The sequence below is a fragment of the Hyperolius riggenbachi genome, chromosome 4 (assembly GCF_040937935.1).
Source record: "Hyperolius riggenbachi isolate aHypRig1 chromosome 4, aHypRig1.pri, whole genome shotgun sequence".
Lineage (NCBI taxonomy): Eukaryota > Metazoa > Chordata > Amphibia > Anura > Hyperoliidae > Hyperolius > Hyperolius riggenbachi.
Window position 1 is genome coordinate 246003970 of NC_090649.1, and position 144179 is coordinate 246148148.

General features: G+C 43.2%; 1 long non-coding RNA gene across 1 annotated transcript; it reads right to left on the reverse strand.

The window, feature by feature from the left end:
• Positions 1-60043: 60043 nt before the first annotated feature.
• LOC137570680 (uncharacterized) lies at positions 60044-81973 on the reverse strand. Its single transcript, XR_011031135.1, has 3 exons — positions 81901-81973; positions 81706-81801; positions 60044-60353 (listed from the first exon to the last, which is right to left on the reverse strand). It is a non-coding gene; the product is annotated as an uncharacterized lncRNA (long non-coding RNA).
• Positions 81974-144179: the final 62206 nt, after the last annotated feature.

Consider the following 144179-nt stretch of genomic DNA (forward strand, 5'->3'; position numbering starts at 1 on the left):
TCTTAAGTGAGTGAAAGGCACACCTCTAATTACCCTTCCTGCGCTGGCACAAACGTCATCTGCAGAAGTACAGTACATACTGACAAGCAAAAAGGAGATAGCATCCACACTATTTAATAGACTAGTAGGGTAAGAGAAAAGAAGCTGAAATAAAAATAAAAGGCATCGACAAGGCAACGGGCACCGCCGATTCCTAAATGATTTCATCTTGAAATTTATCGGAAATCGGCCTGCGGGGTATGGGCAGCCGACTGATCTCTCTCAAATCAGATTTGATTAGAGTAAGATTTGTCTCTTGATCGAATCTGCCCATCATCTCTAGATTAGTGCAGGATGAGCAGCTGCAGCTTGGTAGTACAAATGATCAGAGATTTGGGGAGTCATTTTAAAAATTTAGTTTAGATTTTGTGTTTCAAGCTTCTATTAAACTCAAAATGTATACAAGACCCTTGCTTGACACATTTTGTTAAGTTACAAGAACAAAGGTTATGAAAATTAATTGGATCACTTTTTGCACAGAAATCCAGCAGAAATTGGACGCCAGGGAGGTTAAAGGCATTTTACATACCTCATATTATACTGTAAGAATATAGCTAAAACTGTGGCTCCAAACACAGGAATAGTAACTGCAGTAAAATAAATAATTTTTTTTCTAAATATAGTAAAACAAAGTAGCATGGAAATGTACAAGCCCTATTGACTATTGCCAGAAATCAATGCTTTAGAACATGCTGATGATGACTGCTTATATATATCTACATATCACGGAAAATGTTGGCTATTTATAAATCAATAATAATATCTACACTATATTAACCTTACAGTTCTTGCCTACATGCTTCTCTGAAACAGACCAGCATTAAGTTGTATCTTGCAAATACTTTTCTAAAGCCCCCACAGCAAACTTAGCCAACTATATCCTCTTCAGTCGTGATATCTAACTAGCTACACACAGAGCAATGAAACAGCTGCTATAGCTCTGGCTTCCCTTGTTTATATACTTGTTATAGGCCAAAAAGCACATGATGCGGCCATCCAGGAGGTCTATCAATTAATTCCAGTGTACCAAACAATCACGTAATTAAAGATGGTTGACATCTCAGTAAAGGACGGCGTTGCTCACATAGGGAGAAAGTTTTAGATTGTATTAGAACCAATTGACATGGGTAATTCTACAATAAAGTCCATCAAGAGCATGGTCCAAGGTGTCTGAGGAAAAGGAAGTGACTTGAAACGCTCTGCAGGATTTGGCTTAGAACTTTTATTCATAGCACATACTGGACAAAATCTTTACAGTCCTGGGAAAATTTAAACCACCAGGTTGTACCAGGTCTATAGTCTTCAAACTAAGTACCCACGCTGGATTAAACTTAGCCAAGGCAGCTATTTAAAGACCATCTTGGCCAAGAATCTAGAGAATGTACAAGAGCCTCTCAATGTTGTCTGACGATCTGCCATGGTGGATGTTTAGCAACAACCACCGTCCAACTGACTCCCAAGTGCACTGTTCTCCGTTTTTCCCCACCCGCCAGAAGCCACTTCACAATGTGAAACACTTCATCCTTCCCCCCAGCAACAGATGTGATGCAAACCTCTAGGATAGTGTTTGCACAGCACATGGTTCCGAACTGTCACTTGAAGGATTAAGTCCTTACCCCTGCAGGCAAAAGTACTTTTACCTGTGTACAAGACTTTAGGAATTCAAAAAATTACAAGCAAGGATGTAAAAATAAAACATCATCAAAACTGCCTCTCACACATTCTTTGGAACAGAGAGTTTATCTTCATAAAATAACAGTTCTTCATTTCATTGAAGAAGAACATTCATAGCCTGACTTCTGGTGAGCAGGAGGCTTGCTTGGTCAGACAAATTAAAACATTTTGGAGAGAAGTACGGTAAGTGGCTTGATTGTGTCCGGGATAGATTATTCTTTCCTTATTCTTCCTTCTCCATAATCATTCAGAACAATTTCAAATCATGTTAAAAAAAGAAAATGAAAAAAAAAAAAACAGCCCACCTAGCTCAGGAATTTTTCATTGTTAGTATGATTTGAATTGTTAGTTTGCAACAATTGTTCAGCTGAGCGTCTCTTTGTAGGGCCTTGCATGTCTTTAGTATTTGTCCTTTTGTATATCATGTTACTTTGAATAAATGTTTGCTTTTATATTTTACATGTGTGGTAGAATTTGAATGTTGTGCATCTGACCAATAACTTTTTGTTCATATACTGTGTTTTATTGTCAGGTGGTGCCACATTCTTCATATGTACAGTATATGTACTGCGATGCAAGGTATAGGTAGCAGGTGCAGCTGGTAGATTCTCTGTTTCTGTAACAGCCACAAACATTTTTTGTTTAATTAACAACCAGCTCCCCTACTCATCAATTGAATCAGCTGGACCTTTTTCATAGTCTTTTTGTGCTTTGATAAGCAGAGAGAACAGTTCTGTCATATATTTATCCTTTCTCAATCACCCATTAAAAACATTTGGCACATTGTGAAATTAAACATACTACAAAACAAACCCTGATTTGTAGAACAGCTGAAAAATATGTAAGGCAAAAATGGGACAACATTGCGCTTTAAAACTACAGCAATTGATCTGCTCCTTTCTCAATCATTTACAGAACGTTGATTAAGGAAGTGGTGATGCAACATTGTGGTAAACATGGTCCCATCTTAACTCTATGTCAGAATCCAGAATTCCCCAGTGGTCTAGATCCATTAGCATTTAAATGGTGGACCTCTAAAGGTCTAACAAATGTCTCTGATCTACTTATTAATGGAAATTTTTTTACCAGGAGGCAGCTGGTCTTCGAGCATCATGTCCCCTCATTTGAACTATTTGAAGCTACCCAGGTCGTTCACTATCTAAACACGTTCCCCAAAGACTCCTCTGATAACCCACAACACACTTTGAGGTATCATGCTCTCATGATCCCTTCCAAAAGGGACTCCTCTCTCTTCTCCACTCTATTCAAAATCCATTCCCTCAGGGTGGTAAAGCACCTTTTTGTCATGAACTGGGAGCGGGACCTTGGGATTGATTTGGACCCGGAGGATTGGGGGGACACCTTTGCAACCCTGGCAAAAGGTAGTCTATACAGTACTCACATTGAAGTTTCTCTCAGGATCCTCCATAGAACGTATTACACTCCAGCTAGACTCCACCAGATAGATCCCAATTATTCAGGGGATTGTTTCAGAGGATGTTCAGCTGAAGGCACTTTACTACATATATTTTGGTCTTGCCCAAAGGTCTCCAGATTATGGTCTAGAATTAACACACTTCTCACTAGAATTTTCAAGACATCTATTACTAAAGACCCCAAAATCCTACTTTTAGGACACAAGCCATCTGGGGTTAAACACCCAGAACATGGCTTATAAAACATATAGCCAATTCAACTAAGGTTCATATTGCTTCTTCATGGAGAATGAGATACCTGTCCTTTTCAACTGTCCTTAAAAATATTGACTCCACTATGATATCTGAACGCATAAATGCCAGAATTTCTGACCGTTTGAAGGCTTTTGAGAAGACCTGGGAACCTTGGGTTTCATTTAGGAGCTCTGAGGCCTACTCTCATGCTCAATGATATCACTGACCCATTCCCTTGCCAGGAATATGTATGTTTGTAGCCAGACTATCTGTAAAACTGTATGTACTCTATGCTTAACAGATCTGCTTGCACTCTAAGCCCCTTAGCCTTTTTTATTTGAATCTAAACACCCAAAATTGCCAATGAAAACACACCGTTGCTATGCTGTACTGTACACGATTCCACTACCTTACATTTGTATTGCTGTATGACTCTGAATGTATTTTGTATGTTCGCCCTTTTGGTCTAAAAATTATGATTCTGCTTTTTCAAAAATGTTGTATTTTTATTTACTTCTCAAAAAGTTGTTAAACTTTTATTTTTCTGTTAACAAAGAGATTTTGAACTCTAAATTGACAAGTACATTTTCTTTATAATGCATCCCCTTTATGAAAAAGCTCATTAATTATTGATCCATTCAGTTCTGTCTACATTTAACACAGAAACTCAGTGAAAATCTAAGTAGGTTATAGAGATAAATACCGGGCAGGTGCGTCCTATATTAAAGCTGGGTCTGGACATGCATGAAAATATTGCCATATAATGAAACCAAAAAATATGGTCTGTCATAAAGGAAATTAAAAAGCTTTTAAATAACATAGAGATTGAATGTAAATCAGAAAGCCTCCTTGTCAATTATGCCGTAAAAAACTTACCCATGAGCTATATATGAGAGACGTACCCAACAATTTCATTTGGCTGCTGTTCAAAATCTCAGACAAAATATAAGTTTCATGGCCCAAAATAGACACAAGTAAGCCATGTAATTTTGAACTGAAATTGTGACATTTATATGAAACAAAACACATTTGGTTGGAATTAACAAACACTATTGTTCTGCTATTACCATAATACTTCTATAGTAAATCACTTTAAGCATGTATTTATCTATTTTCTTGACATTGCTTTGGAGAATCATAAACCGCAGTCATTTTATTAAGACTTTATGAGACAGGGGTGTCAGTTTGTCTTTTAAATCATAAAATCTGATTTCAGCTTATTGTGCCCCAAGGAGCCTCTTGCCAATAATAAAGTATACAGTGTCCCCAGTCTGTGTATAAACAGAATTTGCTAAACTGTTCTACAGGTAATTACTAATAATCACTCTTTATATTTACTTTCCATTATACTCTGCATGTCAAATTAAATCTTGTATTAAAGTCACCTGAGGTAATCCTAAGCAATATAAACTAAAGGTGCATACATACATCCAATTTTGACTGGCCAATCACTGACCAATTTTACCTCCTCCATGTAGTATGAAGGCTAACAGATTTTGAATGTTCTGAACAGATTTTGTAGGTATAGTATATACAGTTATTGCCTAAACCTGTCATCCTCATGCCATCCTGACGCCAAATGCATCCTCCATCCCTCCACCCCACTTTTTTAAGCTGTAATATGGCCCATTACTAGGCCAACCCCCATCGGGTTGGGACATGTGACCTGGAAGAAGATCTCTTTGCGTGTGCGCAGATCCCCGCAAAAACATACTGTGCATGTGCAGTATGATTGGCTTGATGCTGTGGCTTCCGCACGGCCTTCTGAGCGCAGCATGCATGCTCACGCTGTGAAAGGGGAGATCTTTTTCCGGATCACAGATCGGCCTAGTATGGGTCATATTACAACTAAAAAGAGCAACATGGGGGGGGGACCCCGAGGAGGATGCAGCCGGCGCCAAGATGGCATGAGGATGACAGGTATTTGCAATACCTGTATATACTTTCTCACCTTGGAAGTCTTTTAAGTGCTGTAAATAATCTTGTTACTTGAAGTGAAAACCTTACGACAAAACATTCTTATTCCAGAGCTATAATTAAACAAATAATATGGTTGATTCGTAATTATCAAGAATTATTTCATGTCTTTTTCACCTTATCGCCAAAATGTTTATTTACTTGGGAATAAGCTGACTACTGGATTAGCCAGCCCCCTCCCCACTTGCCACCAAAAATTGCAACCGGTATCATCTGGCAATAAGCTGACCACTTAAATATCCTCAAGCCCCCTCCCCCCAATGCCACAAAGCTACAAACAGTCTGGGTGTTGGAAGTGTGTAGAGGGAATATGATCATCATGTGACCAGTTAAGGTCCAGAAGCTCTTGCGGGGAGCTAGGTAAGAAGAGAGGACTGCTGCCAACACCAAGAGAGATAGTTATAACTAAGGATACTTTTCCAACACAAACTCTTATACCCCACACAGGCTTCAGATATGCATTCAGAACAGGGGGGGTGGGTGGGTTATGGCATATAAGCCACATTTTAAACTTTACTTGCGGATAAGATTACACCCTACATTTTTTTTTTTGGTTTTAAAAGCTTTATTGAGCAGATTATGAAATACAACAACATCAGATGCAAGTCAAATAGCACATCAAATATACAAATGATTTGCATATATAGTCTAATTATCATAAACTATAAAAGATAACAAAACAAACACAAAAGAAAAATAAAAAAGCAGCCGGGGAGCCTGGCTCATAATATTGGACCATTCAACCTGGGACATGGGGCACAGAGTACCTCCAGCTGAGATCCCAGGGATCAGTCCTTCTCGCAAGTCTCCAATCCCAAATTAAATTGCTCTCCGGACACTGCACATAAAGAAGGAACCAGTAAACAACCAAATAAAAAAATACAGCTAAACGATATACAAACTATGTACAACATCCAAAAACAGGAGTCATGAAGTATATATAACCTGCATGACTAATTAAAGACTGTATACGCACATGTCCAGGGGAGACTAAAAGTGTCTGTAAGCCCTCCAAAGTTTCCAAATAAGATCAAACCTTGTCATTTTCTCCGTACCATAATAATGCACTCGATCCATCAGCATCATAAGGTCCAGACGTTGAGCAACCAATGCTAACTCAAGATCAGTGGATTTCCATTTATAAGCAATGGACCATTGAGCGGCCAGTAACATATATCTATATAATGACCTAAATTTACCTGAGACATGATCATTCTGTGTATACAAAAGGGCCTGGGAAGCAGTTAAGGAAACCGGAAAGCCAAACACATCTTTAGTCATAGATTTCCATGCGTCCCAGAACTATTTTAGTCCATAGTTTGGGTACAAAAGTGTCTTATCCATCCTTATATCATTTGGTTGTGATAAAAATATAGGGAGAAAGGTAATATAGTGGTTAATTTAATCAGGAAAAAACTTTCTTAACCACTTTATGCTGCCATGGGCTGTAGGAAACAAATGCGCATGTGCACATGGACTTTTATAAATGTCCATATTGCAGGAAGTGGTTAAACAGCTGTTTGTGGTTCCACCCCTTTTCTGCATTTGAACCCCAGCCACCCAATGACCAAACGTACCAGGTTTGAGGCTGGTGCCATTAACAGTGCAAAAAGGCAGCAATTTAAATATTACCCTTGAAAATCAAAAGGCGAGTTTTTTGTAAGCTCCACCCACTTTTCTGAATATTAAACTAAGTCACCCAGTGACCAACTGTGCAAACTTTGAGAACCCTGCCATTAACAGTGTAAGAATGGCTGCAGTTTACATTTTCCTACTGAAAATTCTATTTGTCTCTGCCCACTTTTTGTAACCTTGTTGACACACAGTCACTCAATGACCAAGTTTGCAATCTTTCAGGTTCCTGGCATCAAAATTGCGTGAATGGAAGCAGTTTATCCAGCAAAGAAATCTGATTGACTGTTTTGGCTCCGCCCCTTCCAGTCACTTAAAGACCGACTGTAGCAGGTTTGAGGTCTCTGCCATTAACAGTGTAAGAATGGCAGCAGTTTAAATATTCCCCTTGAAAATTAATAGGTGAATTTTGATGAACTGTTGTAGGCTCCACCCACTTTTCTGAATAATAATCCCAGTCACCCAGTGGTCAGCTGTGTCAAGTTTGAGAACCCAGCCATTAACTGTGTAAGAATGGCTGCAGTTTATATTTTCCCATGTAAAAAATGTAGTTGTTGGCTCCGCCCACTATTTGACCTTGACACACAGTCACTCAATGACCAAGTTTGTGAGCTTTGTGGTCCTTGGCATCAATAATTTGTATTTTCACATTGAAACAAATCTAATTAGCTGTTTGTGGCTCCATTGGCATTTTTCCATTAAAATTAAACAAATCTGCATGTTTGTGGCTCAGTCCCTTTCCAGAATGTGAACCCCAGTCACCCGATGACCGACTGAATCAGGTTTGAGGCCTCTGCCATTAAAAGTGTTAGAATGGCAGCGGTTTAAATATTCCCCTTGAAAATCAATAGGCGAATTTAGATTGGCTGTTGTACTGTAGGTTCCACCTACTTTTCTGAATATTAATCCCAGTCTCCCAGTGGCCAACTGTGTCAAGTTTGAGAACCTTGGCATTGACAGAGTAAGAATGACTGCAGTTTATATTTTCCCATGTAAAATGTTAGTTGTTTTCGGCTCTGCCCACCGTTTCTAACCTTGACACACAGTCGCTCAATGACCAAGTTTGTGAGCTTCTGGGTTCCTGGCATCAAAAATGTGTGAATGGAAGCTGGTGGTGTTTATCCACCAAATAAATCTGATTGGCTGTTTGTGGCTCTGCCCCTTTAGTGAATTTAAACCCAGATCACCCAATGACTGACTGGTGCAAGTTTGAAGCCTCTGCCATTAACAGTGTAAGAATGGCAGCAGTTTAAATATTCCCTTTGAAAATCAAGAGGTGAATTTCAATTGGCTGTTGTAGGCTACACCCGCTTTCTGAAATCTTAATCTCATTCACCCAGTGACCAAGTTTGAAAACCCTGCAATTAACAGTCTAAGAATGGCTGCAGTTTACATTTTCCCATTGAAAATGAATGGCTGAAATTTGATTGGCTGTTTCCTGGATTTGTCACCTCAGTCACCAAGTGACCAACTGTGCCAAGCATGGGGACTCTGGATTGATTACTGACAGCCTTTTAATTTGTTTCCATTGACATGAATGGGTGAAATCTGATTGGCTGTTTGTAGCTCCGCCCAGGTGTGCAGTGGGGACGTGAGACCCCCAGAACAATCATCCCAGGTAGTAAGGGATCTGTATACAAAGTTTCATTCAAATCGGTCAAGGCATTTTCGAGTGATCGCGGCACATACATACACACACATACACACATATGCATACATACGTATATATGATTTTATATGTGTGTGTGTGTATATATATATATATATATATATATATATATATATATATAATAAATCCTCTAGGAACAGATGTACTAAGCCTTGCTTCTAAGTTATCTCTTCTTAAAGTTTTGTCACCTTCTTTATAGAAAACGTCTTCAGCACCTAGCAGGTACCATATAAAAATAAGTGAAGAAAGGCAGTTTAAGTTTATTTAATTCAAGACAACTAATTTGGTAATGCTCTAAAAATATATCAAAAACATAAGGTGAGAAGTTTAGAAACAGATAAGGAGTAATAATTGATTTAGAAAACTTGTGCATCCACCCACTTTTCTGAATTTTAATCTAAGTCACCCAGTGACCAACTGTGCAAACTTTGAGAACCCTGCCATTAACAGTGTAAGAATGGCTGCAGTTTACATTTTCCTACTGAAAATTCTATTTGTCTCTGCCCACTTTTTGTAACCTTGTTGACACACAGTCACTCAATGACCAAGTTTGCAATCTTTCAGGTTCCTGGCATCAAAATTGCGTGAATGGAAGCAGTTGATCCAGCAAAGAAATCTGATTGACTGTTTTGGCTCCGCCCCTTCCAGTCACTTAAAGACCGACTGTAGCAGGTTTGAGCTCTCTGCCATTAACAGTGTAAGAATGGCAGCAGTTTAAATATTCCCCTTGAAAATTAATAGGTGAATTTTGATGAACTGTTGTAGGCTCCACCCACTTTTCTGAATAATAATCCCAGTCACCCAGTGGCCAGCTGTGTCAAGTTTGAGAACCCAGCCATTAACTGTGTAAGAATGGCTGCAGTTTATATTTTCCCATGTAAAAAATGTAGTTGTTGGCTCCGCCCACTTTTTGACCTTGACACACAGTCACTCAATGACCAAGTTTGTGAGCTTTGTGGTCCTTGGCATCAATAATTTGTATTTTCACATTGAAACAAATCTAATTGGCTGTTTGTGGCTCCATTGGCATTTTTCCATTGAAATCAAACAAATCTGCATGTGTGTGGCTCCGTCCCTTTCCAGAATGTGAACCCCAGTCACCCGATGACCGACTGAATCAGGTTTGAGGCCTCTGCCATTAAAAGTGTTAGAATGGCAGCGGTTTAAATATTCCCCTTGAAAATCAATAGGCGAATTTAGATTGGCTGTTGTACTGTAGGTTCCACCTACTTTTCTGAATATTAATCCCAGTCTCCCAGTGGCCAACTGTGTCAAGTTTGAGAACCTTGGCATTGACAGAGTAAGAATGACTGCAGTTTATATTTTCCCATGTAAAATGTTAGTTGTTTTCGGCTCTGCCCACCGTTTCTAACCTTGACACACAGTCGCTCAATGACCAAGTTTGTGAGCTTCTGGGTTCCTGGCATCAAAAATGTGTGAATGGAAGCTGGTGGTGTTTATCCACCAAATAAATCTGATTGGCTGTTTGTGGCTCTGCCCCTTTAGTGAATTTAAACCCAGATCACCCAATGACTGACTGGTGCAAGTTTGAAGCCTCTGCCATTAACAGTGTAAGAATGGCAGCAGTTTAAATATTCCCTTTGAAAATCAAGAGGTGAATTTCAATTGGCTGTTGTAGGCTACACCCGCTTTCTGAAATCTTAATCTCATTCACCCAGTGACCAAGTTTGAAAACCCTGCAATTAACAGTCTAAGAATGGCTGCAGTTTACATTTTCCCATTGAAAATGAATGGCTGAAATTTGATTGGCTGTTTCCTGGATTTGTCACCTCAGTCACCAAGTGACCAACTGTGCCAAGCATGGGGACTCTGGATTGATTACTGACAGCCTTTTAATTTGTTTCCATTGACATGAATGGGTGAAATCTGATTGGCTGTTTGTAGCTCCGCCCAGGTGTGCAGTGGGGACGTGAGACCCCCAGAACAATCATCCCAGGTAGTAAGGGATCTGTATACAAAGTTTCATTCAAATCGGTCAAGGCATTTTCGAGTGATCGCGGCACATACATACACACACATACACACATATGCATACATACGTATATATGATTTTATATGTGTGTGTGTATATATATATATATATATATATATATATATATATATATATATATATATATATATATATATATATATATATAATAAATCCTCTAGGAACAGATGTACTAAGCCTTGCTTCTAAGTTATCTCTTCTTAAAGTTTTGTCACCTTCTTTATAGAAAACGTCTTCAGCACCTAGCAGGTACCATATAAAAATAAGTGAAGAAAGGCAGTTTAAGTTTATTTAATTCAAGACAACTAATTTGGTAATGCTCTAAAAATATATCAAAAACATAAGGTGAGAAGTTTAGAAACAGATAAGGAGTAATAATTGATTTAGAAAACTTGTGCATCCACCCACTTTTCTGAATTTTAATCTAAGTCACCCAGTGACCAACTGTGCAAACTTTGAGAACCCTGCCATTAACAGTGTAAGAATGGCTGCAGTTTACATTTTCCTACTGAAAATTCTATTTGTCTCTGCCCACTTTTTGTAACCTTGTTGACACACAGTCACTCAATGACCAAGTTTGCAATCTTTCAGGTTCCTGGCATCAAAATTGCGTGAATGGAAGCAGTTGATCCAGCAAAGAAATCTGATTGACTGTTTTGGCTCCGCCCCTTCCAGTCACTTAAAGACCGACTGTAGCAGGTTTGAGCTCTCTGCCATTAACAGTGTAAGAATGGCAGCAGTTTAAATATTCCCCTTGAAAATTAATAGGTGAATTTTGATGAACTGTTGTAGGCTCCACCCACTTTTCTGAATAATAATCCCAGTCACCCAGTGGCCAGCTGTGTCAAGTTTGAGAACCCAGCCATTAACTGTGTAAGAATGGCTGCAGTTTATATTTTCCCATGTAAAAAATGTAGTTGTTGGCTCCGCCCACTTTTTGACCTTGACACACAGTCACTCAATGACCAAGTTTGTGAGCTTTGTGGTCCTTGGCATCAATAATTTGTATTTTCACATTGAAACAAATCTAATTGGCTGTTTGTGGCTCCATTGGCATTTTTCCATTGAAATCAAACAAATCTGCATGTGTGTGGCTCCGTCCCTTTCCAGAATGTGAACCCCAGTCACCCGATGACCGACTGAATCAGGTTTGAGGCCTCTGCCATTAAAAGTGTTAGAATGGCAGCGGTTTAAATATTCCCCTTGAAAATCAATAGGCGAATTTAGATTGGCTGTTGTACTGTAGGTTCCACCTACTTTTCTGAATATTAATCCCAGTCTCCCAGTGGCCAACTGTGTCAAGTTTGAGAACCTTGGCATTGACAGAGTAAGAATGACTGCAGTTTATATTTTCCCATGTAAAATGTTAGTTGTTTTCGGCTCTGCCCACCGTTTCTAACCTTGACACACAGTCGCTAGGGATGGTCATTCGGATTCCGCGGAAATGCAATTTCCGAAATTCCGATCGGAAATTGCATTTCCGCATCAGAATGCGGAAATCGGTAATGTAAGTGCCGTAGGCGGATTTCCGCCGGAAATCGCGGAAATTTCCGCCGGAAATCGCGGAAATTCCACCCGACTTTAACATCGATTTTCTCAAAAACAATAAGGTCTTTTTGAAAACATTTTTTTGCATCTTGTTCACAAGATTCAGTTTAATAAACCCTGAAAATTTGGTGTTTCTAGGACTTAAGGGGGCTTTGTTATTAACCATTAAAGTCGGTGGATTTTTACTGTAATGTAAAATGCAGAAAATCTGCATCTGCCTATTTTCTGCATTTCATATTACAGTAAAAATCCGCCGACTTTAGCAGTTAATAGCAAAGCCACCGTAAGTCCTAGAAACACCAAATTTTTAGGGTTTATTAAACAGAATCTTCTGAACAAGATGCAAAAAAAAGTTTTCAAAAAGACCTTATAGTTTTTGAGAAAATCGATGTTAAAGTCGGGCGGAATTTCCGCGATTTCCGGCGGAAATTCCGCATTGGAATGCGGAAATTGGTAGCGGAAGGCGGAATCGGTAATCGGTACATGACGGAATGCGGATTTACCGCGGAATCGGAAATTGGCATTCCGACCATCCCTAACAGTCGCTCAATGACCAAGTTTGTGAGCTTCTGGGTTCCTGGCATCAAAAACGTGTGAATGGAAGCTGGTGGTGTTTATCCACCAAATAAATCTGATTGGCTGTTTGTGGCTCTGCCCCTTTAGTGAATTTAAACCCAGATCACCCAATGACCGACTGGTGCAAGTTTGAAGCCTCTGCCATTAACAGTGTAAGAATGGCCGCAGTTTAAATATTCCCTTTGAAAATCAAGAGGTGAATTTCAATTGGCTGTTGTAGGCTACACCCGCTTTCTGAAATCTTAATCTCATTCACCCAGTGACCAAGTTTGAAAACCCTGCAATTAACAGTCTAAGAATGGCTGCAGTTTACATTTTCCCATTGAAAATGAATGGCTGAAATTTGATTGGCTGTTTCCTGGATTTGTCACCTCAGTCACCAAGTGACCAACTGTGCCAAGCATGGGGACTCTGGATTGATTACTGACAGCCTTTTAATTTGTTTCCATTGACATGAATGGGTGAAATCTGATTGGCTGTTTGTAGCTCCGCCCAGGTGTGCAGTGGGGACGTGAGACCCCCAGAACATTCATCCCAGGTAGTAAGGGATCTGTATACAAAGTTTCATTCAAATCGGTCAAGGCATTTTCGAGTGATCGCGGCACATACATACACACACATACACACATATGCATACATACGTATATATGATTTTATATGTGTGTGTGTGTGTGTATATATATATATATATATATATATATATATATATATATATATATATATATATATATATATATATATATATATAAAATAAATCCTCTAGGAACAGATGTACTAAGCCTTGCTTCTGAGTTATCTCTTCTTAAAGTTTTGTCACCTTCTTTATAGAAAACGTCTTCAGCACCTAGCAGGTACCATATAAAAATAAGTGAAGAAAGGCAGTTTAAGTTTATTTAATTCAAGACAACTAATTTGGTAATGCTCTAAAAATATATCAAAAACATAAGGTGAGAAGTTTAGAAACAGATAAGGAGTAATAATTGATTGAGAAAAATTGTGCATCCACCCACTTTTCTGAATTTTAATCTAAGTCACCCAGTGACCAACTGTGCAAACTTTGAGAACCCTGCCATTAACAGTGTAAGAATGGCTGCAGTTTACATTTTCCTACTGAAAATTCTATTTGTCTCTGCCCACTTTTTGTAACCTTGTTGACACACAGTCACTCAATGACCAAGTTTGCAATCTTTCAGGTTCCTGGCATCAAAATTGCGTGAATGGAAGCAGTTGATCCAGCAAAGAAATCTGATTGACTGTTTTGGCTCCGCCCCTTCCAGTCACTTAAAGACCGACTGTAGCAGGTTTGAGCTCTCTGCCATTAACAGTGTAAGAATGGCAGCAGTTTAAATATTCCCCTTGAAAATTAATAGGTGAATTTTGATGAACTGTTGTAGGCTCCACCCACTTTTCTGAATAATAATCCCAGTCACCCAGTGGCCAGCTGTGTCAAGTTTGAGAACCCAGCCATTAACTGTGTAAGAATGGCTGCAGTTTATATTTTCCCATGTAAAAAATGTAGTTGTTGGCTCCGCCCACTTTTTGACCTTGACACACAGTCACTCAATGACCAAGTTTGTGAGCTTTGTGGTCCTTGGCATCAATAATTTGTATTTTCACGTTGAAACAAATCTAATTGGCTGTTTGTGGCTCCATTGGCATTTTTTTTCATTGAAATCAAACAAATCTGCATGTTTGTGGCTCCGTCCCTTTCCAGAATGTGAACCCCAGTCACCCGATGACCGACTGAATCAGGTTTGAGGCCTCTGCCATTAAAAGTGTTAGAATGGCAGCGGTTCAAATATTCCCCTTGAAAATCAATAGGCGAATTTAGATTGGCTGTTGTACTGTAGGTTCCACCTACTTTTCTGAATATTAATCCCAGTCTCCCAGTGGCCAACTGTGTCAAGTTTGAGAACCTTGGCATTGACAGAGTAAGAATGACTGCAGTTTATATTTTCCCATGTAAAATGTTAGTTGTTTTCGGCTCTGCCCACCGTTTCTAACCTTGACACACAGTCGCTCAATGACCAAGTTTGTGAGCTTCTGGGTTCCTGGCATCAAAAATGTGTGAATGGAAGCTGGTGGTGTTTCTCCTCCAAATAAATCTGATTGGCTGTTTGTGGCTCTGCCCCTTTAGTGAATTTAAACCCAGATCACCCAATGACCGACTGGTGCAAGTTTGAAGCCTCTGCCATTAACAGTGTAAGAATGGCAGCAGTTTAAATACTCCCTTTGAAAATCAAGAGGTGAATTTCAATTGGCTGTTGTAGGCTACACCCGCTTTCTGAAATCTTAATCTCATTCACCCAGTGACCAAGTTTGAAAACCCTGCAATTAACAGTCTAAGAATGGCTGCAGTTTACATTTTCCCATTGAAAATGAATGGCTGAAATTTGATTGGCTGTTTCCTGGATTTGTCACCTCAGTCACCAAGTGACCAACTGTGCCAAGCATGGGGATTCTGGATTGATTACTGACAGCCTTTTAATTTGTTTCCATTGACATGAATGGGTGAAATCTGATTGGCTGTTTGTAGCACTAGCTTCGCCCAGGTGTGCAGTGGGGACATGAGACCCCCAGAACATATCATGCCAGGTAGTAAGGGATCTGTATACAAAGTTTCATTCAAATCGGTCAAGGCATTTTCGAGTGACCGCGGCACATAAATACACACACATATGCATACATACGTATATATGATTTTATATGTGTATATATATATATATATATATATATATATATATATATATATATATATATATAAAATAAATCCTCTAGGAACAGATGTACTAAGTCTTGCTTCTGAGTTATCTCTTCTTAAAGTTTTGTCACCTTCTTTATAGAAAACGTCTTCAGCACCTAGCAGGTACCATATAAAAATAAGTAAAGAAAGGCAGTTTAAGTTTATTTAATTCAAGACAACTAATTTGGTAATTGTAACGATCTGTGTCAACACGCAGAGAGAATCTGATTATTGGTGGGCTGCAGACTCACCAATAATGCAGCTATACACCGGATTATGAATGATCTGCAGAATCACTAATAATCCAGGTATGTCTAACCTCTGGACACCTGAGACGTGAGTGTACAGTATCACAGTAACACTTTGAGAGGAAACTGCCAGGAAGACTGGAGGCAGTGAGGAGAAGGAAATTCACCCCTAGACGTGGGTGAATTCCCTTAGGCCAAAGGCCTTAGGAGAGGGACCTAGGCCTGGTTGCAGGAAGCCCTGCTGCTAATATGAACAGATTTGCCCTATCTGGTTGTGAGGTCCTATCTCACTACAGCCTAGTGGCGAACCAAGTAGGTACAGGTATACAGTGCTAGTCTTGGGTGTGTGGTCCGTAGTTACAGCACCCCGGAACTAGTCTAAAGCATAACATAGAACTGACACAGTATCCTAGTCTTGGGTGTGAGGTCCGTAGTCACAACACCCGGGAACTGGTCTAAAGCATAACATAGAACTGACACAGTATCCTAGTCTTGGGTGTGAGGTCCGTAGTCACAACACCCTGGAACTGGTCTAAAGCATAACATAGAACTGGCACAGTATCCTAGTCTTGGGTGTGAGGTCCGTAGTCACAACACCCTGGAACTGGTCTAAAGCATAACATAGAACTGACTAGAGTTGAGCTGAAATTTTCGTAATTTCGCATTACTATAATTACGCATGCGAAATTTGCGATTACGATGCGAAATTAGCGTAGCGAAATTGCCATTAAAATCGTAATTGAAAATACCGTAAGCGTAATTTTCAATGCGAAATTTCGCGTTTCATTCATGCCGTAATTTCGCATTAAACGCTACCGTAATTTCGCGTTAAACCGTAACGCTCCGTATAATATAAAAAAGCCGCCGACTTTAAGGGTTAATAGCAAAGCCCCCTTAAATGCTAAGAGCCTCAAATTTGGAGAATATATTAAGGAGATCAGGAGGAATAAGAGGAAAAAAAATTTTTTCAAAAAGACCTTATAGTTTTTGAGAAAATCGATGTTAAAGTTTCAAAGGAAAAATGTAAACATTTAAAACCCGCCGACTTTAACGGTTAATAGCAAAGCCTGCTTAAAGTTTAGGAACACCAAATTCCCAGGGTATATTAAGGGGATCAGTGGGAATAAGAGGAAAAAATTTTTTTTCAAAAAGACCTTATAGTTTTTGAGAAAATCGATTTTTAAGTTTCAAGGGCGAAAATGTCTTTTAAATGCGGAAAATGTCAGTTTTTTTTGCACAGGTAACAATAGTGTATTATTTTCATAGATTCCCCCAAGTGGGAAGAGTTTTACTTACTTCGTTCTGAGTGTGGGAAATATAAAAAAAAAAAACGACGTGGGGTCCCCCCTCCCAGACCTCTTTAACCCCTTGTCCCCCATGCAGGCTGGGATAGCCAGAATGCGGAGCACCGGCCGCGTGGGGCTCCGCACCCTGACTATACCAGCCCGCATGGTCCATGGATTGGGGGGTCTCGGAAGGGGAGGGGCAGCCAAGCTTTCCCCTCCCCCTCCGAGCCCTTGTCCAATCCAAGGACAAGGGGCTCTTCTCCACCTCCGATGGGCGGTGGAGGTGGAGGCCGCGATTTCCTGGGTGGGGGGTTCATGGTGGAATCTGGGAGCCCCCTTTAAAAAGGGGTCCGCCAGATGCCCACCCCCCTCCCAGGAGAAATGAGTATAGAGGTACTTGTAGTACCCCTTACCCATTTCCTTTAAGAGTTAAAAGGAAATAAACACACAAACACATAGAAAAAGTATTTTAATTGAACAAAAAACATAACCACGAAAAAAGTCCTTTAATATTCTTAATTAACCATTAATACTTACCTGTCCCTTTAAATAAATGATCCCACGCAATATCCTCGGAAATGTTCTATCAGTTACAATGTAACAAAGTTATTACAATATAACAACTTTGTTACATTGTAACTACGCCGCACCCGACGTCACTCACCGCCGCCGCCGCCGCGTCTGCGCTGCAGGACCCGACAGAGCTCTGAGCTATAGCTCAGAGCTCTCGAAAGCATCTTTGTATTTGGGCTCCAAGGAGCCCCATTGGTCCTTAGCAGACCAATGGGGTTCCTTCTGATTTGAAGGAACCCCATTGGTCTGCTAAGGACCAATGGGGCTCCTTGGAGCCCAAATACAAAGATGCTTCTCAGAGCTCTGAGCTATATAGCTCAGAGCTCTGTCGGGTCCGTGCAGGACGCTAAGTCCCCGCCGGCTCCGCTGCCCTCCCCGTCTCTCCCACATGTCACCCACATGTCACCCACATGTGGGTGACATGTGGGTGACAGATGTGGGCGGGGTGGACAGCGGGAGCTGCGGGGACTTAGCGTCCTGCACGGACGCGTATGCGGCGGCTGAGCGGCGAGTGGCGTCGGGTGCGGCGTAGTTACAATGTAACAAAGTTGTTACATAATAACTTTGTTACATTGTAACTGATAGAACATTTCCGAGGATATTGCGTGGGATCATTTATTTAAAGGGACAGGTAAGTATTAATGGTTAATTAAGAATATTAAAGGACTTTTTTCGTGGTTATGTTTTTTGTTCAATTAAAATACTTTTTCTATGTGTTTGTGTGTTTATTTACTTTTAACTCTTAAAGGAAATGGGTAAGGGGTACTACAAGTACCTCTATACTCATTTCTCCTGGGAGGGGGGTGGGCATCTGGGGGACCCCTTTTTAAAGGGGACTCCCAGATTCCACCATGAACCCCCCACCCAGGAAATCGCGGCCTCCACCTCCACCGCCCATCGGAGGTGGAGAAGAGCCCCTTGTCCTTGGATTGGACAAGGGCTCGGAGGGGGAGGGGAAAGCTTGGCTGCCCCTCCCCTTCCGAGACCCCCCAATCCATGGACCATGCGGGCTGGTATAGTCAGGGTGCGGAGCCCCACGCGGCCGGTGCTCCGCATTCTGGCTATCCCAGCCTGCATGGGGGACAAGGGGTTAAAGAGGTCTGGGAGGGGGGACCCCACGTCGTTTTTTTTTTTTATATTTCCCACACTCAGAACGAAGTAAGTAAAACTCTTCCCACTTGGGGGAATCTATGAAAATAATACACTATTGTTACCTGTGCAAAAAAAACTGACATTTTCCGCATTTAAAAGACATTTTCGCCCTTGAAACTTAAAAATCGATTTTCTCAAAAACTATAAGGTCTTTTTGAAAAAAATTTTTTTCCTCTTATTCCCACTGATCCCCTTAATATACCCTGGGAATTTGGTGTTCCTAAACTTTAAGCAGGCTTTGCTATTAACCGTTAAAGTCGGCGGGTTTTAAATGTTTACATTTTTCCTTTGAAACTTTAACATCGATTTTCTCAAAAACTATAAGGTCTTTTTGAAAAAAAAATTTTTCCTCTTATTCCTCCTGATCTCCTTAATATATTCTCCAAATTTGAGGCTCTTAGCATTTAAGGGGGCTTTGCTATTAACCCTTAAAGTCGGCGGCTTTTTTATATTATACGGAGCGTTACGGTTTAACGCGAAATTACGGTAGCGTTTAATGCGAAATTACGGCATGATACGACTGTAATGCGAAAATTACGCGAAAATTACGCTTACGCGAAATTTCGCGAAATCCTTCTTCATTACGATTATGTACTTACGGCCATAATCGTAATTACACTAATTACGCGAAATTTCGCAAAATCGTAATTAGGTCATTACGCTCATCTCTACAACTGACACAGTATCCTAGTCTTGGGTGTGAGGTCCGTAGTCACAACACCCTGGAACTGGTCTAAAGCATAACATAGGACTGACACAGTATCCTAGTCTTGGGTGTGAGGTCCGTAGTCACAACACCCTGGAACTGGTCTAAAGCATAACATAGAACTGACACAGTATCCTAGTCTTGGGTGTGAGGTCCGTAGTCACAACACCCTGGAACTGGTCTAAAGCATAACATAAAACTGACACAGTATCCTAGTCTTGGGTGTGAGGTCCGTAGTCACAACACCCTGGAACTGGTCTAAAGCATAACATAGAATAACATAACATGAGTAGGTAATCTAGCTCAGTGTGGATTCCCAGGTCCGTCCTGGTTCAATCACACTGTAGGATCTGACTGAGGTCTGTGTGCTAACACATTAAGCATTTGCAATGGCAGACAACCAGCAACTGGCAAGCAAGCTGCATATATAGCTGCTGGAGTCTGCCGCCCCGCCCAAGCCACTCAGCCAATCATGAGTCCAGCAGGAATCAGCTGACCCTCCCGATCAGCTGACACTTCCCCTGCTGGTATAAAGGTCCAGACATCTGGGCCGCGCGCGCGTAGCTCTCCATGTTGTTCATGTGAACTAACGGACCCAGCCACACCAACCGCACGGCGCTGCGTACAAACCGCCGCGTTGGGCGCGGAAACAGCCGCCTTGCTGTCAGTAGGAGCGGCGGCTTTTCCGCGTTCCCTCGTGGTGCCAGGCGCACGTCTCCGCATGTCAGCCGCTGTGCTGGACGCGGACTCAGCCGCTCTGCCGTTGGAACACGCGGCGGCTTTTCCGCGTTTTCTCACAGTAATGCTCTAAAAATATATCAAAAACATAAGGTGAGAAGTTTAGAAACAGATAAGGAGTAATAATTGATTGAGAAAAATTGTGCATCCACCCACTTTTCTGAATTTTAATCTAAGTCACCCAGTGACCAACTGTGCAAACTTTGAGAACCCTGCCATTAACAGTGTAAGAATGGCTGCAGTTTACATTTTCCTACTGAAAATTCTATTTGTCTCTGCCCACTTTTTGTAACCTTGTTGACACACAGTCACTCAATGACCAAGTTTGCAATCTTTAAGGTTTCTGGCATCAAAATTGCGTGAATGGAAGCAGTTTATCCAGCAAAGAAATCTGATTGACTGTTTTTGGCTCCGCCCCTTCCAGTCACTTAAAGACCGACTGTAGCAGGTTTGAGGTCTCTGCCATTAACAGTGTAAGAATGGCAGCAGTTTAAATATTCCCCTTGAAAATTAATAGGTGAATTTTGATGAACTGTTGTAGGCTCCACCCACTTTTCTGAATAATAATCCCAGTCACCCAGTGGCCAGCTGTGTCAAGTTTGAGAACCCAGCCATTAACTGTGTAAGAATGGCTGCAGTTTATATTTTCCCATGTAAAAAATTTAGTTGTTGGCTCCGCCCACTTTTTGACCTTGACACACAGTCACTCAATGACCAAGTTTGTGAGCTTTGTGGTCCTTGGCATCAATAATTTGTATTTTCACATTGAAACAAATCTAATTGGCTGTTTGTGGCTCCATTGGCATTTTTCCATTGAAATCAAACAAATCTGCATGTTTGTGGCTCCGTCCCTTTCCAGAATGTGAACCCCAGTCACCCGATGACCGACTGAATCAGGTTTGAGGCCTCTGCCATTAAAAGTGTTAGAATGGCAGCGGTTTAAATATTCCCCTTGAAAATCAATAGGCGAATTTAGATTGGCTGTTGTACTGTAGGTTCCACCTACTTTTCTGAATATTAATCCCAGTCTCCCAGTGGCCAACTGTGTCAAGTTTGAGAACCTTGGCATTGACAGAGTAAGAATGACTGCAGTTTATATTTTCCCATGTAAAATGTTAGTTGTTTTCGGCTCTGCCCACCGTTTCTAACCTTGACACACAGTCGCTCAATGACCAAGTTTGTGAGCTTCTGGGTTCCTGGCATCAAAAATGTGTGAATGGAAGCTGGTGGTGTTTATCCACCAAATAAATCTGATTGGCTGTTTGTGGCTCTGCCCCTTTAGTGAATTTAAACCCAGATCACCCAATGACCGACTGGAGCAAGTTTGAAGCCTCTGCCATTAACAGTGTAAGAATGGCAGCAGTTTAAATATTCCCTTTGAAAATCAATAGGTGAATTTCAATTGGCTGTTGTAGGCTACACCCGCTTTCTGAAATCTTAATCTCATTCACCCAGTGACCAAGTTTGAAAACCCTGCAATTAACAGTCTAAGAATGGCTGCAGTTTACATTTTCCCATTGAAAATGAATGGCTGAAATTTGATTGGCTGTTTCCTGGATTTGTCACCTCAGTCACCAAGTGACCAACTGTGCCAAGCATGGGGACTCTGGATTGATTACTGTCAGGCTTTTAATTTGTTTCCATTGACATGAATGGGTGAAATCTGATTGGCTGTTTGTAGCTCCGCCCAGGTGTGCAGTGGGGACGTGAGACCCCCATAACATATCATCCCAGGTAGTAAGGGATCTGTATACAAAGTTTCATTCAAATCGGTCAAGGCACTTTCACACATGCATACATACGTATATATGATTTTATATGTGTGTGTGTATATATATATATATATATATATATATATATATATATATATATATACACACACACACACACATATATATATATATATATATATATATATATATATATATATATATATATATATATATATATATATATATATATATGAAATAAATCCTCTAGGAACTAAGCCTTGCTCCTGAGTAACTAAGCCTTGCTCCTGAGTTATCTCTTCTTAAAGTTTTGTCACCTTATTTATAGAAAACGTCTTCAGCATCTAGCAGGTACCGTATAAAAATAAGTGAAGAAAGGCAGTTTAAGTTTATTTAATTCAAGACAACTAATTTGGTAATGCTCTAAAAATATTTCAAAAACATAAGGTGAGAAATTTAGAAACAGATAAGAAGTAATAATCGATTGAGAAAAATTGTGCATCAGGGCCCTAGTTAAAGAATTGAACCAGAAATGAAAGGTTTTGAGTTGAGGAAGACTAATAGACCTTATTTGAACCTGCCCTACCACATTTGCCTGTTTGAAAAAGCATTTGTATCATTCCAATAGAAAAAAAATGTAACAGGGTGACAGAAACATTACAAACAGAAACAGGATTATAATACAAGCAGGGAAACTTCTGTATTTATCAACTACAGGTTTCTATTTAGTTTTCCTAAACCTAAATGTGAATTGACTGTTGCATTCCCATCACAGGCCTGTGAACCAAGTTACACAGGATAAATATAGTAATTTTCTTTAGTGATAATCAGCATGATTACAAGGGTTGAAGAAAGTGGTTTCAAAAGTAGAAATCAATGTAATATTGTAGTAGAACTACAGTATGGGTTTCATTAACAACAACAACAACAACAACAACAACAACAAATAACATTTGTAGAGCGCTTTTCTCCCATGGGACTCAAAGCGCATAAGCATGGCTCCGACCATCGTGGTACAGAGGAAGAATTTTATAAGTCTGGAAATGCCAGGCTAAACAGGTGGCTTTTCAGTCTGGATTTGAATAGCTCCAGGGATGGTTCTGTCTTTATTGGGTGTGGCAGGGAGTTCCAAAGAGTTCTGGCAGCATGACAGAAGGCTCTATCTCCAGATTTTTTGAGGTGCACTCTGGGAGTGACCAAGTTTATAGAACTTGCTGATCTGAGGTTGTGAGAGGTGTGGTGCAGCTTCAGCAGGTCCTTCATGTATCCAGGGCCCAGATTGTGCAGGGATTTGAATGTCAGCAGTCCAATCTTGAAGAGTATTCTCCATTTTACTAGTAGCCAGTGCAGTGAGCGAAGGATCGGTGAAATGTGACAGTGGCGAGGCTGGTTTGTTAGCAATCTGGCAGCAGCATTCTGCACTAATTGCAGGCGACGCAGGTCATTTTTGGGGAGGCCAGCATAAAGGGCATTGCAGTAGTCCAGCCGTGATGTGATGAAGGCGTGGACTAGGGTTGGAAGATCCTCTGGGGGAATCAGATGTTTAATCTTTGCAATGTTCTTCAGATGAAAGTAGGAAGATTTAACTACAGATGAAATTTGGTTTCTGAAACTCAATTCCCCATCGATTAGTACGCCAAGGCTGCGCACAAGGTTGGAGCTGTTTATGTCTGAATTCCCAATCCTGATTGGTGTTGCTTTAGGATAGAGCTGTTTTGATGGCGAGTGCTGGCTTTGGACAAACAGGACCTCAGTTTTGTCAGCATTCAGTTTCAACCAGTTATCATTCATCCATGCCTGTAGCTCAGCTAAGTTTATTTTTGGGGTAGGGTCTGTTCCACCAGGTTTGAAGGACAGGTATAGCTGTGTGTCATCGGCGTAGCAGTGGTACGTAAGGCCATGGCGTAGGATAAGTGTACCGAGTGGCAACATGTAGATTGCAAACAGCAGAGGGGATAGGATTGATCCTTGTGGCACTCCGAATTGTAGAGGTGCAGGTTTGGACATTATAGGACCTAGGGATACTCTCTGTGTTCTGTCAGTCAGGAATGATCTGAACCACTGGAGGACTGATCCACTGATGCCACAGTACTCCTGCAGTCTGTTAAACAGGATTTTGTGGTCAACTGTATCAAAAGCCGCTGAGAGATCCAACAGGATTAGGATGGAGCATTCCCCTCTGTCCCTTGCCATGAGCAGATCGTTGCAGACTTGGATGAGGGCTGTTTCACAGCTGTGGTGTTTCTTAAAGCCAGATTGTAGAGGGTCCAGGATGTTGTTTACTGACAGCCTGGTTTCAAGTTGCAGATAGACAGCCTTTTCAATAACTTTACCTAAGAAGGGGAGGTTGGAGACAGGTCTGTAGCTGCTCATAGCATCTGGATCCATGGAAGGTTTTTTAAGAAGGGGCTTGATGATTCCTTCTTTTAGAGAGGTAGGAAACCTCCCTGCTTGCAGAGAGCAATTTACTATTTTGTGAAATGCTGGACCAAGCAGGTCAGGGCATTTCAGCATATGTTTAGTTGGTCCAGGGTCCAGGTCGCAGGTTGTCTGGCGGAGGCGATGGAGGATGTCTGAGATCTCTTCCTCACTAATACTTTTGAAGTCAGTCCAGGGTTGTTTTTGCAACTATTTTCAGGAGTTGAATAAGTCTTAGGTGCTGTGGACTGAATGAGAGACCGAATAGAGCAGGGGTAGGGAACCTATGGCTCGGGCGCCAGATGTGGCTCTTTTGATGGCTACATCTGGCTCTCATACAAATCAGTAGAGGTTGATTCACTAAGCTACACTGCTCAAGCAGCGTAGCTTTACTGTGTCAGCGCAAGTCAAATTTTCTAAGTAGGCATGCTACTGCTGTAGCATGCACTACTAACTTACTGGCGCTACCCCAAAACGAACAGCTGCTCCCACTCTGGACCCTGTCAGGTCCTGTGACTTTGTAGAACGAGATCCCCACACTGTGATTGGCCCAATAGGCTGCCTGTCACTTGACAGGCAGTCTATTGGGCCAAAGTGCGGGGATCTCGTCCTACAAAGTTAATCAACCTCCCAAGTCAGTTAGCTAATTGTACAAGCTGTTAGTCAGTATTTCTCCTGTCTGGCTCTCAGGGAAATTGCTGATGTTGCTGCAACCCAAGAGAAGCTGAAGACGTGTCTGACACTTCCGCTGCCTGGCTGATCAATTGTGTACACATCTCCATGGCAACACGGACGTGAGCCCTACTGTCCCAGTGTGAAACATAATGAATGGCACTCACGGAATTACATTTGAAAATATGTGGCATTTATGGCTCTCTCAGCTGAAAAGGTTCCTGACCCCTGGAATAGAGGATAACAGGCTTTAAAAGCAAACAATTTCTACAGTACACAATGTTGAAAAAATATTCTAAGGCTTTAAAGAGACTCTGAAGTCTCTATTTTTTACCTTATATTGTCGTAAAATCCTCTTCAGCATTCATTTCCAAGTGGAATCGCCGCATCCCCGCGGCAGATGAGTGATTTATTACTGAGAAATAGACCTGCAAAGTTCCATGATTTTGCAGGTCGCAGATCGTGCTGCCCTAGAGAGGCAGAGCTTTGCGCTGTAGTTCTGCCTCTCCGCAATCTATCTCTGCGGATCTCAGCCTCCTCCCTGCCTCTCTCAGGGAAAGAAGATCTGCATAGATTGACTGCAGAGGAGGCAGAGCTACAGGGCAACGCTCTGCATCTTCAAGGAAGTAAAGCCCTACGAGCCCTGGAAACTGGCAGGGCTATTTCTCTGTAATAAATCGCTCATCTGCCGCGGGGAAGCGGCGATTCCACTTGGAAATTAATGCTGAAGAGGGTTTTATGACAATATAAGGTAAAAAAAGAGACTTCAGAGTCTATTTAAAGCCTTTGAATTATATTTTTCCAGCATTGTTTAGGCCTTAGAGTGAGACCCAGAGCATCTAATAAGAAATCAACCTCTTCTTCCACAGTCAAACTCATGAACCCTGAAAAGTTGGAAGAATATATACTTCTATAATTGCCTTCAGTGCTGTATTATAAACCATCTTGGTTCGTAATTTAACATTTTATCATGCTTGACCTATTTCAGCGGATATCAATATTAAAAAAGATTTATAAGGTACCTTGGTGTGTCTTATTATTTGTTAATGGCAGCTAAAAAACAATTAACAGATGCATAACCGTTTATAAGACAGACAGCAATGAGTCACTTTAATGGGCAGCCATTAATCGTTGTCTCGGTACTACTCACACTTATTAATGCATTTTATTTCTAACAGGTAAGCACATTATGATGGATTCTTTAATCAATGACTTCATTATGGTGAGTTATGGTGTCTTTCTTTTTACTATGATATTTTCTTTTAGACCGTAATTATATTTACAAATCAAAACATGCATCTTTTAAAACAGCAATACCTGCAATTAATTTAGGTGAAAGACAAATATTAAATAATCAGTAGCATAATCAAAAGCATTTCAGTAGATTATTAATGCTGTCATGTTTACAGTCTACAAAATGTGGCAGTTTTCTTTACTCTGAAATCCAGGTTTCTATATGTGAATGCCTATTTAGATTCTCTGTATTTGTTTTAGTTTGTTTTTCCTTTTTTTCAGAATTTTTTTATTTTTATTTTGTCAAAAGCTTACAAAATTTCCGCCTTAAACAAAGTGGTGGTAAATATCACACATAAAACACTAAAGGAAAGGGACACAAAATTTATATTCCAATGGAATCCTTCTATTTTCCCATTCATGCTCCTACATAAGGAAAATGGGTTTTATTTATTTTGTTTCATTGATCCATATTATATTAGGATTTTCAACTTTTGTTTATTCTTACTTGTATTAGTGCTCGGATGGTCAATGTGATGCAAATAATGTCAAGTTACCGGTAATTCAGGATTATGCAAATTTTGCTTCCAATTTTTGGCAAGGTTTAAAATGGACCCATCAAGTCTACCTTAGGCTAGGTGCACACGCTAGAAACGCTAGCGGTGCAGAAAACACTGCGGTTTTGCCGCTAATGGAAGTCTATAAGCTGCAGGAAAAAACACATATCAAAAATGCATATGCGTTTTTGATGTGTGCGTTTTCAAAAACGCTGGTTTTGTTGCATAATCTTCAAAAACGCTGCAATTTTTTGATGCATTTTCTATACGTTTTTGGAAAAAAAATTTGTTTTATAATTCATTTCCGCTTCCTGTTGTCTTCCTAGTGATTTGCATAAAACGCGAAAGAAAAACGCATTTAAAACGCATATGCATTTTGTATATGTGAACCGCAAATGCATTAAAACGCTTGTAAAACGCATCTGCAGTAAAAAAAAATGCTAAAGCAAACACACCAAAAACACAGTAAAAACACACAAAAAACGGACACAACATAAAATGAAACATGACATAAAACGCAGCATTTCATGTTATGTTATGTGTGCACCCAGCCTCTCTGATTATATGCGGCGCACGGCCGCGGGAGGGTTTTTTTAACCTCATATATTTTTCTTTTCATGTAGCTAGCCTAGCGTAGGCTAGCTACATGATTTCCCTCTCCCTGCAGCATCCCCTACCTCTTCCGATCGCCGCCGGCGACCATACCCATCAGGAAATCCCGTTCTGAACGGGATTTCCTGCAGGGCTTCCCCCGTCACCACCGCGACGAACGGAATGACGTCATCGACGTCGTGACGTCACAGGGAGTCCCGATCCACCCCATAGCGCAGCCTGGCGGTGATTGGCCAGGCTGCGCAAGGGGTCTGCGGCGGGGCCCTCTTTCGCGGCGGGTAGCGGCGGATCGGCAGCGAGTGGCGGCGATTGGGAAAACAATGCGTGTTTAGAAAAAAATATTCAAATCGGCCCACCAGGGCCCGAGCAATCCACCGCGGCGTTACTGGGCGAGCTGAGCTCGTCTGTAATGCAAAGGTGGTTAAAAGCTATATAAATTTGCCTAAGCCTGCATCAAAATGTAACTGTTTGCATATCATATCCTATCCCTACTCATATCTACAATCCAGGGATCCCAAGCATCCTAAAGTATCTGGTTTTCCAAATGGCAATCAAGGGGGGATTAGAGGTTTAGTCCTTAAAGGACTTCTGTTGCAAAAATCGTAAAATTTTAAATACATGCAAACATATACAAATAAGAAGTATGTTTCTTCCAGAATAAAATGAGCCATAAATTACTTTTCTCCTATGTTGCTGTCACTTACAGTAAGTAGTAGAAATCTGACATTACTGACAGATTTTGGACTAGCCCATCTTCTCATGGGGGGGAGGGGGTTCTCAGGGTTTCCATTATTTTTAAAAGCATTTAGCGAATGGCAGTTGCTCCGTCCAACCGCCAAAAAAGTGTGCAGCAATCAGGGAGGCTGGCCAGCATCTTTGTATAAATCTTTTTCATGGAATGTCTTTATAAAGAATAAAGGCCATGCTGAGAATCCCCCATGAAGAGATGGACTAGCCCAAAATTTGTTGGTAATGTCAGATTTCTAATACTTACTGTAAGTGACAGCAACATAGGAGAGAAGTAATTTATGTCTCATTTTACTCTGGAAGAAATTAACTTCTTATTTGTATGTATGTACATTTTAAGATTTTCGCAACAGTTCCTCTTTAAAGTACACCTTAAGTGTGTAGATATAATAGTAATTCTTAAAGGATGCAATTAATGGCTCAGTCAGAAGTATTGTACTCTGATAAGGCCTCTGTACCTGATGTAGCACACTGTGTACTTTTCAATCAAAGCTGAGAAGCTAAGTAGCGAAAGCACACCATAGTTGTATATGTTACGGCCAAAACCAGAAATCGGCCAATTCTAGAATTGGCCGGCCGTTTCTAGAACTGGCCGATTTGACGTCGGCCAAAGTCCAAAATGCTGGGAATTTCTGACATTGGCCGGCCAGTTCTAGAAACAGCCAAAGTCAGTCGGCCAAAGTCCAAAACGCACAAATCCCAGAACATCCCGGGTCCTGTCCAGCACCATGAATGGCACTCGGAACTTCCTCTCTGCTCTGAAAGATACAGCATAATAATCTTTTTAAATAACAGCATTTCTTAGTTACAGCTGATACAAATCCTGCAATAAATCTGCAGTGTGTCTACATCCTGCTTTCTTAGGAGCGGACATATTGTTAACATCCTGTGCTTTTAAATTCGCTGCTCTGCTGTGGCAGTCAGGTGATACAGTGGAGAGATCAAATTACAGGGGTGATTAGTCACAGATGAGGGGGGGATGCATGGCTGGGGGTGCTCTGCTGGGGGCTGTGCATGGCTGTGGGTGCTTTGCTGGGGGGCTGTGCATGGCTGCGGGGCCTTTGCTGGGGGGCTGTGCATGGCTGTGGGTGCTTTGCTGGGGGGCTGTGCATGGCTGCGGGGCCTTTGCTGGGGGGCTGTGCATGGCTGTGGGTGCTTTGCTGGGGGGCTGTGCATGCCTGTGGGTGCTTTTCTGGGGGGCTGTGCATGGCTGTGGGTGCTCTGCTGGGGGCTGTGCATGGCTGTGGGTGCTCTGCTGGGGGCTGTGCATGGCTGTGGGTGCTCTGCTGGGGGGCTGTGTATGGCTGTCGGTGCTCTGCTGGGGGGCTGTGTATGGCTGTGGGTGCTCTTCTGGGGGGCTGTGCATGGCTGTGGGTGCTCTGCTGGGGGCTGTGCATGGCTGTGGGTGCTCTGCTGGGGGGCTGTGTATGGCTGTGGGTGCTCTGCTGGGGGGCTGTGCATGGCTGTGGGTGCTCTGCTGGGGGGGCTGTGCATGGCTGTGGGTGCTCTGTTGGGGGCTGTGCATGGCTGTGGGTGCTCTGCTGGGGGGCTGTGTATGGCTGTGGGTGCTCTGCTGGGGGGCTGTGCATGGCTGTGGGTGCTCTGCTGGGGGCTGTGCATGGCCGTGGGGCCTTGGCTGGGGGGGCTGTGTATGGCTGTGGGGTCTTTGCTGGGGGACTGTGCATGGCTGTGGGTGCTTTGCTGGGGGGGCTGTGTATGGCTGTGGGTGCTCTGCTGGGTGGCTGTGCATGGCTGCGGGTGCTCTGCTGGGGGGCTGTGCATGGCTGTGGGTGATTTGCTTGGGGGGGGGGGGGGCTGTGTATGGCTGTGGGTGCTTTGCTGGGGGGCTGTGCATGGCTGTGGGTGCTTTGCTGGGGGGGCTGTGCATGGCTGTGGGTGCTTTGCTTGGGGGGGGGCTGTGTATGGCTGTGGGTGCTCTGCTGGGGGGGGGGGGGTGTGCATGGCTGTGGGTGCTCTGCTGGGTGGCTGTGCATGGCTGTGGGTGCTCTGCTGGGGGGATGTGCATGGCTGTGGGGTCTTTGCTGGGGGGCTGTGCATGGCTGTGGGTGCTTTGCTGGGCTGGGGAGCATTGCTGGAGGCGCTATTCAGACCTTCGATCAGGGCGACCAGAGAGGCGGAGAAAGGCAGAGCAGCGCGCACGCTACCCGCCCGGACCCATACACTTCATATGCAGAAGTGTTCAATGATGTCACGTCACTTCTGCATTGAAGTGTTCGAGTCCTGCGGGTCTCGCGTGAGCTGGCAGCCTGTTATGCCTCTCTCTGCCTCCCTGCTACGGTCGCCCTGATCGGAGGTCTGACTGAGTATGTAGCGGCAGTGGGGGAGGAGAGGTGAGCGGAGCTTCCTGGCGGCGGTGAGCGGGACTTCGGGACTTGGCCGGCCACCTGAAGTCACAACGCGTTCTGGCTGGCCAAAGTCCGAAATTGAAGCCCGTTTCCCACATTGGCCGCATGAGCCGGCCACTTCGCATTCTGACCGGCCAGAACCCGAAGTGGCCAGACTTCGGGTTCTGGCCGTAACATATATATCAGAAAAAAGGCAAGTAAAATGTGTATTTTGCTGTTTAAATTCCATCAGTTGTCCATTGTTTACAGTTTCTTCTCACCAGTGTGTGTTACACATGATCTCAATCAGTCAGCCTATATCAGTCAGCCTATAGGAGCACCAATGTACTAGTTTGATCTAGTTTTAACCACAAATTAATTGTTATTGATTGACATAATAACTTTTTTTTCAAAACTTCTGGAAAGCAAATACTCCCAGGGTTGCCATAAAGACTTTAGATCAAAGCCTTGTACACATGTCAGATGGTTCCTGGCTAAGGAGTCTGGTTGGGGCCACCAATCTAGTGTGTGTACAGTGGCCCCCAACCTTTTCCAATGCAAGTGTGGTGTGCGAAAGCATATAGCAATTTGTGTAATATTTTCAGGCCTTTCCATTATGCTTACTAGATTTTTTGATGGCTGGGGATATGGTATTGTCACAGTATCCACTACTACTGTAGCAGGATGCATGTCACTAATTATGTGCGTCTATGTGTGTAGTGAGTTTGTACATGTCTGTGAACTGGGTGTGTAAGAGAAATATGTATGTGTTTTCGGGGGTGGATTACAAGGTATCATGTTTAGAATGTGAGACTCGGTGGTGGTTTCTAATATTCCCTATAGTGTGTTGTATCTACATCTGCCTAATAACCCACATAATATACACCCAGTATTTTAGGTACCCCCCATAGTGTGACCCAGGGTCTTCTGCAATGTATTTCAACCTTCAGTGCCTTCTCTAGTGTGTCACAGCTTTCTAGTGTTCCCCCAGGGGGTGTTCTAGATTTCCAGTATCCCCTGTAGTGCATTCTAGTGTCCACTGTAGTGCATTCTACCTTGCTAGTGTCCTCTGTAGTTTACTATAGCTTTCCAGAATCCCCTGTAGGGTGTTCTGGCTTTCCATTTTCCCCTGTACTGTATTCTAGCTTTCCATTGTCCCCTGTAGTATATATTATCCCTGTAGTGTATCCTGGCTTTCTATTGTCTCTTGCAGTGTATTCTAGTATTCCAATGTGCCTTGTATTATATTTCAGCTTCCCAGTGCCCCATATAGTGTACTGCAGCTTGACGTTGCCTCCTGTACTATATCCTTGTTTTTCAGTGTCTCCTGTAGTGTATTCCTGCATTCAGGTGTTCCCTGCAGTGTATTCAAGCTTTACAGTGTCCTCTTTAGTGTATTCCTGCATTCAGGTGTTCCCTGTAGTGTATTCAAGCTTTCCAGTGTCCTCTTTAGCAGAGGCGGCCTTAGAGTAGGCGGGGCCTTGGGCAAGAGTCATATTCGGGCCTAGAGCCATAAGTGTAGGCCATATACCGTACCACCAGGCTTGTCCACTTCTAATGCAGTACACCTTATTGTTTGAAAACAATGAAGTTTGTTAAAGGCCACTAAGCCAATTAATAAACTGGATGTGGGTACTAAACTGGCTCGGGAACTACGGATGGGTACCAGGCTGGCTGGATTGGTAGAGACTGGCTGGGGAGCTTGGGATAGCTAAAGGCTGGCTGGGGACTTAGGGGTGTGTACCAGACTCGCTGGGGATAGGTGCTAGGCTGAATGGGAAGCTGGGGAGCTCCACATGCCTTTTTTGCACCACCACTAGGGGGCAGGTTGATATGTGTTGTGTTTGTTGGCCAACCAGGAAGAACAAGGCTCTCAGTGCGAGTGCAGTGGGCATGACTGCGGGGCCCCCTTCAGGTGCGGGGCCTAGGGCGATCGCCCCACTTGCCACCCCCTAAGGCCGCCTCTGCTCTTTAGTGTATTCCAACTTTCCATATGCCTCCTATAGTGTAACCCAGCTTTGCTTTCTAGTGCCCCTTGTGGTGTATAATAGCATACTGGCTCCCCTCTGCAAGGTATTCTAGTTTTCCAGCATCCCTTGTAGTGTATTCCAGCTTTCTAATGTCTTCTGTAGTGTATTCCAGTTTGCCAGTATCCATGTGATGTAAGTCAGTTTCCAGTGCCTCCTTTGGTGTAATCCTAGGCAAATGCAATTGTCAACACTGCAGTGGGGCATCTACCACTTATCCCCCTTCTCTCTATATGAGATAAGATAAAGTCAGCAACATTCCTCAAAATGTACAGCAAACTGGAGGGAACCCAAGGTGAGAGGTATATGAAGGCTGCCATATTTATTTCATTTTAAACAACACCAGTTGCCTGACAGTCCTCCTGATCCATTCCTGTGGCTTTAATGCTTTTAGCCATAGACACTGAACAAACATTCCGCAGGTCAGGTACTCTGACTCCGCTAAGGTTTTACTGGATTAGCCATATGCTTGCTCCAGGGTTTTGACTCCGACACTATTTATGCCAGATGATCAATAGTGCTGACAGGCAACTGGCATTGTTTACAAGGAAATTAATATGGCAGCCTCATATTCCTCTCACCTCTGGTGATCATTCCGTTTAACCAGTTCCGGACAACGCTAATTGAAATCCACGCTCTGTTTTGATGCTGCCATGGCTGCCAGGGCGTAGAGTTCAGCTGACCGACGCAGCAAATACTAGCTATTCTCGTCGCTCCCGCGGATCGCGTTGCATTCTCCTACCGCAGCTCACTTGCCCAGAAGTCTCTATGACTGCAGAGCCCTGTGAGCGGGTCAGGAGCCGATTTCATTGGCTTCTGATCCTGCCTATCACTTGTGAGCAACACCCATTGGCTTACATTGATAGACACGGTCAGGAGCCAATGAAAGCGGCTCCTGACTGGCTCACAGGACCCCTGCCGTCATAGAGACAGCAGTGTGGTTGTCCTGAGGATCCCGGCGTGCGGTGTGGATGGCGGCTGTGGCTGGTATGTGCTGCGATTTGTCGGTATTCCGTCATTTATTGTACCAGCAGTCTCTGGTCCTTAAGGGGGCAGAGACCGCTGGTACTTAAGTGGTTAAAGGTGCTAAAAAAGTTTTGTGCAAAACTCTGAAGTACTATGACCCAAAATAAGTGGTAAACTGATTTAAATAATTCAATGTTTACCGATCGGTATTATGATTTTGCTTACAACCATCTATTTCATGCAGTAACAGATAAACAAATAATACAATTATTTAATCACCTTTGTTCTTGTACTTTGTACTCTATGGATAGAATGTGTGTTTATAACTATCATAAATAATTCTTAAAACACCAGATCAGCCCAGTGAACCTCAGACCTCTTATCAGACTGGAAAGACATATCTTATCCTTTCTCAGTTACACTTATCCACAGTAGCTATACTGTTAGCAACAATATAACAGCCTGGCAGGTACGCAGTCTTTCAGTTTACACAATACTTTCTCCATGCGCACTTGTATTGTAAATGTAAGTTGAGCTGCTATTGCAGTTGTCATAGTTGCTTTCTCCAGAGTTGACAAGTTGTTAAGCTTGTGTGAATATAACCTCATGTACACATTTATTTACATAATAGCATGAAATTGCCCAGTTATTACTGCTTCAAGAAAACATGCTTCAGGTGTCACTGACAAAACACACCCACAAAAAAATCAAAGTATTCAACAATGCAATATGTCATTTAAAAAAGTATCCAAACTGAAAATCACAATGACAATGGTAGCCTGATAATTTAGCTTTTAGCTCTAAAATGTATGTTTTATAAAGTAGCCCAAAATATAACAAGTGAAGCAGATTCAAATGATTTAAAATGTATTTCTTCAATTGATATTGTTCATTTTTTAAACATGAGTGTCAGTTTTATTATGGTTGTTGCCATAGGCACCCTATCTAGCAGTTACGTAAAATGCCTTACTAACATATCGATAGTGCCTGTGCAAGTATGACACTAGAGATAACACAAGCTGTGCACCTGTAATACTTTCTTATATAAATCCAATTTCTGCATTCTGCAGAGATAAAATATAGAATGGGTATGTGATTGATTAGTAAAATATGTTAATGATTTTTAGATTTCATTATGAGTTCATTACAGTTATGTTTACAGTAAATCTAAACTTCCAACATACTAAAACCTGTAACATTATTGTGCCCCCTCCTTTCTCTCTCACTAAGATGCTCCCATTGGCCACCTCTGATCATGTGATACCGGTTGCAGGATGAGTCGGTACCAGTATTCAGTTAGTTTAGCATAATTTCTCTAGTGAAAGAGATAAACCATAATCCTGGGTCACGTAGGTGGAGAGTATTTCTACTACTTGCCTTTAGCAGCCAGTTTCATGAACAAATCACTACTGTAAAAATGGCATTCAGGAGCAGAGCAGAACAGATATTCAGGGGACCAGCAGTCATTCTCACGTACACTAAGGAAGAAAAATGCTGAACACGGATATCCTGTACTAATCAGAGATTTAAACCATGTCTAATAAAATTGAAAACAGACAGAACCCAACTTCTAATTATCAAACAATTAGCCATGCATCCCACATGAATACATAAATAAGTATTTTACAGACACCTTACCTATTTACAAAGGTGAAATAAAAACACAGAATCACACCAATTGTTTTATGTCCCTCAAAGTCTCCTTCACCTTGTTTTCTTCTCCTATACTTCACTGGTAGTCTAGCATCTTGAATATTCTTTCTTTATGTGTTGATTTCAGGTCTCAGCAACAAGAAGCCATGGTCCAAAGTATTGTTTTCTTGTGGGGCACCCAAGATGGCTAAATACTCAGATTCCATCAAGACTGGGCAACTGGTGCTTTGCAGAAGGGGATGGGTGATCAGACCTCTGCCTTCTGTCTCCACTGTGTGATAAAGATATGCAAGCTGCTTGTATCAGGGATAGGTGTGGAGGGGTTCTTGCCTGCTGGCTTTGTCCCTACCAGGTTAGGGTGCATATTGGTGGAAGGGGTGCTTCTTTCTACAATGGCCTCAATTCACTAAGCTTATCTCCTGTCTTTAATAACGTTTCTAGAGTTATCACCATGGTGATAAGGCATGTAGTATTCAGGAAACATTGGCCTCAATTCACTAAGATCATGCTGGAGATAATAAGGCAAGAGAAAACTTACCTCCACACATCGATCTTGCCTTATTAAGGTGTAGAGATACGTTTTCACAATTAAGCCCATATGCAATTCACTTTTCCTCCTTCATTTTCTCCAAGTTGATATTTTTAAACTTGTCAATAAAATGCCTTTTAAACCACCAGAAAGCAACAAAATACTCAAAATAATTTTTATAGTACCCTTCCAACTACTTTTTGGTACTTTTTTAGTTGAAAAGTGCTGGGAAGTTATTTTAAATTGAAAATGAAAAATTATCTCCTAGGAGAAAACTCAGGTGAAAAAGTGAATTGCATATGGGCCTTAGAGAGTTATCTTATCACTTCAGTCCTTAACCACTTCACTACTGAGGGGTTTTACCCCCTGAGCACCAGAGCAATTTTCACCTTTCAGCGTTCCTTCCATTCATTCGTCTATAACTTTATCATTACTTATCGCAATGAAATGAACTATATCTTGTTTTTTTCGCCACCAATTAGGCTTTCTTTAGGTGGGACATTATGCCAAGAATTATTTTTTTCTAAATGTGTTTTAATGGGAAAATAGGAAAAATGTGGGGAAAAAAATAATTATTTTTCAGTTTTCGGCCATTATAGTTTTTAAATAATGCATGCTACTGTAATTAAAACCCATGAAATTTATTTGCCCTTTTGTCCCGGTTATAAAACCATTTAAATTATGTCCCTATCACAATGTTTGGCGCCAATATTTTATTTGGAAATAAAGGTGCATTTTTTTCAGTTTTGCGTCCATCCCTAATTACAAGCCCATAGTTTATAAAGTAACAGTGTTATACCCTCTTGACATAAATATTTAAAAAGTTCAGTCCCTAAGGTAACTATTTATGTATTTTTTTAATTGTAAATTTTTGAATTTTTTTTAATTACAAAAAAAAAAGGGGGGAGTGTGGGAGGTAATGAGTTAGTTTTTTGTGTAAAAATCATTTATTTGTATGTGAAAAATGTGTAGGGTGTAGTTTACTATTTGGCCACAAGATGGCCACAGTAACTTTTTGTTTTAATGCGACCTCCAAGCGTCCTTCCGGAAGCTTGGAGGAAGTATAAGGAGGCTGGACACATGAGTTTTTTCTCACAATGATCGCGCTGCCCATAGGAGAGCAGCGGATCATTGTGGGGCTTAGATCAACGAACGGGAATGGATTTTCCCGTTCATTGATCTCCGGGCGAGCGGGCGGCGGCGTGTTTACTAGCGGCGGGCGGCGTGTTTACAAGCGGGAGCGCGGGCAGCGTCGGGTACGCGGAAAGTACGGATTTCTCCGTCCCTGGGGGTTAAAGGATGGAAAAAGGGACGGAGAAATTCGTACGGGCGGGGGTAAAGTGGTTAAGTTATCTCCTCTGTAGTTATTTTCACATGCAGTTAATTAACAGCCTGCCTTTAACTTTAGAATTCTGGAGTTATTTTAAGTATTGAAGAGTTTCCTTAACTTAAAGACAGAAGAGTTAACTTTAGGTTTGCCTGAGGTAAAATGTTTCCTCAATACTACATGCCTTATCACCATGGTGATAACTCTAGAAACGTTATTAATTACAAGAGATAACCTTAGTGAATTGAGGCCATTTTACATCAGGCAAACCTAAAGTTAACTTTTCTGTCTTTAAAGTGAACCAGAGACGAAGCACCCTCATGTATTTTACCATATATATCAGTGGGAACATTAGAGAAAACACCTGCCCTGATCTCTGTTTCATTCTTCACTGCTCAGCTTGCTTCTTAGCAGCCCTGATTAAACCCCCGACTGAGCATTCAGTCTGGCTTTGCTCAGGAATTATTATAGCTGAGTCATTATTGCAGAGCCACAAGGGGCTTTTATCAGGGCTGTTAAGAAGCAAGCTGAGCGGTGAAGAATGAAACAGAGAGCAGGGTAGGTGTTTTCTCTAATGTTCCCACTGATATATATGGTAAAATAAATGAGGGTGCGTCATCTCTGGTTCACTTTAAGTTAAGGTGTGATCTCTAAATTTAACTCTTCAATCCTTAACCACTTAACGACCGCCCACTGCACATGGGCGGCCGGAAAGTGGAACCCGCAAGGACCGCCGCATGTACGAGAGGCGGCGGTCCTTGTACGGGCATGGGCGGAGCGATCGCGTCATCCGTGACGCAATCCTCCGCCGGGGATCGATGGCCGGGGTTTAAGCCTCCAGCTCGCCGGCCACTTAGCTGCGCCGGCGGGCGGAGGAAGGAAGAAATCCGCCGATCCATTTGTATAATATCCAATACAAGGATCGCACACACGTCGGTAGGTAGGCTGGTGCTGGACCCCCAGGCAATGTGCAAGTAATTTTCATGAAGGAGTCCGCACACAAACCGTAGAAGCAATAAACGTGAAGTATTTATTATCACATACATGTGCAGACACGGTCTGACCTGCTTAGGTCGAGGCACGTTTCGGGGCCACGCAGGGTCCCCTTTGTCAAGACAGATAGCAGATCGATGGCCGGGGATTTAGCCTCCATCTCGCCGGCCACTTAGCAGCGCCGGCGGGCGGAGGAAGGAAGAAATCCGCCGATCCATTTGTATAATAGGCTTTGTAATGTATATAAAGCCTATTATACAGGCTGCCTCCTGACCTGGTGGTCCCAGTGTCCAAGGGACCACCAGGGCAGGCTGCAGCCACCCTAGTCTGCACCCAAGCACACTGATTCCCCCCCCCCCCTGCCTCCTGATCGCCCACAGCACCCCTCAGACCCCCCTGCCCACCCCCCAGACCCCTGTTTGCACCCAATCACCCCCCTAATCACCCATCAATCACTCCCTGTCACTATCTGTCGACACTATTTTTTTTATTCCCTAAACTGCCCCTTGCTCCCTCCTGATCACCCCCCACCCCTCAGATTCTCCCCAGCCCCCCCCCCCCCCTGTGTACTGTATGCCTCTATGCCCCCTGATCACCTGTCAATCACCTGTCATAACTTGTGACAAAAAATAAAATCTTCTATGAACTCACCGTACTACTAACGGAATACCTTGGGGTGTCTTCTTTCTAAAATGGGGTCATTAGTGGGGTTCCTATACTGCCCTGGCATTTTAGGGCCCCTAAACCGTGAGGAGTAGTCTTGAAACAAAAATGACCTGTGAAATCCTAAAGGTACTCATTGGACTTTGGGCCCCTTAGCGCAGTTAGGGTGCAAAAAAGTGCCACACGTGGTATCGCCGTACTCAGGAGAAGTAGTATAATGTGTTTTGGGGTGTATTTTTTACACATACCCATGCTGAGTGGGAGAAATCTCTCTGTAAATGGACAATTGTGTGTAAAAAAAATCAAACAATTGTCATTTACAGAGATATTTCTCCCACCCAGCATGGGTATGTGTAAAAATACACCCCAAAACACATTATACTACTTCTCTTGAGCACGGCGGTACCACATGTGTGGCACTTTTTTACACCCTAAGTGCGCTAAGGGGCCCAAAGTCCAATGAGTACCTTTAGGATTTCACAGGTCATTTTGCGACATTTGGTTTCAAGACTACTCCTCACGGTTTAGGGCCCCTAAAATGCCAGGGCAATATAGGAACCCCACAAATGCCCCCTTTCTAGAAAGAAGACCTCCAAAGGTATTGCGTTAGGAGTATGGTGAGTTCATAGAAGATTTTATTTTTTGTCACAAGTTAGCGGAAAATGACACTTTGTGAAAAAAAAACAATTAAAATCAATTTCCGCTAACTTGTGACAAAAAATAAAATCTTCTATGAACTCACCATACTCCTAACGGAATACCTTGGGGTGTCTTCTTTCTAAAATGGGGTCATTAGTGGGGTTCCTATACTGCCCTGGCATTTTAGGGGCCCTAAACTGTGAGGAGTAGTCTTGAAACAAAAATGACCTGTGAAATCCTAAAGGTACTCATTGGACTTTGGGCCCCTTAGCGCAGTTAGGGTGCAAAAAAGTGCCACACATGTGGTATCGCCGTACTCAGGAGAAGTTGTATAATGTGTTTTGGGGTGTATTTTTACACATACCAATGCTGAGTGGGAGAAATATCTCTGTAAATGGACAATTGTGTGTAAAAAAAATCAAACAATTGTCATTTACAGAGATATATCTCCCACCCAGCATGGGTATGTGTAAAAATACACCCCAAAACACATTATACTACTTCTCCTGAGTACGGCAATACCACATGTGTGGCACTTTTTTGCACCCTAACTGCGCTAAGGGGCCCGAAGTCCAATAAGCTCCTTTAGGCTTTACAGGGGTGCTTACAATTAGGCACCCCCCAAAATGCCAGGACAGTAAACACACCCCACAAATTACCCCATTTTGGAAAGTAGACACTTCAAGTTATTCAGAGAGGAGCATAGTGAGTCCGTGGCAGATTTCATTTTTTTTGGTCGCAAGTTAGCAGAAATGGAAACTTTTTTTTTTCTTTTTTGTCATTTTCCGCTAACTTGTGACAAAAAATAAAATCTTCTATGAACTCACCATGCCACTCAGTGAATACTTTGGGATGTCTTCTTTCCAAAATGGGGTCATTTGGGGGGTATTTATACTATCCTGGAATTCTAGCCCCTCATGAAACATGACAGGTGGTCAGAAAAGTCATAGATGCTTCAAAATGGGAAAAATCACTTTTTGCACCATAGTTTGTAAACGCTATAACTTTTACCCAAACCAATCAATATAGGCTGAATGGGTTTTTTTTTTATTAAAAACATGTTTGTCCACATTTTTCGTGCTGCATGTATACAGAAATTTTACTTTATTTGAAAAATGTCAGCACAGAAAGTTAAAAAAATATTTTTTTTGACAAAATTCATGTCTTTTTTGATGAATATAATAAAAAGTAAAAATCGCCGCAGCAATCAAATAGCACCAAAAGAAAGCTTTATTAGTGACAAGAAAAGGTGCCAAAATTAATTTAGGTGGTAGGTTGTATGAGCGAGCAATAAACCGTGAAAGCTGCAGTGGTCTGAATGGAAAAAAAGGGTCTGGTCCTTAAGGGGGGGGGGGGGGTAAAGCCCACGGTCCTCACGTGGTTACAATAACTACAGAATTCTGAAAATAACTACAGAGGAGGTAACGTAACTACGGAGGAAGAAACGTAACTTCAGAGGTGGTAACTTAACTACAGAGGAGGTAACTTAACTACAGAGGAGGTAACTTACGGAATTGAGAGATAAGATAACTCTCTCACTGTGTGGAGGCAAGTTTTCTCTTGCCCTATTATCTCCAGCATGATCTTAGTGATTTGAGGCCAATATCTTTTTCACGGTTAAAAAAAAAAAAAAAAGATGCATTGCTAGCACTGTAACTAGTAATGTATACTGCTGTTTACTTTGCTGGTAAAACTAGTGTTGAAGAATACTTAATTGAAGCTTTCCTATGAGCATGGACAAATTATAAATAATTCTTTAAAATCGCTGTATACTACCCAGATGTTACTCTCCCCATTAATGCAATGGATTTAGGTAAACTTTACAAATAATGAGTTTGTAAGTAAATCTATGGACATTTCAATAGTTTTTCAGAAAAGACAACTTAAAGGACAACTGACGTGAGAGGGATATGGAGGCTGACATATTTTGTTTTCCTTTTAAACAATACCAGTTGCCTGGCAACCCTGCTGCTCTACTTGGCTGCAGTAGTGTTTGAATTACACCAGCTACAAGCATGCAGCTAATCTTGTCGGATCTGACAATAATGTCAGAAACATGTGATCTGCTGCATGCTTGTTCAGGGTCTATGGCTAATAGTATTAGAGGCAAAGGATCAGCCAGGTAGCTAGGCAACTGGTATTACTTGAAAGCAAATAAATATGGCAGCCTCTATAGCCCTTTCACTACAGTTGTCCTTTAACCACTTCCCGACCGCCTAACGCACAGAGGCGGCCGGGAAGTGGACCCCGCAAGGACCGCCGTATAGACAAATGGCGGCGGTCCTTGTAGGGGCCTGGGCGGAGCGATCGCGTCATCCGTGACGCGATCCTCCGCCTCCGCCTGACGCCGCTCACCCGCCGCTACATCCCGCCGGCCATACGGAAGCGCCGGCGGGATGTAAAACCGACGATCGCCGCATACAAAGTGTATAATACACTTTGTAATGTTTACAAAGTGTATTATACAGGCTGCCTCCTGCCCTGGTGGTCCCAGTGTCCGAAGGACCACCAGGGCAGGCTGCAGCCACCCTAGTCTGCACCAAGCACACTGATTTTTACCCCCCCCCCTGCCCCCTGATCGCCCACAGCACCCCTTAGGACCCCCCCTGCCCACCCCCCAGACCCCTGTTTGCACCCAATTACCCCCCTAATCACCCATCAATCACTCCCTGTCACTATCTGTCAATGCTATTTTTTTTTAGCCCCCTCCTGATCACCCCCCCCCCAGATTCTCCCCAGACCACCCCCCCCCCCCTGTGTACTGTATGCATCTATCCCCCTGATCACCTGTCAATCACCTGTCAATCACCCATCAATCACCCATTAATCACCCCCTGTCACTGCCACCCATCAATCAGCCCCTAACCTGCCCCTTGCGGGCAATCTGATCACCCACCCACACCAATAGATCACCCGCAGATCCGACATCAGATCACCACCCAAGCGCAGTGTTTACATCTATTCTCTCCTCTAAACACCCACTAATTACCCATCAATCACCCCCTATCACCACCTGTCACTGTTACCCATCAGATCAGACCCTAATCAGCTCCTTGCGGGCACCCAATCACCCGCCTACACGCTCAGATTGCCCTCAGACCCCCCCTTATCAATTCGCCAGTGCAATATTTACATCTCTTCTTCCCTGTAATAACCCACTGATTACCTGTCAATCACCTGTCAACCACCTATCAATCACCCCCTGTCACTGCCACCCATCAATCACCCCCTGTCACTGCCACCCATCAATCAGCCCCTAACCTGCCCCTAGCGGGCAATCTGATCACCCACCCACACCAATAGATCGCCCGCAGATCCGACGTACGATCACCTCCCAAGTGCAGTGTTTACATCTGTTCTCTACCCTAAACACCCACTAATTACCCATCAATCACCCCCTGTCACTGATACCTATCAGATTAGACCCCTATCTGCCCCTAGGGCACTCAATCACCCGCCCACACCCTTAGAACGCCCACAGACCCCAGCCCTGATCACCTCGCCAGTGCATTGCTTGCATCTATTCCCCCCTCTAATCACACCTTGAGACACCCATCAATCACCTCCTGTCACCCCCTAGCACACCTACCCATCAGATCAGGCCCTAATTTGCCCCGTGTGGGCTCCTAAACACTCGGCCAAACCCTCAGATCCCCCTCAGACCCCCTTCCGATCACCTCCCCAGTGCATTGATTGCATCTATTTTCCCCTCTAACCACCCCCTGAGACACCCTCAATCACCTCCTGTTACCCCCCTAGCACTCCTATCCATCAGATCAGGCCCAATACAACCTGTCATCTAAAAGGCCACCCTGCTTATGACCGGTTCCACAAAATTCGCCCCCTCATAGACCACCTGTCATCAAAATTTGCAGATGCTTATACCCCTGAACAGTCATTTTGAGACATTTGGTTTCCAGACTACTCACGGTTTTGGGCCCGTAAAATGCCAGGGCGGTATAAGAACCCCACAAGTGACCCCATTTTAGAAAAAAAGACACCCCAAGGTATTCTGTTAGGTGTATGACGAGTTCATAGAAGATTTTATTTTTTGTCAAAAGTTAGCGGAAATTGATTTTTATTGTTTTTTTTCACAAAGTGTCATTTTTCACTAACTTGTGACAAAAAATAAAATCTTCTATGAACTCACCATACTCCTAACGGAATACCTTGGGGTGTCTTCTTTCTAAAATGGGGTCACTTGTGGGGTTCCTATACTGCCCTGGCATTTTAGGGGCCCTAAACCGTGAGTAGTAGTCTACAAAACAAATGCCTTAAAATGACCTGTGAATAGGACGTTGGGCCCCTTAGCGCACCTAGGCTGCAAAAAAGTGTCACACATGTGGTATCGCCGTACTCAGGAGAAGTAGTATAATGTGTTTTGGGGTGTATTTTTACACATAACCATGCTGGGTGGGAGAAATCTCTCTGTAAATGGACAATTGTGTGTAAAAAAAAAATCAAAAGATTGTCATTTACAGAGATATTTCTCCCACCCAGCATGGGTATGTGTAAAAATACACCACAAAACACATTATACTACTTCTCCTGAGTACGGCGATACCACATGTGTGACACTTTTTTACACCCTAATTGCGCTAAGGGGCCCAAACTCCAATGAGTACCTTTAGGATTTCACAGGTCATTTTGCAACATTGTTGGTTTCAAGACTACTCCTCACGGTTTAGGGCCCCTAAAATGCCAGGGCAGTATAGGAACCCCACAAATGACCCCATTCTAGAAAGAAGACACCCAAAGGTATTCCGTTAGGAGTATGGTGAGTTCATAGAAGATTTTATTTTTTGTCACAAGTTAGCGGAAAATTGCACTTTGTGAAAAAAAACCAATTAAAATCAATTTCCGCTAACTTGTGACAAAAATAAAATCTTCTATGAACTCACCATACTCCTAACGGAATACCTTGGGGTGTCTTCTTTCTAAAATGGGGTCATTTGTGGGGTTCCTATACTGCCCTGGCATTTTAGGGGCCCTAAACCGTGAGGAGTAGTCTTGAAACAAAAATGACCTGTGAAATCCTAAAGGTACTCATTGGACTTTGGGCCCCTTAGCGCAGTTAGGGTGCAAAAAAGTGCCACACATGTGGTATTGCCGTACTCGGGAGAAGTAGTACAATGTGTTTTGGGGTGTATTTTTACACATACCCATGCTGGGTGGGAGAAATACCTCTGTAAATGACAATCTTTGGATTTTTTTTACACACAATTGTCCATTTACAGAGTTATTTCTCCCACCCAGCATGGGTATGTGTAAAAATACACCCCAAAACACATTGTACTACTTCTCCTGAGTACGGCGATACCACATGCGATACCACATGTGTGGCACTTTTTTGCACCCTAACTGCGCTAAGGGGCCCAAAGTCCAATGAGTACCTTTAGGATTTCACAGGTCATTTTGAGAAATTTCGTTTCAAGACTACTCCTCATGGTTTAGGGCCCCTAAAATGCCAGGGCAGTATAGGAACCCCACAAATGACCCCCCACAAAGAAGACACCCTAAGGTATTCCGTTAGTAGTACGGTGAGTTCATAGAAGATTTTATTTTTTGTCACAAGTTAGCGGAAATTGATTTTTATTGGTTTTTTTCACAAAGTGTCATTTTCCGCTAACTTGTGACAAAAAATAAAATCTTCTATGAACTCACCGTACTTCTAACGGAATACCTTGGGGTGTCTTCTTTCTAAAATGGGGTCATTTGTGGGGTTCCTATACTGTCCTGGCATTTTAGGGGCCCTAAACCGTGAGGAGTAGTCTTGAAACGAAATTTCTCAAAATGACCTGTGAAATCCTAAAGGTACTCATTGGACTTTGGGCCCCTTAGCGCAGTTAGGGTGCAAAAAAGTGCCACACATGTGGTATCGCCGTACTCAGGAGAAGTAGTGCAATGTGTTTTGGGGTGTATTTTTACACATACCCATGCTGGGTACAAATCAAACAATTGTCATTTACAGAGATATTTCTCCCACCCAGCATGGGTATGTGTAAAAATACACCCCAAAACACATTATACTACTTCTCCTGAGTACGGCAATACCACATGTGTGGCACTTTTTTGCAGCCTAACTGCGCTAAGGGGCCCAAAGTCCAATAAGCACCTTTAGGCTTTACAGGGGTGCTTACAATTTAGCACCCCCCAAAATGTCAGGACAGTAAACACACCCCACAAATGACCCCATTTTGGAAAGTAGACACTTTAAGGTATTCAGAGAGGAGCATAGTGAGTCCGTGGCAGGTTTCATTTTTTTTTTTGGCGCAAGTTAGAAGAAATGGAAACTTTTTTTTTTTTTTTTTTGGTCACAAAGTGTCATTTTCCGCTTACTTGTGACAAAAAATAATATCTTCTATGGACTCACTATGCCTCTCAGTGAATACTTTAGGATGTCTTCTTTCCAAAATGGGGTCATTTGGGGGGTATTTATACTATCCTGGAATTCTAGCCCCTCATGAAACATGACAGGTGGTCAGAAAAGGCAGCGATGCTGGAAAATGGGAAAATTCACTTTTTGCACCATAGTTTGTAAACGCTATAACTTTTACCCAAACCAATAAATATAGGCTGAATGGGTTTTTTTTAATCAAAAACATGTTTGTCCACATTTTTCGCGCTGTATACAGAAATTTTACTTTATTTGAAAAATGTCAGCACAGAAAGTTAAAAAAATCATTTTTTTGCCAAAATTCATGTCTTTTTTGATGAATATAATAAAAAGTAAAAATCGCAGGAGCAATCAAATAGCACCAAAAGAAAGCTTTATTAGTGACAAGAAAAGGAGCCAAAATTCATTTAGGTGGTAGGTTGTATGAGCGAGCAATAAACCGTGAAAGCTGCAGTGGTCTGAATGGAAAAAAAGTGGCCGGTCCTTAAGGGGTAGAAAGCCCACGGTCCTCACGTGGTTAAAACAAATTTGCTAATCCCAAGCTAGGAGTCTGGAGATTCAAATATTTAATAAATTGCTGTTATAATGAAAACACAAATATAATTTGGTGAAATAATGTAAATACAAACCTGAAGTGAGTTATTGAGTGGTCACAAAAATGATGCGATGTTGGAAGTTATCATTTCAAATTGAATTTTACTAGCTCTGTTTACCCTGTGCTGTTTGCATTAGTCTAGAAATCTTTCTTGATGTAATGTAAACAGAGATAGTGTTTTCTGTAGGTGGGAAGGTCTTTATGATTAATAACCAACCTTGGAACTTCTGCTGCAAAGAACTGTAAAGTAAGTGGAAAGTTAACTTAGTACTTTATATTACAAAAATGTTATATTCCACTTTCCCTTCATGTGAATTGCTTTGCAGCAGTTCTTTTGTAATTATGCTCAGATTTGTTGATCTATCCAATTTTTTTTCCTGTTCTACAAGACATTTTTTCATGTCTACAAAGTACTTTCTTCAGTTCTGCATAAAAAGAAATTTCTATGCATTATCAGGGCCGGTTCTCTCATGAAGCAAGGTGAAACATTTTCATCAGGCACAGAGATTAAAGGGGCAGCATTTTTGTACTGTGTTTACTCTAACAGCATGTAGTCAAAGTAGGAGGAGAGCTAGGTGAAGAGGTCATCATTGGGGAAAAGTGGCTTGCTGTGCTGTGTGAGGAGTCACAGTGACAGTGAGTGAGGAGGGGGGAGGCAGGAGAGCAGCAGTGTTTCATTTGACTTGCACAGCAGAAGGGAGGAGGTGGCACTGCCGTCCTTACTAAGGAGGAATGGAGGACGGCCGACTGGCTGAGGGTGAGCAGTTTGTTTGTCACAGACTCCCAGCCAGCCAGCCAGCCAGCCAGTGTGCTATTGTGTTGAGCTTGCTGCAGCATGTCATGTGAGAACATTAAGTGAAGCAGAGTAAATTGTTGTCAGGTGCTGTGCGATCATTCCAAATCGGGGGGGGGGGGGGGGGGGGCTGCGCATCCTCACAAGTTTGCCTCAGGCAGCAAAAGTCTAGGATCGGCCCTGTGCATTATATAAGTAGAGGTAATCCTCTCACTTAGGACGGAACAACGGTCTAGCTAACACTATTTTATTGATGTTCATTGTTTAAATGCCCAGCTGAATATACAAAATGTCTATGAAATCTCTAGGCAAACATAATAAACAGCACTGCATGTTGATGAAAAATGGTGTTACCTGCCATTTCTGTTGTCAGGCTTGTCTGGTCAATGACTAAAGCTGGCCATACACTAGGCCGATTCCCCGCCGATAGACAGCAGATTCGATCACTGGGATCGAATCTGCTGTCACATCGTTCACGCTACACACTAAATTTTGATCTATTTCGTCCCGAAATAGATTGATCCCGTCGATCGCTCCGTGCGGGAAATTACCGAAGATCGCCCGCAGGTAGGGAACGCGTCACGACCGACTCAATACAGCTGCAATACATTACCTGCTCCGCCGGCGCGTCTCCCCAGGTCTCCGCCGTCTTCTTCTTCTTTGGTCTGGTCTCCAGCATGCTTCACTTCTTCCTGTCCGGCAGGAAGTTTAAACAGTAGAGGGCGCTCTACTGTTTAAACTTCCCCGAGACATGAAGAAGTGAAGCATGCCGGACCCGGAGACCAGACCAGAGCGGAGAAGAAGACAGCAGAGACCAGGGGAGTCGCGCCGGCGGAACAGGTAATGTATGCGGGCGGGGACAGCGGCAGCACCACCACCACAGATTGTGAACGGTTTCAGGCTGAAATCGATTCACAATCTGTTTGCAGTAAAGGCAGCCATACAATCCCTCTCTGATCAGATTCGATCAGAGAGGGATCTATCTGTTGGTCGAATCTAAAGGCAAATCGACCAGTGTATGGCTACCTTAAAGGTCAGGCTGTATGCCATATGACTGACCTATAGCCCAGCCCATAACACCTGCACAAGCTCCTACCTAGCACAGAACTACAATAACCCTGCAAATAGATGTAGCACACAGACTGACAGATATTATTCACAAAACAGAACCAATAGTAATAATGTAAGGCACAGTGTTCACAAGTATAATAGTACCCTGAGGCCTGGAGGATGAGGCAATTCAGATGAGAGTCAGATGACTGCAAGCAGGTAGAATGGTTATGCAGTCCAGGCACTTAAGAGATAGCGGGGTCAGTACTAACCAGATGTCAGTCCAGGCAGCGTTCATTCAAGTCCTTATCCAGGCAGAGGTCGATCAAGGCGGCAGACAGGCAAGGTCCAGGTACAATAGCAAAGTCGGCAACGGGTAATCCGATAGAACGTGGTCAGGATACAAAGCAGAGTCAGCCACCAGTAATCCAATAGAGCATGGTCAGGATACAAGGCAGGGTTGGCAACAGGTAATGAATCTAGAGTAAAGAGTGGTCAAGATACAAACCGAGTCGGCAACAGGAATCAGATAGTTTGTGAGCGCATCCCCAGCAACAAGCAAAAAGCTAATGCAATCTCGGGCGATGTCTTGGGGCGCTCACCATGCTTAAATACAAGGACTAACCAATCAGAAACAAACAGAATCGAAAGTAGCCAATGACATACCAGCGTGTCAGCAGGTCAGCTGACACGCAACACAAACACATGGCTAATGTTTACAGCGGCGGAGCGCGTACTGAGAGTGTGTCCGCCGCCCATCCAATGGGAGTTGAGTGCCAGGCTGCGCTCCAGTGACGTCAGTGGCCTGCCAAGACCCGGAATCTTGCACCTCAGCCCGAGCCTTGGCGTTCCGCTGTTATGAGTGCCCCAACGATCTCACACCTGTAAAGGAATGGGTTCTACAGTGTCACGTAGATGACTTCTTTCACCCTTCCTGGAAACTATTTTTTCTCTGTCCAAAATATGCACTTCACCTTCCTGAAAGTAAAAGTGAAGCGGAACACACACAAATAAAAGAGATTGATTCTCATCTATGGAGGATACTCTGTATCCCATAGAGCCTTCCTGCTTCTTTCTCCGTGCCCTCGTTCCTGCGCTGTCCACTGGTGAATTTACATGCCTTCAGAAAACTTTTACAATCTTTGGAAGTACTTCTATAGACAGGCCAATTTGTATTGCCCATGCACAAGCCTAGACTCATACATGGTAAGGATCTGCTAGTCTTTGAAAGTTCTTGGGAACGGGAGTACTTCCGAAGGGTGCCCACGGAGGGACGAAGACATATTCGGCCAAGTTCATTGAAGAACTTTAAGAAACCATACACAAGCGCGCTGACATGCACTAGTTTGGGATAATAAATGGATAATGTGAATGCACTGGTTCGCTCCCTCTATATTAACCAGTAACTTGCACATCCAGAGGTAGCGCCACACAGATATCAAGCACAATCAAAGTCCACTTGGATGCAATAGTCTATGTATCAAAGCCGCGTTTGCTGCTCTGCATAAGTTATTCCTTCAATCTTCAAATTGCTGTCATCTAATTTCAGACACAGAATAGCCTCCACCACACCCTTAGAACAGGAGTCACTGTCCACTTAGACCCACTGGCGGGTCAGATGCAGCCTTAGGACCATTATTGGGTTGTCCCCTACCTCCCTGGCAGCTTCCTGATGTCTTTATCGTATAATCCTCATTCAGCACAATACATCACGTCCTCAATAAAAAATACTCGACATAGTGTAAAACCGTCTCACATTTATTACTTATAAAATCATATTGCACTTACGATTTAAGATTCAATTAGATGGCACAGAGTTTTCTCTAACGGGCTCTCCCCCATCTTGCTGGCCATGTGCAGACTTTGCCTAGTGGTTCCATGCGCTGCACAGCCGAAGTGTGCACCTCCGCCGGACACCGCTCATGTGGGACGCCAGCCACTCTGAGACTTTTGTGTGCTTAGGAAGCTGCCAGGGAGGTGGGGGACGACCCAATAATGGTCCCGAGGCTGCATCTGACCCGCCAGTCTGTTTCAGTGGATGGTGAGTCCTATTCTAAGGGTGTGGTGGAGGCTATTCTGTGTCTGAAATTAGATGCAGGGCCGGGCCGAGGCATAGGCTGGAGAGGCTCCAGCCTCAGGGCGCAGTGTAAGAGGGGGCGCAGAATATGACAGCAATTTGAAGATTGAAGGAATAACTTAAGCAGAGCAGCATATGCGGCTTTGATACATAGAGTGTTGTATCCAAGTGGACTTTGATTGTGTTTGATATCTGTGTGGCGCTACCTCTGGATGTGCAAGTCATTGAAGAACTTCCCCAGGGTCTGCTGCTGGAACTACAGGACAGAGAGAGGACCAGGAAGGCTCTTTGGGATCCAAAGCCTTCCCTCTTCTTAAGTAAGTATCAAACTCACTTTTTTCTGCTTCACATTTATGGGAGATAGGAGATAACACCTACATCTGAAGGAAAAAGGACACTCTTTTGAGGATGACAAGCAAGTTGCACTTTTTGGAATTAGAAGAATACAGGACAAAACATCCCTAAACAGGGGAAAATACATTCACTATTTGTTTGCAACATAAAATTTAGTTTTAGCATGTTTACCTAGATATTTTGGAGACAGTAAACACCTTCCAGCGGACACTTAACTACTCGCATCTGAATCAGCTTCAAGATCCTATGTTTGGCCTACAAATCTATACACAAGTCCTGCCCGACCTACATCTTTGACCTGGTCAGCAGATACACACCTGCCCACCCACTTCGCTCCTCCAACAACCTCCTCCTATCCATCCAACACATCTCGCACTCCCATGCATGACTACAGGACTTCAGTAGAGCTTGGCCCCTCCTTCAACACCTTCAAAAAAGCACTCAAAACTAACTTCTTCATGGAGGCCTACCTCACCTTGATGCTGCCCTAACTCTCTCTGCTGAGAACTTCTTGATGCACCCAACTCCTTTCGTGTCACCACCCCTCCCTCTAGATTGTAAGCCTTTGGAAGGACCCTCTCCCCTTGTGTATCATACTTGATTGTACATCACTACCACTCCAGTGTATGATCTGGCATTGTATTACTACCTGTATTGTGTTGTGTATCTTATTGCTTATTACCTGTATTATTGTACCTATGGTCTATTGTCTGTATTGTGCTGTCGGTCACCCCTGTTATCATTGTCTGTAATCCTATGTATTGTACATCGCTGCGTATTATGTTGGCACTATATAAATCCAATAAATAATAATAATACTTATTGAAAATGAGGCAGTATATCCACGCCCCGCTGGTGGCTATTTTTGGTTCCAGGGATACAGATATACGTACCTCGCTGTGTCACCGTTTTCCTGTACGTGCACCCGCGTGGGTTCCCATCACCGTCTGCAGGTAGACAGATCAGTGAATGGGAACACAGTTCCCATTTATTGATCTAAGTGCCTGTGATCAATGATCACCAGCATCATTGAGATGCCATGTCATCATTGAAAAAAGGAAAGTGAAAACATACATGCGTTACTTCCCGTAACATGTGTATGTAGTAAATGTTACACCTAAGGAATAAATGAAGGGGGGGCATCTAGTGACCAAATAGTAAATTACCCCCTTTATACAGTACACTACAAACACATGAGTCTCCCATGAAAATTAACCCCTTACCTCCCCCACTCTCCCATAGGTACCAAAATAAAATATTTATATTAAAAAAAATGACATTTAAAAATGGGACTCAACTTTTTTTTTAATATTTATGTCACGAGAGTATATTACTGTTATTTTGCAAGTAAGGGCTTGTAATTAGTGATGGAAGCTTAACTGAAAAAATACACCTTTATTTCCAAATAAAATATTGTTGCTATACATTGCACTAGGGAGATCATTTAAATGTTGTAATAACCAGGACAAGTGGACAAATAAATTGTGTGGGTTTTTTTTACGCACAGTAGCATGTTTTATAATGGGCAAAAACTAAGAAATAATACATTTTTTTCCATTTTTTTCTTATTATTCCCATTAAAATTCATTTAGAATAAACTAATTCTTAGCAAAATGTATCACCCAAAGAAAGTTTAATTGATGGTGAAAAAAAGAAGATATAGATCATTTTGTTGTGATATAAATAGTAAAGTTATTGGGGAAAGAAAGGGAGGAGCACTGAAATGTGAAAATTGCTCTGGTCCATAAGGGGGGAAAGCCCTCAGTGGTGAAGTGGTTAAACAATTATTATAATAACACAGTAATGTCAGTTAGCTTGATTGTTGGATTAAGTAGGTACTTTACTTTTAAAAGTGGGAATTACTGGAGAAGTTACTCTGTGAAAGTGGTGATTAATTATCTTCTTTAACAGAAAAAAAGTGTTAATTTGAAACTAAAATCTTTTCTTTAAATATATCCTGACGCAGATTAATCAGAACCTTCATAAAAAAATCTTTGTTTTCACCTGTGCAGACATACGAAAAACATTTTTCTTTTCACAATTTCCTGTTATAGTGTTTTGTGTATCAGCATCTTGGCATCATATGTTGCACTAAAACATATGACCAGCTAAGAACCAGCTAAAGGAAGCACTCAGCTAATAAATCTAAACTATAACCCCCCCTTGGAGGGTATAGGGAGATATGCAGAAAACCCATATCTGGTTGTAATATATAACCTCTAATTCTCTCTAACGCTAAACTAATAGGAGAGGAAGGATTAAGGCAAATAAAAATGAGTGCACAGGATGTACCAGTTATGGTACATTAATGCTATGGATTGTGGGAGGCTGGTGTGCAAGGAATGCTAATCTAGATGAGGGCTCTGAACCAGGGTTAGATGATATATCACCACCCTAAAGCAGGAGGAGAAGAGAAAATTAGAGTACAGCAGGTGAAAGTGGGATTTAATATTTGTTAATATCAGACCAGATACAGATACCTCCTTTAGACAGTAAGTAAGCAATGGCAGGGTTCTCTACCTTTTGTGTCTTATAAAGTGCTCTACATTTTGCTATTCAATATACATTTGCCAGTATTACTATTATATTGTCCACCACTTCTATATTATGTACCAATGTCTGTATTTTCATATATACCAATGCCTGTATTTGTATGTATCCTTGTTTGAGTGTTATCGTGTACAGTGCCCAGAAAGATGATGGCTGTATATAAATCATCAGTAATAATAATACCTTCCTGCTTGGTTTTCTTGGCTCCATACTTGGTCTTAAATTACAGGATTATTATTCTATAATGTTACAAAAGTGTATTTTAACTGTTTGTTTATCAGTATAACATAATATACTATTAGCTAAATTATAAACACTTATTTTGTAAAAAATGTACTGTACAGTACATTTTTATGAGTTGGGAATGATATTCATTTACTTATCATTGGAGCAGGTCCAAACTGCTGGTAGCAGCAGGGGTGAACTGGAAATCCACATGCTGTGTAATATTGAAAGAAGAGAAGATCAAATGTGCCCACAAAATGGCACTGATACAGATTGCTTTATTACATGAACATGAAACCTCTGTAGATTCTTGCTACTTAAAGTTGCATAAAGTGCCATACATTTAGGTTTGGGCAAACCAGGCCACCAGTACTACTGAGGATGTCATCTAAGTAGTATGTCACTTAAAGTGGACCTGAACTCTTGCACAGGGAAGGAGGAAAACATAGAGAAATATATCCTGTATGCATTTAGAGAGTTTAGCCTGTTTATTTCCCCCTTATTTATGTCTATTCACAAGTTGTAATTTGATCTCTCCCTGTGTCACTTGACTGCACAGGCTGTTAACAATATGTCTGCTTCCATGAATCAGGAAGTAGAAACAGTGCAGATCTTTTGCAGGAGTTGTAATAGCTGTATCAAAAAATGTTTTTCTTTCAAGGTTATTATGCTGTTGCGTATCTTTTGGAGCAGAGAGGACATTCTGAGTAAAGGTTCGCTTTAGGGGATAAGGAGAATTTCACCCATTCTTACTATCTTTAGGCTTCTTGCACACAGGGACGTTACAGGCGCACGTTAGTGCAGCCTGTAACGCTCCCCCAACGCACAGCAATGTAACACAAGTGGGCTGTTCACACTGCCCTCGTTGCGTTACATTGTAACGCTGCAAACTGCTGCATGCTGTGCTTTCTCCGCGGCTAAGCCGCGTTAGACTGTTTGCACATGCTCAGTCATGTTGGGGAGGAGGGGAGAGCGGCCGGGCACATGGCTAATTAATATTCACTGCACTCAGTGACGTGCAGTGTTTACTTCCTGGAGCGGCCGCTCTGTGCGGCGATTGGCCGGGCGGGACCACGTGATGCCGCATGCGTCCAAGAGTACGCATCACGGCATCACGGACGCCAGAGTGAGCTGCACAACGCGGCTCACTCTGACGTCCACACCAGAGAGCACCAGGCGTTGCGTTAGGGGCACGTTATGTGCCCTATAACGTCCCCTAAACGCAACGTTCTGGTGTGTAACTAGCCTTAAGCACAACCTAAAAACAGACCTCTTCAAGAAAGCATACCGTCTTAACTAGGAAAGTTTATATGGACACTAATAGCAATGCTATCACTATTTACACCACTTCTTTTACAAGCTGATGTGATTGAGTGTTTCTGAAGAATTTACACTTCTGTATTAGATTGTATGTTTTATGCATTCCCATTGTTTATGTAACTATGTACTATGTAACGCCTATTACACAGCAACACAGAAGATGTTGGCGTCATTAATCCACAATAGTAATCTCATTTTGTTAACGCTTACTGTATAACACTTTCTGAAATCTGGGCTGTACACTTCAAAGCATTCTCCCAGTGGATCTTATCTCAGGCCAATGTGTAATCTTGAGGCTGAAATTTACAATATGTCATGTTACTATGCAACGTGCAGTCCAGCAGTCCACATCAGAGATCTGTTGTTAATATTGAAAGTTTCAGGACTGTGTTAGGATTCCTGTACAGGAATCGTTTTTAGTACACTGACAAAGTTGTGCTCATTGGGCATGGCATAGGTCGGGCAGCATACTGAACATTAGGAATGGTTTATGGCTGATTGATTACGTTTTCTATCTTCTTTGTTCCCCTTCTCACTCTGCAACTCTATTTTCTTTATCCCCTCTCCTGCAGTACGGCCTCCATTTTTCATTGAGACTCCTACCCAATTCCTTCAGACAATCTGTGCCATCCCCCCTTAAATTTGTATTCTTCTTTGTTTTCTGTGCCCACCCGCTGTTGTGTACCTACAACCCACCTTCTCTGTTCTACCGCCTACAGTGTACCCCACTTTACTTGTCCCTCCCATTGCTCTAATCCTTCTATTTTCCCCTGTCACTTTGTAATCTTAGCACTCTCCATTTCTCCTGCTCACCTTTCTGTACACACACACACACACACACACACACACACACACACACACACACACACACACACACACACACACACACACACACACACACACACACATATATATATACACACACACACACACACACACACACACATATATATACACACACACACACACACACACACACACCACACACGCACGCACGCACGCACGCACGCACACACACACACACACACACACACACACCACACACACACACACACACGCACGCACACACACACACACACTTGTCTTTACTTGCTCTGTACTGTCATCTCCTTTGCCCCCCTCCCCATCCTTTAGATGTCCCCTGTTAGATAGAATAGGAATTAGAGCTGGTAGTATGGTAATTTATTTATGTTATAACTGTACAGTAAAACCTTGGATTGAGAGTAACTTGGTTTGAGAGCGCTTTGAAATACAAGCAAAAATGTTTGTGACATTTTGACTCGATATAAACGCAACATTTTGATATACAACCAAAAAACTTGTACATGTGTCACATCAATACAACTAAGCCAATGGTGCTTCTCTCCTTGACACTGCAGGAGTGTACAATGACACATTTCCGTGAAATCCTCAAAAGTGATCTACAGCAACTGTCATTGGATAAGTTCCTTGTTAAAGCGGTATTGTCACCATAAAAATCAAATTTCAACAGCAACTGGTCTGAGTATATTAATTGATAAAGATGCTAATCCTGCATTCAAAACTTGCAAAAAATTTTCTGCTGTTATGGTTTCTAGTTATCACATACTTTAGGAGCACTGGTCCTAGTGCCAAACCGTACCAAAGTGTTGAATGCTGGGAGTTCTTTTTAGCTATAATTTATTCCTCCTCTTCCATTTATTTCCCTGCCTAGCTGCTTATCAGAAACACCATCTGATTACTTGCGTTTACAAGCAAGGCTGAGGTGACTCAGTGATTGGATGTGTAAATAAAAAAAAGACAGTGCAGTTGTTAGTATACACCTCAGTGGGAGTGTCTGAAGACTCTGGGAGGAGGGCAGCTAATGAATACACAATGAGCAAGAGAAGGGAGGGGGGAAAACAAGAGTCAGGGAGGATATGATGTCAGCATTAGCTTGGCAAGATGGCCACTGCCTAGAATAGGATTTTCTGCTTTTCCTTTATAAAATTCACAGGAATGATTACGTGGATAGCACAATACATCTGTTATGTAAGTAGAAGTAGGATTTATCTACTTATATATGTGTTTTTTATTTCTAGGTTAGCATGGGTGTCGCTTGTTCTTTAACCCCCCTGGCGTTACAATAAAATCGCCAGGGGGGGCAGCGCAGCACTTTTTTTAAATTATTTTTTTAAAATCATGTAGCTAGCCTAGCGAGGCAATCATGTAGCTAGCCAAGCCAGGCATCCCCTCTCCCCTTCTGATCGCCTCCGGCAATCAGAGCAAACAGGAAATAACATTCAGAACGGGATTTCCTGTTAGGCTTCCCCCGTCGCCATGGCGGTGACCGGGATGACATCATCCACGTCATGGCGTCGGAGGGAGACCCGATCCACCCCTTAGCGCTGCCTGGAGGTGATTGACCAGGCTGCGCAAGGGGTCTGGGGGGGCGGCGGGTAGCGGCGAATCGGCGCAGAGCGGCGACAATCGGTTTGTACACGCAGCTAGCAAAGTGCTAGCTGCATGTAACAAAAAAAAAAAATATGCCACCAGGGCCTGAGAAATCCTCTGCAGCGGCTTAGCCCGAGCTCAGCTCGGGCTTACCGCCAGGGAGGTTAAAGCCACACAAATAAAAAGGTTGGAGTGAGCCGACAGATAGAAATGATTCTGTTAGTTATAGGTAAAGCCTTGTTTACATCTTTTTATACAGTACAGTACTTTGTACTAAATATTTTCTATAACTGTTTTTGGATTGTGGAACAAATCACTTGAATTTACATTAATTCTTATTGGGAAATTTGCCTTGATATAAGAGTGCTTTGGATTAAAAGCATGTTTCTGAAACGATTGATGCTTGCAAACCAAGGTTCCACTGTATTTCTTTTAAATTCATATCGCTGCCAGGGCTGGATTTGTGCTTTTTACCGTCCAAGGCAATTATCACCAGCACCACCCCCTAGCTAACATCAACCCCTACCCACTTACACACACTTTTACTGGTCCTAGAAATCAATGTATTTAACGAGGAACTCCAGTGAAAATAATGTAATAAAATAGTGCTTCATTTTTACAATAATTATGTATAAATGATTAAGTCCCTGATTTACATTCCAACATTTATCCCATGGTGACATTTTTACTGCTGGCAGGTGATGTCATTGGAAGGAGATGCTGCTTGCTTTTTTGGCAGTTGTAAACAGCTGTTATTTCCCACAATGCAACAAGGCTCCCACAGTGTGATGTCAGGACCCCAGAGCTGTGAGGCGCTGACATCATACTGTGGGAGGGGTTTCACCACAAAATCAGCCATACAGAGCCCCCTGATGATCCGTTAGGAAAAGATTTCTCATGGGAAATGGGGTATCAGCTACTGATTGGAATGAAGTTTAATTCTTGGTTACGGTTTCTCTTTAACTTTGGTTGTGCAATTTTTTAAATTACATAACACACACAATTTGCATATGTCCATCCTTGTGTCTCTCCTCACCTGCTGCATCTCCAAGCCCCTGGTCAGTCTCTCACAAGGCAGTGGGCACACTGTTTTTATTCTTCTTCAGGGCAGTCACTCGCTCTTCACTTACACCGAGGAGGTTCACTGACCTATTTGTCAGCCTCACCAGCGCTGAGTCACATATAACAGTGATGCAACAAACTATCCTGCCCCTCCACAGCTCTGATAGGATGGAGCTGGGTAAAAGGCGGAGTCAGAATCAAAGAGCAGTCAGCAGTGAGGTTAACAGCTCACAGACAGTAAGCTGCCCCCATTGGGGGGGGGGGTAGTGTTTGTAGCAGAGTGCACAGACAGCACTGACAGAAATAGCATGTTGTAGTCCACATATTGTGCCAGTCTGCTGCCCGCCCCATCTTCCTGGTGCCCTAGACCATGGCCTTTGTGACCTTGCCTGAGATCTGGCTATGATTACTGCACAGTTTGCAGAAATCTGTTTTTAGGGAAACTATTCAGTGCTGTGTTGTCAGTATAGTCAGAGTTTACTAGGCCTAACTGCTCTAATTAAAAGAAAAAGAGCTTAATCTAAGTATACATTACAGTCCAGCATGCAAGTATGTAATAATTTTCCATTATGCATTCCATTTTAGGCTCCGCAGATGGCAGGGAAGAACAGCATAGGATGTGTGCCCTAGCCCAAATGAAGGCAAGCCCGAAAAAAGATGGGGAAAAGAGGCAACATGTATATCCAATGGGAGTCACTGGCTTACTGTCATATAAGGCTAGGTTAACATTAGCATTAAAGAGGGACCACAAGTAGATGCATTTTGAAATCAATAGCCTTTAAATATTGCTGATAAAAAAGAGTTTCACTAACTCAGTCTTGTATTCTAAAGGCCCATACACACGTCGGATTTCCGTGAACGACGGGTCGTTTGAACGTCCCATCGTTCAGTCGTTCGCCCGCTAAATCGGAAATCCGACGTGTGTATGGGCCTTCATTCTACCATATTATTATTGTGTACTTATAGGGTGCTACCATCTTCTGAAGCACTTGGCAAAGTAACAATTCTCACAATGAGAGACTGCCACATGCCACATGGGGTAAAATGATGTGGAGGGAAAGACAAGTACATGGAGGGGAGCGACACAAGGAGTGGCACATACATGAACCTAGATAATCTGGCCCTGACTGTAATGCAGCTACATAGGCCCCAGAGGACACGGTGCCCCTACGCCGCTGCATGATCTGCACAGGACTATGTCTGCCACTGGTACCACCCAACTGTACTACAGGTAACAGCTCCTCTTACCTTTGAGGCTTCACTGGTTTCCTGTGTGACCTATTATACTGGAGCAACATTTTGCTGTATTTGCTTTGTACACATGTAAAATGACATGATTTTATTTATTTCCCCTGCCCTGGGCTTAAAGCTGCTGTCCAAAAACTCACAAAACTTTGCAAACTTAGTAAAATAAGTGCAATGTGATTAAGTATTTAGATGTAAAATAACATTTTAGCATAGTAATTAAAATGTCATAGTAAGCAGGGGTGTAGCAATCGGGATTGCAGAGGTTGCGACTGCATCGGGGCTCTTGGGCCAGAGGGGCCCCGAGGGGCCCTCCCTCAACTGTAGTATTAGCTCACTATCCTGTGATCATAATAATCACTTCTATAGATACTTTGAGTAGTGGGAATCATTAACAAACTGTTCCCCATCCCCTTCTTGCACCTCCAACACTGCAGTTACCATTGGCAGATTTTGGTGAGCCGTACCAATTGTTATGTATAGAGTGCATGGGGGGCCCCCAATGTAAAACTTGCATCGGGGCCCACAGCTCCTTAGCTACGCCACTGATAGTAAGCAAGTAAGCAACAGTTTGCATTTTTTTTTAATTCTTGCAGTTTATGATCACATAGTGAGATTAGACTGCACAGAGGCTCAGGCGCTCTGGGGGTCCCGCGGTGCTTATCTTAGTCATTCCGGTACCATAGATCAGACTCATTCACTTCAATGAAGAATTTAGAAATGTGGGCCACCTGCTCCATTACAGGCATCCCTTCTGGCATATAAAGTCATCCAGCACAGTGTGCAGAACTTAGGAATGAATGACTGGCATCCTGCTCTGCTTCGTTCTTTCTCTACGGAAATCCAAGACAGTGGTGCCCAGACTGTAAATTCCATGCTTGTCATTTATAGCAATGGCAGAGTATAAGGAACTGTAAAAGCTGTAAAAAGTACAGAGACATGACATATCAGCGCTTTGAGTCCCCAGGGAGAAAAGCGCTATATAAATATTATTGTTATTGTTGTTATTGTTATATTATTATTAAATAATTTTCTTTTTGTACTTACATTGTACAGGGTAGTGCGGATGATAAATAGGACATTAGCAAAATAGAAATGAGTCTCATATTTTTATTTTCAGTTTAATGGCTTAATTGTAAAGGACATCCGAGGTGAAAATAAACCAATGAAGAAAACAATTGTATCTATCCTCTGTCTCCTAAAAATGACTTTTTTAGATATCCCACAGTTTTATTTTATATTTAAATCTAGTTTTTACATTTGTACTGTTACATTGTCTCTGTTCAATGACACCTTCATTGACGTATGCCAGAGCTCAAATCTATGGATTATTGTCCCTTTTTATCTCTTTCCTGCTCTGAGAAGCTGTTTACGGACAGGAAAGTATTTTATAGCTGGAATTACTACTCAGTGATGGTTATGCTATAGTCTGACCGAGTCCAACCCGGTCCCGACCCAGACAGAAAATGTCACGTCCATACCTGATGTGCAACTCTTTCAGGCAGAATAAGAAAAAGAGGAACACATCCTAGTTATTTGTGTGCATGCTACTGTACATACGCATGTCTATCTCATCATGTCACATGTCACCTCGGTTGTTCTTTAAGATTGCACCAGAAACCAAACAGATGAGGAGCGCCTCGTAGTGTAACACAGTAGTAAATCAGCCTTTTATGGGACACTTGCCAGCAGGCGTTCTTGGGAGGCAGCTTTCCTCTACACTGTGGCCAGCAGCGCTGATGCAGATGTTGTTGACACATGGGGCCATATGCAATTCCCTTTTTCTCCTGAGTTTTCTCCTAGGTGATATTTTCAAATTTGTTAATAAAATGGCTTTTAACCCACCAATAAGCAAGAAAATACTCAAAACAATTGCGATAGTACTTTTTCGCCTACTTTTCGTCACTTTTTCAGTTACAAAGTGCTGAAAAGTTTTTTTAAATAGAAGATGAAAATTTCTCTCCTAGGAGAAAACTCTGGAGAAAGAGTAAATTGCATATGGGCCACGGACTCTCACACCAACAGGCCTCAATGAGGAAGTAGAGGTGGGCAGGTTCCTTTGAATTGGCTTCTATTCAGAATGTCCTATCATGTATTTTTATTTTATTTTTCATTTACAGAGTTTACAATTTCTTTGTGTTACGTGGTTCTTCCACACACCTAGGTTACACACTCTTTTCCCTAGGCGCAAAAAATCTGGACAGCCCATCTCATGTATGGGATGACATTCACCAGTGGAGGAGTAATTGTCCCACGCTGCTTTCTCACTGGCCGTTGATCATTAGAGAACCCAAAGCGGGACTATTCAGTTCCCATATGGGGTGTACATTAGGGTTGTAGGCTACAGTATGGTTAGGCATCAGGAAGAGGATTTATCATTGTGTAGAAATGAGGTTAAAGGGCCCCTGAACAAAAAAAAATCCTATGGAATGAAGTCCTTGGTGGGCTACATTACCTCATCCTGAGTGTCCTGAAGCTGCTTGCTGTCCTCAGGGTCCCTTCTGTTCCCAGTCTTCCTATCTCCTGAGCCTTCCAGAAGTCCCTCCAAGTGGTACATCGATCCTTAACTGCACAGGTGCAAGTTTTGATCTGCTCATGTGGAGTGAAATCGTTTGTGGACAAGCGCTTGCTTTTGTTATGCATGTGCAGCTCAAAACTGCGACTGCAGCTCTGAATCGTGTGTCGCCACTTCAGGGAATTTCCTGGTATTCAGCTGGAGAATACCATCATACACTTTGAGGACTGGGGAACTGGAGGAGGAACCCCGAGGTGAGTGAGCAGTAGCAAGGACATTCATGAGAAGGTAATCTAGCCCACCATGGGCTTCATTCATAGTTTTTTTCCCCAGTTCAGGGTTACTTTAACCACTTAATGACAAGCAGACTTAAAAATGTCCTGGTAGATCCTCTTAACGGCTCCAGGACATTTTTATAAGTCAAACAGTGCTGCTGCCGCTGAGCGCGTGCACGCTCGTACGCGCTCCCACGCATGCTCGTGAGATTAGTGAAAAAAATAACACCATACAAAAAATACACCTTTATTTCCAAATAATATATTGTCACCATACTTTGTACGAGGGACATAATTAAAATCTTGTGATAACCAGGACAAATAGGCAGATAAAATGTGTGAGTTTTATGTACAGTAGCTGTATTTATATTAAAACTACATGGGATGAAATTGGAGAAATAGTGTATTTTTTCATTTTTTCCTTGTTTTTACCTTTAAAATGCATAGAAAATTAAGTAATTACTGAAAACAAATATCAACACCAAAAAGCCTACTTGGTGGTGAAAAAAACAAGATATAGATAATTTCATTGTGACTGGTAGTGATTAAGCTATTAGCAAATGAAAGGGATGAGCACTGAAAGGTGAAAATCGCTCTTGTCCGTTGGGGTAAAAACCGCTTTGGGGTGAAGTGGTTAGGCATCAGTTTGGTGTTGGAAAGATTTGGTGTTAATTCCCTAAAATCTGTAATAGATGCAGCCTCCATGGAACCATAAGGCTCAGCATGTCCTACATTTCAGATCATGCTGAGGAGTTGAAGGTATATTACTTAAAAATATAATAATGTTCTATGTTAAACTTTAAGTCTTTGATTAGTCTGAGAGGAGATGCTGCCTCTTGTGATTCCGGGGGCTTTGTGTATCCATAGCATGAGTTAAAATCCAGGGAGGAGGATGATAACTAGCAGGAGGAGCTTGCTGTGCACTGCCGCGCAGTAGGCAATTCTGTATTTTTCATGGACACTCCTTTTAAAAAGGCGGACATTATGGACAGTGCTATTTTTAGCAGGTTTTGATGGACAGTCCATCAAAAGAAGGACGATTGGCAACCCTGCCGAGTCCTCATCGATAGTTCTTGTTTTTTCTCCCTTCCCCTCCCTTCTCTCACACAATAGGGCCAGTATGTGTGCTTCCAATGCCCCTGCCTCCGCTAGCTGTTGCATCTTATTTACCAGCATGAATGATTATGCCACCAGTATTGGGTTTCTTGGGGACATTCGTCTTTGGGTCCTATATCGAAGCAGGTTACTTCGGTGCACGTAGCTGAGCGCGGAAGCTGGGCACCGCCATGGCAGCAATGCCCTGCGCTAGAGTAATTTGGGGATCCAGCCAGACCCTGAATTACATCTCCATCCGAGTTGCTACAACTTGAAAGGGGAATAGTATTTAACGCCGCCGGGGAGCTTAGAGGCAGTAGGGAGAGCTGTCATTCGGCTCGCTCTGCACCCAAATTATCGGCGGCCGTACCATATGTACGCTCCTATATAACCAAACTAGGCTTTAGGCCCACCCACAGGTCACAGTCTCTTGTCTACCTAACACACAATAAACAGATTCATCCTCGGTGCTGTCTCCATTAAGCACCTTACAGTATGTACCATTTTGCTGGGTTACATGCAACAAAATATGCAGTTTTATGACTGTTTATTTATATATGCCAATCTGTATTTTTTAGAGACTCGCACATATTGATGGTACAAAAATCATATATATTATGACTATATATATATATATATATATATATATATATATATATATATATATATATATATATATATACACCAGGTTTTGATTCAGTTGTTGTCTTCTATGTGTTTATGCATCGCATGGCAAGATTTCACATCTAGTATTATATGTACCTGTGTTTGTCACATGTCAGTTCAGGTCAATTTTATTTTAAATTTGACATCCCATAACTAAGTGTTAAATTTGGAATTATAATCCCTTCCCACCACTGCACAACAAATTGTAGTTCTCATAGCACTGTCCATGTGCTGGGAAAACATTAATTTACAATTCCAAATGTTTGTGTATGCTTTAATGCATGTGCCAAACTTCAGGACGTGCTTCAACTCCAGAGAATGAATGGAGATCAGTCAGAGTGGTCCCCCAACACAGGACCATATCACTGTGATTATGGAGAGAAGGGGTTAAACATGCAGAGTTTAGTGGATTTGTCTGGTTAGTGTCCAGGGATATTATCTATGGTATATGCTTTCAGTTGTTTGAAGATGGCACTGTTTTGCTAATCGACTCTATCCCATCATTACAGATTTAGGAAAAAAATGTTCACTATGCCCTGTATCGTGACATCATCCTGCCACAAGTCTTACCCGGCTGTCTCTGTTATAAATATTTACTTCCTAAAAGTGAATTGGTCTGATTTTGTTTCTGAAATGTTGCTGAATAATTAGTATAATGTGAGCTGGAACCTAATATTGACAGTGTGTGTTGCCATAACTTGGATCAGGGCTTCTATTTTATAATTATAATTTGAAAAGACGGCAACATAACATAGAAATTAAACTCTAAATGCAAAAAAAAATCTCCAGCAGAAGTTTTCCAGACAAAAATGTCCAATTGTTTTGATCAGACTTGATGATATACTGAAATTTTGTATACCGGTATATAGTACTATACTGAGCACTGATATACTGTACATTTGATGGTATGAAATTCAAGCCGTTCCCCAACAATCCTAGAGTAAAAGGATATCTGAACATTAACCTCTTTCCCCCTAGTAAAAAGCTGGTATCACAAGGCCAAACTAACTTTGCATTCAAAAATCTCTCTTGCGCCAGCATTGGAATACATTAAACAAACACTGAACTTACTAACAGCCAGACTCTGTAAACTTGAAGCAAACCTGAACTGAAAATAAATTGATGAGAGAAACAATTATAACTATTCTCCTACTCTTAAAAATGACTTTTTAGAATGCTAGTTTTATTTTTTGTTTAAAAGCTGAAAAAAAAGGATTTTAATGTTCTATTGCCTATTGCCTAAACGATACATTCTATTATTGTTCCAGAGCAACAATCTTGAAACTACTGATCTTTTCTATCTATTCCCTATACTCAGAAGCTGTGTAATTAGTTATTGGTGAGAGTAACACAATAGTCCTCCAGAGAGAAACTGTTACTTGCATATGTGAATTTTTAACCCTTTCCGTGAGAAAAATTAAAAAAGGAACAAAGCCTAGGAGTGACACTGTACATACATGTTTATCTTATCTTGTCATATATCAGTTCAGGTATTCTTTAACTATTTAAAGTTAAACATTGGCGTGAACACAGCGGCTAAACCAGGACCGCATAACGCCAATTGGCGTAAAGTCCTGAGGCAGTATTTTGTTGTGGATCACACGCATCCTAGCTTGATGCTCCGGCATCAGTCTCCCAGTGGCGATCACTGCTAGGAGACTGTTAGACGTAGATAGGCTGATGTCTATGAGAGCCGATCGCTGTGATTGGCTGGCGGGGAGAGGGCGGGAGGAGGGATATAAAAATAACAAAAAATAGGGAAGTTTAATAGAAAAAAATACACAAATAAATAAAAAAATAAATAAACGTTTTGAGAGTGATCAAAGCCCACCAACAAAAAGCTCTGTTTGTGGGCAGAAAAGGGGGGGTCACTTGTGTGCTGAGTTGTATGGCCCTGCAGCGAGCCCTTAAAGCTGCAGTGACCTGAATTGTAAAAAAAATAGCCTGGTCACTAGGGGTGTGTAAGCCTACGGTCCTCAAGTGGTTAAGGTGAGAATACAAACACAAAAATGTCAGATATTCCCAGGACAATTTCTTTATATAAAAAAATGTGTTACCTTACCTTTTATATTTACAGTTTATCAACACCTTCCATGCCTATTACACTGGCCAATTATATATCTGGCCCCACAAGACTAGCCAGAATGAAAATCAGAATCCTTGTCTAAAATAATTCCATAAGAATTGGGAGTAGTGGCCTACATGTAGCCACACCCACACAAACGCACACAAAAAAATCCTATTGGTTAGTACTAGCACATCCCTCCACCAATTCTCAGGAAATCCTGCTTACCGTAAATCCTTGAATATAAGTCGACCTTTTGCATAAGTCAACTCCAATATTTGACCCTCTTAAGCTGGAATTTTTCTATCGACTTAAGTATAAGTCTACCCAGCAGAGTTAATGGCTGCACTTGGGGACTAGGAAGAATTAACAACTGCATTTGAGGACCAGGCACTGCATACAGTATTGCAGCCATTAATCCCTCCTGGCCCTAAAGTGCAGCCAATAACTCCAGGCCCCCAAGTGCAGCAATTATTAACTCCACTTCCTGCAGCTAAGTATTTCCCGGCCCCTTTACTTGTTAATTGTTGTGGCCAGAACTTTCAGACCTGTGTTTTCTTGGCATTTACTTTACCAAGAAAGTGTCACTTACCACTGGGTTAATTGCTGTAAATGGGAATGTCACTAGTAGTACACACATTGCTCAGTGTGCTCAGTGTTGCTTGTGACTCGTCGACCCCTATGCTTTTATTTAGTGAGTCAGACTTAAATTTCTAGACTTATAGTCAAGTATATAGGGTATGTCACATCAGTGAACAATGGGAACAAGTATACAACCGACTGCAGAGGGAATTCTTGTTAGCATGCTTAAAGAGGATGGACATAAGCAGTGGTCTTTGATCTTATGGAATCATTTTAAAAAGGGCTTGAAATATACTTTTTGTCTGGTTGGGGAAGGGAGGTTATCCTTTAGGACTCTTTCACATCCACGCTGACTTCCTTCGTTTTGACGCAAAGACAATACTTTGCATTAACCAAGGTAAAATGAAAGTCTATGGACTTTCATTTTACCTGATACAGACAACAGAAAAATAGAGCAACAATGCTAAATGCATGGCCATGGAAGTATCCAAGAAACTAAAAAATATGAAAGAAATCCAGCGCTGCTCAGCTCATGCGTCAGTACATACACATGACCGGGCAACGCGTAAGGGGTGTGGCCACGCCCCCGGTCTCACGTTTGGTGGTGGTATATAGCCACTATTTAAGGCTCCCTTTTTTAAACGTTTTTTATCTCCGAAGAAGCACCATGGAGGTGCAATACATGTGAGGCCTTGCCTGCTAGGCTAGCGGAGGAGATGCAGTACACTTGTGGTGGTAAGCAGATTACTTTTGGTACTATCATTATTGTTGCAGATTACTTTTGGTACTATCATTATTGTTCTCAACGGCACCCATACTAGTTGCTGCAGTGACTTTGTGACTGTTTACTGGAGATCAGTCTTGCAGCTATGCGGTTGGTTTGGCACAGTATCTAACATTGAGCTGCCTACCCCTGGTGCACTTTGCTATTTTATTTATTGGATTATACTGCACACTTATATTTATTCCTCTGTGGGTCTGGCAGTGTATTGTTTTTAATTGTCTGGGATATGTCCTTAATAAAAACTATTATTCACTTGAGGACTGCAGTGGAAAACCCCCCTAAAGACCAGGGCAATTTTAATTAAATGGGCCACTGCAGCTTTAACCTGCTGAGCGGTATGGACGAGCTCAGCTCGTTCATTACCGCCGGAGGCTGCCGCTCAGGCCCTGCTAGGCCGATTCTCATCAAATAAAAAGGAGCAAACGCAGCCGACACTTTGCCAGCCGCGTGTGCTACCTGATCGCCACCGCAGCACGGCAATGCGCAGCGTGCAGCGGCGAAAAAGGGTCCCCCCAGCCGCCCAAGCCCAGCGCAGCCGGACCAAACAGTTCCGGCCAGCGCTAAGGGCTGGATCGGAGGCGGCTGACGTCAGGACGTCGGCTGACGTCCATGATGTCACTCCGCACGTCGCCATGGCGATGAGGAAAGCAAAACAAGAAGGGCCGCTCATCGCGGCCCTTCTTGTTACTTCTGATCGCCGGAGGCGATCAGAAGTACGCATTAGGAGCGCCCTCTAGAGGGCTGTCATGCAGCCAACTTTCAGTTGGCTGCATGCCAAAAAAAAATTTAAATTAAAAAAAAAAACGTCCGGTCGCCAGCCTGGCAATCTTAATAGAATGCCAGGCTGGTTAAGGCATAGCTGCAGGCCCGTACAACTCAGCACACAAGTGATTCCCCCCCCCCTTTTCTCCCCACCAACAGAGCTCTCTGTTGGTGGGGTCTGATCGCCCCCCCAGACATTTGTTTATTTGTTTATCATTGTTTATTTTTTAATAAAAATTTGCTGTTTTTTAAAATATTCATAAATCCCCCCTCCCCCCGCCAGCCAATCAGTGTGATCGGCTGTCATAGGCTTCAGTGGGCGGAGCTACGGCCGACGCGTCTGACGTCACTGCTACTGAGAGCAATCGGCTATTATCTGTAAGCGGAGGAAGCGTGGGAGCGAGACCTAGGCAGCCGGAGACAACCAGGGGGACACGGGACGCCGTCATTCCTCGGTCCGGTGCCAGGACAGACCCCGCTGCTAGGATGCATTTGATGTGCACTGTAAAAAGACGGCATACGTGAGTGCGCAATCTGTGTGCAGGCGAGATTTTCTGCCTAAACAATATCACGCTATGATTCTTTTATGTTTTATATGTTTTATGCTATGAAGTTTTACGTGGAGTATTAAAGAAGGATTGAAGAGTCTACAAGTGCCAGTGGTTGTTTTAAACGTATGTGCTAGATCCACCTGATGTTTGAGGTGGCTATAATCCGGTGAGCGCAATCTAAATTGGGGAGAGGATTCACGAGTGTTGCACCGTTTTCACTGCCACCAGGGTGTTTTGTGGACTTATATCACAGAATTACGCTATGTGCAATATGACATTTGTTTTATAGGAAATTGTTGGGGAGCGCAGCTCAGTGCTATATACTGTTTTTTTTAGGCTTCAGCCTATGACAGCGGATCACTCCCGCAGTTACAGAGGGGACAGCTGTGTCACACAGCTGTCCCCAGTACAGCGCTGCTGCTGATTGCAGCGCTGTCCTATGTAAATAGACAGCGATCACGCCGTTTAACAGTCTCCCGAGTGACGGTTGTCGCTCAGAGACTGATGACGGGGCGGAGCTTCGCCCCGAGAAGGAGATGCGCGCGCACCCTGCGCACGATCTCCTTCAGTAGCCGGCTCCAGGACCTGACGCTAGTCGGCGTTAGGCGGTCCTGGGGCTGCCGCCGTGGCCACACCCAGTGGCGTGGAGCGGTCTTAGAGTAGTTAATATCTTTATTATACTTAGTGTGTGCTTTCTGGTTTGTAGCCATGGATTTCTTTGATATTTCATAGTTTCATTTTACCTTTCACATCCAACGCTGTTTTGACGTGTTGTGGTACAACACAGTCGGGAGCTTTTAATTGTCTGGCACAGGTGTTTTCCCGTCATGTGAATTAGAACTACCGCCGCTAATCAGCGTCACACAGCAACATCCCGACGTCCACGCGCCACTTGCATGAAATCGGCTCCTGCAAGCATTATGTAATGTGAATGAGCACTAAGGCAGGCCTTATTTTCTATGCACTAGACCAAGGTGGAAACGTTTGCCATCTATGAGCAGACACATTTTAAAAAGTTTGGCCCAGGTTTGTTGGAACTTTTAGGTTCTCCAGTGTTTTCCAACTTTAATAAGTAACCCCTATTGTGATTTAAATTGCAAGCTCTTGTTCCTGAGCACTTTTAAAGCTGCCCAGTATTATAAGTGCATTTTTCCAAATGTACAGAGACAGGGAGTTATGCAAACTACATTCATTTTTTATTAATTTTCCAATTATCCGCTTTCTATAGTGTTCCACAGGAATATCATTGTTATGCAACATCATGATCTACCTATGTGTGTGCATGTGAACCTACTATTGCCTATGAGAAAGATACAATTTCTAAAATTAAAATGTTTTCTTTAGTCTGTTCTAAAGTTTAGATGAGCATTTTGTCAGCATTCGTGTCTACTAAATGCATCTAACTCTGTAATTGTAAAAATCTAATTAGGAATGTTGAAAACTGTCCCATGCCCTTTCCATTACATTTTAATCTAAGAGGAAGGCCGATAAGCCATCACTGGTTTGGTTTTCATGCGAGAAACACATTTGTTTTTTTGTTTAACTAGGTCTGTGCCAGAAATAAAAAACTGGCTTGGAAAACTTCAGAAAATCTTCCTTTTAGGCTCATAGATGTGATTGTGCGGAGAAGCAAACCACTTGAAAGATTGACTATTTTTGTAATTACTTTCACTGAACATCAACCCTCTAAACAAGTACACAGTTACCACTCAATGTAATTTTATAAATTAAAAGCAGGTGTTGTCAGTTTTTGCCATATGACCCCTAGTTAACCCATTGGTACAAGAATATAACTGACTGGAGTTGTATGTGTGTGTGTGTGTATCTAGGTGTGTGTGTGTGTGTGTGTGTGTGTGTGTGTGTGTGTGTGTGTGTGTGTGTGTGTGTGTGTGTGTGTGTGTGTGTGTGTGTGTGTGTGTGTGTGTGTGTGTGTGTGTGTGTGTGTGTGTGTGTGTGTGTGTGTGTGTGTGTGTGTGTGTGTGTGTGTGTGTGTGTGATTGTGTGTGTGTGTGTGTGTGTGTGTGTGTGATTGTGTGATTGTGTGATTGTGTGTGTGATTGTGTGTGTGTGTGTGTGTGTGTGTGTGTGTGTGTGTGTGTGTGTGTGTGTGTGTGTGTGTGTGTGTGTGTGTGTGTGTGTGTGTGTGTGTGTGTGTGTGTGTGTGTGTATTGGTTCACTAAACTGTGATAACTTATATCACGGCCGCGCTAGAGTTGTTGGGTGCGTTTTTGCGTGAGTTTTTACATGTATTAGCAAACTTTTGTGTGCAATCACAAAATTTTGCGCGCAAGACGTGGAAGCGTACATGAATACACTAGCGCAGCCGTGATATGAGTTATCACGGTTTAGTGAATTAAGCCCATAGAGTACACCAGTTCAGGGATATTATGTATAGTAAATGCTCTCAGTTGTCTTAAAGATGGCACTGTTTTGCTAATCAACTCTATCCCATCATTACAGGCTTAGGGAAAAATGCTCACTATACCCTGTATCGTGACATCATCCTGCCATAAGTCTTGCCCGGCTGTCTCTGTTAGAATAATTTACTTCCATAAAAGTGAATTTGCCTTGATTTTATCTTTATTATAGCCAAATGACAGCGGCCTTCTAAAGAAACCACCAACACAAAGTATTGCTGTAAAGTTGGTAGCAGATTATACCTACTCTCTAACTATTGACAGAATCCAGTGCATCAGAGTCAAATGTCAACCATTAAGATCATCTGATTTATAAAATTGGTGATCAGCTCAGATGATCACCGCTTTTATAATTAATTAGCTCTTTTTGCAGGATCAACAATTTAACATGAGTGGTGCCAGTCACCATGTTTATAAAGTGATGATCTGCTTGATCACCAGATGACATTCGCCACATTGAAAAAAAAGAATTCCAATGGGCTTCAATACACGATTCAGCATAGTTATATTAAATACAGTAACTGAATTTTTAAAAGTACTGTTTGTAATGTATCCCAAGAAAATTCCTTTCTGTTCTTTTATGCTTCTGTGAAATGGGTAGTTTCTATAAAATGTAATTATACGGAGACATGGCATGCTATAGTTTCCTTACACCAGAAAATAACTTTTTTCTGCTTTCAAGCTGAATGCTTTTAACGTGCCAGTTCCCTCATTTAACTTTAATGGCTTCCGGACACACACTATTGAAAGCGTCACCCTGTTTGGAGACTCTTATCTTTGCCAGGCTCTGTGCACTCTTGCCACAGAAGCGCTTCCTCTGCCGCTACACTCAGCTGTCTGATTTCATTGGCTCCTGGCCCTGTGATCACTGTTAGCCAATTATTAGTCCTAAAAGAAAAATAATAAAAAGTCTTTGGTCCTTAAAGGGATCCAAGCAGCTTTCTTTGTCCGCAGTTTGTCCTGGTTTCTATTAGCTGTAGGAGCTGCCATTTCCTCCCCTCCCTTTCCCTCTGCCCTTATTTATCCAGAGTAAGATGTGAAGGTAATGCAAGTGTGACTCTCTAAACTTTTTAAAGTACATTGTCCTTTTGTCTGCTTTATGCTACTGCTAATTACTGCAATCCTTATCTGCCTGCTGTTTCTTCTTTCTGTGGACAGCAGTCTGGCGGGAATGTAGGGCAAAATGCAAACATTTAAATGTAAAAAAAACAACACATTGTTAATTTGCATTTTTAATGTGCTTCTGAGATGCTCTGGGTGCTAAGAATGGTGCTCAGTACACGTTAAGGTGCCTGAGTCTGCCATCCAGAAACAGTTAAAAATTAACAGGAATAAAAGTCTGGAAAAGTTGTAGACATAATGGATGCTGTCTGATATGTCAACAGTTTAACTAAATGATTATTAAAAAAAAAATCAGCGCAGATCTTAAGTGAATCCACTGTTTCACAATCAACCGTATTTCACCAAAGTGGTCTCTCAGCTCTTATATCCAAGTGGTAGACCGTCACCCAAAGGATTAGAGGGAGCTTACCAGCTGCTGACAACCCACGTTATAAGGTTGCATATCTCGCATTTAGTGGTAAGAGGGACCAAGAAACGCCCAGGATCCCAATCTTCCAACAATCCTTATATTAGTGCAGGCACACCATCCGGAAGATCAAAACCGATAAAACATGCAAATAAATGGTAGATCTAAGTGTAACCCGTTTATTAAAAAACCATAGCATATAGCCATAAAAGATGAATAAAAATCAATAAGACTTACATACGGGGCTCGAGCAATGGGAACCCTGAGAACATTTTATGTGTGTGGAAGTTTATATGTGTGGACTTTTGGACATAGTCTTTCCTCAGCAGCGATCGAGTTCTTGATTCCCCTGGCGCTGTTTTTTTGTTTTTAACTAAATGATTACCTGGGAGCACAAGTGGTTACTTAATATGGGGGACACCTCTGTCTTCCTAATTCTATCTATCTATCTATCTATCTATCTATCTATCTATCTATCTATCTATCTATCTATCTATCTATTGGAAAGACATATCTATCTATCTAACTATCTATGGGAAAGACATATCTCTTTTGACTGTTCACACTATGGTTGTTTGGTAATTAGACAAGGTCCCTCCCAGAAGAAAGACTCATCGTGGTGGAAAGGTCCAGTACTGAACACTCTGCATGCAAACAGTTTTTAGAAGCTAACATCCTCCATTTATGTAAATTTGGTGCATATGTTTTGAATGCAAGATGTGTATCCTGCCTACAATTAGGCTCTGCACACCTATGCTGTTAGTGATTCAGATGTAGCCTGTCTTGGGAAGCCCAGCCACCTCTCCCTGCAGTCTAAGAAATCAATAAGCCGCTTCCAAATTTATGCGCATGAAAAAATTCTGCTTCAGAATTCTGCACAACATGTCCGAATCCCCATAGCCATTTAGGGAATTGGATGCATAATCTGCATGCACAAGTGCCAGCGTCCGTCTTGGAGAAGGACGGCCGGCGCTAGTGGAAACCCGCCTTTACTGGCAGAGGACCAGCAGGCCAGCCAGGTAATAGGCATTCTTTAAAAGGAAGAAAAATATGGCATCCTCTCTCACTACTAGGTAACTTTCTTTCAGGCGTTTCTGCTGATTAAAGGGTTTGTTGTACTAACGCTACATAGATGACTATATTGGCAGCATGAACTGTTATCATTTTTGCTACAGCAGTCCTTAAGGACCACAGGCTTACACTCCCCTAGTGACCAGGCTATTTTTTACAATTCAGCACACTGCAGCTTTAACTGTGTGCTGTACGGCCATACAACTTGACAAATGAGTCTGCCCCCTTTTCTGCCCACTAACAGAGCTTTCTGTTGGGGGGCTCTGATCGCTGCTGCTGCTGTTTGTTGTTTTTTTAAAATTAATTTTATTGTGATTAAATGTATAATAAAAACGTATATTTTTGAAAATTATTACTCCCACCCAGGCACCCACCCTCACTCACCCTGGAGAGGCAATCAGTATGGCATCAGCCTATGAGAGGCGATCATCTTATGAGTCTTTCCTGGGGACAGCTCAGTGACAGAGCTGTCCACGTACAGCCCTGTTGTAGATCGTAGAGCTGTACAACAATAACACCCGGCCGTTTCTTTACACTATTGCCTGCCAGCAACAATCGCCACTGGCAGGCTGTTTATGGAGAGGAGCTCTGTAACTAAAGCTGGGATGCGCGCGCATCCCCGCACACTATCCCCTGCAATATCCGCTCCCAGGACTTGAAGCCAATCAGTGTTAGGCAGTCCTGGGGGAGCCACCTTGCAGCCGCCAATTGGCGTTAGGCGGTCGTAAGGTGGTTAAATGATGGTTTCATTGAAGAGCAAGGGTGGGGGTAACTGAAGGCTTTCATTATCTGGCAGGCGTTCCAACTTAAAGACAAGCAGTAATGTATTCTCGCTGAGCAAGTCCTCTGGAAACAACATTTGTCAGAATAATTCACTGCAGGCAGCAGCAATGTGAAGCAGTGAATACGAGTGGTTTCTGGCATTCTGAAGCACGATACTGCTATCTGGCCGCAGTGCAATTCCTCAGGCATAAACACAGACACATTTTTTTAGTTAGGTGTTTGCATTATTCACTCACCATGGATAAAGTGATTTGGGGATGATTTAAACTGCATTGAAAGTCGCACATAAAAGACAGCCAGGGCTCTATTACAATTTAGCAAGCAGAGATTACTTTCATTGCAATCAACTGCAATTCTGTAACTAGCCCAAATAAATTACCATTTTGTGGGATAACTTTGAAATATAACCAGACATAATAAGAAACACAGCTGAATTTTCATATACATATTGAAATGTAACCCGGCCTGCTAGGCTAGGAGTGAATCATGCAGAAAATAAAAATATATACTCTGGTCTTAAGGCATCCACATACTGTTTTAATTCTCTCTTGAGCATTTCAAAGGGAATCTCCCAATTTATAAAGTGCTTTATGTTTTCAATACATTTTTATTGAAAGCGTTTACATTGCAAGAGAGAGGACCGGAAAACAGACAAGAATAGATTAGATAGAGCATTTGGTCTTCATATGGGCAGCAGATCTGATGATAAAATCGAGTCATGCAGTCTAATGTTGAGTTTCGTAGAGGCATTCGTTTACTGTGTGTTTAGCTCATTAACTGCTGACACCTGCTCTTCTGCACACTCTGGAGTCCCACAGGCTGAAGTAGGTGAATAGCCCACCTGTTAATCTGGGCACCATTCTTCACTTCATGCAGATTAGTTGCTATAGGCCGTTTTGGGTGTCAGGTGCTTGATTTGGTGCTGGCGCTAGCATTCAGCTATTGTAAGGCTGAGTGCTACACGTACTGTCGCCAAAACCAGACACCTAGAAACATACACAATTTAAAGTAATCACAGCACTTTTCTCCCTCTTGAGTGCACCCCGCGGTCCCCCCGTTCTTCTCAGCTGAAATCTTGAACTGGAGCAGAACATCAAGGATGGGCGGGGAGGAAGTGTCAGTACTTCCTCCTCTCTGCTCGTCATCAGGAACGCCCCCTCCACTCGCCGCTATTAGTTCCTATGTGCACAGCGCTCTGGGGAGCTGTGCTGTGTGCGGTATTGAGGTAATTTAGCTCAGAACGATAGTGTACCAATACAGCTATTTGTACACGATCGTTCTGAGCAATGATAGGAACCAAATGTAAACATTACAAACAGAAATCAGAGGCTTTTGAGCAGAGCAGATTATCCAAATGATGGCGCTACTGTGTTGCAATGGGAGGGGGAAGAGGCAGGAGGGAGAGAAACACTGTGTGTGTAATTTCTTATCTTAGTAGCTAAGTATTCCTGGAGTTTGTAAAATACAAGCTCTAGTTTATTGGCTAATTTAAAAGAAAAACAATAAGCTTTTCAGCTTGTAATCCTTCAGTCTCTGTTCCTTTTGACTGACAATGTTATAACATACCATTAGAAAGAGATTGAGAGGTTTTTTTACAATTATAAGTGTCATCCAGATACATTAAATACAAGTAATCTTGAAAGGATTATGAGGTATTTATGGCAAATAGATAAACCCCTTGGTTTACTTAATGTCTACATAGACTCAAACTGACATTGTATAAGGAATATATCTGTGGGTGGTCTTGATTCTGCCGAGACCCGATCGGAATACACCGCTTCCGGGTCTCGGCGCTTGTTCCCCGCTGATGACGCTGCCAGTGGCTCACAAGCCGCACATCCTGATAGACGGAGGGCGCGTTCTCAGTACACCTTCCGCAAAGGTAAACAATAGTCAGCTGACTCCGGTCAGCTGACAGATTGGTGTCAGCTGATTCTACAGCTGACACCTATGCAGGGCCTTGCTGTGTGATTGGTTGTGCGGAGTGTGGTCAACCTCTGATTGGATGCTGTATTGTTTTTAAATCTGCAGAGTGCTCCCAGTCATCGCCCGTGATAAGCATAGCTTTGGCTAGTTGCTGGATGTGCACGCTTTGATTACCGATTGCTGGATTTTGACCTTGGCTTGTATTTGGCTATTTCTGTCTGCTGTGATTAACCTTGCTTGCTTCCTGGATATCCCTTGCCTTCTGCCTGGATTGACCCTTGCCTGTTTACTGGATACTCCCTTGCCTGCTGTCTGGACTGACCCTTGCCTGTTTACCAGATACCCTTGCCTGTCGCCTGGACCGACCATTGCCTGTTATTGGATACCTCTTGCATGTTATCTGGATTGTCTGTTACCTGGGAACTTGCCTGTCATCCCTGCTACTACTGACACTCAACGCTGATTGCTTCATTCCTCTGGATTCAGGTAATAACCTGTGTGATACTGCTGAACTGTAGAACTGTGTTACTAGCCTCATTAGTGGCTCCTGGTGGTATATCTGTCTTCTACGTCAACTTGTATGCCTTGCTCGCCTAAGTCCTAATTAGGGCGAGCTAGTGGTGTGTTTCAGGTAGGGACAGTGTAGGTGTCAGTTAGTGGTGTGCCAGGCAGGGACAGTTAGGTGAAGAACGAGACCTCTAGCCTGGGACATACACGCTGACTCCGAGAGTTATACCACCAAGCCTTACACATGGAGAGTTTTTTACAGATCCTATTCTGTTCACTGATGCTTCTGGAGCCTGGACACGGTTAACTGTTTGTTACTGAGTGGTGGGGGAGGCGGGCACAGTGATTCCCGGGAGGGGTCAGTGCCCCAGAATGCCTCAGTGTAGCGCTGCCCATGGCAGGACACCATGCGCATGGAGTTCATATGTTCTACCAGTTTTTGCTTTGATTAGACTATGACCGGGACTTAGGACTATTACTATGGCAAGGAATAGATTGTGAGTTTTTTTGAGTAAATGTTAGTAACATGACTATGTACTATGTCAAGCACTGCAGAAGATGCGTATTTTGTAGTATATACAGGCGCTGATCCAAACTTTATCTCATGTGTATGTTCCACCACCTGCTCAGGATAAACCACATCCACAATCGGTTCCAAGAAAAATGCATACAAATCCACAGCGCTTGGTACTCAAATCGGCATCTGCAGTAGCCCCATAGTGCTCAAAAGCATATTTCCACAGTGACCATCACCAGACATAAATCGAGAAAGGTCACTTCTCCATCCAAGAATCACATAAACATTTATTAGAAGCTGAATCTACATCACATATACAATGACTTACTTCCAGGGTCCTTTTGACAGGGACCCTCCAAAAAAATCTCATATAAGTTGCCCAGTCTCCAGTTCCTACCGGTTTCGGCCTTGCGCTGTCATCAGGGAACCTTCCATAAGGTAACTATGTATGCAATTTTTTGTGTTTTATTTTGTTAACTATAGTGCGGGATTGGAGGGGGGTTAACATTTAATATAAATGTATGCGTGTAAATGTAATGTATGCATGTATTGGTGTATTAGACTGAATTTTATACATACTTCCATGTTCTATTAATAGAACACAGATGTACTGTTTACATTCAGGACTGTGACTGGGTTTGAGAACAAGCTGTTCTCGATCCTTGATCACGGGATGGTGAGATATCGGTGTAACGGCAGGTCTGCGACGTGCCGATTGGGAACAACGCTGTAAACAAACTGGTGCGTATATATACACCTGTGGTTGTTAGGTGAAGTTTCCAGGGGCCTATATATATACTGTATGTACCAGCGGTACAGAAGTAGTTAAATGCAGGTAGGTAAGCATTTCAACAGCATAATGATTGTGGTCTAAGTGACCAATTGCTATGCCATGGACACATTTGCTCAGGCAGTCTGTTTACGTGTATGGAAATCCATTCTATGCATCTGGAAGAAAACTTCCTTTATAAAATGATAATTCTCTAGACAGAAATTAAATAGAGGTAGGATGTAATTATGCAAGAAAATGTTGTGAAAATGAATTCAGTATTGCAGAGAAAAATAAATAAATAAAGGGATTACATGTGTGCAGAGTTTGTTGTCATTATCAGAAGCAATCCTGCTTTCTCGTAGGTGGAATGACTCATTGTTTTGAGGTGTTCTGCTTCATAACACTGGGAAGCAGTGGGTGAGATGACAGATTGAGAGATACAGATTGTATTACTGTCATTGTATGCCACTCTGAGATAGCTGACATCCTCTACCTTATCTAGATATAACTACTGTGGCTTCAGGCGATGACAAAAACATATGCAAATTCCAGCTTTTTATGTCACGTCCACACAATAATACAAAAAGCCTTCGTTTCCTGATGGCTTATGCTGGTAAAATGATATTTAGCATTGATATGGATGAGGTGCATTGCTCAATAAACATCTAGTGCACATGCAGATCCAGTATGCTAGGACAATGCTCGGCCTTTGTTTACCAGTCAAAGGTTGTGTCCTGTGGTAACTCTGCTGCCTGGATTCTTACAGGCCTGCTTCCAGCAGCTTTGTTTCCCAGCCAACCTTTTAAGACATTTCCATGCAAGGAGATAAACCCAGGATGTTTGAATAAGCAATTGCTTTATATAATGTAATATCAGAAAACGTAATGCCTTAAAATGGCTGCGCGATGGGATTTGTGTGAGATTACCTTCTAGTAATTTATGCATAGGGTTTATTTTTAAGTCCTATAAATCATATATACTCCTGCACATTTGAATTTCAATACATTGAGGCCGTTCTCATACTGCCTCAATGCTTCTTGTTTGGGCGGAGTGAAATGGAACGCCTGTTTGCAAAGAGAGACCCTGGGCATATTGTATAACATTTTTCTCATCTCATAAGGGCATCTGAGTCAAAAAGAAGAAACACTTGATTAACCACTTGAGGATCGCAGTGTTAAATCCCCCTAAAGACCAAGCCATTTTTTATTAAGTAGGCCACTGCAGCTTTAAGGCCAAGCTGCAGGGCCACACGACACAGCACACAAGTGATCCCCCCCTTTTCTCCCCACCAACAGAGCTCTCTGTTGTTGTGTCACACAGCTGTCCCCAATACAGCGCTGCTGTAGATCGCAGCGCTGTACAGGTAATTAGATGGCGGTTTTGCTCGGAAACTGAAGGCTCCGCTCCGCCCCCCAAGCAGGAGATGCGCGCTCAGCCTGCTCGCGATCTCCTGCAAAACAGAGCCCCAGGACTTTACGCCGTTCGCCGTTAGGCGGTCCTGGGGCTGCCGCCGTGGCCACACCCATCGACGTGACGCGTTCGGCTACAGGTTAAGTATACTGTACATACACTTTTGTCTACCAAGTTTCTCAGTTATTCAGGTCATGCTATATCTTCTGGAAATATAAGTCACATTCAACAGAACTTCTTACAGATAAAAAAAAAAAGATCATATAACTAATACAAAGCTAATGCTTGATAGGTAATAAAATAGACATCAATAAACAATAGTGCATAACAGCAGGCATTATAATTTGCCACATCACACAACCAAAACCCCATTACTGAACAAGGCACATTTTCAAAGGTCCCCTGCTTACAAATGACTCGAGTTACAACTTTTCAGCGATACAAAGTACTCAATACTGTTTTTTATTACATATTTTTGTTGTGAAATGTTACAGTACAGGCAGTCACCTACTTACAAAAGTCTCAAGTTTCCATTTTTTATACATACAAAGTTGTCCTCATATACAAAATATATAGTACTGCTTTTATTACTTATTTTTGTTGTTATACAGTATGTCACACTTCTGTATAAACTGTTGTAAATATTTTAATTCTAAATAAAAGCACGCTGAAAACAGTCAAAAACATAGTTTATACTATGTGTCCCAATCCAGAGCTATCCGAAAGTAAATAATTTATAAACGTTTCACTCTGTATAACACATTATTCAACTTACAAACAAATTCATCTTACAAACAATGACCTGTTTGTAAGGAGCGGACCGCCTGTATTGTATAAATTGTTATAAGTAGTTGAAAACACTGTAAAAGAGTATTGAAAACAACCAAAAAAGATAGTACTTTATGCCCAAACCCGGAGCTGTCAGAGAGTAAATCATTTATCCAAGTTTCAAGATGTTTAAAACAGGACTCAACTTACAAATGACTGCATGGAACGAAACCTATTCGTAAGTAGGGGATCATCTGTATTACCTTTGGAACTGAACTTTTCTAGTTAAAAAAATCTGCTTTAAAGCGGTGCTTGACTTTGACTGTGTACCTATCCATACAGATTTAAGAGTATTAGTGTGAGTAAATACCAGTAAGTAGACAATTGCTTGACAACTGTTGCATGTAGACTACAAAGATACATATTTTTAATGCAGGAATGCCAGAAACTTTAATCTAGCATCTATTATTCTTTCTACATTGTGTGTCACATGGTCACATATAACTGGCCCATCTATCCACCAGCTACATCCAGAGTTGAAAAAACAGTACTGGAACAGAGTTTGGAGAGTATCTTTGGCTCCCAATGTCTATACCCCCTGTTTTTTGCTCACTTATCACCCTGATTACAAGTATAAACAGATTTGTTCAATTTTGGATTAATTTGGCTTTCAATTCATCTGGAAATCCCCCACACAACCTAAAACTGAAACCAAGTTGTACCCTCATATTAGCCCTTATTCAATTCACTTTTTTTCCCCTAGGTGATATTTTCACACCTTAAATTGCCTTTTAAGCCACCAACATGCCAAAAAAAGAAAAACAAATACTCAGAATAATTTTGAAAATACTTTTTTGTCTACTTTTTCAATGGCAGAGTGCTGAAATGCTAAAACAGAAGATGAAAAATGATCTCCTAGGAGAAAACTTAGGAGAAAAGTGAATTGATTAATTGTGACTCAGAGTTGTGGTTTATGAATAGTTTCAGTCTTTTCTAAAGAAGATAATTCAGTGTCTGTGCAAGCTATTAGCAGGAAGGTGGGGCATGTGCCTATTACCGTTTCAAATATAAATGTAGAGAACGCTGGAATTCAGTATGTCTGGGCACCCAAAGGAATGGGCCTCTTTTGAAAGTAATAGGATAATCTAGGCCACAAATATCTTACTTTAATGTTGCATTTTTTGGTTTAAAATGTTAGCATTCACCACAGGTTCAGTTAAGCCCCTTGCAAAGGGAGACAGGTAATGGTCCCATAAAATGTGAGAAAATGATACTAACCTTTCCAATTACATTCTGTTTCCTTTCCATTTTCCTGGCTGGCTGGGTTTAGTGCACTCCATGTGAAATGTATTCCCTGCAGCTGTTCTGTGGATCCTATCAGAAAGAAGAAAAATCATATTTTATTTCAGGCCAATGTTATCGCTACTTCGCTGCATAACAACTTGCTAAAACCTTGTGAATTATTCTGATTACTTTTCAAGGCCTCCGTTTCACCAGCCAGAGATCAGATTTAGTTGGTTCTGGACGCTGATGTAACTGTTTCAGCATGACTCGTCCTGTGCTAGTAAATTTTATTGTTTGAATAGTTGTTGCCACCTTGCGAAGTGTTAATGTTGGGTGTAAAAGAGATAAGTTATTCATTCCAAGCGCAGTCTGCTGAAGAGAGAAAACTGTGTCAAAACATCTTTAGAAACTAAAGTAGTCTGAATTATGTATATGGCTGGCAAACTCTTATTTTATATGAAATAATATAGATCTTAATTCTGTTTACAGCTGTAACACAGTCATCTCAGATGACACTTTGCTAGGGTCAGCTGAGGTAAGACCTGCATATTCGAACTCCTCCATGCCTAAGACACTGCTGTTATAGAAAAATTAAATAGCACTTTCCGGGAATTCCATAGTCTTATTTTGGTGTTAAAGGCTAAAACTCTACATCTACAGTTTTAACTGCATCTGGTGACTGATAAAATATATTTAGCTCCCATTTGGACAAATTATGAGCATTTTAGATTTTTGTCTGTTTCATGTACTACAAAGTGTTTTTTCCTGCCACACTGGAGTTTTATGATCTCTGATTAGTTATCAGTGAGAGTTACACCTTTATGACTGCAGTCCAACTGCAGAGAAAGTGTCATTCAGAGCCATTCATACTTAACCCTTACAGTGGGTAAAAAGTAAAATGTTTATCTAAACATGTTACATGTCACTTAAGGCTACCCATCCACGTTAGGCGGTCAGGAAGGGGTTAAAGAAATATACCATATGTATCTTTAATTATATTCATAAATTGCCAGTTTCCTAACCTACCTGCTATCTTTTAAGATCATGCACCTGAAAACAAGCATGAAACTAGGGCAATTAGATCTGCATATGTTAGGGGTCTGTAATTCACGTATCATAGAGATAACATGTTCCTTTTATTTTAGGGTTCAGGGGCGTAACAATAGACACTGCAAGGGATGCAGCTGCAGGGGGGCCCTGTCCTAAGAGACTGACAACTAAGGGCAAGGAGAGAAAGAACTTTCTGCACTCTGCACAGTTGTTCTAATGACTGCATCTGCTCAGCCACTGATAATGAATCGTACAAAGTTTTGTAGACAAAAATTTGTAGACAGTCCCTATTCAGTGTGCAGCCGTCTCTTGTGTACAGCACCCAGCCCCCAGCCTCCAACCTCTCTACCCCTCCCCAAGTGCTGTGTACTGTAGTGATGCTGGAGAAGTCTGCAGAGCCAGTTCTGCTCCACCAGAGATGAACAGAGTGAGTGTAATAAACTGAGGCTGGGAGCTCGTCTGTCGGTTTTCTGTATGCGTTTTCTTGCTTCACAAAAGGGTGCTAAGTGTTAGCCAGTGAAAAACCTCTTAGTGTGCGTTAAGTTGGTACGTGTGAAACGTTGCACCGGTGCACCCGAACCAGCGCATCGGTTCGCCCGAAACTAAGGTTCAGTCTCCCCGTCTAATAGGACTGTACAGCGCTGCGATCTAACACGGCACAGAAGCGATCCGCTGTGATAAGCTGAAGCCTAACACAGCCCATCGCTGTCATAGCCTGCCGCTGGGATGGAGAGAGGGAGGGAGGGAGACTAAAAAAAATTGTTAAATGTATTCAATAAAAAAATATTTATATATAAAAAATAAATCTGGGGAGCGATCAGACCCCACCAACAGAGAGCTCTGTTGGTGGGGGGAAAAGGGGGGGGGGAAATCACTTGTGTGCTGAGTTGTGCGGCCCTGCAGCCTTAAAGCTGCAGTGGCGTATTAAGTAAAAAATGGCCTGGTCACTAGGGGAGTTTAACACTGCAGTCCTCAAGTGGTTAAAAGATGTTTAGCTAAGGCCTCATTCACATTAGGCAATGCATATAGTCGTGCGTTCGGGATGCAAGCGCACCCGATCGCATGCCGTCTGCGTTGCCGTGCGTTGCGCTGCTGATCCCATTCATTACAATGAATGGGATCAGCGATGAGCATTGCCAAAAATGCTTCCAGCACTGCTGCACAGCAGGTATAGTCTGAACATCAGAAGTGCTCCCTACACACTTCTGATGTTCTTGCTGATCGCATACCTCCAGTAAGGCCACATTCACACTATTTCAGCAGCGTGTTTAGTGTGAACGAGGCCTTACTGAAGTAACGGGTTGCCATTTGAAATTGTTACATCTCACCAGTCTGGGTGGATAAAGAACCTTGGTTGGAAAGGGGGATACATGTGTAGTACAGGATAGGAGGCATAAAATGAGGGTTAAGAAAAAAATCATATACCATGGGGTTTTTTTTCTGTAATAAATTGAAATTTAGAGTAAAAAAAACTGTAATGTAAAAGAATTAAAAATTAAAGTCTACTCCATCATTTTTTTTGAATCAACTGAACATTGATTTGTTGAGGTCATTGTAATATAGACTAAGCATGAGGAGCGGAAGGGTTCACAGTGGGTAGTGGTGCCCCACTGATGGCTGCATAGGTTAGTAGTGCATCAAGCAGTACAGAGATGTAGTGGAGGTATTCAGAGCAATACTTAGACAGACTTCTACTGAAATCTGAATGAATGAATATGCTGTTCTGTGGTAAATGATCCATGTCAAAATAGATCATTATTTTTTGTTTGCACCTGATTGTAGATTGTGTACATCCAAAGTGTAGCGGGTATGTCATCTATGGCACATAGTTTTGTAGTAATCAAACAATTGATTGGTTGAACCGCTGTGACCCTTCTCACACCACCCTGTTCAATACGTATATACAGCCCATTAATTTGACTCTAACCAACAACATAAAACAAAAAGCAATAAAACAATTTTATGTGTTCCTTAACTCTTGCACAGGACACAAGGAAAACATAACAGAAATGCACCCTGTATGTATTTAGAGAGTTTAACCTGTGTAATTGCCCCTCATTTGTGTCTAATCACTAGTTGTAATTTGATCCCCCCCCCCGTGTCACATGACTGCCTATGGCAGATAAGCAGATAAGCCCATTTGAGAGTACAGGTGTAACGATTGTGGAATTCTCTCCGTGATCAGCGCACAAGACGTGCGCTGACACTGCGGAAATCCTCCACAAGCATATAATTTGAGGGAACCCAGCAAACGGTGCAATGCACCTGTAGAGGGAAATTCCTGTCGGCAGGTGGAGCTGTGGAGTGCAGAGGAACAGCTCCTCTGCCCTGCCACACACGCCAGACAGGAATTGCACGGAGGGAAGAAACGCAGGGCAAGATAGCCCTGAAAGGGAGAGAGCAAAGTGACAGAGGGTATGTGTGTCCACCAATCTAGTCGCCACCCTGCGATGATGAACACACAACCATGAAGAACAGGTGAGAAGGCAATCGCCAGAGATGGCGAATGCTAACAGCGACACAAGACTGAATAAGCACAGATGAGGAATGTATGTATGTCCACCAATCTAGCCGCCAACCTGCAACGGCGGAAACACAACAAAGGAAACCGAGTGAGAACGCAATCGCCTGAGAAGCGATTGCGAATGAGATTGAGCAAAGGGACAGATTGTATGTGTGTGCACCAAACTAGTCGCCAACCCACGACGATGCATACACAACAGCAGATATGAAGTAGGAACGCAATCGCGGGAGAGGCGATTGCCAGAGGTGACACACGGCTACAGCAAGGCAGAGCACAGAAGTAGCAAAGGCACAGCAAATCATACAATGAGAAGATAAGGAAAATAACAAACACTAACTAAACGCGAACACCGCACTCATTCGCAACAGTGCACGCGTTTATGCGCGGTCTCCGCGTGTCAAGCACAACAGAGACAAGCACGCCTAACTAACCACCGACAGACAAACATGAAACAGAGGACGCGAGCGCTTGCTTAACGGTTACCTCACCGAGCCTCCAGCAAGCGTTCGTAGCAGACAAGACAGATACATGAAAACAGGAATAAGTGAGAGAGACGGATCCACAGCACTAGCGCAAGGCGAGTGCGATCCAGGCAAGACAGATCAGATAGCTGGTAGCAACCGCTGCTCCAGCTATACTCCAAGAACAAAGGTCAGAACGACTTCCTGTCGACCACCGCTGGGACAGAACAATCGCAACAGACAAACAAAACAGATAAGCAATCCTAACTGCACTAGGGAATCTGCCTAGTGCAGTCCCAGGAATTACTCTAAGCTAATCTTTAAACAATGAGCAAGGCTGACACTCCAGGAGTGTTTCACAGGACTAACCCTTATGACCAGCGCAGGTCTGTGATATCACATGGTATTTATAGTACAAACCTCCAGAGGATGTGGCTAGGAAATTTGCATGACCAACGTATGTAAACAATATGTCTGCTTCCATGAATCAGGAAGTAGAAACTGTGCAGATTTGTTTTAGGATTTGTATCAGCTGTAACAAAGAATTTTTGTTTTGTTTAAAGGTATTATGCTGTTGTGTATCTTTTAGAGCAGAGAGGAGTTCTGAGTTCAGGTCCACTTTAAGAAAGTTTTAAACTGGCTTTGGCTTACCTCAAATGGTGGCATACACAGCAATTGCCAAAAGGGAAAAACTATTAAGCATAAGGGCGATTGCTGTGTCTTTAGAGTTGAGTTAACGCTTACCTTGCATTTTTAACCACTTCCCTACCCTGGTCATTTTCACAGTTCAGTTTAGCTCTGATTACTTTGGCAATAACTTTATAAATAATTATAACAACTAAATGATCTATATATTGTTTTATTCAGGACAAATTAGGCTTTTTTTCTTATTTTCTATGTATTTTAAAAGGAAAATAAGGAAAAAAGTGAAAAAATACACAATTTATCCACTTTCATACATTATAGCTTTGATGTAATTAGCTTCTATTGTACATTAAACCCACACATTTTATTTGTCTATCTCTTATGTTTATTTAAACAGTTCATTTGTTTTAATATGTATTAGTAACACATTGGGTGCTGTCTTGTTAAATCTGTCTGCTCCTGGAAAGCTTATTTTACACTTGTTTACCCATTAATCCTGCCATTGAATTCCCTAGGAGGAAGAGAGGTATTTTCTGTCATTCCTTTACAAGTGCTTAGCATTGTTATCAGCTCAGAGATAAATGAACAGTGCTATCTAGGATTTGGTAGGGAGGGGAGCACAAAGACTTGTTTTCACGTCATGGGGCAGGAAGTGGTTAAACTGTTTTTCATTTTCTATTGTTAATGGGCACCTCCTATTTTCTTGGTTATTATTCTTATAGTTGAATTTTTAATATAGCATGCTTTCCCATTTGTATATATATGATAAGCCCACAGTGGGATCCTGCTGATCAGAGTGGGAATGGTTTTGCCCCATCTGCTTTCATGGTGATTGCACTTGTAGCCTGGATTTATGAGTACAATCTCTATATAATAGGCAAAGCTAGTACCCCCATCTAGGTCAAGGCCTGGCAGCTGTGTCAATAGTCTCCTTTACATGGAAGCTCAAACTTTGGAATGCTCCACTATGCTAACAAGAAGAAGGATGACAAAAGAAGAAGGACAAGATTGCCAAAGTAGGCAAAACCATGTGGCACAATGAGTGTACTTACAGTCATCGCCATCATAGTTACCATATAACTGTGATGTCACTGTCTGTAAGTACAATCAAACAATCATTGTGCAATGTTGTCATCACTACAGGGCTACTTTAACAGTTAATAGCCTCTCCAATGTGCTCTCTATCATCATTTAGCTGGGTACACACGGTACAATTTTCCGTCAGATCAACGGATCGATCAGTTCATTTCCGACCGGTCTGATCAGATTTCGATCGATAACGCAATCGATTTTGGGTAGTTATCAATGCAGAATCGAGCGCATTATAGATCGAGAACAATGTGGACGTCTATACATGATGCAACTTCTTATCAGATCACCAGTTGATCTGATGGAAAATTGTACCGTTTATGTGTATGAGGCTTAAAGCAAACTGTAAGAGTCTGCGTAATACATTTGAAACATACCAGTAGTAATAATCAACTTCAAACTTGAAAAAAAAATCACAAGTGAGCGTTTTAAGAAGTAATGATAAAAATGTAAGCAATAATAAAATGAAGCAAACTTATTTGGTTTTATACTGATGGGATCTAAATAAAACAGCAGGGTTGATGATAGACAGGTGAAGAGAAGAGCCTCGGATGATGCTGGCGTACACATCAAAGACAGGCACATGCCACATGTGTTTCCCAACTGCAGTCTGGAGCAAATACATTACTGTATGAAGAAAGCAAGTGCTACCGTTTTATCTCTGCTATCCACAGCAAGAAAGATTCTCAGAAATGAATGTGTATCTGTTTGTTGAGGCACCATATCCAATCTAATATACAAATGACCCCCAGGGCATGCATCTTATACCTATTAATGTGCAAGTGTGGATGGGTGCATATGTGTGGCGATAAGACAGTTTTATAGAGTTTTCAGGATGAGCAAAGTAGCCTATTCCAGCTATCAGCAGGGTCCTATAAGAAGCCTGCAAACTGTCAGCTACTGTATCCAGGGACTTTCTCAACCCTACATAAATTACACATCTGTTGTATCTGCTATATATCCCTACATTAGCTATGCAGCCCAGAGTTACAATCGTGATGCTGCATACCATACTTACCAAAGTCAGTAGAGGCCATTTTTTTCCATGCATTAGCACTGATTTGTGACTGACCTTCTCTGGCTTTGAGATGTGTGTGGGTACTCAGTACTGTGGAGGGTGCCTGATGATAATGCAACTCATCAGTGATGCAAATAGGGAAAGAAACAAGTACAGAAATAAAAAGTTATTTAACCACTTGAGGACTCAGCCTTTACCCCCCCTTAAGGACCAGCACTGTTTTTTCCATTCAGACCACTGCAGCTTTAACGGTTTATTGCTCGGTCATAAAACCTACCACCTAAATGAATTTTGGCTCCTTTTCTTCTCACTAATACAGCTTTCTTTTGATGCTATTTGATTGCTGCTGCGAGTTTGAGTTTTTATTATATTCATCAAAAAAGACATGAATTTTGGCAAAAAAATGATTTTTTTTAACTTTCTGTGCTGACATTTTTCAAATAAAGTAAAATTTCTGTATACATGCAGCGCGAAAAATGTGGACAAACATGTTTTTGATGAAAAAAAACCCATTCAGTGTATATTTATTGGTTTGGGTAAAAGTTATAGCGTTTACAAACTATGGTGCAAAAAGTGAATTTTCCCATTTTTAAGCATCTCTGACTTTCCTGACTACCTGTCATGTTTCATGAGGTGCTAGAATTCCAGGATAGTATAAATACCCCCCAAATGACCCCATTTTGGAAAGAAGACATCCCAAAGTATTCACTGAGAGGCATAGTGAGTTCATAGAAGATTTTATTTTTTGTCACAAGTTAGCGGAAAATGACAGTTTGTCACAAAAAAAAAAAAAAAGAAAAAGGTTTCCATTTCTGCTAACTTGTAACAAAAAAAAAATGAAATCTGCCATGGACTCAACATGCCCCTCAATGAATACCTTAAAGTGTCTATTTTTCAAAATGGGGTCATTTATGGGGTGTGTTTACTGTCCTGGCATTTTGGGGGGTGCGGAATTGTAAGCACCCCTGTAAAGCCTAAAGGTAGTCATTGCACTGTGGGCCCCTTAGCGCAGTTTGGCTGCAAAAAAGTGTCACACATATGGTATCGCCATACTCGGGAGAAGTAGTACAATGTGTTTTGGGGTGTATTTTTACACATACCCATGCTGGGTGGGAGAAATATCTCTGTAAATGACAATTTGTTGATTTTTTTTTACACACAATTGTCCATTTACAGAGTTATTTCTCCCACTCAGCATGGGTATGTATAAAAATACACCCCAAAACACATTGTACTACTTCTCCTGAGTATGGCGATACCACATGTGTGGCACTTTTTTGCACCCTAACTGCGCTAGAGTCCAATGAGTACCTTTAGGATTTCACAGGTCATTTTGAGAAATTTGGTTTCAAGACTACTCCTCACGGTTTAGGGCCCCTAAAATGCCAGGGCAGTATAGGAACCCCACAAATGACCCCATTTTACAAAGAAGACACCCCAAGGTACTCAATTAGGAGTATGGTGAGTTCATAGAAGATTTTACTTTTTGTCACAAGTTAGCGGAAAATGATTTTTATTGGGTTTTTTTACCAAGTGTCATTTTCCGCTAACTTGTGACAAAAAATAAAATCTTCTATGAACTCACCATACTCCTAACGGAATACCTTGGGATGTCCTCTTTGTAAAATGGGGTCATTTGTGGGGTTCCTATACTGCTCTGGCATTTTAGGGGCCCTAAACCGTGAGGAGTAGTCTTGAAACCAAATGTTTCAAAATGACCTGTGAAATGCTAAAGGTACTCATTGGACTCTGGGCCCCTTAGCGCAGTTAGGGTGCAAAAAAGGGCCACACATGTGGTATCGCCGTACTCGGGAGAAGTAGTACAATGTGTTTTGGGGTGTATTTTTACACATACCCATATTGGGTGGGAGAAATATCTCTGTAAATGACAATTTTTTGATTTCTTTACACACAATTGTCAATTTACAGAGATATTTCTCCCACCCAATATGGGTATGTGTAAAAATACACCCCAAAACACATAATACTACTTCTCCTGAGTACGGCGGTACCACATGTGTGGCACTTTTTTGCACCCTAACTGCGCTAAGGGGCCCAGAGTCCAATGAGTACCGTTAGCATTTCACAGGTCATTTTGAGAAATTTGGTTTCAAGACTACTCCTCACGGTTTAGGGCCCCTAAAATGCCAGGACAGTATAGGAACCCCACAAATGACCCCATTTTACAAAGAGGACATCCCAAGGTATTCCGTTAGGAGTATGGTGAGTTCATAGAAGATTTTATTTTTTGTCACAAGTTAGTGGAAAATGACACTTGGTAAAAAGAACCAATAAAAATCATTTTCCGCTAACTTGTGACAAAAAGCAAAATCTTCTATGAACTCACCATACTCCTAATTGAGTACCTTGGGGTGTCTTCTTTCTAAAATGGGGTCATTTGTGGGGTTCCTATACTGCGCTGGCATTTTAGGGGCCCTAAACCGTGAGGAGTAGTCTTGAAACCAAATGTTTCAAAATGACCTGTGAAATGCTAAATGTACTCATTGGACTCTGGGCCCCTTAGCGCAGTTAGGGTGCAAAAAAGGGCCACACATGTGGTATCGCCGTACTCGGGAGAAGTAGTATTATGTGTTTTGGGGTGTATTTTTACACATACCTATATTGGGTGGGAGAAATATCTCTGTAAATGACAATTTTTTTATTTCTTTACACACAATTGTCAATTTACAGAGATATTTCTCCCACCCAATATGGGTATGTGTAAAAATACACCCCAAAACACATAATACTACTTCTCCTGAGTACGGCGGTACCACATGTGTGGCACTTTTTTGCACCCTAACTGCGCTAAGGGGCCCAGAGTCCAATGAGTACCGTTAGCATTTCACAGGTCATTTTGAGAAATTTGGTTTCAAGACTACTCCTCACGGTTTAGGGCCCCTAAAATGCCAGGACAGTAAAGGAACCCCACAAATGACCCCATTTTACAAAGAGGACATCCCAAGGTATTCCGTTAGGAGTATGGTGAGTTCATAGAAGATTTTATTTTTTGTCACAAGTTAGTGGAAAATGACACTTGGTAAAAAGAACCAATAAAAATCATTTTCCGCTAACTTGTGACAAAAAGCAAAATCTTCTATGAACTCACCATACTCCTAATTGAGTACCTTGGGGTGTCTTCTTTCTAAAATGGGGTCATTTGTGGGGTTCCTATACTGCGCTGGCATTTTAGGGGCCCTAAACCGTGAGGAGTAGTCTTGAAACCAAATGTTTCAAAATGACCTGTGAAATGCTAAAGGTACTCATTGGACTCTGGGCCCCTTAGCGCAGTTAGGGTGCAAAAAAGGGCCACACATGTGGTATCGCCGTACTCGGGAGAAGTAGTACAATGTGTTTTGGGGTGTATTTTTACACATACCCATATTGGGTGGGAGAAATATCTCTGTAAATGACAATTTTTTGATTTCTTTACACACAATTGTCCATTTACAGAGATATTTCTCCCACCCAATATGGGTATGTGTAAAAATACACCCCAAAACACATTGTACTACTTCTCCCGAGTACGGCGATACCACATATGTGGCACTTTTTTGCACCCTAACTGCGCTAAGGGGCCCAGAGTCCAATGAGTACCTTTAGCATTTCACAGGTCATTTTGAGAAATTTGGTTTCAAGACTACTCCTCACGGTTTAGGGCCCCTAAAATGCCAGAGCAGTATAGGAACCCCACAAATGACCCCATTTTACAAAGAGGACATCCCAAGGTATTCCGTTAGGAGTATGGTGAGTTCATAGAAGATTTTTTTTTTGGTCACAAGTTAGCGGAAAATGACACTTGGTAAAAAAAACCCAATAAAAATCATTTTCCGCTAACTTGTGACAAAAAGTAAAATCTTCTATGAACTCACCATACTCCTAATTGAGTACCTTGGGGTGTCTTCTTTCTAAAATGGGGTCATTTGTGGGGTTCCTATACTGCTCTGGCATTTTAGGGGCCCTAAACCGTGAGGAGTAGTCTTGAAACCAAATTTCTCAAAATGACCTGTGAAATGCTAACGGAACTCATTGGACTCTGGGCCCCTTAGCGCAGTTAGGGTGCAAAAAAGTGCCACACGTGGTATTGACGTACTCGGGAGAAGTAGTACAATGTGTTTTGGGGTGTATTTTTACACATACCCATATTGGGTGGGAGAAATATCTCTGTAAATGGACAAATGTGTGTAAAAAAAATCAAAAAATTGTCATTTACAGAGTGATTTCTTCTACCCATCATGGGTATGTGTAAAAATACACCCTAAAACACATTGGTCTACTTCTCCCGGGTACGGCGATAGCACGTGTGGCACTTTTTTGCAGCCTAACTGCGCTAAGGGGCCCAACGTGCAATGACTACCTTTGGGCTTTACAGGGGTGCTCACAATTTAGCCCCCCCCCACATGACAGGACAGTTAACAAACCCCACAAATGACCCCATTTTAAAAATAAGACACCACAAAGTATTCCATGAGGGGCATGATGAGTTTATAAAAAAAATTATTTTTTGTCACAAGTTAGCAGAAAAGGATACTTTGTGAAAAAAAAAAAAAAAACAACAATTTATGCTAAGTTGTGACAAAAAACAAAATCTTCTATGAACTCACCATGCACCTCACGGAATACTTTGGGGTGTCCTCTTTCCAAAATGGGGTCATTTGTGGGGTCTGTCCTGGCATTTTAGGGCCTCTGCAATCATTACATGTATGGCCAGTATTTCTGCTATACTCCTTATATTGGGCATACAGGTAGTGCATTCTGGGCTGAAAGGAAAAATGAACGGCAAACATCCCTTCATTCGCATCGATCAATGTGGATGAACAAATATCTGCCAAAAAATGTGACACAAAAAGAAAAGAAAGAGGGACATAGGAGCTGCCACCCCAAAAATCCAAACCCACCAGCTCGTATGCCCAGGCAAACCTGATTTATTCATCCACATCGATCGATGTGAATGGAGAAATCATTGCTTGAGTTCTTTTTTGATACAAAGTGCTTGCCAAAGCATATGAACCCCAACACCGCTCCTCGGCCCATATGCCTCGGCAAACGTATCTTTTTTACTGTGGAGGAGAAATCTCGTCCTACAGCGCTGCATGCACCGATTTTGTGTAACCTGACAGAAGCGCAATGCTTCTGTCAGGATGCACCATCAGTGCTGCAGCTGATTGGTCGGTCGGTCGGTCTGGATAGAAAAAAGAGAGAAGAAAAACGAAAAAAACAAAACAAAAAGGAGGGGAAGGCGTCCGCCTGGACATAGGAGCTGCCACCCCAAAAATCCAAACCCACCAGCTCGTATGCCCAGGCAATTCTGATTTATTCATCCACATTGATCGATGTGAATAGAGAAATCATTGCTTGAGTTCTTTTTTGATACAAAGTGCTTGCCAAAGCATATGAATCCCCAACACCACACCTTGGCCCATATGCCTCGGCAAACGTATCTTTTTTACTGTGGAGGAGAAATCTCGTCCTACAGCGCTGCATGCACCGATTTTGTGTAACCTGACAGAAGCGCAATGCTTCTGTCAGGATGCATCATCAGTGCTGCAGCTGATTGGTCGGTTGGAAAAAAAGAGAGAAGAAGAAAAAAAAAAAAAAAAAAAAAAAGCAAGCAAGCAGCAAAGCACTTCAATAACATTAACTTTTAAAACTTTATTAAATATGTTCAAACCAAACAATAACATTGGTAACCAAATATTAACTTTTTTGCTTATCTGTTTGTTTTTTTTTGTTTTTTTTACCTGCGAGCTGAGGATAAACTTCTCCTCCCCCATGGGTCAATGTGCAAAGTGCAAATCGCACAGATATGTGGCGAAGTACATTATGCATTCTGTCCCAAGTGAAAGGAGAGGTTTCTGGCAGGCCAGTGTATTTGGAACTCTCAAAACCTGATGTTTGGGTTCACACTGCATACTGGCCTATCCGGTCGGTCGAGCCCGCCGCACCGTCTCGCCCAAAATAGATCTTCAGGGAATACCACAAGAGTAGCATTCGGCCTAGTAATTAACTGCGTCGCCGTAGACTAACATGACTTCCGGGCCGACCCAAATTACCGCAGAAGCCACGCAGTAACGTAGGCATGCACTAGCGTTAAGTCAAGCACTTCCGGCGTAGGGGGGGACCGCAAAGTGTGACTTTTGCTAGGCAATTTGCCCTAACGCATCGCGCCAGTGTGAAATAGCACTGAGAGACCCTTGTGTGCCTACTGCTGTGTCTGTAGTTCCCTAGGTTCTAAAAGTGTGTCTTCTCATGGTACCTCTCATAACACTCCCCTAGGCATAGGCCAGGCTGGTCAGGACAGCGGGGACAGTAAACAGGGGTGTCACGCCTTATTCCAGCCTTGCTGCAGACACGACATCTTTTTCTGGGGTTGCGTTGAGTTTGGGTACTGGGAATCGGGTAGGCGTAATGCCTTCCATGCAGCCGGCTAGTTGCATTTGGGGGTTGGGCTCTGGCACCTTCTGGATAGAGGAGTGCCGAAACAATGTCTTCCTGGAATTGAAGGAAAGATCCAGTTCTCCCAGCCTTACTGTAGAGAACAAAGCTGTTGTACATAGCCAATTGAATTAAATACACAGACACTTTCTTATACCAGCGTCTGGTTTTCCGGGAAATTAAATAGGGCCCTAACATCTGGTCATTGAAGTCCACCCCTCCCATGTTGGCATTATAGCTGTGGACGGCGAGGGGCTTTTCAATGACCTCTGTTGCCCATGTAATTTGTACTGTCGTGTCTGTGTGAATGGTAGACAGAAGGTAAACGTCCCTCTTGTCCTTCCATTTCACCGAGAGCAAGTCATCGGTACACAAGGCGGCCCTCTCCCCCCGTTGAAGTCTGGTGTTAACGAGCCGTTGGGGGAAGCCCCGGCGACTAGGCCGCACGGTGCCACAGCATCGGATTCCTTCTAACTTTAAGTGCTGAAAGAGGGCCACACTTGTGTAAAAGTTATCCACATAAAGATGGTACCCCTTCTGGAACAAGGGTGACACCAAGTCCCACACAATCTTTCCACTGCTCCCCAGGTAGTCAGGACATCCGACCGGCTCCAATTTTGAGTCTTTTCCCTCATAGACCCTAAATCGAGATGTATAGCCTGTGGCCCTATCACAGAGCTTATACAGTTTCACCCCATACCGGGCGCGCTTGCTTGGGATGTACTGTTTGATGCCAAGGCGCCCGGTAAAATGTACGAGGGACTCATCTATACAGATGTTCTGTTCAGGGGTATAAGCATCTGCAAATGTGGATGACAGGTGGTCTATGAGGGGCCGAATTTTGTGGAGCCGGTCATAAGCTGGGTGGTCTCTTTCATGACAGGTGTCGTTGTCATTGAAATGCAGGAAGCGCAGGATGATCTCAAATCGCGCCCTGGACATGGCAGCAGAGAACACGGGCATGTTATGTATTTGGCGTGTAGACCAATAAGAGCGCAATACATTTTTTTTAGTAATACCCATGTTGAGGAGAAGGCCCAAAAAAATTTTAAGTTCGGAAACTTTGAGTGGTTTCCACCGAAAAGGCTGGGCGTGGCAGCTTTTCGGATGGGCGGTTATAAATTGTGTGGCATATAGGTTGGTCTCAGCCACAATTAAGTCAAGGAGATCCTGGGTGAGGAACAGTTCAAAAAAGTCTAGGGCCGATCCTAGTTCAACTGTCTCCACCTGGACTCCAGACTGGGCGGTGAAAGGGGGCAGTATGGGTGCGGCGGGATCAGGGGAATGCCAATCAGGGTTTGCCAGCACCTCTGGAAAACCAATGGGAGTACGGGCCCGTCTACTTGGTGGCTGCGGATCGAATCTTAATTCACGTACCACCGAACCAGTTTCTACTTCCAGGATGGTGTCCGCCACTTCATCAGGGTCTTCTGCGGAAGTACTGGTGTTGATAGGTCCAGGAGATGCTGCGCTGCTGGTGCATGCCTCACCAAGAAAAATCAGATCAGCGCCACTCTGCTGCCCTTGAGACTGATCTTCCGCCACCTGCAGTCCAGTGACATGGGGTGCGGTACGCCTGGCTCTAGCCGGGACCTCAACCTCGTCATCGGAACTATCGGTCAGAGAGCCACTGCTGTCTACAGGATCGTACTCTGAACCCGAAGATTCGTCGAATAAGTCGACCCAATCATCCTCATCCGACTGGTCCATGTACCTGTAGATGTCTTCATTGGAAAACCTCTTTTTTGCCATGGTGGCCTGCTAAATTTAGGAGGTATTCCTCTGAGACTACCCAGGAAAAGAGCACCTACCTAGCGAAAGGGAGTACTTGAGAGGTAGAAAGCTGTGGTCACTGAGTTTAGATTAAAAAAAAATCAAAACTGATGTTTACAGTACCACAGTGTTTTTTGCAGTGATCAGAAAAAAAAATTTCTGTCACTGCGGTGGGGCAGGCTGAACGCAGTGCAGGCGAACGATCAGGTCTGATCGGGCAAACACTGCGTTTTTTTGTGGATCCTAGTGACCCTAATATAGATCTGACTGTGATCACTAATAATCACTTACAGATACTATATAGTACCAATGCTGATTAGCGACAGTGATGACGCTAATTAGTGACTGTGGTGCAGTGGGCTGAGCACTAACTGACACTAACAACCCTTTTGCTTAGCTAACTGGCCTAACTGTTTGTTACCACTAGTGATACTAAAAAAGTTTTTAGATCACTAGGATAGTGATAGTGAGGGGGGGGGGGGGGGGTTGGGGATCAGAGAGCAATCACAAATAATCAAAAACAATCACGAGACAATTACAACACAATTACAGCAAAGCCAATCACGGACCAATTGAATCCAATAACGCGACAATCAAAAACCAATTACGTGACAATTGAAGCCAATCACACGACAATCGATGCTAATCACAGGGCAAAACAGCCAATCAGTGGGCAATTGGCACAATCAAAACCAATTACGGGCAATTGAAGCCAATCACGCGACAATCGATGCCAATCACGCGACAATCGATGCCAATCACAGTGCAATTGAGACAATTGTAGCCAAACAAAGCACAATCAAGCCTTACAGACAGGAGATAAGATACACAATGGCAGGGGGGGGAGAATATACGCAAGCAATGCACTAGTAAGGTGTGGGGAGGATCTGAGGGGGTGGGTGATCAGAAGCCCCTAAGGGGTAGTTGGGGGTCTGATCTGATGGATATGAGTGACAGGTGGTGACAAGGGGTGATAGATGGGTTATTGACGGGTGATAAGTGGGTGTTTACAGCAGGGAAAAACAGATGCAAACAATGGACTGCTGATGTGATCAGGGGGGGGGGGGGGGTCTCGGGGGATCTGAAAGGGTGGGTGGGTGATCAGAAGCCCGGGGCAGTTGGAGGTCTGATCTGATGTGGGGCAGTGACAAGTGGTGACAAGGGATGATTGACAGGTGACTGATAGGTGATTGACAGCTGATCAGTGGGCGATTACAGGGAGATAAGATAGTATACAGGGGGGGGGGGGGTCAGGGGTGGGGGAGATCTGAGTGACAGGTGTTGACAGGGGGTGATAGATGGGTTATTGATGGGTGATAAGTGGGTTTTTACAGGGAAAAAAAGATGTAAACAATGGACTGCTGATGTGATCGGGGGGGGGGGGGGGGGGTCTTGGGGGGATCTGAAAGGGTGGGTGGGTGATCAGAAGTCCCTAAGGGGCAGTGGGGGGTCTGATCTGATGTGGGGCAGTGGCAGGTGGTGACAAGGGATGATTGACAGGTGACTGATAGGTGATTGACAGCTGATCAGTGGGCTATTAGAGGGAGATAGAGATATGCAGTATACAGGGGGGGGAGATCTGAAGGGGTGGGGGTGATCAGATAACCCTAAGGGGTAGTTAGGGGTCTGATCTGATCAATAGGAGTGACAGGTGGTGACAGGGATTGATTGATGGGTGATATGGGGGGTGGTTAGGTAGAAGCTGCGTGCTGCAGGGGGGTACAGGGGGGTGTCTGATGGGTGCTGCGGGTGATCCTAAGGTGTGCGTGTGTGTGTGTGGGGCTCCTAAGGTGTGCGTGTGTGTGTGCTTACTGTGCCTGCTCTCCTCGCTGGTGGTCGATCGCTAAGTGTGACCACCAGCGGGAGGCAGGCAGTATAATACAGTTTGTTACGTAAACAAACTGTATTATACATGTTCGATTGGCCAATTTGAATGTTTACGGCCCGCCGGCGCTGCTGATTGGCCGGCGGGCTGAAGTCACATGGGGGCCGAAGAGTGTGACGTAGCGATCGCGCGGCTGTAGCCGCGCGATCGCTCGTTAATTAGGCTGCAGCTGGCGACGCACTACTGTGTCGCTGGTCCTGCAGCTGCCACTTTGCCGACGCGCGGTATGAGTGCGCGGTCGGCAAGTGGTTAAGGAACCCAACTGTCCCATTTTTAATGAGACGGTCCGTACACGGCAATCAAGTCCCTCTGTCTTTCATCCTCACTTTTCCCGCTTTATGTCTGATGTACACGTTTGTGAATACACACGCAGGCTACTTGCAAACATGTTCTGTTTCTTGAGGTTGCTTGTAAGTTTGTATGTTTGTGAGTGTAGTCATGTGTTATACATACTGTATTATTATTATTATTTATTAGATTTATATAGCGCCAACATATTATGCAGCGCTGTACAATAAATAGGATTACAGACAATGATAACAGGATTGACAGAACAATACAGGTAACAGACCATAGATACAACAATACAGGTAATAGCAATAAGATACACACCACAATGCAGATAATAGTACAATGCCAGATCATAAACTGGAATGGTAGTGGTAAAAAATTACCAGTTCCAAATTCTGGGTAAAGTGCACACAGTCAAGTATGATACACAAGGGGAGAGGGCCCTGCCAAAGGCTTACAATCTAGAGGGAGGGGCTGGTGACACAAAAGGAGGGGGTGCATCAAGAAGTTATTGGCAGAAAGGATTAGGGTAGTGTTGAATTGATGTATGCCTCCTTTGAAGAAGTGAGTTTTGAGTGCTTTTTTGAAGGTGTTGAAGGTGGGAGCGAGCCTGATGGGCAGTGGGAGAGAGTTCCACAGGATAGGGGCAGCTCTAGTGAAGTCCTGCAGTCTGGCATGGGAGTGCGAGATGCGTGGGGTGGTTAAGAGGAGGTCGTTGGAGGAGCGAAGTGGGCGGCCAGGTGTATATCTGCTGACCAGGTCAGAGATGTAGGTTGGGCAGGACTTGTGTATAGAGATGTCGCGAACCTCCGATTTTCGGTTCGCGAACCGGGTTCGCGAACTTCCGCAGAAGGTTCGGTTCGCGGAAAAATTCGCGAACCGCAATAGACTTCAATGGGGAGGCGAACTTTGAAAAATAGAAAAAATTATGCTGGCCACAAAAGTGATGGAAAAGATGTTTCAAGGGGTCTAACACCTGGAGGGGGGCATGGTGGAGTGGGATACATGCCAAAAGTCCCGGTGAAAAATCTGGATATTACACAAAGCAGCGTTTTAAGGGCAGAAATCACATTGAATGCTAAATTGCAGGCCTAACGTGCTTTCAAACATCTTGCATGTGTATACATCAAACAGGGAGTGTAATTAGAGTACTGCTTCACACTGACACACCAAACTCACTGTGTAACGCACCGCAAACAGCTGTTTGTGTAGTGACGGCCATGCTGGACTACTGCGCAACATGGCGTGATTGCTCTTTCTCACTCAGTGATGTCAGGTAATGTGTGACTTCCTTCTCAACTTTCCATGGCATTGTTAAAAAGCTTACGTTTTGTTTTTAATTTACATTTTCTACTTGCTGTGTACTTGTTCAGTACCGCTACAATGAGAATCCTGTGGAGGCGGGCAAGTCTGCCATTGTGACCCCGGGTAATGGCCGGGGAATGAGAGGTTTGAATCCGGTGTGGAGCCTGAGCAACGGCTACCACTACACATCCAAGGAGGGCAGCGGACAGGCATGCACGCCCGCCCGCCCCGAGGTAGTGACCAAAAATAACAATACAGGAGGAGGACTTTCAAGGCCCTGCTGTGTATTTGAAATGAATGTACTTTAAATCCTTTAACGAGAACCAGTTACGGCGGGCAAAGATGACACCACATTCCTTTCACGAGAATCATATGGAGGCGGGCAAGTCTGTCATTTGTGACCCCGGGTAATGGCCGGGGAATGAGGGATAGAATCCGGTGTGGAGCCTGAGAAACGGCTACCACTACATATCCAAGGAGGGCAGCAGGTAGGCATACACACCCGCCCCGAGGTAGTGACCAAAAATAACAATACAGGACTCAGGAGGACCTTTTGCGGCCCTAATTGAAATGAACTAACTTTAAATCCTTTAACGGGAATCCGTTATGGAGGGCAAGTCTGCCATTGTCACCGCGGGGAATGAAGGTTGGATTCCGGCCCGAAGTGGGAGCCTGCTGAGACCCATGCTGTAGCTGCCCTGACCGTGCTTTGCCGACCAGGCATCTGTGGTCAGATGGACCCTTGAGCCAGCGGAAGACAAACCAAGTCGAAAGCATTTGCCAAGAATGTTTTACGGAGGGCAAGTTTTTTTGCCCTTTTTTTAAATTTTTTGAAAATGATAGATGGTTGTATTTTTAAATTGTTTGAAAGTTTAGATGGTTGTATTTTTAAACTGTTTGAAAGTTTAGATGGTTGTATTTTTAAATTGTTTGAAAGTTTAGATGGTTGTATTTTTAAATTGTTTAAAAGTGTATCCATTCTTCCTCCCCCCAGCCACGAACAATACCATGGGAACGTGGAGCAGCAGAAGCCCCCTGTGACGGCTGCCACGGTTGTTCTCCGCTGCTTGTCTTTTGAGGGGTGCTTCTTTTCCTCAGGTGTTCTTGCCATAGCTGTTTGTGCCTTCTCTCCAAGTGCCTTCGTAAAGCACTTGTCCCTATGTGACAGTTGGCCTTTCCACGGCTCAATTTTTGCTGGCAGAGACAACAGATGGCTTTGCTCCGATCTGAGACACACACGTGAAAAAATTTCCAAACCGCTGAGCCCCCCTGGGGTGATGGCGCTACGGTGGCATCAGCAGCAGCTGACGTTGAAGGGCATGTGTGCTCCCTGGCCATAGCTGGCGATACATGGCACCGGACACTGCCCCCAGCTGTTTCTGAGGACGAGCTCCCTCTGCTTCTATCATGGAGTCGTCTCCTCCTACTCCTCTCTGACTCCTCCTCTGAACTGTCCCCCTGGTCATCTTCTCTACCGGGAACATATGTGGTATCCGTATAATCGTCATCATAATCCTCCTGGCCAGCTGCGCTTTCCTCAGACACCTCCTCAAGTGCACCAACTTCAGGTGGTCCACCATCATCCCCATCCACACACGTTACGTCCATACTATCGCCACCTAACTCAGACGTATGAGGTGGTGTACCTGCGCCTTCTTGTTGTTGTTGCAGTAGTGGCTGGGAATCAGTGATTTCACCACCACCACCAAATAACTCCTGCGAAGTGTCAAATGCAGCGGATGTGGTGCTTGTTGTAGCGCTGGTGGCTGCGGGAGATGAGGTGTTCTGTGTTAAATACTCAATCACCTCCTCACGATTTTGGGAAGTGATGGCACGTGCCTTCTTCTGAGCACTGTATTTTGGGGCAGGTCCGCATGAAATCACAGCAACACCACCTCGCACAGCCACAGACCTGCCGGTGCCTGGTGGCCTTCCTCTGGGTCTGCCTCTACCTCTTCCTCTACCTGGTTTGTCCATTTTGTCCATCTCGGGGGTATGCTAGCTATATGCAGTGAGGTGGGTTCTCACTCAACACAACAGGTAGTTAGATGCAGTGAGGTGGCCAGGTGGGTTCACACTCAACACAACAGGTAGTTAGATGCAGTGAGCTGGGTTCACTCAACAGTAAAGGTACTTAAGATGCAGTGAGGTGGGTTCTCACTCAACACAACAGGTAGTTAGATGCAGTGAGGTGGCCAGGTGGGTTCACACTCAACACAACAGGTAATTAGATGCAGTGAGCTGGGTTCACTCAACAGTAAAGGTACTTAAGATGCAGTGAGGTGGGTTCTCACTCAACACAACAGGTAGTTAGATGCAGTGAGGTGGCCAGGTGGGTTCACACTCAACACAACAGGTAATTAGATGCAGTGAGCTGGGTTCACTCAACACAAGGCTAGGTATATGCAGTGATGAGGTGGGTTAAGTAAACACAACAGGTACTGGGTAGTTAGATGCAGTGAGCTGGGTTCACTCAACACAAGGCTAGGTATATGCAGTGATGAGGTGGGTTAAGTAAACACACCAGGTACTGGGTAGTTAGATGCAGTGAGCTGGGTTCACTCAACAGTAAAGGTACTTAAGATGCAGTGAGGTGGGTTCTCACTCAACACAACAAGTAGTTAGATGCAGTGAGGTGGCCAGGTGGGTTCACACTCAACACAACAGGTAGTTAGATGCAGTGAGCTGGGTTCACTCAACAGTAAAGGTACTTAAGATGCAGTGAGGTGGGTTCTCACTCAACACAACAGGTAGTTAGATGCAGTGAGGTGGCCAGGTGGGTTCACACTCAACACAACAGGTAGTTAGATGCAGTGAGCTGGGTTCACTCAACACAACGCTAGGTATATGCAGTGATGATGTGGGTTAAGTAAACACAACAGGTACTGGGTAGTTAGATGCAGTGAGCTGGGTTCACTGAACAGTATACAGTAAAGGTACTTAAGATGCAGTGAGGTGGGTTCTCACTCAACACAACAGGTAGTTAGACTTAGATGCAGTGAGCTGGGTTCACTCAACACAACGCTAGGTATATGCAGTGATGAGGTGGGTTAAGTAAACACAACAGGTACTGGGTAGTTAGATGCAGTGAGCTGGGTTCACTCAACACAAAGCTAGGTATATGCAGTGATGAGGTGGGTTAAGTAAACACAACAGGTACTGGGGTATATGCAGTACTGGGTAGTACAATGTGCAGCTCCCTGTCACACACACAGGCAGTCAGTCACTGAATGTGCTGGGCTGCTGGCAGTGGCACACACACTATCAATTAGCAAGGCTGTGCATGCAACAAAAGTGTCAGAAAAAAAAAATGTACAGGTTGAGCTCTGAAAAGAGCTGTTGCTGGGTGCTTTAAAAGCAATATTAATCAGTCAGGAACAAGCAAAGCAGCCTAGAACCTAACTAATCTGTCCCTAAGAGAAAAAGTCTGCAGCAGCTGTCCCTTTCCTCTCTCTAGCAGGCACACGAGTGACTGTAATGGCCGCCGGAGGCTGCCTTATATAAGGGGGGGTGGGGCTCCAGGGCTTACTGTAGCCTGAATGGCTACAATGTGCCTGCTGACTGTGATGCAGAGGGTCAAAGTTGACCCTCATAGTGCATTATGGGGTGAATCGAACTTCCGGAAAAGTTCGCCTGGCGCAGGCGAACGCGAACCCCCAATGTTCGCCTGGAACCGTTCGCCGGCGAACCGTTCGGTACACCTCTACTTGTGTATGGATTTGTATGCCAAACATAGGATCTTGAAGCAGATTCTGAAGTGAATTGGAAGCCAATTAAGGGATTTGCGTAGGGGAGTTGTGGAGACAGAGCGGTGGGAGGAGTAGATGAGTCTGGCTGCTGCGTTCATGATGGATTTTAGGGGGGCGATGCAGTTTTGAGGAAGGCCTGACAAGAGGGAGTTGCAGTAGTCCAGGCGGGAGATGATGAGGGCATGGACAAGGAGTTTGGTAGTGTCTGGGGTCAGGAAAGGCCGGATCTTGGAGATATTGCGTAAGTGGAAATAGCAGGCTCTAGCTACGGTTTGGATGTGGGAGGTGAAGGAGAGGGCCGAGTCTAGGGTAACACCCAGGCAGCGGGCTTGTGTGGTTGGATGAATGATTGTGCCATTGACAGTGACATAGAGGTCAGTGGGGGGTGAAGCAGCACGGGGCGGGAAGATTAGGAGTTCAGTCTTATCCAGGTTTAATTTTAGGAACCTGGCAGACATCCACGATGAAATAGCTGAGAGACCAGAGGATACCTTCTCCATGGTGGTGGTGGAGAGGTCAGTGGTATGGAGGTAAATCTGGGTGTCATCTGCATATAGGTGATAGTTGAAACCCAGAGAGGAGATGAGTTTTCCGATGGAGGCGGTGTAAATAGAGAACAGCAGGGGACCAAGAACAGAGCCTTGGGGGACCCCAACTGAAAGTGGGAAGGAAGTTGAGGAGGAACCATTGAAGGAGGTCTTGAAGGAGCGATTTGAGAGGTAGGAGGAAAACCATGCTATGGCACGGTCTTGGATACCCACAGATTGCAGGGACTGGAGTAGCAGGGAGTGATCAACAGTGTCGAATGCTGATGAGAGGTCTAGGAGGAGAAGGATAGTGTATTTTCCTTCGGCCTTGGCAAGCGTGAGGTCATTGACGACCTTGGTGAGGGCAGTCTCGGTGGAGTGGCCTGGCCGAAATCCTGATTGTAGGGGGTCAAACAGGTAGTTGGAGTCAAGGTAATGGGTCATGCGTTGGTGGACTAAACGCTCCAGGAGTTTAGATGTAAAAGGGAGTAAGGAGATGGGACGGTAGCTGGATGGAAGTGAGGGGTCTAGTGAGGGTTTTTTAAGTAGGGGAAGTACAGTGGCCTGTTTGAAGTCAGAGGGGAAGGTACCCGTGGAGAGGGAGAGGTTAAACAGAGTGGTGAGGACAGGAGCCAGAACAGGGAAGTGAGGACGGAGGCATTTGGATGGCACAGGGTCTAGGGGGCTGGAGGTGGCAGGAAAAGTGGCTAGGAGACGGCTGACTTGGTCCTCTGTGATAGGAGTAAAGGCAGTGAGTGGTGGGTGGGGTGGGGAATAGGTATTGGTGGGGGAGGAAGAGGTGGTGGAGTGGAGGCATGAGATTTCCCGTCGGATGCTGGCTATTTTGTCGGTAAAGTGGGTGGACAGATCAGTGGCTGAGAGGGCGGAGGTGGGGGGAGGACTGGTGGGGTTAAGGAGGGAGTTGAAGGTGGCGAAGAGGCGCCGAGGGTTGGAGGCTTGGGATCCGATCAAGGCAGCAAAGTATTTTTGTTTAGCATCAGTTAATGCGGTATAGAACAGCTGCAGGTTGGCCTTGTACGCCAAGAAGTCGGAGTTGCTTCCTCCATTTGTGTTCGTAGGTGCGTGTCTGTTTTTGGAGGTTGCGAGTGTGTGCATTGTGCCAGGGCTGGGGGTTGATGGGACGGCTGGGGCGGAATGTGGGGGGTGCAGCAATGTCTAGGGCTGCTGAAAGGGCCTGGTTGTATTTGGCCACGGCTTGGTTTGGGCAGGTAACGTTTGGGAGGGTGGATGTGAGGGAGTGGAGGGGGTTGGCTAGTGCAGTTGGGTCTATGTTATGCAAATCTCTCTGCCAACGACCTGAGGGTGGTGGAGGGTTGGGGGAGCATGATGGGGAGATGGAGAAAGTGAGAAGGTGATGGTCGGAGAGGGGGAAGGGTGTGATGTCCAGGTTGGGGAGGGTGGCGGATTTTGAGAGAATCAGGTCGAGAGTGTGGCCAGCGCGGTGGGTGGGGGAATTGGTGTGTGGGAGAAGCCAAGGGAAGTAGTGAGGGAGAGCAGTTGAGAGGCTTCAGGGGAGTAAGGACTGTCCATGGGGATGTTGAAGTCCCCAAGTATGATTGTGGGGAGGTCAGAGGAGAGGATGTGTGGGAGCCAAGAGGCCAGGTTGTCCAGGAATTGTTTAATGGAGGTGGATGGGGGGCGGTAAAGGACTGCGATGACTGCTGGAAGGGGATGGTAGAGGCGGATAACATGTGTCTCAAAGGATGTAAAGTTTAAAGAAGGGGGTGGCGTGAGCACACGGAAAGTGCAGGACGGGGAGAGGAGCAGACCCACCCCTCCCCCAGACATGTTTTCTGGTCTGGGGGTGAAGCCCCCCATAGGAGAGGGCCGCTGCTGCAGCAGAGTCAGAGGGGGTGAGCCATGTCTCTGTGAGGGCAAGGAGGGTGAGGGAGTTGGAGAGGAAAAGGTCATGAATTTCAGTGAGTTTGTTGCGAACTGATCTAGCATTCCAGAGGGCGCAGGAGAGAGGGGTGGTGTGCTTGTGAGAGGTCTGGATGGGAATGAGGGAGGAGAGGGAGTGAGTGTGGGTGCGGGAAGGAAATGTGAGGGGGGTGGAGACATGTTTAGAGTGGGGTGTGCATGGAGTCAGTGATGGAGTGGTATGGGAGTTGCGTGGGGTTGGAGGGCAAAATGGGAGGGTAGAGTTACATAAGGTGACCTTATTGAGGACTAGGTGGTGAAGGAGCAGGTGGAGGAAGAGCATATTGTGATATGTAGATAGTGGAGGAAGAGGTGTGCAGAAAGGTGGAGGAGTCATGGAGTTTGAGAGTAGGGAGAGATGGTTTGTGCAGGCCGAGGTGTTTGGCAGTGTTTAAAGTTGTAAATAATGCAAATACCTTAGTGACTGCTTAATGCTGCTGTATTGCTGGTGAATTCTGGTAAATTCAATTAGTAAGATCCTTAAAGCGATCCTTAAAATGCGAGCCAACAATCGTCAAAGCCGATTACACTGCATCCTTATGAACATCCACACAGCCCTAGTGTTTAAATAAAATTGGCCTAGAGACCATTAGCCTCCACTACAATCAGCTGTGAGCTGGACAGGAAGTTGACCAGCATGGGGGTGGACTATGCATTGGTACATGTGGATAAATTATTTTCTTTTGCACAACTCTGGATTTAGCTATACAGTATGAACAATGTTTATTTGATGCTTGCAGTGTGCGTTATGCAACTTACAACAGTTTAACTACCTAAAGTCCACTCCACGCCCATGGGCGTGGCCGCGGCGGCAGCCCCAGGACCGCCTAACGCCAATTGGCGTCAAGTCCTGGGGCTGCAGTTTGCAGGAGATCGCGTGCAGGCTGCGTGCACATCTCCTGTTCGGGGGCAATAGCCGCTCGGGAGACTGCTGGATGGCATAATCGCCGTCTATTTACATGTACAGTGCTGCGATCAGCAGCAGTGCTGTACTGGGGAAAGCCGTGTGACACGGCTGTCCCCTTGGGGATCAAGAGAGAGATCGGCTCTCATAGGCTGAAGCCTATGACAGCCGAGAGCCATGACTGGCCGGCTGGGGGGAGGGAGGGTTTAATAAAAAAAAAAGAAATGGTAAAAAGATAATAAAAAAACAAATATTGACAAAAAACCCCAAACATCTTGGGGGGCGATCAGACCCCACCAACAGAGAGCTCTGTTAGTCGGGGGAAAGGGGAGGGGGGGAATCACTCGTGTGCAGTGTTGTGCAGCCCTGCAGCTTGGCCTTAAAGCTGCAGTGGCCAATTATGAAAAATAGCCCAGTCTTTAGGGGGGTTTACCACTGTGGTCCTCAAGTGGTTAACTTTTTCAGGACACCGCTGATTGAAATCTTCATCCTGCTTACTGCCTCTTATCCCTGCCTGGGCATAGATCTTAGTCTCATGTCGCTGTGCACTCCTGTCGCTCTTGTTGACGCTGCACTCAGTTGTTTCATGACAACTGGGCTCCATGCAGCAATATGGAGCAGATTTTATTGGCTCCGGACCTTGTGATCACTGTAAGCCAATCACATTGATCACAGCAGTAAATTATGGGAGAAAAGGCTCTGGTCCTTAAGGGTCCAGAGCCTGCCAGTCCTTAAACAAAACTGTAAAACATAATAACAAAAAACATATAATAGTAAAAACAGCACAGTACATTTTTGTACACAAGGGCAACTTTGTATATATGAGGGGTTTGTAACTTGAATATTTGTAAATAGAGGAATATCTGTATTTCCCTTCTACATGTGTTTGTGGGTCTATTTATGAAGAAAAAGTGTTGATCTGATCGCAGATCAACTCTGTAAGGCCTGGCAGGTCTCTCGCCTTTCTTCAGCCTCTATACCCCAATCTAATACCACGCTCTTCACCTATATGCCAAGCCCCTGCGTGAACGGGAGACCAGCTCACCTTCCTGACTACAGTTACTCCGCAGGACTTCAGCATGCAAGGTATACAGACTGAGGCCGGGAAGACAAGAGTAATAGCAGAGCCCACTAAGCTAGACAAATGTGGCTGGATAATATCAGGTAATAGCGCAGGGTGCACTAGTGAAGGAGACTACACAGATCACAGCAAGAGCAGTAGACTAGAGACAGGGAGCAAGATTGCTCAGAGCGACCTCAGCTCAGAGCTTCCAATAACCGCTACAATAAACAAGACACAATGGTTGCTCAGAGCGACCGCAGCTCTGATCTTCTGTTGTCCACCACACTGAATAAGACAAGGACAGACAAACAGACAGACAGGAGGAATGTTTGCCAATCTAATCGATACCGCAGCAATAGCAAACATTCACACAAACAAGACAGAACAAGAAGGACCGTAACTAATAGCAATCGCTATTATAGTCACGTCCACAGGATCAGAACTAGCAGGATCACTAGCCAATCACTACAGCAGTGATGACTTGGCTGCGTCCCGACTAGCAGGTCTGGAAGGACTTTGCTGTTTGCCCATGTGGGTACTGCAACTGTCCACAATGGAGCAAGACAAAGCAATACAAGACAAGGTAAGATAATACACAATTGAAACATGGGACCCAGCAGACAGCTACGGCAGAGCGGATCGCTTTGACGGTCAAGATGACAAGGGAGGAAGAGGCTTTTATATGAACATCATCCAATGAGAGCAGGCATACAAATTCCAACACAGCTGAATGGTAATCACTCAATCCTGTGTAACTCTGATTGGAGGCTGCAGGCTGATTGCAGATGGATAGGACTCTTATTAAAAATGCATACAACATTTTGCAGCAATATGCATGCAGGGAATTTAAAGCTGTCTGGCTGCAGTTCCGCTGCAAGAAGCCATAGGTGGATTCATGACAGCAGCCTGAGCTGTTCTGAACTGCCGAGTGATTGCAGATGGCAAGGACACTGAATGCAATCAAAACTATGCAACTGAATACATGCAGAGAAATCAAAACTGCCTGATTGCAAATCCACTGCAACCAACAGGACTTGCATTCACACCCCCTTCAGCTGCCCCATGGTGACCACAACAGCAAGATGTTCCATATGTCTGATGGCATATAACAAGAGTAGCCATGATTACACCTGCTCTGGAGGGGGAATCCTGCACTGGGGGAGAAGGAGGAAACTGGGACTCCCCTGCAGCTGTAATGGCTGCCCCCCTGTAGTTATATCTCTGATGGGGAAGATTTCTGGGTATTTGGGTTTCTTCACAGCCTTGTACTGCAATGTATGGCCATCTATGCTGCTCTACACTGTAAGGTTGACAGCATGCATTACACTGAATGGTGAAGCACATTTAAGACACTGTAGCAGCATTGCTCGTCAAGATGCGAGGGGGAAAGAGGTGTGAAGAGCAATATCAAACTTTTGCGGGTGGGGAGGGCATAATTTGTAGTTGTGCTACTGTCAGCTCCCATACAGATAAATCTTAAACTATTAAACTTTTTATCTGTTCCCTAAACAGCATCTCTTAACCATGCAGGGGTTTTATGGGCTTTAATTAGTTATCAGAGTAAGTTATGCTACAGCCCAACTACAGAGAAACCATTTAGAGCTTTGAACCCTTACAGAAAGAAAAATGAAATACAGCACAAATCTAAGGATTAGAACTGTACATACAGATTTTATCTCATCCTGTGGCATGTCACTTCAGGGTCCCTTTAAAAATACTAAAGCAACCGACAGCTTTTGTAGGATAGCATTATTTTTATTCAGTGCTCAGTATAATGAATTGTCCTAGAGTTTTCCGGAAGTCCCTTTAGTGCCCTGATGCAACTAAATGCATTCCATCCCTTAGTTGTGCAAAATACAGCAATCATTTAATATGCAGAGAACACAGATGACACTTAGCTGCCTGTGTTGCTCTGTGCAGTTTGTTTATACTTCTGTGGAACTTTTCTCAACAGGAAATTCAATCTAGTTTCCAGTAATACGTCATGGCTGTAAAACAATATTGTTTAAGCTGTTGACACAGAGATCTGATGCGAGTACACATAAGAAAGGGCAGGAAAATGACAATGACAAGGCAAACGAAAATGATATGGCCAGAAACCTCTAATGAAAGGAAAAAGTCGCTAAGTTGTAATTTACTGGTTAAAGCTGGTGTTCTTTGTAGGGCGCCCTCTATAAATAGTCGCAGAGTGTCTCTCCAGATCTATCCCTAGTCTGCTTCCTCAAAGTCATCTTGGGGCCGAGGAATTGTAAATATGCCTCATATACTACATACAATTATACAAACTTCATAAATGTGTTATTATACAGCCTGCTGTGCAAGATGACTGCAATATGCATAATGTAAAGGCTTTATATTTACTGGCTGACAGCTGAAGAATAAGAGACCAAGGCCTCGATTCATCATTGTCTTTGAGATAACTTTTTCCAGTTTGTTAAATTACCGAATTCGAAGTTTAGCGATTTCTAGTTGTATTCATCAAGGTTTTTCGGCATTCGGTGTAAATTCGATAACAATTCGGTAAACATTCGGTAACGTGTCGATATTTCTATTTTACAGCGGTAATTTAACACAAGGCCATAAGATTCCCATGGAATTGTGGGTAAAAGGCAGTCCTTTGCTTTGAGCACTACGTAGCAACATTCTGAATAGGGCGTAACACCTGGACCAGGATTCTGGAAGTGGTTGGGACAATCCCACAATTTGATAGGAGCCTTTTCTAAAAAATTATAGTGCAGCTAGCAAAATTAGTTAACCCTGGCACTGCCTGTGTTCTCTTACAAGATGATTCAAGAGAAATGCAGATGTCGTGTTATAGCAAATAAATCTATTCTCTTACAAATGTATATTGTTGCAGACCTTATTCTTGCCCTTCTGCGCCTTTGAATCACTCTCAGCTGATACATAACCACTTCAAATGGCTCCACCTTGGCCTCGATTCATCAACACTTAGCAAATTTGTTAACAACTGTTTGGTAAAATACCGAATTTGTTAACTTCATTTCAGGATTCATCAAAGTTATCTACAGCTGTTAGCGAACATTCGGTAACGATTCGGTAACAATTCGCTAAAACGGAATAAAGTGCAATTCATGAAAAAGAAAGTGGGCGTGGTTTAGCGTTACATTTAGGATTAGTTATCTCCTTCTCTGCTCTGTCCTTATTTCTGTCAGATCATTGCTGACAGAGAAGATGGAGCCATTTGAAGTGGTTATGTATCAGCTGAGAGTGATTCAAAGGCACAGAAGGGCAAGAATAAGGTCTAGAACCATATCAATTTGCAAGAGAATAGATTTATTTGCTATAACACGACATCTGCATTTCTCTTGAATCATCTTGTAAGAGAACACAGGCAGTGTCAGGGTTAACTAATTTGCTAGCTGCACTATAATTTTTTAGAAAAGGCTCCTATCAAATTGTGGGATTGTCCCAAGCCACTTCCAGAATCCTGGTCCAGGTGTTAAGCACTATTCAGAATGTTGCTACGTAGTGCTCAAAGGACTGCCTTTTACCCACAATTCCACGGGAATCTTATGGCCTTGTGTTAAAGTACCACTGTAAAATGGAAATATCGACACGTTACCGAATGGTTACCGAATTGTTATCGAATTCACACCGAATGTGGAAAAACCTTGATGAATACAACTAGAAATCGCTAAACTTCGAATTCGGTAATTTAACAAACTGGAAAAAGTTATCTCAAAGAGAATGATGAATCGAGGCCCTTGTCTGTCTGCAATGATCTGACAGGAATAACGACAGAGCAGTGAAGGAGATAACTAATCCTAAATGTAACGCTAAACCACGCCCACTTTCTTTTTCATGAATTGCACTTTCTTCCGTTTTAGCGAATCGTTACCGAATCGTTAACGAATGTTCGCTAACAGCTGTAGATAACTTTGATGAATCCTGAAATGAAGTTAACAAATTCGGTATTTTACCAAACTGTTGTTAACAAATTTGCTAAGTGTTGATGAATCGAGGCCCAAATCAGGAAAATATAGTGTGGTGGACACTGAGTTGGGGGTTCAGCTGAAGGGAGAGTGTCCCCAGGTAGCACAAGGGGCAGCCATAGAAAAGGTCATAGAAAATTTCCAAGGGGGAAAAACCAAACTTCTGTCAGCCACAGAATTAGCGTGTGACCCCAAACACCATGCCAATGGTGTAGCTAAGAATCTTTGGGTCCCAGTGCAATTTTTACATTATCCTGCCCCCCAAGCAAACGTATACAAAACAATTCATATGGCGCAACAAAATCTGCCAAGGACATCCACAGTATGAGTGCTGTCAGCAGAGGAGGGGGCAGTTTGTTAATGATCACCACTATTCAAACTATATATAGAAGTGATCATTACCAGCATAGCACCATTGAAGATCTAATACTCTAGGGGCCCTGATGTGGTCACAACCTCCCCTGTTGGTACGCCACTGCGCATTGCCACTTCATTACACATATTGTGGCTACATTGTATGTCTGCCCACTGATATTTTGCTGCCTCATAGTACATAAAACCCCTAAAACACACAAAGTGACTGCGCTTCCAGTAGTTCAGCTCACTTCCAGTCATATGGACTGTACCCTAAAATGAATAATAAATGGCGCACATAGGCCTCGATTCATCATTCTCTTTGAGATAACGTTTTTCAGTTTGTTAAATTACCGAATTCGAAGTTTAGCGATTTCTAGTTGTATTCATCAAGGTTTTTCCTCATTCGGTGTGAATTCGATAACAATTCGGTAACCATTCGGTAACGTGTCGATATTTCCATTTTACAGCGGTAATTTAACACAAGGCCATAAGATTCCCATGGGATTGTGGGTAAAATGCAGTCCTTTGAACACTACGTAGCAACATTCTGAATAGGGCTTAACACCTGGACCAGGATTCTGGAAGTGGCTTGGGACAATCCCACAATTTGATAGGAGCCTTTTCTAAAAATATATAGTGCAGCTAGCAAATTAGTTAAAACTGGCACTGTCTGTGTTCTCTTACAAGATTATTCAAGAGAAATGCAGATGCCCTGGTATAGCAAATCAATCTATTCTCTTGCAAATTGATATGGTTCTAGACCTTATTCTTGCCCTTCTGTGCCTTTGAATCACTCTCAGCTGATACATAACCACTTCAAATGGCTTCATCTTCTCTGTCAGCAATGATCTGACAGGAATAACGACAGAGCAGTGAAGGAGATAACTAATCCTAAATGTAACGCTAAACCACGCCCACTTTCTTTTTCATGAATTGCACTTTCTTCCGTTTTAGCGAATCGTTACCGAATCGTTACCGAATGTTCGCTAACAGCTGTAGATAACTTTGATGAATCCTGAAATGAAGTTAACAAATTCGGTATTTTACCAAACTGTTGTTAACAAATTTGCTAAGTGTTGATGAATCGAGGCCATAGTGCCCAATATTGTATGTTTAACTCACCGGATTGACTCTTGCACACTGCATATCACAAATACCATCTGTACAAATTTCCAAGCAGGCACCGGGGTTCAAATAAAAGTGATCTTTATTATACCTCAAGCCGACAGCATATCAGACAAGGAAAACCCTGGCCACGGAACTCAGGGTTTGCCATCTCCTGGTTAGAGCGTCAGCGGGATCCTGTTCCGCCCAACGCGTTTTGTCATGTGACTCATTCAGGGGCTGAATGAGTCACATGACGAAACGCGTCGGGTGGAGCAGGATCACGCTGACGCTCTAGCCAGAGTAAACATACAATATGGGGCACTATGTGCGCCATTTATTATTCATTTTAGGGTACTGTCCATATTACTGGAAGTGAGCTGGACTACTGGAAGCGCAGTCACTTTGTGTTTTATGGTATATGAAGAGTGAGGTGACTCTTTTTCTGACTGTGATCCCCTATTGTGTAACTTGCTGGTCTCTGTGGAGCGCAGTATCTCTCCTCTTTTGACATAAAACCCCTGAGAGATTAACAGCCTCATTATACGTACCGTCTCAGATAGGTTATTGCAACATAATAATTTCACTATATCACCTTATACGTCTAATCATATGTGTACCTACAGACACTATACCGTACATCATACATGCACTTACATGCACTTTGTTGCCTTGGTCATGCATGCACTCAAAGATACCTTCCCACCTCATTACACATCCTACCTCATTCTTTTTTACTTTATGGTGAACCCATCCTCACACATGTTATCATCTCATTACATTATACATTTGCTGCCATGTTATGCATGCAATTCAATCAGACTCCAATCTGCCAACAGTGTCATCTCTAGCTAGTTGCTAATTGGTAAATAAGTTCACCTAAAAAAAGTACAAATCAATACTTCCAGAAAATGTTTTTAAATATGAAGTGTAAAATCGTAAGGAACATTTCAGAGAGAAGGACCACACCACTGAATGTACTCATACTTCTGAGGGACTGCTGCTGGGATGCATATGATTTCTATCATTTACAAGAACATTTTCATACAGTGCTGGCTTGAAGGTTGTTTATTGCATGTATGCAATCTGTGCACACTTCCCCTCTTTGTTATACATGTGCTCCCATGTATAACATATGCACTGCCAGATATTTGCTATAACAACTCTCTCAAATGCTAAAGCCTAGAACACACAGTTTTAGACTTTACTCACCCAGAAGGATCATTTGTGATCGTTTGACTTATTCTTGTATAAACGTGCTGCTCAGTTTTCTCTTGAGCAGCCTGTTGCGTTGCCCCTTATGAAGAAGAGGGAGGGGGCAAGCAGAAGTGAGCTGCAGGGGGACTAGGAATAGTTTTCTACCATGTCCACTCATCAGTGTCAAGTGTGCAGACATCAATGCCCCCTGCACACACAGTACATAGTCACTTGTAATGATCACAAAAAGTTGTTACAGTTCACAAATTCCAACTTTTACTACAACTGTGCTCAGACTGCAAGAGTTTTACAGAATAGGATGGAAAAGGCAGGAAAAATAAAGAAGTCCTGAAGTCAATACTGAAGTTCCTCTCATTTAGCACTGTCACCAAATGTAAGGCTTTGCTTTTGAATAATTTGCATGGAATGTATGAAGTCAGGAGTAGGGATGGCAACGATTAGAACTCATGGAGAAGCATGTGATCAGTTTCATCAGCTGATAGATTTGTAAGGTTTGCTGTGATGACTTCCTCGTTTAACACATGATCATAATTAGCAAATCAGAGCCTTAAAGGATACCCGAACTGACATGTGACATGATGAGAAAGACGTGTATATACGGTACCTTACAAATCTATCAGCTGATGAAACTGATAAGAAATTCCAACTATAAAACACTTTCCTAGCAGAAAATGGCTTCTGAGAGCAAGAAAGATAGAAAGGGAAATGTCTTATCAGTGAGGGTCACACTGTAGTCACTTCCTGTCTGAGTCAGGACAGAGTCAGCCACTTACATACTTGATATTTAACTCTTTCAGGCAGAGAAAGAAAAGAAGGAACACAGCATAGTTATTTGTGTACTAGGCACTGTACATACACATGTCTATATCATCATGTCACATGTCAGTTTGGGTATCCTTTAAGCTATGTTCCCACGACGCTATTTTCCCCATGAACGGTTATTTTTTGAGTAACGAGCGGTCAATTCCGTGACATCACGACGTGGGTACAGGTGTACAATCACGCAAACGTCGCTTAGCGTTGCGCGGCAATAATGGCTGACATGGTGGATCGGATCTTTAAGATTCCCGACGACTCAGCACAAAGTACCACAATCACTTGACTTTCCTTTCACACCCGTCATGTAACATCGCATGCAGGAAGAGGCATCGCTTAACGACCGTCGTGAAGGGGACGTCGATGGACCTGTAGGGTGGTAAGCACGAGGCTTTACAAATCTATCAGCTGATGAAACTGATCACATGCTTCTACATGAGTACTCCTAAGCATTGCCATCTCTAGTCAGGAGGTGCCTGGTGTGCATTCTGCACTAAGCTGGGGAGAGAAGTCAATGCCAGCTGCATACTGGTGAAGCCATGTGATCACAGTGTGAGGCAGAACCACCCCCGCTCATATCTACATATTAGACAAGTCTATGATCATGTTGCTTTGCCAGAAAGCAGACAATTTACTGTTGCCTAACCCTAAGCTAGATTGATGAGGAGGCACTTTCTGTTCACCTTTGAAGCAAAACTATTAAAGGGTAATCCTTTCTTAACCATTGTGCATCTTCCTTATACTCCAGTGTTACATGGTTAAATATGAGAACTTTTAGAGCTTTCTTTAGGAATGCATTAAAAGCTGAGTTGCTTTGGACTTCTATGAGCTATTAGTAGTTATAATGCCTTTTCCATCCATCCTCCCTGATGGAATTCATTTAGGAAATGTCAGGAGGTGACACAAAGCTGGTTGCATCTTCTGTGATCTTCACATAATTTATGATCTGTGCTACAGATGATATAGAAAAGCCGGCAGCCAGAGATAAGGAACACACACATACAGCATCTGGCCCGGATGAAGGGGTACCACAGTACAATGCAGTCTTCAAACAAATCACTGATCATAGTAGGAAAAGAGGCACACTGCGATTCATCTCAAGGCATGCCGATCAGTAGAAAGTGTGTAAAATCTGGAAACATTCCACTGAAACTGTAAGGTGCACCACCTGAGAAAATCTGTGGCAAGCTTTTGGTGTGATTGATTATCCCAAATCAGTGATTGATTGGTCAGAAAAGCAAAAAAAAAAAAATTCACACATCTACTATGGCTTATGATAAATTGTTTAAATCATAGACTGCAGGAAGCAAGCCCCCAACCCACCCCCAATCTACATCAATGGCACTCTAGTCAAAAGAGTATCAATAGTCTGACTTCTGTGCACAACCATCTCTGATGACTTCAGCTGGAAGGCCAACACCGCCTCTACCCAATTGAAAGCAGAGACAATTCTCCCTTTACCAACTAAAGAAGTTTGGTATGAGTCAGGAAATTCTAAGGTCCTTCTACTCCACCACTATTCAATCTGTCCTATTTTCATCCATTCTGGTTTGGTTTCCTCCTCCAGCGACAGATACATGTTTCAGAGGGTCATCAGACCAGTGGAGAGAATCACTGGGAAACCCCTCCCCCTGCTAGATCTCCTCCAAAACTTCAGACTGCGCTCCAGAGCAACAACCCCTCACACCCAGGCCACTGCCCTCCTGCCAACAACCCCTCACACCCAGGCCACCACTTTTTCAGCCGGCTCCCATCTGGCCGGAGGTTTTGGGCCATCTCCAACAGGACCTCAAGGCATAGAACCAGTTTTCACCCCTCCGGTGTCAAACTGTTGAACTCGATCCATACCCTCCAGAGTCCATCCCCCTCACTTTCCCCCTTAAGTTGCGGCTGCTGGTTGTTGTTACTGATAATCTGTTCACTGATGCACTGTCTCTTGCTCATACTGTCACTTTGCAGTTTACTGTGTGCCTCACCTCTTGAGTACTTGAGTCCTGTACGTTCTCTGTATGTGGCAAAATTGAATTCCTGGGCATGACTCAGTCGTGCTCAGCAAATAAAACTTAGAATGATTCTGATTCCCTGAGTCTAAAATCAAACAAATTCCCACAGATTCCTTCATATATCTATTGCCATTACTTTTTAATCACTCTCTCTCCATTAAAATTTTCCCTTCCTCATCCTAGCAGCCAATCATAGCACTACTAATCAAAAACCCTGCCTTGGATCCTCTGTAGCTACCACCTTGTATCACTTCTCCCCTTTGCTTCTAATTAGAACAGTACATCCATCCATGTTTTCAGTATCACTTCTACACTTATGATACAAAAATATCTCAGCCCCTGAGCTCTTTACACTATTATCTTAAGTATGTCTATCTGCTGTAATATACGTAAAACTGATCTTTTCACCATCTTTTTCAGCTCCCTCACCTATAGTTTCTACAAATATAGAGAATACCCCAATAACCACTCCTAATGAACACCGTAGAGAAGCAATGTTCTAGTCTGAACCTCATTTACACCTCAAAATTACCTAATTGACTGCCTCCAGCTAACTCATCGCTTCCGCACACAAGTTGCTGCTAAAATTCATGTGCATAATCAAATCCCATCTGAACTACTGCAACCTCTTCCAGGTGGCCTACAAAAAAACAATTTGGTGCTTCTTTAGTCTCTTCTCAACTTTGCTGCTTGACCCATCCACCTCTTTTCCCACTCTGCTGCTCCTCTTGTGCTAATGCTCTGGAGGATGTAAACTCCTAACACTTTCTAATGAAGCCCTGCATAAGTTGTTACTAGTTACAATTCCTCATTATATTTCAAAATAGTACCCCACACACAACCCACTACCCACTATTGAACCACAGCGATATGTGCCCATATGCACAATATTGTATGTGTATGTAATCCACTGAACACTTTATAATGAACAATTGGACTCAGCAGTGCCAAACTCTGTTTATCTACTTTATCAAACCACTAAAAACCAACCCCCATTCCTATTGATTTAGTTAGTGTGTATTCCCCACTAAAACACCCCGCATGTCACTTTATTGATGAATTGAAAAAGTCTCTTCAGGGATGAAATCACTATGTAGTCAATGTTAGTAGCAAGATGAAAAGTTCACACGCGGCCCCTTCCCTTCCCAAGCAGTGATCACAGTTCCAGCCACAGAGCCAGGGGAAGAAGCTGCAGGACCCACTCAGTCTATGACCAATGTCCCGATTCAGCTTACCGGTTTCATTCAGCACTCACTCTCTCTGACGAAGAGCCTGGCTTGAAACTAGTTTGAAAAAGTTGCATTCATGGAGTTTAAATTTTGCTTTTATTGCGTTTATGTATCACACTGTGCACAAAGCGCACATAAGGTTGTTTTTAGTGTGTTTTGTGGTTGTCCTCGTCACCTGAATGGTTGCTTCAGTGTACATTGCGGTGTACATGCACACCTCTCCGCTGTCACACACTTTCAGTACCAGAAGTTTGTTGTTGCGGAGACTAGCAGTTTTACCCTTTTTGAACTGATGATGCTGTCGTTTTTATGGAAACACCCCTTTGTTTGTTCTTTTAGCGCCACATGCCACAGTTCCCTTTTTTAAATATAAACATTTCATCAGAGAGAGAGCTGGTATAATTGGCCATGTATAGGCAATATCTTTGATTTAGGAGCGGATGCAGTAAATCCTGTGTGGCCTTTCCATTGAAGCAAATAAACTTGTGAGATAAGTAATTGTATCTGCAGAACTAATCCTATAAAGAAATATCCCACACATAAAAATGTTGGGGGATACAATTTTGCTGTTCCCTGCCCTTATATACCTGAAATCTGTTGGTTTATCCCTTGACCTTTGCCACTTTTACACACCTTGTGGAATCTGACACCATACATGACTTTTTTGTATTTATTTAATGTCCATTGTCATAGTATAAAAGGGCATATAATAATTGACAGCCTTGCCCCTCTAGGACCAATAAGGAGAATTAAGCATGTATTTGGGAAATTTTCTTGAAGCCCAGAGTTTCTCTTTAAACATTTTGTAACTGACTGGCAACCACTAATATTAGCCGAGACTCTGTACTTCGCAGGCTATGTTAACAGTGGGGCGTTGCGGTGCATTGAACAATATAATCGCATTGCTAATGCAGTCCAGTGAAATTTAACGGTAATGCAGTGCAGTACCGCACCATACATGCATTAACATGCACTGTGAAGCATACTTTGTATGTAGTATATGCTTCACTGCATGTGTTGCGCTGCACGTATAAAGCGGGATGCAACATTTCACCTTTGTTGTGTTGCGATCCTGTTTTCCAGGATTTGCAATGCCGCACTGTGAATGTAACTTTACTGTTTAATCTACCCATATGACAATAGCTACATCAAGTTCATATTGTTAAAAGATAGATTTGAAACTAGATCGTTTCATATTCACAACACAGTGTATGAAAGCATTTCGCTACTTGCCTATAGTGTATTATGCTGTGTACTTATATTTTCTAAGCATCAGAACATTAACATCCCTGTTGAGCTTTGCTAGGCTGATGAAATGCTAAAAGCTATTTAGCTCCATGGGACTATACAGCACAACAAGGGCAGGTGTTTTATAGGAAGGAGACTTTTTCATCTGCGCAGGTAAACCCATTTTGTATAAGTGTTTATATTCTGCAAAATTAGCCATGAGACATGTTTTTGTACTTACAATGCCAGGCTGGGGATTTTCAGTAAAAGTCAGGGCTTCATCAAATAATACAAGTGTAATTTAACACACCACTTTTGTCGTTTCCAGGAATGGGTTGAGTACATAATGTACTGAAAACCTCTTTCAGGATACTCAGGTGACACTGAGAAATGTGACTATACAGCAAAAGTACAATATAAACTGCTTTACAGTGTCTGTACTTTCTACTGCAATTTAGGATTGGTTATTTAGTAGCATGGTTAGAAATGTAGAAAGCTTAAGGCCTAAACCCTTGTCAACAAATGCAGCCTTCAGTTACATACATACATACATACATACATACACTATGAGACACCAATGTATTGTACACATTAAATTGAAAATCAAACACATTTTTTGGTAAATATGCACTAGAATACTGTAGATTATGTGATATATGTGATTTGTGTATAGGTTATTGCCAGTCTGGCCACTTCGGGCTCTGGCTGGTCGAAGCTAAACGTGTCTGTCTCACTGCGGCCAATGCGTGAAATGAAGATTCCCGGGGGGGGCATAAATGAATGAATTCCCGGTGGCAATGTGAAAGATGAAGCCGGCTCTTTGGCTCTGTCTCCTCCCCCTGCCCCTCTCCTATGCAGCTTTGGCAGCCAGGGACATGCGTGTCCCCCAGAGTCATTCGTAGCAGCAGGGAATCCTGCCACTCATTCCTCTGCAGAGCGGGTGCTGGCAGAAGCAATGTCTGCAGCCTTCCCGTTCTACGAACGACTCTGGGGGAATCCCCGGCTACCAGAGCTGCATAGGAGAGGGGCAGTGGGAGGAGCCAGAGCTGAAGAGCCGCCTTCATCTCTCACATTGCTGCCTGGGAATTCATTCATTATGCCGCCGGGAATATTCATTTCTCACATTGGCCGCAGTGAGACAGCCACTTCTGGGAATTCACTAATTTATGCCGCAGGAAATCTTCATTTCTGACATTGGCCGCAGTGAAACGGCCACCTAATTCATTTATGCCGCCGGGAATCTTCATTTCTCACGTTGGTCGCAGTGAGACGGCCACTTCTAGTTTTGACCGTCCAGAACCGAAGTGGTCAGCCTTCAGGTTCTGGCTGTAACATGTACATGGATCACGTGATCACTGTTAGCACCGAAACAGGAGACACACAAAACATTACACTATTGCATTATTATTTATTTACATTACAGGAAGCACAACTTATAATAGAGCTTCCACAATTTAAGGTAGCCAGGATTTCTCGAGCCACCCAGCAGTTAATTGGGCGGTGGTGACTATTTGGTAAAATAGGTGCCGCATAGACCACAATGTTAGTTGTGGCTATTGTGGCGTCCACTGTGAAATATGGGCGCTGGTGGCACCCAATAAATATCAGTAATAGGCAGCGCAGATATTGGGGGGGGGTGTTTACCGGCGGGGCAGGCTGGCCGGGGGAGGGGAGTAGGCTAGTGTTAAGCTGGTAGAGGGAGGGTTACTGTGAAAATAGGGTTGTTTGATAAATAGTAAAATATCTGTGAAAATGACTGATATTGTACTGAATTAGCCACTGCCCGGTAGTAGAATATCTGGAATTTTACTGATATTCTACTAGAGGCTTTTCCCAGAGCCCAAATTATTTTTTTCCATGTATGCGCAGAGGTCAGTGAAGGTATACATAGAAGGCCATCCTGCTGCCCTGCAGATAGCAGTCACAGAAACACCCACTTGTATAAGCTGTCCACAAAGACCTTTGGAAGAATGTGCCACAGCGTTTACTGGTTGTTAAAACCCTATAGCTCTCCTGGTCCTCTGTATTGTCTTGTCTTCTATATGATAAATACAGGAATACAACACAATCCTTAGTGCATTCATTTTAAAAGAAGCTATTCTAGATGAGCTAATTGCAACTGGGAAAACTGCTTCCCAGGTGAGGTTACACTATGAACATTCAGAGAAAGAAACAATTCACTGAGATTAAAAAAAATAAATAAAAAAAAAACTAATGAGGAATCCCACTTTGGAAAGAAGTTTCTGAATAGAGGCCTGATATTGAGAAACTGGTGAACCAGGCATTCAATAGCAGGGTGGGTAGAAGTTAAAATTGAGATAGCTGTGTAAAGTATTAAATTTAAACATCACGTAAAGTTGGGTCAATATTTATGGCCAAGGCTGAACAATTCCCACAATTTGTTATGGAGCAGGAGAGGAAACCATGAGCTGATTACCACAATTGTTGTAGTTAGTTTTTTTCTCAGTTTCCTAACAAAGCCAGCTATAAGCAAAGGTGGAGTTAAGGCCTAGACCAGATGATTGGCAATTAGCAGAGCAAAGGCATACATCAGATGAAAACATTGCAGAATTTTACATCTTTAGTGGTTTTATTGTTGTCAGATAGGTCATAAAGACATCTAGCCCGTATATATTGCCTTTACTAATAAAACATTGGTGTCTGAATTGGATTTGCCCTATGCAAAGTTCTGGTTCTGCTGATGGTAATGTGGTTTCTGTGGAGCAAGAAACTCTTTTTAAAGTCAAAACTTCAGTTTGAAATCTCTAGTGGTTTAGCACTGAGAAAGAGAGTGCTGACTTTGCTTGCTACAGCACATCTCAATACCATCTGTTCAAATAGCATAAACATGATGTTGTGCAGGGAATTCTTATTGATTTCCTCAATTATTTAGTACAGAGTTTAAAACACTGGTAAAAGAATCACATCACCCCTTTACCAGTTAATTGAAAAGGGAACAGACTGATTAAGTTGATGCTAATATACTCCATCCATTTAAATACCAGTTTGTAAGTTAGTATGAAATTGTTCCCTCATCTCTAATGTAAAAAAGAGAGGAGCGCTCTGAGATTTCCAGCAATGATAGATCAATTAACACTAGGAAAGGTCTCACCTAGTATTAGTGTGGCCGGTACAGCGTACTCAGCCGCGATTCGCATGCGTCCCTCTTAGGCAGCCGGGGACCGGGCTCTCCGTGGCAGCAAGGCAGAGACAGGGCGGAGGCGACGTCACCAGCTCCAGACCTCCTTGCGATGGTAGCGAGGACGTCTGTTCAAACACACGCTGGAAGGCGTGGTGAGCAGCGTCCAATTGTCCGTGAATGGTGAAAATAGAGGCAGGGGAATAGACTGGCCACAGTGTTACAATATGGCACAAAATACATATGGGACTATAAAATAAAGGTTTATTAAAATGACAACGCGTTTCCCGGAGGAACATCCTCCGCTTTCTGAAGACTTGAGAAAGCGGAGGATGTTCCTCCGGGAAACGCGTTGTCATTTTAATAAACCTTTATTTTATAGTCCCATATGTATTTTGTGCCATATTGTAACACTGTGGCCAGTCTATTCCCCTGCCTCTATTTTCACCATTCACGGACAATTGGACGCTGCTCACCACGCCTTCCAGCGTGTGTTTGAACAGACGTCCTCGCTACCATCGCAAGGAGGTCTGGAGCTGGTGACGTCGCCTCCGCCCTGTCTCTGCCTTGCTGCCACGGAGAGCCCGGTCCCCAGCTGCCTAAGAGGGACGCATGCGAATCGCGGCTGAGTACGCTGTACCGGCCACACTAATACTAGGTGAGACCTTTCCTAGTGTTAATTGATCTATCATTGCTGGAAATCTCAGAGCGCTCCTCTCTTTTTTACATATTCCTCTAGTGATTAACATGGGAGCAGCCGAGTGATTGTCGGGTGGCCAGATCGCACCTTGAGGGGCTCACTACCCCAGAACTTTTGACCTCATCTCTAATGGTAATTGTCAGAGTAATAGAGTGCCATGTATCGTGTTGCAGTACTGAGGCATGTATCTTTTTACAAGCATATACACAGATGATGATGACATCAGCACAGACAATAACAGAGTGTATTCCTTGTTGTTCCCAGGCATGTTAAGTGTTCAGCTGCCCTTCGTGTGGGAAGATGAGGCTTTTTCCTTGATGCTATCTGCTGGGCCTTACGGCAGTGCTCTGAATGACATCATTTTTGGGTCAAAAGGTTTAGAAAGAGATGAAGGACCTGACTTCAGGCTGGTAAATGACCGGTAGCCAGAATAAGTCATTCTTTTTTTTCCTACTGCATGCATATAATAATTTAGCTGAATATGTATGTAGGTAGTGAGTATTAAGATTAGTTCAGACTATGTGCATTGTGTACAACATGGACATAATGCATCACACACTTTGTATGTTAAAATGTGCACTAGCATGACTGTTGCTATGTTAACATTAGTAACATGCACTTTCATAGCAACGGTCATGCTAGTTGAGTACCGCAGGTTGCGCTAGTAGCGGAACTCACGGTACACAGTGCCCGTAGTAAGAGTAATATTGCCATGCAATATTACTGCAGGTTCGTGCAGCAACCCCCAGGTGGATTACAAATCAGAGAAGGGAAAACACCTATACAGGCAGTAAGTTTACATGAAGCAATGCAGTACGAAGCAGCACACATAATGTGAAGGTGAAATATCTGATCTGCACACATTTTTCTAACACCCAAAAGCATTGCCGTGGATTTGATAAATTGCACACCTCTGGTTCTGAAGGCAGCAGACTCTGCAATTTACCCGCTGGAGAAGTACAGCAGCTGTCAGTACGGATACAGTGTTGCTCTGATATAGGGGTGTATTCACTAACTTTTGGTAAATTTTAGGCTACGCTTATAGAGCAGGTAAAGTTAACATAGCGTTATATGAACTGCACTGTGCACGCTAGGCAGCATCTTTATTTAGTTTAAATTGTGATTCAGTTAGGTCGTCAGATTGTTCATAGTGTTTGGCAACTTTGGAGTCAAATTTAAGTGCTTATTCTGGCAGGAGAATCAACTAATAAATACACTAGGCAGCTGTACAATGTAAATATAAGCTTTTTTTCAGCAGATGTAAAATAAGATATAATATCATTGATAAGCCAAGCTATGACTTTCACAGGTCATCATTTTTCCATCACCACATTTAAAATGAACTCTTAAAGAAGGCGGCAGGCAGCTATGAGCAGAAATATGTAGCCTTACACATTATACAATACAATACAATAACATTTGTAAAGCGCTTTTCTCCCATTGGATGCCAGACACCTCTTGCTAGGCCTGTCCAGAAAGCAGAGGCCCTGTCTGGAGTTTTTCCTCATACATACCATCTGTATACACTATTGGCAACAGCAAAATGCAGTCAATGCTGTAATCTTAGTCACTTGTTGGCCCTTATTTATAAAGGTTGAAGAGCAGTGGAGAGTAGACCAGTGGAGACCTTCTTTAAACCAGCAATCCTGGACTGCACTTGTTAAATGGTGTTGCAATTTTCACCACTCAGCAGGCCTCAGCGAGGATTACTAGTGAAACAGAGGTTCTGCAGATTATAGCACACGCCCACCTGCAGCGAAAACGTTCTTTAATAAGTCCAGGAAGACAATGGCACAGCTGCTATTTCACTAACCATACCAATTCTCAATGTAAACCGATATAATTTATATAAGGGCTTAAAAAGTTGCCACTTAATAGCAAGTAGATTTTAAAGACCAATTCCTGGATTCATTTTTTAATTTTAGTTTTGGATAGTTTGGAAAGCAGTTACATTTATTTGAGCACTATTACTGTTGTCTCTGTCCCCATTAGGCAACTTTCACATGGTCATTTGGCATTAGTGCATCCACCTTGGATCTGCTGAGCAGTAGCACACTTTAGGTTAGGGTGGTGTGGAGTAGTGTTGGGCGAACAGTGTTCACCACTGTTCGGGTTCTGCAGAACATCACCCTGTTCGGGTGATGTTCGAGTTCGGCCGAACACCTGATGTTGTTCGGCCAAACTGTTGGCCGAACTAAGAGCGCATGGCCGAACGTTACCCGAACGTTCGGCTAGCACTGTGATTGGCCGAACGGGTCACGTGGTTCGGACCCGAACGCGCTCTGATTGGCCGAACGGGTCACGTGGTTCGGGTAAATAAATACCCGATCCACGTCATTTCTCCGCCATTTGTCTGTGGGTTTAGCTTCGGGTAGGCAGGCAGGGTAGTTCTCTCTCCAGCCAGGCTAGCCAGGGTCCCCCGGTCATTGTGTCGCTGCTGGGAATAGTAGTACACCGCTCACCCACACTATATAGCATTGTGTTTGCTGCCACTTTGTGTGTCTGCTGGGAACAGTAGTTCACCGCTCACCCTGTATAGCATTGTGCTCTGTGTCGCTGCTGGGAATAGTAGTACACCGCTCACCCACACTATATAGCATTGTGTTTACTGCCACTCTGTGTCTCTGCTGGGAACAGTAGTACACCGCTCACCCTGTATGGCATTGTGCTCTGTGTCGCTGCTGCGAACAGTAGTACACCGCTCACCCTGTATAGCATTGTGCTCTGTGTCGCTGCTGGGAACAGTAGTACACCGCTCACCCACACTATATAGCATTGTGTTTACTGCCACTCTGTGTGTCTGCTGGGAACAGTAGTACACCGCTCACCCTGTATAGCATTGTGCTTTGTGTCGCTGCTGGGAATAGTAGTACACCACTCACCCGCACTATATAGCATTGTGTTTACTGCCACTCTGTGTCTCTGCTGGGAACAGTAGTACACCGCTCACCCTGTATAGCATTGTGCTCTGTGTCGCTGCTGGGAACAGTAGTACACCGCTCACCCACACTATATAGCATTGTGTTTACTGCCACTCTGTGTGTCTGCTGGGAACAGTAGTACACCGCTCACCCACACTATATAGAATTGTGTTTACTGCCACTGTGTGTCTGCTGGGAACAGTAGTACACCGCTCACCCTGTATAGCATTTTGCTCTGTGTCGCTGCTGGGAACAGTAGTACACCGCTCACCCACACTATATAGCATTGTGTTTACTGCCACTCTGTGTCTCTGCTGGGAACAGTAGTACACCGCTCACCCACACTATATAGCATTGTGTTTACTGCCACTCTGTGTCTCTGCTGGGAACAGTAGTACACCGCTCACCCACACTATATAGCATTGTGTTTACTGCCACTCTGTGTCTCTGCTGGGAACAGTAGTACACCGCTCACCCACACTATATAGCATTGTGTTTACTGCCACTCTGTGTGTCTGCTGGGAACAGTAGTACAAAGCTCACCCACACTATATAGAATTGTGTTTACTGCCACTCTGTGTGTCTGCTGGGAACAGTAGTACACCGCTCACCCTGTATAGCATTGTGCTCTGTGTCGCTGCTGGGAACAGTAGTACACCGCTCACCCACACTATATAGCATTGTGTTTACTGCCACTCTGTGTGTCTGCTGTGAACAGTAGTACACCGCTCACCCTGTATAGCATTGTGCTCTGTGTCGCTGCTGGGAACAGTAGTACACCGCTCACCCACACTATATAGAATTGTGTTTACTGCCACTCTGTGTGTCTGCTGGGAACAGTAGTACACCGCTCACCCTGTATAGCATTGTGCTCTGTGTCGCTGCTGGGAACAGTAGTACACCGCTCACCCACACTATATAGCATTGTGTTTACTGCCACTATGTGTCTCTGCTGGGAACAGTAGTACACCGCTCACCCTGTATAGCATTGTGCTCTGTGTCGCTGCTGGGAACAGTAGTACACCGCTCACCCACACTATATAGCATTGTGTTTACTGCCACTCTGTGTGTCTGCTGGGAACAGTAGTACACTGTTCACCCTGTATAGCATTGTGCTCTGTGTCGCTGCTGGGAACAGTAGTACACCGCTCACCCACACTATATAGCATTGTGTTTACTGCCACTCTGTGTCTCTGCTGGGAACAGTAGTACACCGCTCACCCGCCACTGTATAGCATTTCTGTACTGCCACTGTACTGCTGCCAGTCAGCGTGTACTTTAAGGATAAGTGAAATGAAGAAGAAATCCTGTGAAAGAGGGAGGGGCAAGGGAAGAGGTGTTCCCACTGACGGTTAACGTACAGGCCACAGTGGAGCACCGAAGAAAACCCACTCAATACCGCCCATGTTGTCCAGGAAATCAACCCTCACAAATCCAAAAGAACAGGACCAGATAATTAATTGGATGACCTCTCAAGCGTCCAGCAGTGCATTAAGCAGCACCAGCACATCACGCACGAGGTCCGAGTCCTCAGCCAGTTACAAGAAGCCAGTGGGCACAAAGCTGACACAACCGGCAGCGACACCACGCACACAACTGCCAAATAACCAGTCCGAAGAATTTCCTCAGGACACAATGGGGTATTCGCAGGAGCTATTCCCAGCCCAACAAACTTCCACCTTTCAAAGGTCAATGGAACAGCCAGAAATTTTGTGCCCGGATTCACAACCATTGACTGTGGGAAATGCACCGCGCACTGAAATGCAAGGCGAGTCCGAGGAGGACTTTGAAACCCAAATCCCAGAGCAAGTTGGGCAGGAGGGGTTTCAATTGCAGGAGGTCGGCCGAGAAGATCTTGAAGACGACGTTGGAGTGTGCTGCGCAGAAGTTGTTGTGGGGAGCTCTACTCCACGGCGGCGGCCCACAATCACATATGACGAGTTTGAGGAGATGGAAGAGGAGGAGGGTATGGACAATGTTGACAGAGACCCAGATTTTGTATGTGAAGGAGAACATCGCCGTCGTAGCAGCACAGATGAGTCTGTTGAAGAACCCACTGCTGCACGAGTTCGCCTTGTGCCACAAGGTAGGCGGCGCGAAATTTCAGGCACCACAAGCGTGGAAGTTCAAGTGAGACGCAAAAGAGGCGCAAACAGAAATCGCCAGCAAGGCAGGTGCTCCAAAGTCTGGCCTTTCTTTGAAGACTGCAGTGAGGATGGTACCATGGTGATTTGCAAGGTGTGCAAGACCCGCCTGAGCAGGGGGAAACATATTAACAACCTCTCCACCACCAGCATGACCCGCCACATGGTATCCAAACATCCCACTCTGTGGCCGCCAGGACAGGGTACCAGCAACACTGCCTCCCTTGGGGTCACCAGACTCACCATCAGACCCTCCTCAGCAGCAGCAGTAGCCCAGCCATTGCGTGGTTCACAACAACATTCACAAACATCAGACGACGCTGACACTGTCACTTTCCGGAATAGTGCTCTTGAGGTCTCCCAGTCATCAAACACAACAACCAACAGCCGTTCAGTGTGCAGCCCTACGGTTCAGTTGTCTGTCTCGGAGATGCTTGAGCTCAAGAGGAAATTGCCAGCAAATGACCCCCGGGCCGTGGCACTAACAGCCAGCATAGCCAAGCTTCTGGCCTGCGAAATGCTGCCATATCGAGTGGTGGAGACAAACAGCTTCAAGGGCATGATGTCAGTGGCCATCCCACGTAACGTGGTTCCCAGCCGCTACCCCTTTGCGCGCTCTGCAGTGCCTGAGTTGCATGAGCACGTGGTCAACAAAATAACCCGAAGCTTGAAGAATGCCGTTGCCTGCAAGGTTCACCTCACCACTGACACCTGGACGAGTGCGTTCGGCCAGGGTCGATACATCTCCCTTACCGCGCACTGGGTGAACCTTGTGGAGCCTGGCAGCGATTCCTCACCTGCTACGGCGTGGGTGTTGCCCACGCCGCAAACAGCTGCACCGCCGTCCCTCCCACTGGATAACAACAGCAGCACCTACCTCTCTGACTCCTTCTCCTCCAACGCATCTCAAAGCTGTACCCCATCCGGAAACGCTAACCCAGCAGCAGTAGGATCGTGGAAGCAGTGCAGCACAGCTGTTGGCATGCGTCAGCAAGCGTTGCTGAAGCTGATCTGCCTTGGGGATAAGCAGCACACAGGGGAGGAAATTTGGAGGGGAATAAAGGAACAGACGGATTTGTGGCTGGCACCGCTGGACCTGAAACCGGGCATGGTTGTGTGTGATAATGGGAGTAATCTCATTCGCGCTTTAAGGTTGGCTAAGCTGACACACATCCCTTGCCTGGCGCACGTGATGAACCTAGTAGTTCAGCGGTTCCTGAGGACATACCCAGGCGTGGCCGATCTTCTGTTGAAGGTGCGACGAGTGGCCAAACATTGTAGAAATTCCAGTACTGCTTCGGGGGCACTCGCCAAGATGCAGGAGCGCTTCAATCTCCCCCACCATCGCTTGCTGTGTGATGTCCCTACGCGCTGGAATTTTACGCTGCACATGCTAGCCCGCTTTTGCGAGCAGAAGAGTGCAGTGGTCCAGTACATGACGGCGCAGTACCGAGGCGCATCCGGACAGCTGCCAAGCTTCTGTGGATCCGATTGGGCCAACATGTTGGACCTCTGCCAAGTCCTCCAAAATTTTGAGCAATCCACGTTGCTTGTGAGCAGTGACAACTCTTCAGTCAGCATTACCATACCACTGCTGTGTTTACTGAAGAAGTCAATGTTGAAAATCAAGGAAACAGCTGTCATGATGCAACTGGGGGAATCTGAAGGAGAAAACGATCAGCGTGATGGTGCCAACATCAGGCCATCCGCCTCAGGAAACGCTGGCCCCAGCAGCTATGACGAAAAAGAGGAGGAGGAACAGCTGGAGTTGGAGCAGGAATTTCATGCCACCACTGACGAGGGCCAGAGCGGTGCACGTTGGACTTCCACAATTCAGCGCGAATGGTCAGCAGAAGCAGACCAGGAAGAAGGTGACGACTATGATGCATCACAACAACTATCACAACGCTCACAAGAGGATGATGAGGATTCTGGCAGGACTCTGGCACACATGGCTCAATTCATGCTAGACTGCATTGAACGCGACCCACGCATTGTGCGCATTCTGGACAACACCAATTACTGGGTTTATACCCTTCTGGATCCACGGTACAAACACAATGTTCCAAAACTGCTTGAAGAAAGAGTCAGACAGGTCAAAATGGAAGAATACCAGCAGGCCCTTGTGGAGACTTTAGAGAGTAGATTGACATCCTCCCCCTCCTCTAGCCAGTTGTACGCCGACAGACTGACTTCCGCAAACGCAGGACGACCAGGAGGGCAGCAAACAACACAAGCCGCAGCTAGTGCCCAAAAGGGAATGGTATCGGCAGTGTGCTTGGAGTGGGAAAATTTTCTGACACCCATGCAGCAGCCCACAGAACAGCAAGCGTGCAGATCCACCTCCAACACCGATCGCCTGGAGAAGATGGCCAAGGACTACATGTCATATGGCGTAGCTGTGTTGAACAATCCATCTGCACCCTTCAACTATTGGGTATCGAAGCTAGACACCTGGCACGAACTGGCAATGTACGCAATAGAGGTGCTGGCTTGCCCGGCAGCCAGCGTTATGTCGGAACGCTGTTTCAGTGCTGCCGGAGGCATCGTCACAGATCGGCGTATCCGCCTCTCCACAGAAAATGCAGACCGTCTGACTCAAATTAAAATGAATCAATCCTGGATTGGAAACGACTATGCAACACTCCTGGACCCCAACCAAGTAACATGAACAATGACCATCTGTGATGGGTTAGCGTTTCCGGTCCCTGTTTATTGAACCTCTTATCTGTATTACATTTATGACTGCATGGCGGTAAAAAGCATGCTATCCGCACGCTTCTTGTCCTCATGCAAGGCCTGGGATGTTGTGTCTGAAAGCGTGGCCTTCTCCTCCTGCGCCTCCTCCTGTTCCATCACGTGTGCTGCTGCTGGGTTAGCGTTGCCGGTCCCTGTTTATTGAACCTCTTATCTTTATTACATTTATGACTACATGGCGGCAAAATGCATGCTATCCGCACGCTTCTTGTCCTCATGCAAGGCCTGGGTTGTTGTGTCTGAAAGCGTGGCCTTCTCCTCCTGCGCCTCCTCCTGTTCCATCACGTGTGCTGCTGCTGGGTTAGCGTTGCCGGTCCCTGTTTATGGAACCTCTTATCTTTATTACATTTATGACTGCATGGCGGCAAAATGCATGCTATCCGCACGCTTCTTGTCCTCATGCAAGGCCTGGGTTGTTGTGTCTGAAAGCGTGGCCTTCTCCTCCTGAGCCTCCTCCTGTTCCATCACGTGTGCTGCTGCTGGGTTAGCGTTGCCGGTCCCTGTTTATGGAACCTCTTATCTTTATCACATTTATGACTGCATGGCGGCAAAATGCATGTTACCTGTGCAAAGAAAACAGACATTTACCGCATTTAAAAGACAGTTTTCCCTTTGAAACTTTAAAATCGATTTTCTCAAAAACTATAAGCTCTTTTTGCTAAATTTTTTTTCCTCTTGTACCCACTCCCAAGGTGCACATACCCTGTAAATTTGGGGTATGTAGCATGTAAGAAGGCTTTACAAAGCACGAAAGTTCGGGTCCCCATTGACTTCCATTTTGTTCAGAGTTCGGCGCGGACACCCGAACATCGCGGCCATGTTCGGCGAACGTTCGCGAACCCGAACATCCAGGTGTTCGCCCAACACTAGTGTGGAGGCTGCTGTTGGCACATTTGTGCAGGCAGCAGCCATATGCTAGAAGTTAACTGCAGTGGATTTCTGCAGCCCAGAAACTGTACTGTATGTCATTATAATTTGTTTTATATTGTAACCAGATGGCGCTCATTCTCCTGGATATCTGTAGCTAAAATGTGCGGCACATGTGCAGTTTAGCCATTAGTGTGAAAGAGGCTTACCGGAGCTTTTACAGTCCCTGGGACTTCCACAGAACTTCATGGCTTTAACATGAAAGTCGCTGGTCCTGGATACAAGAAAATTAGATACAGCAATAAAAGCTTAGGGTTCCAACCATTTCCTATCCTTTACAAATGTTTTATTTGTTGCCGTCTCTGTCATTCTCTGATTGATTTCTTCACATCCTGTATTATCTGGAAGAACAGGAAATATCAGTGATTATGATCTTGGGGTTAGCTAAAGCTCATTGAGTCTGTCTGCCAAAGAGATGCAAAAAACGGTAGTGACAATTAACGTCAACAGATAAAAGTGCTACTTGGAAATTTTGTGAATCGTTTAAAATGTTCAGTATTTTTATATGAATGTGAATCTGAAAGTAGAGGAAGAAAACTTAATTATACAAATAAAACAAAAATTATTATATCTGATCATGTACTTAAAGTAAACCTGAGATATGGTTAACAAGTTCTATTTTACTTAGCTGGGCCTTCTTTCTGCCCACCCCATAGCCTTAGAGGTCCATCGATTCCCAGAAAGCTCCCAGCCTCGGTTGGCAAGACATCTGTTCATGAACTGAATCTCAAGAGAAAGTGGGTCATAGTGCAAGACAACAATCCTAAACACACAAGTCGTAATGCAAAAATTGTTAAAGAAGAATAAAATGAATGTTCTGAAATGGTCAAATCAAAGGCCTGACTTTAGTCCAAATAAAATTCTGTGGAATGACCTAAACTGAGAGGTTCATGTGAGAAAACCCATTAACATCCAAGAACTGAAGCTGTTCTTTATGGAGGAATGGGCTAAAGTTCCTCCTCAAGTCAATGTGCAGGACTGATCAACAGCTACCACAAATGTTTAGGTGCACTTACTGCTGCACAAAGAAGGGTGGGGGTGAGGCACCAATTACAGAGAGCATGATTCATGTACGTTTTTAAATAAATACATATTTTTTGTGTTATTTAATTAACTAGGTTTTCTTCTTCTACTTTTAGGACTTGTTTTGAAAATGGGAAGACATCTTGGGTCACATTCATATAAAAATATAGAGCATTTTAAGTTCCCAAACTGTAAGCACTGCTGTATGTTAATGCACACTCAAATTTACTGTATGTTCAATAAGGCTAATGTTAAGCTGTAAAAAAAAATAAAAAATAGATACCTGTGGAGAGGGAAGGCTCTGGGTCCTATAGAGCCTTCCCGCACCTCTCACAGTCCCCACGTTCCAGCGATGTTACCTCAGTTTGAATTCCTCCCATGCCATGGGAGGCTTTGGAAGTCTTCGGGAGCCCGAGTGGTCCTGAAGACAGGCGACACTGCACTGTGCATGCGCGAGCGCATGAGAGAGAGCACTTAGGCATGCGCTTTACAAAGCCATCTTCGGGAGTACTCGGGCTCTCGAAGACTTCGGCAGCCTCCCGCGGTGGTAGAGAGTAGTATTCGACCAATCGGCCAGATACTGTTACCAGGGGTGACAGCAATGGGTCACGAAGAGCAGAAGAGGAGCGGGAAAATGCAGTGTTCCCCAACCCTGTCCTCAAGGCCCACCAACAGTGCATGTTTTGTGGAAATCCACAGAGGCAGCTAATCAGCTTTGCTCAGGTACTAATTACCCCACCCTTGCATGTTTGTGGTTTTCTGCAAAACATGTACTGTTGGTGGGCCTTGAGGACTGGGTTGGGGAAGTCTGCTCTATAGAACCCAGAGACTTTCCTCTTCATAGATGAGTATCTTTTTTTTCCAGCTTAACATTCATTTGAAACATTATTAATACTACAGCTCTGATATGTTGTATACTGAGCTGTTGTAATGTGCTGCTACTGCTGATGATGATTTGTGTAAATTAAACTGCAAAATAGTACTGGATCCTAAAAAAAGATTCCCCTTGGCCTGGTTAATAATGTACTGATTATTAAACGGTAGAATGTCCCTGTGTAACATTGTTTAATGTTGTAATGCCTCCCCTATCTATTGTACAAGTGCTGCGTAATATGTAGTTTAATAATAACAATTATCTGGGAAATGAAGTGGTTATAATATTTATGTGATGTGTAATGCTAGGTACACACCATACAATTTTCTGTTAGATTTACCTGCCAGATAGATAATTTCCAACATGTTGGAAATTATCTATCTGCCTAGCAATTAGGTATTGTTCTACTCAGCAGGAGATAACCAGAAGACAATGCACCAGCGATAATGACCAGTCTCTACAGAAAATAATGTAACAGAAAATTGTATGGTGAAATCTAACAGAAAATTGTATGGTGTGTACTAGGCATAATGCTGGGAATACACAGCTCAATTTAGAGCCATTTAGATGGCTCGAGTGATAATTTTCGACAGGTCCGATCTCCCGCCCGATCGTTTCCACGCTTGATTCTGAACGGGAAACAATAGAAAAAGATAACAAAAACGAGCAAAAGATAAGAGAATTGCCCACAGAATCGAGTGCGAAAAACGATCGGGCGTGGAATCGAGCGCGAAAATCGAGCCGTGTATTCCCAGCATTAGACTAGCAAAATAATCAAACCCACCATAATTGAGACTGGGCATCCCACCCCTTGAAAGTCTGATGTACAAAGTAAAATGTAATACTTTCTGTATCACTACGAAAAGCCCCTAAAAAAAAAACCTGAAGCTGTCTTATATTATACATTTTGTTCGAAAAAGAATCACAAGTGTTAAATGACTTCCTGATACAGTCCCTTTCATGTTGACCACTGCATAAATGTACTCATCTCCCCTTCTATAACATTACTGTATAGTCTGGAATCTTGATTGCACATAGCAATGCTTCTGACCATAACTACTAGCAGATCGCATTAAAAATAGCTGTGGGAAACCATCAACTGAAGACCTATGGTAAAACTTAAAAAATGTCACAATGCATGCTACTAAAATGACAGTCATTGTGGTTTCACACAGGTTATATTATCTTCTGTAGCAAGGCAAGGTTACATTTAAGTTAAAAAGACCAAAATGCAAGTCTTAAACTCCAGACTGATTTATTATTTGTCTGGGAGCAGTGTTTCCCAGACTTTGCTCAATCACATATCTGTGAAATAACTGAATTCCAGCAGTGCTATTAAAGCAGATCTGTAGAGGTTTGCATGGGAATAGGTGTCATTAGGGAGGGCCTTGTTTAGCTCCATTTTTATATAGACTTCCTGGATAGAGAAAATCAGTTAATTGATGTTTCCGACTTGATTCCAATATTGGTCAATTTGTATGGAGATTGAAAGTGGACCAGTTCAATTGCTGTTAGTTTGGATTGGACACATTTCAATCAATTAAAGTGTACCTGAGACCATAAGTATTGTATTTATACTTAGCTGGGGCTTCCTCCAGCCCCATGAGGTACGTTGGCTCCCTTGTCATCCTCTCTGTTGTCCTGTTATCACCGCCGGTAATCTGGCCAGTCGCGGCCAGCAGTGTGCTCCTGTGCATGTGCGGCCTGGCTGCAGGCCAGAACGCTCCTGGCTGTGGGGGCGCTCACGTGGTCGAGGCGCGCATGCGCAGAAGAATCCAGCTGGCCAGATTGCTGGCAGCGAAAACAGGACAACGGAGTGGCCAGAGAGGATGGCAAGGAGCCCCATGCACTTCATGGAGCTCGAAGAAGCATCAGGTAAGTATAAATACACCAAGGAAACCCATCTCAGGTTTCCTTTAAGTCGGAAAAAATATAATCTCAGTGATTATAATGACCATTCAATTTTGAAACTCGGTCATGTCCCATGTTGTCATTGCCACACCTAAGCTGACTGATGCAAATCTTACCCCAGGTATGTATTAAAACTGAAGTGATTTTTTTTTTTTTTGCTCCTGATTCCCTTTAAGGCAAGAAAAATGTAAAAGTGTAAGGATCTGACTGACTTTGACAAGGGATAGTTTATGCCATAAACAGCAGGAATTTCGGGTGTTCTCAATTATGCAGTGGCTATTATCTACCAAAAGTTGTCCAAGGGAGAGCAGCTGGTGAGTTGGGGACAAGATCATGGACACCCAAAGTTCATTAATGCACATGAAGAGAGACTAACCAATTTGGTCCATCCCACAGAAGAACTCATCATAGCACAAACTGCAGAAAAACATGATGCCGGCTATAAATGGAAAGTGTCAGAATAATCAGTGCATTGCAGCTTCCTGTTTATGGATTTGCAGTGCTGCTCATTCTGACCCTTGTTCACCACTGATGGCACCAACAGTCGGCATACCAGGAAGAAAGCTTTGAATATTATGTGTACTGTAAAGTCTGTAATTAAAAAAAAACTAAACTTAAGCTACTATGTTTATAGATTTATGGAGCTATGAACATTCTATTTTTATATACAGTTATAGGTGTGCACAAGAATGATTTCTGCTTTTACTTTTTGATGGTATGTGGGAGATTCTCTTAGTGTGGCACGTTCACAGGCTATATTTAGGCCTAATGTCTATGTGTGGCTACTGGATAATGGATGCAACTGCGCATTTTTATGATGCTCAATTCCAAGAACACTACATTTGTTTTATGGAGACATTTCCTATCTCAAAAAGTGTAAACGTATACAATTCATAGACACCTGGAAGTTTTCCTGATGACATTTGTCATCCAAGGGGGTGCTTACACTAAAAAATGTACCCCATCTGTCAGCAGGTCCCTTGTGACGTTAGGTGCTTTAGATTTAGTGATAGGAAAGAAAGATTTGGAGAACCTGTAAAGGTAACCATACATCTAGAGATAAGCCAAAAATCACAAGTCGATTCACGTTTTTAGCATTAAATATTTCAGGAATTGGCCTCATGATGCCACCTTGCTGCCTATGGTCGTGTCCCCACAAATGTTAGATGGACCCCCCCCCCCCCCCTCGTGCCCTTGTATTAATACTTTACCTGTCCGCTGTCTCTGAGCATCCACATCCTTCTTCCTCATTGGAGCCCCACGTGGTTGCCAGCATATTGCATGTGGAGCGCGTGTGACGTCACATCACATACGCGCCTCACGTGCAAAACGCTGGCGACCACGTTGGAGCGCCAATGAGAAAGAAGAATGCAGACAGCAGTGGAAACTCAGGGGATGGTGTGACACAAGTAAAGTATTTATGTACGAGCACCAGGGGGGTGCATCTACCATTTGAGGGGGATGTCGCCGGGTTTCCATTACGTTCATCATTCGCAATTATCGCCAAAGATTTTCCAGTGCGTCCAATCGATACATGCAACCAATATCAGACTGAAATTGGTTGCATTGCAGATCGGGCATGCTATTGATCAGGCATGTCTCTTCAACACTTAGGTTACTTTGTGGTATCTGGCTATTGCCACAAGCTAAATACAAAATCAAAAATTGTTTCACGGCCAGCTGCAGTTTACAGACGTTTATGGTTGGTGTGTGTGCAGCTGTTTGTTTGTGTGGGACCTGGTCTAACATTTTGTTGCAGCTGTGGTTCACCTAGGAGGCAAGTAGAGCACTCTACATCTTGCAGATCCTATGTCGGGGCATGTTTTTGTCTGGGAGGGTCACCCAACTATGGGGTCAGATGTTTAGGTGTGTGTATACGGGGTACTCACAAATTGTTTTTAAGGGGTGTAAAAATGTATTGGCACAAATGAGTGCCAATACATTTTTACTGATACATTTACTCTACTCTGTCACACTTTAAAAATCTTGACCCATCGAATCATGCGGCATGCCATCACCCATATGGATTCATGCTGGCTGCACAATAGGAGATTTCATCAGAGGCCATGGCAAGGCGTCTTCCCGAGAGTGAGAGTGGTGCCCAACATTTTGGGAACAAATATGCAGTGTTCCCAAAAATATTGTGCAGCACTCATGAGAGAGGCTAGGGTGGGGATACAAGATATGCATGCAGCCTCCCTGCTAACATGTATTGCAATACTGTATGTGGAATCCAATATTTCTGTTATATTCAGGTTTCAGCTCCTGTCTATGTCTGCTGCAGATGTAATTGCACAGTATGTGACCTTAAATAGGCACGGAAGCCATATGCAAGCCAGGTGCGGCTTGGTTCCAGAGGGCTTGCTCTTTTCACTCTCACTCTCAATGCATAAACAGATTTCTTCCTTGATTTATTTCCAGTGAGAATGTCTAGATTGCCTTTCAAAATCAAGAAAATCTTTTCAATGTTTATAAGCTGTTGATAGGCTCCTAATGTCGGCAATTACAGTAGAACAAGTAATGTATTATCAGATGATAAAATTACAAAGGGGGCTATTTGCAAAAGTGTGAATGCAGAATTCTTTGGACATTCACAAAAGCAAATCTCGCTGTTTAGAAGGTAGGTTTGCCATCATTATTTGCTGGCAAATTCACCCCTTCACATTATGTTTGACCAGATTTATTATCATCCTCTATCTGCAAATATGTACATAGGCTGGCAGAAGTCTTGTTTAATGTTTGACAAGGCTTAAATTCACAAAAATGAGCTGTTCCATGGTATAGAAATGTCTTACGAACTTCAGAAATCCTGAACAAACACTTATCCACCTAGCAACGTCAGATAAGTCTCAACCTTGCATAAAAACCTTCTGTTCTGAAGTAAAGGCAAACAGATTTTCCGTGACATGAGCCTTGGAGTTACCTACAGACGTGCCATGCTAGTTTTACTGCAAACAAACTGGGCGTCTTCGCCATAGAAGTCTAACCTTTGCATAGAAAAAATATTTACATCGCAGATTCTACTAGGGATTAAGGCTTCATCAATGACAATAAGAAAATTAGCAGAGCAAAATGCTTTGTTCTTTTAATTTTAGTAATGTATATGCCAGTTTTAAACAGAAAGGTATTCCTGTCCTAATTCAAAGAGGCTAATGCTGCATAACACCCTCTTGCAAGAATAGCTTTATCATAATTTTGATGTAAATGATACAGCTCACATAATTATGCTGCCCCCCCCCATCCCCCCCAAAAAGGACACAAACAGCCCCACCTTATCACCAGTGATATAATAAAATCAGGTAAGAATAGCCAGAACAGCCACAATCCAACCCACTTCAACCAAGTCCAGAAGACTGAAGGTTTGCATTCCGAAGGCAATCGTCTAACAATGCCAAAATAACATCTGGGGCACCTTAAAGAAGAAACCCAAGGACTTTTGTGAATATAAACAGTTACTAAAGGTACAAAACATTGTGTTTATTATTTTTATACTGATGGCCAGTGGATAAGCAGTCTTATGAAAACCCCTATACTAATTTCCCTGAATGGTGGTGGTGGGGGGGGGGGGGGGGGGGGGGGGATCTGATCATTTGTAATGCAGATATCACCAGAAAAAAACTACTCTTGAATGACTGCGTTCATGGGCGCTGCTGTACCCGTCAGCAACGGGCAGAGTTCTATGTGAGAGGGGAACTTTCTGCCCACCCTGGCAAGGTATTCCTCCAGTGCTCATAGGGCAGCAAAATACATACACTGAAAAAGGAAGCCGGTAGTAGAATACTGTATTGGTAAAATTACTGATATTCTACTATTGGCCATTGGCTAATATCAATAGTAGAATATCGGTAATCTTACCACAGTCTACGGTCATTTTACCTCACCTTTTTTCTCACACTAACCCACCCTTTAACCTCCTCCTTCCTTTCCACGCCAATACCTGCAGCTACAAGTTCCCTCCGCCAATCTGCACTGCCTTTCACCGCTATTTCTCAACAGGAAATTCTGTTTATAAGTTGCACCTCTGGAGCCAAAATTGTACACTGGGCAAATAAAATGGTGGTCCATGCAGCACCCAAATCACCAGGCAAACGGAGGCATTCTAATTGGCCTGTTCGTGATAACCTCCACTACATGGTCCGTTTGAAGGAAAAGAATGACTATCATGAGGTACTTTGAAACTGACTTTACTGCATTCTTTACTGACCTATAATAACCTGGGCCAGTGCAAGCATTGCTAGGCAGTATTAGTGAGGCACTGTACTTGGCTTAGTGCTGCAATCATCAGAATGAATGTTTGTGCTTGGTAAATGGTAACAATTGTTGCTTAATATCTCATCACAAGGCAATCAGCAGTGATTGTGTACATAAACAAAATATATACATGCATATGTATCATTCCCCTGCTCAGCCTTATTGTAATGTAAGGGAACTGACACACCAGCAAAATGTAGACATCTCTGGGGAAAAATTAAATAAAACCGCAGACATTACTGACATTCAATTCATAAAGGAAAAAAAAGTGTTCCCACACAGGCCCCAATTCAACTGCCTTTTCTCCAGTATTTTCACCTACAAAATAATTTTTCGTCTAGAAAATAACTTTTAAGCACCTAACAATTTAAAAAGTTTTAAAATGACCACTATCGCAAAAAAAGTAGGCAGGTTTTGGGCCAGTCCATCTCCTCATAGGGGATTCTCAGGGTTTTCTTTGTTTTCAACAGCATTTCCTGAACAGCAGTTTAACTGCCAAAATAGTAATAAAATTCTAGCCGGCCTCCCTACTCACTTGCACACTATTTTGTCAGTTAGAATTTGCAACTGCCATTCAAGAAATGCTTTTGAAACAAAGAAAACCCTGAGAATCCCCCATGAGGAGATGGACTGGCCCAAAACCGGTTTCTGTCAGATTTTTTTTTCGCGATAGTGGTCCTTTAAGAAGTAGGTAAAAAGAAATGGCAATCTTATTTTGAGCATTTCCTTCCTTGCAGGGGGAAGGGGGCTTAAAAGGTATTTTATTAATATAATGTGAAAAAAAGTGTCGTTCTTAAGATATGGACACTACTGACCAAGAAAAAGAAAGATTTCTTCACACTGTTATCTTAACCTAAAGTTAGGTAAAGAGGCTCAGTAAGTGTCCTGCAAACCATTGCTACTGACATGTTTAGGAGAATTCACTGTACAGACCTACTACTCTGCAATCAAGCAGCATGTTCTGGGATATAGAAAAGGGAGGAGGATAACTACTAGGCATGGTCAATAAGATGCAAAATTTGTGTTCAAGGTGTGTAGTTTTAGAACGTATCAAATCCCACCAAGGTGAAATTCGATCGGTCCATTTTTAAACTGCATATATTTTTCATAATTCTGCATCCACGGGACGGGATCCAGTACAGCAGATCACTAACAACATATTCAATTACATTTTAGGACACCCATTTTAGGTGCTATACGCACAGTAGATTTTCACCAAAGGCGCTTGTGACTGACGTTTCACTGGATTAGCCACATGCTTGTGCAATTCAGATACTACTGCAGCTGAAGTGATCAGCAGGACAGTCAGGCAACTGGTATAGTTTAAAGGGAAATAAATATGGTAACCACCATATCCCTCTCAGTTCAGGTGTACTTTAAAGGTGGGTCACTAACAATCCAATTTCTAGCGAAAAAATCGTTAGAGCGACCAGAAAATTCTGATCGGAAGCGAAATCGCTCACTACACCACCAACAAACCAATCTTTGCTTCCTACCTATCATAACCAACAAGAAAATCCTAATTTTGGTTTGACAAAAATCCAATGGGACGACTATTTTTATAATCATTTGTAATCAATTGTGCCCATCAACGGAGACTAGAAACTGGACTGTTAGTGGCCACCTTTAGCCTGGTACTCACATTCACTCTTGAATGGCCAATTTTAGCTCTTCCATGTAGTGAGAGGACAAACAGATTTTGAATACTTTGAACAGGTTGTGTAGGTAATGACTCATGCTACATGGAAATTGTAAAATTGGCCAGTCAAGATTGGAGGTGGGTACATACCTTCAAAGACTGAAAATCTACTGTGTATGATCAGAGGAAATTGTCTACAAACTCAACAGGATATTAAAAGATTCAGTACAGGAACTTCAAAAGTTTAACCCTCTATCTGGGAAAGAGATGAGTGATTTGACTTTCATACAGCATGAAGTTTAAAGAAATACATCTTGTCTGAAATATCTGAATCTTCCATCTGTTTGAGTGTGCTTTAACCACTTAAGTCTATCTGAACAGATATATCCATCCACATGAACTGCCCTGCTGCGCTGGGCGCACTATCGCGCGTGCTCCCGCCGCCTTCCGTTAGCCCTGGGATCAATGAATGAGAACATTCCCATTCATTGATCTAAGTCTCCAGCTGAAAAATAGACAGCCTCCTATCAGAGGCCACGGTATTTCTGCACAAAAAATAGTTTCCCGTCCTACTAATGCTTCCTGGAAGCGAGAACGTTCGCTTCCAGGACTTTTTGATTGTGACCATCTTGTGGCTAAATAGTAAAGCTACAGCCACATGCATTTTTTTTATTAAATAAACACATAATATTACATTTAAAATTAACTCTTTACCTCCTTCACCAAAAATTACCCAAATACAATTTTAATTAAAAATAAAAATAAAAATCCAATGAAAAAAAAAAAAAAAAAAGTTACCTAAGGGTCTGAACATTTTGAATATGCATGTCAAGAGAGTATATTACTATAATTTTTTTTAAATAAGCTTGTAAATAGTGATGGAGGCGAATTGAAAAAATGTACCTTTATTTCTAAATAAAATATTGGCCCCATAAATTGTGATAGGGACATAATTTAAACAGTGTAATAACCAGGGCAAAAGGGCAAATAAAATACATGGGTTTTAATTACGGTAGTATGTATTAATTTCAAACTAAAATTTACATATGTTTGCATAAAGTCGGAAGTATTTGCACATAATTGATCATCCCTAGTGATCAGTCTGATCAGGTGATATATTTGTAATGCTCTGTCAGGGCCCCACCAGCTTACCTGTCTAACAGGAGCATTCAGAGTGTGCAAGCTCTATAAGGCCTCTTTTCCATGGACAGCTGAACTGTGTGCTCAGCAAGCAGTTGCCAGGCAGCAGTGAGCAGTTATCAGGCAGCAGCGAGCAGTTATCAGGCAGCAGCAAGCAGTTGAGAGGGTTTGAGAGGCATTTCACTGCCTATAAACTGTCCGTGGAAAAGAGGCCTAAATGTGCCCATACATGATACAATTTTAGATTAGATAATTTTGTTCAAATATTCCGTTAGATTAAATATAAAGATTTTTCCAACATGTCCGATCAGATTTTTATTGAAAAAACAGGATAATTGATTCTTTTTTCTTGATTGGAAAAAAGATTTTAAACTTTCATTGGATTTGATGGATTTGATCGTTTTGGTGGAATAAATGGAAAAATTGAACATTTTTATTGTACCATGTATGGGCACCATTAGACTCACACATCCAG